The sequence below is a fragment of the Salvia splendens genome, chromosome 22 (assembly GCF_004379255.2).
Source record: "Salvia splendens isolate huo1 chromosome 22, SspV2, whole genome shotgun sequence".
NCBI classification, from domain to species: domain Eukaryota; kingdom Viridiplantae; phylum Streptophyta; class Magnoliopsida; order Lamiales; family Lamiaceae; genus Salvia; species Salvia splendens.
In genome coordinates, this window is record NC_056053.1 from 3,690,201 (window position 1) to 3,824,297 (window position 134,097).

Below are 134,097 nucleotides of genomic sequence, written 5' to 3' on the forward strand. Positions count from 1 at the left end.
AAACAAAAATGTCATTTTATACACCAAATATACCAAACATTCTATCAGCTGAAAGTATCATTCTATCGGCTGAAAGTATCATTCTATAGGTTGAAAGTATCATTCTATCGGGCAAAAGTATCATTTTATCAGTTTTATGTCATTTTGTTACGTTAAAGTATCATTTTATCAGCCTATATGCAATTTCTCGAGCTAAACTATCATTTTTATAAGCTAAATGTCATTTTATCAGCTTATATTATCAATTTATAAGGTAAAAGAATTATTTTATTAAACAAAAATGTCATTTTATACACCAAAAATACCCATCATTCTATCGGCTGAAAGTATCATTCTACCCGGCAAAACTATCATTCTATCGGCTGAAAGTATCATTCTATCCGGCAAAACTATCATTTTATCAGTTTTATGTCATTTTGTCACGTTAAAGTATCATTTTATCAGCTTATATGCAATTTCTTCAGCTAAACTATCATTTTTATAAGCTAACTGTTATTTTATCCGCTTAGATTATCATTTTATAAGGTAAACGTATCATTTTATTATACAAAAATGTCATTTTATACACGAAAAATAACTATCATTCTATCGGCTGAAAGTATCATTCTATCCGGGAAAACTATCATTTTATCAGTTTTATACATACCTATCATACATACGAAAAATACCTATCATTCTGTCGGGTGAAAGTATCATTCTATCGGCTGAAAGTATCATTCTATCCGGCAAAAGTATCATTTTATCAGTTTTATGTCATTTTGTCACGTTAAAGTATCATTTTATCAGCTTATATGCAATTTCTCCAGCTAAACTATCATTTTTTATAAGCTTACTGTTATTTTATCCGCTTAGATTATCATTTTATAAGGTAAAAGTATCATTTTATTAAACAAAAATGTCATTTTATACACCAAATATACCTATCATTCTATCAGCTGAAAGTATCATTCTATCGGCTGAAAGTATCATTCTATCGGTTGAAAGTATCATTCTATCGGGCAAAAGTATCATTTTATTAGTTTTATGTCATTTTGTTACGTTAAAGTATCATTTTATCAGCCTATATGCAATTTCTCCAGCTAAACTATCATTTTTATAAGCTAAATGTCATTTTATCAGCTTATATTATCATTTTATAAGGTAAAAGTATCATTTTATATACCAAAAATACCTATCATTCTATCGGCTGAAAGTATCATTCTATAGGCTGTAAGTATCATTCTATCGGACAAAATTATCATTTTATCAGTTTTATGTCATTTTGTCACGTTAAAGTATCATTTTCTCAGCTTATATGCAATTTCTCCAGCTAAACTATCATTTTTTATAAGATTACTGTCATTTTATCCGCTTAGATTATCATTTTATCAGGTAAAAGTATAATTTTATTAAACAAAAATGTCATTTTATACACCAAAAATACCTATCATTCTATTGGCTGAAACTATCATTCTACCGGGAAAAACTATCATTCTATAAGCTGAAACTATCATTCTATCGGGCAAAGGTATCATTTTGAGGAAAAGTCCAGTAGGTTCACCCGGTCGGGTGTTTTGTACAGCTTGCGAGATCCAGAGAGAAAACCCGGTCGGGTGTTTCCCAATTTCCAAATCACCCGGTCAGGTGTTTTGAAGAAGCAGTCGGGGTCCAGAGAGAAAACCCGGTCGGGTGTTTTGCCACTTGCAAATCACCGGGTCGGGTGTTGTGTGCGGGAAGTTACAATTGCTTTTATTTCCGCCCCGGGTATAAAAGGGACCTAGGTTTTCGACACCAGGACACACACCACACGCCTAGCAATAGTTCTTGAAGGTTTTGAGAACGGATTCGAGAGACAAGGAGTCCCAATCCTCAACAAGGTTGAAGACGAAGACAAATTGCCATTCAATCCATCCTTGGGTGTATTTTCATTGGTTTTCATGATCAATTCAATGTTTATGGATTATTCTTGTGTTTTTGAGTTGAATATGATTAGCTAAATCTTTTGTAGAGTTTTGGTGAAGACTACAATGAACACTTGTGATTAATTCGATAGCTTTTGATTACCTATGCTCTTGTGATTATTTTGTTTCATTCTTATGCCTTTTTCAATTCAATTGCTTAGCTACCAATTGGATATCTTGACCTAGATTTGTGTAATCGAGAGATACCGGTTTAGGATTGATAAAAGAATGAACAACGTCTAGATAATTTGCATTAGAGAAAAGGAATTCTAGAGCGAGGGCTTGGATCTTTTGTTTAAAGGAGTTAATTGTGAAGTATTAGAAGGAGACTTCAATATTAATAGTTAATCAACAGGTTGAGTGCACTCGAGAGGGGGCTTAGCCTAGACTAGCGATTTTCCTACTAATCCTAGAGACTTCAATGGGTAATCAAAGTTGTTGAGTTGTTTACATTGTGGGTATTGTAGTCAGATCCAAAGCTCTACCTCGTTCTCTTATTTGAAACTTTATCTTTTGTCTCTTGTTTTACTTTGTTTATGTTTAATAGTTACATACCAAAACCAAACCTTTGATTTGTCTAGATAGTAGTTAACATCGGTCTGTGGTACTTGAGTTTATACAATTTGTCTGTGTGGGATACAATACTCTTGCTTGCTTTGTGCTTCACTAGCCCTGTACACTTGCGGGAATTTCTTGTGTTAAAATAAGTTGAGTCAGCCGGAAAATTGATTTTCCGCCGAATGTGTGTAGAGAGAGAATCGGTGAACTTGAGATTTGATGTGTGTGTTTGTTTCCCACACTACGTGATTTTTCGGCGAGTGTGTTTCCTACACATCATTCCGTCGCCGATCAACGCTCTTGTTAACAACATAGTGATGTGTTTTGTAAACAAGAGTGAAGTAAAATCATGCTAAGAGTGATGTGTTTTGTAAACAAGAGTGAAGTAAGATCATGCTAAGAGTGATGTTTTGTAAACAAGAGTGAAGTAAGATCATGCTAAGAGTGATGTGTTTTGTAAACAAGAGTGAAGTAAAATCATGCTAAGAGTGATGTGTTTTGTAAACAACAGTGAAGTACGATCGTGATATGAGTGATGTGTTTTGTAAACAACAGTGAAGTACGATCGTGATATGAGTGATGTGTTTTGTTAACAACAGTGAAGTAAAATCATGCTAATAGTGATGTATTTTGTTAACAACAGTGAAGTAAAATCATGGTAATAGTGATTTATTTTATTTTTTTACCAATGCGCACGCATTATTTTTATGGCACGCTGATTTTGATTTGGCTGTAAGTTGAATATGAACATTCATTCCTTTACACCATTGTTACAAATTTAAAGAAAATAAATAAAATATCATCAATTATATGTGGATTTACATCCAATGAGCCAAACACTTAATTGTGGATTATGGAGAAATGCACTACAGAATAGCCTCTCTAGCATGATCAGTTCCATCTGGCAAGGACTCGATCCGAACACCAGCAGCTATCCTGTGGATGCTATTTGCTCGCGTAGACAACAAGTTTTTCAAGGAAACAAGCTCCCCTTCAAGATCAGAGATCTCTCCTGAAAAATATATATAGCAAAAGATAATGAACATCATTAGAAATAGAGGTGAATTTTTGAAATGTTTGGAACGACCAGACGCCTTATAACAAATGCATAATTGGCATAGACACTTTTCCGCATTTCTTCTTCAGAAGCCTTCTTCAACCTATCTAGGTGCATGCACAATTGCCTAATTTCCTGCTCCAAATGCACCAATTCAGCCAGATTTGCAGAATTCACACATTCAATTTGGTCCAAAAATAAAAATTAATTTACGGAATTATACGAAACAAACTAAAAATGTGAGTTTATAGTATGCGATTGACCTTTTCGGTGGTGCCGCCGCTGTTGCTGTGGAAGTAGGATTGAGGATCGAAATTGTTGGATTTGAAGACTTTGAGCTTGTCTCTCAGTGTCATCGAGAACGCCAACACTTGCTGTTTCAGTAACAAAATCGCGATTTGAATGAAGTGTAATTTCCTAAAATACCCTTGGCATATTTTATATTATTAAAATAAATAATATTTGTTCCATTAAGATGTGTGGCTGAGATTTGTTCTCTAGTTATACACTTAAGATCAGTTATATCTTGATCACTAACTCATCCCTATATATATATATATATATATAAAGGGATGTAGGGTCCCCTTATATGCACAACATCTTCTTAGTACAGAACTAGATACTAAAAATTAGCTATTAGATCCAATTTTCGATAGATGAGATTAGATACGATACATCTCATTTCTGACATTCATCCTGTAAATAAATTACTTCAGCCCAAGGATAGAGTAGTAAATTCTAAAATTAGGTCAATCCTTTCTAAATGGTAAGTTGCGCCTGCGGAAAAAAAGAGTGTATGGATATTCCCTTAATTTTTTTTAGCTTCCAAAGAAAAAGGCTTTAAAGTCTCAAAGTGGCTAGCTAGGGAAAAATATTATGAATAAGGTCATAAATTTGGATATCAAAAGTAGCTAACAAGGATGGCCTAACGTCCTCTCCTATTCCTATAATCACTATGTAGACTCAAGAAGACCGCGAGCAAGTTCTAGAAACATATAACATAGTTGATGAAAAATCACACATTTTTGGAAAAAGATATTGGCTCAATTCTCACATGGTATTTTTCGGCAAATGACAAAGCAACGAGCAATTCACTCTAGGCAAATCACAAGAAGGAAATACGAGTTACTTAGCTAAATCAACAAGTTTTCACAAACATTTTACGCAAGTTCTCATCATAGGCAATTCATCCAACAAACCTACTTAATTCATCTCCAAATGTCTCCAACTTCCCATTCAATTTCACCCAAGGGAGTATACAAAAAGAAACAACACAAACTAACAAAGAGAGAGAGAGGTAAAAGAAGGAATCCACTAGACACCCCCCTAAACTTATTCCAAGCAAAGCTGGGATAAGTTTGAAAGATAGTGGATCTCTCATGTACCTTCACTGCCGAGGAAGAGGCGCCACTGGCCACGGGCATTGATGTCGTTTTTCACCCATCGAAGCCTATTTCCCTGTTCCACTCAAAACACAAAGAAAACACAAAAACACACCAAAACGAGAACAAAACAAAAACACACCAAAACACACAAAATAAAAAATAAACAAAAAAAAATTACCTACTAGGGGTTGCCTCCCCCATAGCGCAACTGTTTAACATCGTTTGCCTGACGGTCTTCAAGTTTTCACTTAATGATCCAATCTCACTCGGATAATGTCATCGGGGCCCTTCTTCGCTTTAGCGGCCAAGTAGAGCTTGTGTAGACGCTTCTTCCACCAAGTGGGCTTCACATCGGCCCCAACAACACCTTCTTTAGGTCTTCCAATTTCCACTTTGGCAACCTTCATCTTTTTACCCCCCAATCCATGTTCATCTTCAAACATCCATTCAGGCATAGATATTTCCTCCAAAGGATTCTCAACCTCATCATCCCTAGCCCTCACATGTGCCACTTGTATCATCTTGCACTCTTCAACTTTTAAGGGCACCTCTTCCACTCTCTTGGACTCTTCCACTTCATGGCGTTTCATCTTGTCCAACAAAGAGAGAATGACCGTCTTGTTTCCATGCCTAAGGGTGAGTTCTCCCTTAGTGACGTCAATTAGAGCCTTTCTGGTTGCAAGGAATGGTCGTCCAAGGATGAGAGGGACATTTGGATCCTCCTTCATGTCCAAAACAACAAAATCCACGGGGAAGATAAAATCATTCACCCTTACCAATACATTCTCAAGGAGTCCATTCGGGTATTTGACGGATTTATCCGCCATTTGAAGGGTAAAGGTAGTTGGCTTCAAGACACCAAACTTCAACTTCTGGAAGAAGCTTAAAGGCATGAGATTTATGCTTGCCCCCAAGTCACACAAGGCCTTAGTTTGCCTATCATTCCCGATCACACAAGAAATGTTGAAGCTCCCCGGATCTTTCATCTTTGCCGGCATCTTTTGTTGGATGATTGCACTACAATTCTCGGTCAAATTCACGGTTTCATAATCAACCAACCTCTTCTTCTTGGACACAATTTCTTTCAAAAACTTGAGGTAGCCGGGCATTTGTTGGAGAGCCTCAATAAGAGGAATATTGAGATGCACTCTGTTGAAGATCTCAAGGAACTTAACAAGCTTCTCGTCCAACTTCTTCTTTTGCACCACTTGAGGAAAAGGAATTTTAACCTCTTTTGGTCTGGGGGAAGCAATTGCCTCGGGTTGAACCTCGGATTGCATAGGAGGCGATTCCATCTCCATCTCTTCTTCTTCTTCTTTCTTGTCGGGTACTCCCTTAGCTTCCACTTCGGGCATAGGGGAACTCTCATAGCTTGTCCCACTCCTTAAGTAGATTGCCTTGCAATCTTTGGCACATTTGACTGTCCTGGGAACTGCCCTGGCTTATGCTGACTGCTCACAGCTTGAGCAATCTGACTCATCTGCATCTCTAGGCCCTTCATATGTACTGTCATGCTATGGACATCATTCTCAACCTTCTCCAGCCTTTGGTTGGTATGCTCCATGTTCTTGTATGACTGTAACATGAATGCACTCAGTATATCTTCTGTACTTTTCTTCTGCGGCTCAGTGATCATACCTTGGGAAACTGTGAACCCCGGTGGTGGCTGCAGGGAATTGTTGGGGTTCCCACACGGCAGATTAGGATGCGCCTTGTTCCCAAACTGATTGTAACCTCTACCCCCTTGATTAGGGCGGGAGTTGTTATAGTAGCTATTGCCCCCTTGGTGTATATAGCTTATATCCTCTACACTCTCTTGCTGCTCCTGCACAACTGGTCTCATCCCCATGAGATCTAACTTCTTGTGGAGGAGCTCCATCTGTTTGTACATACTGTCCATTTGGCTACTCTCTGTGGCAGAAGCTACCATGTGCACTCTACTCCTCTCGTTGTTCCAGCCTTCATCATTAGATGTCACTTTCTCAATCACATCCATGGCCTCTGTTTCTCCTTTCTTTAGCAGTGATCCCCATGCACTCAAATTTAGTTCCCGCTTTGCTTCAGGCAGGCACCCCCTATAGAATGCTAGGACTTGATGCGTCGGATTCAACCCATGGTTGGGGCACCTCTTCATTAATCCTTTAAATCTTTCCCAAGCTCCTCGAATACTCTCTTGGGGAGTCATCTCAAAAGAAATAATTTCAGATTGCCTCTTCAACGCCTCACTTGGTGGGTAGTATTTTTCTAAGAACTTCTAGATCATAGCCTCCCACGTGCGAATGGAGTTAGGCTCCATACTGTCCAGCCAGTCTTTGGCATCATCCTCCAGAGAGAAAGGAAACACCCTTAGTATGATCTGCTCATCTGTGACCCCATTTATCTTCGTCGTGTTGCAGATCTGGATGAATTTGGTGAGATGCTTGTTAGGATCCTCTGTGGGTCGGCCTCTGAAAGCATTGTTCTCAGCCATCTGAAGTAGTCCTCTTCTGAGCTCAAATGTGTTGGCATTAACATTGTTGCCAACGGTTGGGTTTGCCACCCCATGATAGGCATACATGTTTTGGACAGGTACCACATTCTGCCTTTGATCTAACTGCCTCTGCAAATCTAGGAGTTGTTGTTGAAGCTGAGCATTCGTTGGAGGAGGTGGTGGTGGAACATCATTGCCGTCTAAGTTCTCCATCAGAATAGGAGAATGAGGCTCAAACTGAATGGGAGAGTGAATTGGTGATGGAGTAGGTGACGGTGATTCCTGAACCGGTGAAGGTGATCGTTGCCGGACCGGAGAAGAGACTCTGATCCTTTGATTCAGCCTTCTCAAAGCGTTTCTTCTCTTGTTGGATGCTTCGATCTCAAGATCGATAGGCTCTAAAGGTAGACCCCTAGAGCGTGTGTGCATACAACCTGAAACAAGAAAACTCGACGTGAGAGCTCAAAAATAAAATAAAAAATTTAAGCAATAAAGTCTAAACTAGTAATCTCTATGTTTACCACGATATTGAGCTAAATTAACACAAATTGTCCCCGGAAACGGCGCCAAAAACTTGACTCAACTTATTTTAACACAAAAAAATCCCGCAAGTGTACGGGGCTAGTGTAGCACAAAGCATACAAGAGTATCGTATCCCACAGAGACAAATGTATAAACTCAAGTACCACGGACCGATTTCAACTACTATCTAGACAAAGCAAATGTTGGTTTTGGTATTTAACTATTAAACACAAACAATGTAAAGCAATAAACAAAAATAAGGTTTCAAAAACGAGGAAGAGGTAGAGCTTTGGATCCGACTACAATACCCATAATGTAAACAACTCAATAACTTTGATTACCTGTTGAAGTATCTAGGATTAGTAGGAACATCGCTATTCTCTTGAGTGCACTCAACCCGTTGATTAACTAGTAATATTGAAGTCTCCTTCTAATACTTCACAATTAACTCCTATACACAAAAGATTCAAGTCCTGACTCTAGAATTCCTTCTCTCGAATGCAAATTATCTAGGTGTTGTTCATTCTTTTATCAATCCTAATTAGGTATCTCTCGATTGCTCAAAACTAGGTCAATATATCCAATTGGTAGCTATGCAATTGAATTGAAAGGCACAAGAATGAGACAAAATAATCACAAGAGCAAAGGTAATCAAAAGCTATTGAATTAATCACAAGTGTTCATTGTAGTCATCACCAAAACTCTACAAAGGATTTAGCTACTCATATTCAACTCAAAAACATACGAATAATCCATAGTCATTGAATTAAACATTAAAACCAATGAAGATACTCCCAAGGATGGATTGAATGGAGATTCGTCTTCGTCTTCAATCTCGTTGAGGATTGGGACGCCTTTCCTCTCAATTTCACTCTCAAAACTTTCATGAACTGCTATGGGTCGTGTATGATGTCTTGAGGTCGAAAACCTAGGTCTCCTTTTATACCCGGGGCAGAAATAATAGCAATTCAATCTCGCAGAACACATCGCCCGGCCGGGCGATTTTAAGTCGCCAAAACGCCCGGTCGGGCGAACTTTCTGGAGTTCGCGACCAAAACGCCCGGTCGGCCGTTTTCCCCTTAAAAATCGCCCGGTCGGCCGTTTTCTCTGGAATCCTCCAAAAGCATTGTCTTCGTCTTCGAAAGGGCTTCGCGTGAGTATCTTGCACGCCCCCATCGGAGTCCGTGTCACGACCGCCCTCACTAAGGATAGTAAAGATGGGGAAATCGTGACTAGGGAAGGGACGAAGGGGCAGGGAAGAAAAGGGGGAGGCAAATATGAAAAACTCAATTAACTTCAAAAAGAAATATTTTAGTTTATTGAAAAGTTAAGCAACAAATTTTAGCCTCAAAATACTTAATGTCATAAAGCAGTATTAAATAGTGTGGAAGACTTCTAGAAATTTATTTCAAACACGGCAGCGGAAAAACAAGTATTCAAGAGAGTCAAAGGGAGAGTCAAGGATCACGCCTATGTATGAAGACACGACGCATCCTAAGGCTAGCTCAACATCCTCCGCAACATCCTGCTCAACCTGCACATAAGAAAATAATATGCAGGGCTGAGTACTTGATGTACTCAATGGGCTCTTGCCGAAAATATTTTAATAAGTTATGTCATCCATACCAGTGATCTCGAGTTTTATATAGTAAGAAATATCACGAGAACACAAAAATCCAAGTCTGGCCAGACAATTTATCTCCTCATTTTCCACATCAATCAATCAATCACATCCTCTTACCATAGTGCGAAGAAAGTGTGGCCACACTATTCGCCCACGAGACCGGCCGACTAGCAAGGACGACTCACGATCCCCTCTGTGTACACACACTGATAGGGTTTGCAACCCTACTTAGATCTGAATTCGTTTATCATAGCCCTATAGCCTAATGGAGCGAACTCACAAACTAGGCATCAAGCACAATCTCAACATAGCCCTATAGCCTAACGGAGCAAGCTCAAACGAACTAGGCATCAGGCAACAATCTCATAAACAAAAACATTTTGACATGACATAACAGTTAAACCACCCTTATAACACCACATAGTATTTTCGGAAAATAAAGAGGTTTGAAAAAGAAAGCCCACCTCGATCGCTAAGCAAAATCACAACCCAACTTATAGCAACTCACGATCCTCGAGTTCACGAGTACACAACACCCTTGTCAATGACAACACAAGTCAGTCTTCCACAACAACATTTTACTATGCATGTCCTATCGTTTTCTCTCTCATCGTTTTTCTCACATTCCCCAACCCAACATACGTCACAAAGGTGTAAAGACACACGTAACACATTCCAACTTATCACAAGTGATTTCAACATTTAAACACGTTCCTTGGACATACATGCATCATATAATACTTTTAAACTTGAAACTAGGTGTCATTTTAACAAGGCAGAAAACTGGCAGAACTGCGTGACCGTTTTGTAAAAATCACTATAAATTCACCCGACCTCATATGAAGCTAAATTTTGGTCACAATACAGAGGACACATTCAAGTTCATCCATGAAAATTTTCACACCGAAATAACGTCATTTAGTCAGCCATATCACATATTTAACTCTCTAGTCGGAACATACAATTTCTGACAGCACTGTGCAGTTCATTTGAAAAATTTACCACAAATTCATCCAATGCCCAAAAAGGCTGAAAATTTAACACGACTCAGAAGACACTTCAAATTTTCATATAATTCAATAATCACATCAATAGAAGGTCATTTGGTCAGTCAAACAGAAAACGAAACATTCTTGGCGAGAACATGAGTTTCTGGCAGATTTGCGCAGTCAACTTCAAAAATTTATTAAAAATTCATTTTTCGATAAAGAGGGCTGAAATTCACACGAGACACAGGTGACACCTTGAAGTTTACTCAGTAAAATTTTCATATCAAAATTCGGCCGTCTGATAGGTCAATTACTCATCAGAAGCTATTGGTCGAACATCACAGATAACAGATACACAATTTCTAAATTAGGGTTTCCTTCTCAATCATCCAAACACCAATTCTCATGCTTATAACACACAATCATGCTTGATAAGACTCTCTTAAACATGTTTGCACATAAACTTACATCATTCACCAAAGATTCCAATCAAACTTCGTACAATTCAATTGAAACGCATATTTATCAAGGTTTTCAAGCAAACTCACTTTTCCCCCCGATTAAACTTGCGATCTACGATTCCTACACCCACTACATGCATGTAGGATTCAAGAACATGGTTCAAATGAAAAGAATGAGGAAAAGTGAAGCCAATATACCTTCTTTGACAAAACGAATCGATAGAACCAAGAAACAAGGTGATTCGTCGGAGATTCTTGAAAATAAACTTCAATGGATGCAAGAAACAATGGTGGAAGAAGTTTTTTGGAGAGAATGTGGAGAGGGAGGAGGGAGGCACGAAAATTGAGGGGGAATGGGGGCTAGGGTTTAGTTTAGGTGTTTTTTATAGGATTAGGGTTAGGTTTAAAATCAATTAATTAATTAATTGTGGGGAAAAATATAATTAAATAAATCCCACAATTAAAAGAATAAAATAAGCATGTGGGAAGGGGAGGAAATTTTTGAAAATTCCATGTAGGAATAGCAAGGAATTTATTTGGTATTTACTTGGAGAGAATATATTCACAACTTAGGAAATAAAAGTGAATATTTCATGAACAAGGGAACAAAATAAATTAAATCTCCAAGTAAGAAAATAATGGTGGGGGCCGAAAATTTCCATAAGGAATTGCACATGGAAATTATTTAAATCCCCAATTAAAAGAATAGGATTTAAATTAGGCAATTTATTTATAGGAAAAAGGCTCCCATAAAATAGGCAACAATTAATTAAATTCCCACAAGGAAAATATTGCATAGGGGGCGTGTGATATGGAAGAAAAGTAGGAGAAAAATATTCACATCCCCAATTAATTAGACATAGGAATTTATTTGAATAAAAAGGGATTCCACACATTAGGAAACAAATAAAATATCCTCCAAAATTTAGTGGAGGGGCCGAAAATTGCTAACCAAGGAAAGTCCCAACTCTCTATTTATTTTAGGTGAAGAAATAAATTATAACAAGATTTAATTGGATTAGATTCAAAGGAAGAGAGTCAATAAAACACCAATTAAATCAAATGAAAATAATTCTTTCTCCTATAGGAGATTTTCGAAAACTCCCAAGGAAAATAAAAATGGAGTTCAAATTCCATGTAGTACCATTTAGGGGTCATTTGGTTTGGATTTAATTTGGATAAGTATCCCAAGACAATTAATTAAATCCAAGAAATGACATACTATTTCAATAATTAGGAAGAGTTGAAAATTCCAGTGAATTGGCTCGAAAAATATAAATGCATGATCCTATTAATTATTTCCCCACATTGGAAAATATAAAACATCAAGCTCATCATTCCACATTAACCACGAAAATTTATTTCACGCAAAGCACTTAATCACATAGAAACGAAAGTTTCATAATTCCAAGAATCCAAAATTCGAATAACATATAAGAAGAGTCACAAAAATTTGGGATGTTACAGTCCGGATGAGAGAGTTATGGCTATTATACGAAAGTCGCGCATTGAAGCGCGCCCGGTCAGGCGATTATTCCTTCAAGCTCGTTTTCAAGTCATTTTCACTTGTTTTAGCTCTAAACACTCGACAAACTCGTCAAAACACTTATGTAGTGGATAATGGATGTAAACTCAAGTAGTATGCTACAAAAACACTGAAATGTTCACGTTAAACATCCAAAATACTTGCTAAACCACGAGTTTATCAAGGTTGGAGGTGTGCAATCCAGTAGGCCAGACCCGAGATTGCCGCCCGTGATTGAGGAAACGACTGATAAGATAAATCAATCGATATCTTTAGATTGTTGTCTAGGATGGTTCAATTGTTGTCTACGTTTTTTTTACTGTTTTGGTTCTGATTTTTGGAGTTAATGAAAACTATTCAAGAGATAAGTGATTACAGTGAAGATGAAGTACTGTGTAAAATGTGGTTTTTACATTGTTATATGAAGTGATTTGATTCAAATTTTGTTTGCTTCAAATTTGGATTAATTTTTTGGAAGGTTTAAATAAGAATTTGAAGTTATTTCATTATTTTTTGGGAGGTTTAAATTAGAATATGGAGTTATTACATTATGAGATGAAATAATAAAAGTATAAGATGAAATTTTTACATTATAAGATGTAATGTTTTCTTTCAAATTTGGTTCCTTTTTTAAGGGTTCATTTTAAATGACGTGTTCCAAGTGTTGGTTTAAGTTATAATATTATAAGATGAAGTGGTAACAGTGGTAGATGAAGTTATAGCATTATAAGATGAAGTTATTTGTTTCATATTTGGTTCATTTCTTTGGATGAATTTACAACATTATATGATGAAGTTATAACATTATAAGATGAAGTTAATACTTTGTAATATGCATTGCTTTCTTTCGAATTTGGGTCATTTAGGGAACCAATGAACGAGGGAACAAATGGTAAGGAAAAACTGCATTACTTTGCCTAACATTAAGTAATATTTTGTATATTTGATTGATCACTGACACTGTAATTGTTCTTTATGTAGACAAATCAGTTCCCACTAACGATATACATGTATTGAATCAACCACCCGCGACGCTTTCAACATTCAAACCAAACGAACCACTTGGGCACTTTTGAAAACAATTCATCAAAAATGTTTTTTTGATTCATTAAAATGATATACGCTTGATCATTATTGTATTATATTAGAAAATGTTGTTACTATTGTATTTCAATATATATTAATTTTTGTTTCATTATTTATTAAATATAGTTCATTAATAACTTTTGTATAGTTCATATACTACTCATTTTAAAAAAATGTGCTTTTAATTTAGATTTGATGGATTTTGGATGATCGAGGTGAAGATTGTACAATGAGACATAATTTGAGGATTCAATTTTCCATAATTACAATATAGATATTTTAGTATGAAATTAGGAAATAAGAAATAATAAATCTTTTCAAATTTGATTAATGATTTGAAAGATGTGATTATCCATAATCATAGTATGGATATTTTAGCATGAAATTAAGCAATAATTTGATGTGTTTAACTGATACAACAAGAAGTAATGTCAAAACATGCAACTATAAAAAGTTCATCCTAAATAAAAAACAATTCAATACGCAACTATAAATAATTCATCCTAAATAAAAAACAGTTCATTACGTACATGAATTACAGTAAAGGAATTATAAAACATACAGTTTATTACGTAGGAAAATTACTACACACGAAAGATAATTGTTAACCTACAGATGGATGGACGTCGTCTTCTTGAGTTGATTCTGAATCTGAATCAAACAACAAGCCAATCTGAATCAGATCGATGGGCGTCATCGTCGTCTTCGTCTTGGTTTCTCCTATCTGAATCAGATTGATAGATGTCAAGGTCGTCGTCTTGGGTTCTCCAATTTGAATCAAATGGATGTACTTCATCGTTGTTCCCTCTTTTCCTCAAACGACGGTTCTCCATTAATCTTCCGATGAACAGCAAACAATTTGTAAATTATTTTTGCTTGAATCAATAAGAATATTAAGATCTGGAGAGTATAATATGTATAAAAGGATACAATTTAGACGTGGAGTATGATGATTTTAATTCATAATTATCTTTCCATAAATTTAGGGAAGTTTAAAGCTGAAAAATATTTTCATTACCAAATCACCCCTATGCGTGTATTTTGTGATTAAATGACCAAGAATTGGTTGATTTATATCCATTAGATTATAATATCGGATGACTGTGATTTGTTCTCTGGTTCGGTCTTTAAAATTAGTTCGACATTGAATACAATCCTAGGGATGTATTCATATCCTCTTTCTAATTATTGTTCAACCTTTTCCTTAAATCTCAGCCCCACGATTTTGTGATCTGATGGCCGAGATACATGCTCCTTTTATTAATAAAATTATTATTTTAATTAAAAAAGGGCAGATTTGGTATGAGAAATTAAGTCAGTTTCTTTCCATGATTTACGTTATATATTGTTCCTAAATTCAAGGCTCCCATGATTTGATTTCCTTAATTAATTATCTTAATCTAAACTACATCTTTCTACAATTAAATTTTTGTAGCATATTATAATTAAATAGCACGTAAATCGCTGAAATTGAAAGCGTAACAAATATTAATTTTTGAGATATACTACATACTTTCTTTAATTTAGCAATCCATCATCAAAATTCGTTTAGATATCATCTCGGCTGGGGAGTAGTTTTAATTGATAAACATAATGTACATATATTACTCTGTAATGGTTATTTTTTTACTCAGTAATGGACGATTTATGATCTGCAATGTATATGTTTGTTGAGCCGTTTTTTTGTGTTTGGCTGTGTTTGATTGTTCAGCGCACGTTTCATGTATTCCCTAAGGGTTTAGGAATCCTTGGGGCTAGGGTGTAGTATGTAGTAAGTAACAAAACTGTCACCAATGTCCACGAGTTTCAGTCATTCATCTAGGGTTTAGATATCATCTCGGCTAGGGAGTAGTTTTAATTGATAAACATAATGAACATATATTACTCTGTAATGGTTTTTTTGACTCAGTAATGGACGATTTATGATATGTAATGTATATGTTTGTTGAGCCGTTTTTTTTGTGTTTGGCCGTGTTTGATTGTTCGGCGCACGTTTTATGTATTCCCCAATGGTTTAGCAATCCTTGGGGCTATGGTGTAGTAAGTAGTAAGTAACAAAACCGTCACCAATGTCCACGAGTTTCAGTCATTCATCTAGGGTTTAGATATCATCTCGGCTAGGGAGTAGTTTTAATTGATAAATATAATGTACATATATTACTCTGTAATGGTTTTTTGACTCTGTAATGGACGATTTAATTATTATTCACAAGCACTTAACTTACTGTACATTATTATTCCAGTTCCATTCATTAATCAGCACATTCTGTACATTATTCGGTTAATTACATCCATTATGTTTTTTAGAGTCTATGATCACATAACTCTATATACAATATATATTCAGTTTGTTGTACATTATTATTAAAATCCAGTTAACTTGTTCTACATTATTTTCTACCTATTTTACATTATTAAGGAGTGACGCGTCATTATTCGGTAATTTACTTCAATTATAGATTTAGCGTTGATGAAATCATACACTAATACAAAAATATGATTCTGTTTGCAAGAAGCACCCTACATATTGTTCAAAACATACCAAGTCACAAGTCGGCTAGATTAAATGTGTTTAGAACCCATTAGGCTAGATATCCTGGAATTTCCTTTATATTGAAATGCAGGATAGCTCCGAAACCCAGTTCTCGAACGGCTTCCTTCTGTCGTGGAGTTAGGTTTTTCATACAATTAAGGAACTTGGATGGGGTCCGTCGACAATAGAGATGGTCGACTTTCTTCCCCCTCGGTTTCCTCTGCTCTTCTTCTTCATGAGCGGTACTCGTCTCGGCCCTTTGCTCAGTCAATCTCTCCCGGAATTTGTGCGCAATCACAATTGGAATAACATCATCGACTACTTCGTCAATGTCCAATCTAGGCTGCTTCGCTGCTGTCCAACATACGACATCAGAGCATTATTATAATCAAAGGTATCAATATTGTATCGCATTTATATTAGATAATGCATATTACTTGATAAATAATGTACACAAGCAATCAAATAATGCACAACGGAATATTACATTCACCCATTTACAACCTCTCTATTAAACCAGCAAGTCACTGCTTACAATAATTCAAAAATGCATGCCACTACTCCAGGAATTCTAAACGCAAATGCAATAGATTGCTCACTTGCAGCCTGGGTTGGTTGGCTTTTTAAAGGTCGACCTCTCTTCGTTATACTGGATCTGTGAGACGAACCAAAAATCAAAACCCGATAACATTTCCTCTACATAATCGCCCAATACACAATTGTAAACCAGTAAATAACTACAAATTCAATAATAGACATAACCCTAACAAAAATGAACTCGGTTTTATGATTAAAGAAAATATCGAACAAAACGAGTTTGAAGACAGTGATTTTTTTGGGAGAAATTATTGAATCGACGAGTAGGTGACGTGTAGGCGGTGAAAATCGGCGATTAACAGTGGGTATTAACAAATAATTAACCATTTAAACCCTACCTTGTCGTCGCCTTCAACTAGATGGTAGCGCGCGAAGGGTGTGAGGTTTCGACTGTGAAACGGCGCTGGAGGTTGATTTAGGGCGAATATCGATGGTGTTGTTGATTTCCGGTGGCTTGTAGTTGCGGCTAGGGTTTGGAAATTGGGGTGAATTAGGGGAGACGAATTTCAGTAGTGGATTGAGGGGTGAGACGGTTGGAGTGCGAGAGATAGTGAGTAGATGGAAGGTCTATTGAAAATTTCACTTAATTCGCGCCCCTTCCGTTTTGAAACGTCTATGATTCAATGTTATTTTACAATTATACCCATATAATGTACAGATTATACCTAATAATACAACACGGATTCATTTATCAAAGTTTCATCTTGTCTGACCATCCACCTAATCTAATGGTTGATTTTAAGTATGAACTTAACCCTAAGGGAGCAATAGGACCTTAATGCTCCCATATATATATATATATATATATATATATATATATATAGAGGGATGTAACCATTTCCTTTTTCCATATTTTCTCTTATTTCTTTCTTGATCTCAGCCCCACGATTTTGTCATCCGACGGTTAGATTGATGCCACGTGTCATTTAATAATGCAGATTTTTTCAGTTGAATAATGCACACCGACTAATAATGCACCATTATAGTGTAATAATGCAGATTTTCAGTTGAATAATGCACACCGACTAATAATGCACCATTATAGTGTAGTAATGCAGATCATCTGGACCGTTGATGAATGAGATCTAACGGCCCATATTAAGAAGAATAAAGGATCTAAGGTATGAATAAGAGAATAACGCTCCCCTATATATATATATATATATATGTATATGATTGTGATCAAGATAGAACCATTCTTAAACGTAGAACCAATGTCAAATGGAGGTCGTTAGATCTTTTAATCCAATGGTGTTGATTTGCACAGCAACTTCTCATTACAACCAAAACTATTATTAATGAGTGAATGCAGAGAAGTGAAAAAATAAAGCATGCATGGACTCTTCTTCGTTTCATTCATTCTTCCATCAACATGTGAGTTTTTTCACATGTTGAGTCCAGAATGTCGTGAAAACATAGTCTAATATGTATGATTTTTAATCTTGACCGTCATTTTTTCCTCATCCAATGAATGAAATATGTAGAGTTCTAGGTTATACACTTAAGAATGGTTCTATATATATATATATATATATATATATAGAGAGAGAGAGAGAGAGAGATGTGATCATATAATAACCCTCAAATCAAGTAATAAACCTATAAATACGAACCACGCATATTTTCTAATCTTGTGGTTGAGATTCAAACTTAGATTTACTTCATAAAAAAGGTGCAGGGGGTAAATATGTCATTTCTCTCATTTAATTTTTGAATTTCGCTCCATTCTTTCATTCTCTCTCAGTTCGATTCTCTCATCTTCTCAGCGATTTTGTTTCCATATTCCTCTTCTCATAGATTTTGTTTCCAGTTTTTCTTCCGATTTGGTTCATTATTCCATAATCTCCAGATTTTATTTCCATATTTCTCGCATAATTGTGAATTGTGACCGGTGAGATGCAATTTTGCGTCTTATTTTCATTGATTACCTGTTCAATTGTTGTCAGAATTTGCTTCGATGGAGTCTGTAGCAAATAACGAAGGTAACAATCATTATCTATTATTTAGCTTATTGATTGTGTTCATATTTTAATTTATTGATTGTTTTTCTTCATGTATTGAATTTGATTTTAGATTAATATTAGTTGTCGATTGGTTTATGTTTCAGATGTATTGAACTTCTTATTTAATTATATTATGTAGTGTTAAGATTATACTTTTGGCTTATAAATGTTAGGTTTACTGTATAAAATGATAGTTTTGCCGGATAGAATAATACTCTGAGTTGATAAAATGATACTTTTGGCTTATAAATGTTAGGTTTACTGCATAAAATGATAGTTTTGCCGTATAGAATGATACTCTGAGTTGATAAAATGATACTTTTACTGATTTGTAGGTATGTACATTCATGTTTGTGATGATGCTTTGAAGCCAATGATTGGTAGTTAAGATGATACTTTTGGCTTATAAATGTTAGGTTTACTGTATAAAATGATAGTTTTGCCGGATAGAATGATACTCTGAGTTGATAAAATGATACTTTTGGCTTATAAATGTTAAGTTTACTGCATAAAATGATAGTTTTGCAGGATAGAATGATACTCTGAGTTGATAAAATGATACTTTTTGCTTATAAATGTTAAGTTTACTGCATAAAATGATAGTTTTGCCGGATAGAATGATACTCTGAGTTGATAAAATGATACTTTTACTGATTTGTAGGTATGTACATTCTTGTTTCTGATGATGCTTTGAAGCCAATGATTGATAGTTAAGATGATACTTTTGGCTTATAAATGTTAGGTTTACTATATAAAATGATAGTTTTGCCGGATAGAATGATACTCTGAGTTGATAAAATGATACTTTTGGCTTATAAATGTTAGGTTCACTGCATAAAATGATAGTTTTGCCGGATAGAATGATACTCTGAGTAAATAAAATGATACTTTTACTGATTTTTAGGTATGTACATTCCTGTTTGTGATGATGCTTTGAAGGCAATGATTGGTAGTTAAGATGATACTTTTGGCTTATAAATGTTAGGTTTACTGTATAAAATGATAGTTTTGCCGGATAGAATGATACTCTGAGTTGATAAAATGATAAATGTTAGGTTTACTGTTACTATTCCACTCAACAAGAGCACGCTTCCTACGGTTTTAATTGTTATTATTACCATGTGTTTAGGCTAAGCTCTTTATGTTGCTCCAAGTTGTGACTTAGACTTGTTTGAATGTATCTGCACCTTTGAATTCACGTTTTGACATCGTTGATGTGTTTATTGTTAGATTCTATCACTTTAGAGGCCTCTATCGTTATATATGTTTAATCCTTGTTTATTGTCTCTTTAACATAGACTTGGATAGATAAATCAATTGATGAGTTGTTAAATTTGAATTGTTCAGATGATAATTTGACGACGGATTAGGTAAGCTCGAATAGTAGATGATCTTTTATTCCCGCGCTTCCGCAGGAATTTAATATCTTGATCTTTTATTCCCGCGCTTCCGCAGGAATTTAATATCTTTGAAAATTAATTCATGGAACAAGTGTTCAGCTGACTGTGAATTATACGTCGCAAACATGTTCAGTGCAAGCGATTAGGTTGATTAATTAATCCCAAATATGTGCGTTCGATATAGGTGTAGAATGATTCTAGTCTAATGAGCAACTTGGAGTGACATCTTTTTCCTATTTGAAAAGTTTTCCTTAGTTTGTAAATTTAGCTTATTAATCTTTTAAATTCTTATTAAATAGCCTACGTCTCCCTGTGGTTTGACACTCGAAATACTACCATCGACTCTGTACTCTTGCAGATAGATTGTAATATTAGAGCTATTTTAGTAAACTTGTGTGTTCTTAATCCATTAATATAAAAGCTCTAAAATTACGCATCACCTACTCCCTCTCTCATGCCTCCTCCGGCGAAAATGACCCCGCTCTGTGTGGCCGGAGCTCGCCTCTCCTCCTCCTCTCTCAGTTTCCCCTTCTCGACTCATTCTAAATTTTAATTTTGGAATCCTAGATCGAAGACTTCGAGAGGCAGCGCCTCCTTCCTCCCTTCTCCGGTGAAGTCACCGATTGAGGGGAAAGGCGTCGCATTTCTTCCTCCGGCTCTCTCTCTCAATTTCGAATCTGTAAATTTTCTTCTAGATCGAGGAATCGGGAAGCAGCGCCTCCGTCAGTCCTCGTCTCCGACTGTTCGACGAGCAGACCGCCGCCATCACTCGCCGCTCGCCGCTCCTCTGCGTCACCGGCTCTCCGTCGCTGCTGCCAGCGCCCTGCATCAGCTCTCGGCGTCTAGCCTTCCGCCGAGCTCTCCCTCCGGCAAGCAGCGCTGCTGCATGCGCTCTCCCCTGCTCCCTCCGACGAGTTCTCCGTCGTCAAACGCTCGTCGCCGGAAAGCCTTAAAGCTAAGTCATCCTCCCCTCTTTCCCTTACTCGATTTCTTTGAGTTGTGGTAGTAGCTATTACTTGAAATTGGGAGTGTAATTGAGTTTGATGAAGGGTCTCGTTATTTGAATCCTAATTCTCGACACTTTACCGAAAATCGTTCTTACTTTTTGTGATTTTGCTACTGAGCTTCATAAAGAAGGTAGCCTATGCTTATTTCTGTTCCAAGTTATGTGCTGTAAAAGCTCTAAGCTCTTGGGCTTTAAACATGATACTCTATAATTGCTACTGTTGTGGATATTCTATTGAGCTTCTAAGGTTCTAAGTTATTGACTATCTACTGTGGTTGATCTATATGATGCAATGAGTAATGGAATGTTGAGGGGATTACCTCGCTCGTGATCCCTCTCGGTACGGGGCTGATCCTTGCCTCAAGACTTCCCCTTGCTCCTCCTCCACTCCTTGCTGCACTCCTTGAATTTGAGTAAATTTATGGTGCCGAATCGTTGGGAGGAGAAGGGAGATGAGGGCTGTTTATATACATCTCAAGCCTTGGCATCTTGCCTGAAATCCTTGGAAAGTGATATGCTATTTCGGGTTAAAATCTCAGCTTGCTTTAGAGCTTTGTGATATTGTGGTTTACTCCAAAATGGTGTAAGTTTTGGGGACTGTTCCCTTGGCAATTTCCCTACTTCCTCGGCTCTTGTGGAGGGACAGAACAGTTTCCTTATTTGTGCTTGTTGCTGAGGTCATGAGACTTTGTTCAAAATGGTTCTATTTCCATTTGGTGAGATCTTTGGCAACCCCAAATCATCCTTATGGCAGCCTATGTGTTGTTTACTTCGAGACCTTGCATTCTTGTATCACATCTCTTTCTCATGACTTTTCTTTGTACTTTAATCTCATGCTAATCTTGTGTAAATTTTTCCTTGTAGGGTGGCTGCCCAAGGAGCATCTTAGAGTGTCCACAATGGGGGAGCCGCGGCCCGCGGCTCGGTGCGCGGCCCCCCATTGCAGAGAGCCGAGAGCCGGGGCGCAGGGCCGGGAGCCGAGGGTGAGCCGCGGCCGCGGCCTTCACGCGGCTGAGCCGTGGGAGCCGCGGCCCTCCACTGCAGCGGGCCGCGGGAATTTTTTTTTTTTTTTTTTAAGTTTAAATTACTTTATAAATATACACTCTCATTTCCATTTTTCCAACTCCATTTTACTTCCATTTTGCTCCAATCTTTCCTTCCAATTTCAATACAACCTTGGAACTATGGATTCCGACGATGAACAATTCCAACAAGCGGTAGATCTGGAGTTCCAAAACCTTGTTGCAGCGGTGCAACGTGAAGCCGACGAGGCGGAAGATGCGGCGGAGGCCGCGGCTGAAGCGGCGGCGGCGGCGGCGGCGGCGGCGGTAGTCAGTCGGCCATTCTATCATCGGTGATTTTTCGACCGTGATCATACCGGGGCTGACCGCCGGTTGATGGAGGACTACTTCAACGAGAACGCCAGTTATCCGGCAGAAATTTTCCGTCGGCGATTCAGAATGTCGCAACGTCTCTTCGTCCATATATCTTCAAAGGGGAGTATCTACGGAAGCCATCGGCTGATGATTGCCAACGTCTGATGGATATGCACGGGACTGTACATCATTTTCCAGGGATGTTGGGGAGCATCGATTGCATGCACTGGGAGTGGAGGAACTGCCCGGTGGCTTGGAAGGGGCAATTCACTTCTGGTTTCAAAGGCCGACATCCGACGATGATTCTTGAAGCAATTGCTGATTACCGTTTGCGAATCTGGCACGCGTATTTTGGGGTCGCTGGATCGAACAACGACATCAACGTTTTACGATCGTCCCACATGTTCAATGACGAGAGCCGGGGTGAGGGTCCGCAAGTTAGATTCATGGCCAACGGCACTCAGTACAACAGGGGGTACTATTTGGCCGATGGGATATACCCTCGCTGGCCCGTGTTTGTGAAGACGATCCGACAACCCGTTGGACCGAAGCAAACCTACTTCGCGAAAAAACAAGAGGGTGCTACGAAGGATGTGGAGCGAGCTTTTGGTGTATTCCAAGCGCGATGGGCAATTATATGGTGCTCGGCTCGACAATGGCATGAAAATGATGTCGCAGACACAAATTAAAAAATATTATTACAAAATCAAACAAATTAATTTTATTTTTTGGAGAGGGCCACATTTTGTGGCCCTATTATTTTTATATATTTCCTGGCCTTTACCATTGTGAAGGCCACAAGAGAGCCACGAATGGTGGCCGGGCCACATTTGGTGGCCTTCAAGGGCCACCATTGTGGACACTCTTAGACCTTGCGGTTGTGGAAACGAGGAAGAAGAAAGGAGGAAAGGATAGAGGAAGGGGAATCCTTGGTCCTTTTTGACCTTATTACCATTTCCCCATAACATCTAGCCTTAGGTCTTTGCACTTCTACAGTAGTGTGTTGTTGTGTACGTTAGTGTTGTCCCCCTCATGGATGTGATCATGTACTATTCTCTCTTTTTTTTCATCAAGCTTGTATTTTCATCTTGCTCAAAGTCTTTATCCAATATAAGTGTATTCTTTACTTTTATTCTCTAATAGATTTATTTGTGCTTTGCTTCTCTCAAACTCCAACGTCGGGAATTACAACAAAAATTCTGTGTCCACACGCCTTCTAAAAGAAATTTAATTAAGCTAATAAATTCGATTTATCTTGAAAGAAAAGATGAAATTCCGGGGCGTCACAAACTTATAGTTGACATTATATGTATATAGTTGACATGAATTGTATATGTAGCTGACATTATATGTATGTAGTTGACATGAATTGTATATGTAGTTGACATAGATGGTACACATAATTGACGTTATATGTGTGTAGTTGATATGAATTATATATGTAGTTGACATTATATGTGTAGTTGACATGAATTGTATTGTAGATGACAAAAAAAAATTTTAAAAATTTAATTTTTTTTAAAAAAAATTAAAATTAAAAAAAATATTTATTGAATAAAATGTACCATGAAATTTCATAATTAATTAATATAAAAATATTTTTCATATGCCAAATTCTGGACCACTCATTTAATAAAAATGAGTGGCTGATAATGCATCTCAATTCTCAATTAAGCAAAAAAATCTCAATTGATCACAACCATATATATATATATATAATTGTAATATAGCTATGTTGTTATGATTATGATTATGCATCTAGTGTAGGTTGTTTTCTTGGAGTTGTGCTCTGCTCGCAATTCTATTATGATGGGTCAAATTAGGAAGGTATTGTATTTGTATTTGTCTTTGTCTTTAGATTCTGTCTGTGAAGAGTTATGTATATAGTCACTCCACGTTAGATTCAGTCTGTGAAGAGTTATATATATAGTCACTCCACGAAAGATGCTTCTAATTTTTTGTTGCAGGTCCTGACCATTCGAGAAATGGTCGATATATGGAGGAACAATATGACAGCTTTGTTTATTCTTTAAGAGTGGTACATTTGCAAGCTGGTATATATGGTTCAATATTAATGTTAACTAATTTAGTACTTATAGAGAAGCAACTTTAATTTTTGGCACGTCCCTTAATTTTCCTAGATTCAAGATGAATCATTGGATGGTATATCCGGTGGAGAGTTTTACTCCCCCGTCCGCGAATAGGAGTCTCGTTTTTCCATTTTAGTCCATCCGCGAATAGGAATCTCGGTTCACTTTTACCATAAATGGTAATAGGGTCCCACCTTCCACTAACTCACTCTACTCACATTTCATTTAAAACTAATATATACAAACTACTCCCTTCGTTCCATAGTAATGAAGGCGTTTCTTTTCGGCACGGAGATTAAGAAAATTGTGTTATGTGAGTTAAGTAAAGGGAGAATAAAGTGGAAAATGAAAAAGGTAGAGATGAAAAGAGAATAAAATAAGAGAGAGTAAAGTAAGTGTGGAGAAATGTGTTGACTTTTTTACTATGAATGGAAATGACTCTATTACTATTGAACGTACTAAAATGGCAAAATGACTTCATTACTATAGAACGGAGGGAGTAATATATACAAGTGGAACTCATATTCCACAAACTTTTTTCCACCCACTTTTCTTAACATTTCTTAAAATCATGCCGCTAAGAAATGCTGGAAGCAATGAAATATGGAGCCAAGGTTATACTTGGTGATGGACCAATTCCGGTGTGAGCTTTATTTCATTACCAATTCACAAATTATATGTGATGATAATTACCGTACATTGTGTTTTCTAACTGTCTTAATTTCTAGTGAGAGTCAATTAACGCTTTAGTTGTTTTCTACTAAGCTCAGCAAGATGTTATAAGATGTTACAAGTCGAGCAGCTCCTTAATTTGCATCATCCAAAAATGAAAGTGGCTGCTCTCTTCACCTTCTCTCATTTGGATCAATAGTTAAAATGACATCATCTCATGTAAAACAAAATGTATATGTTGCCATGCCCTCTTCAACTCCGGATTGTTGCATAACTAAAATTGAAGAGGTACTTTTGACTCATTTTCGGATGGGTAGAAGAAAGAAAAAGAATATTGTTTACAAAGTCTAACATATTCCATATTCTATCTTTTATGAAATAATTTCATCAATTCAAACGAAAACTTATATAGAATTGTATTTCTATCACCCATACCAAAAACTTAAAGTTAATTGGCAAAAAAAATTGAGATTAATATAGTTTGAACTTTGAACTTTATATACCATCAATTTATTGTGGTCAAATTAAATTAATTAAAGAAATCATTTATATAAATAGCGTTATTTCATATGCTATATATAATCATAACAACAATGTTAAGATATTAAGAAATAGTTTATATAAATATCGTTATTTAAAATCAAGATGCAAAGTAATTTGTGTCAAATTTCGACGGGTCACACGCATCCAAATTTATAATAATATTTAGAAATATTTTGAACTAAGGTTGAATTCATAATTGTCTTTCTTTAGTTTGTAGATGTCATATAACTGTCTAAGTTGCTACTAACTCTTTGTCAACTTTCATAACTTAAAATAAATAAATATTCAACTAATTCTTTTTATAAAACGTCAGAGAGCAAAGAAGCGTCGGTATAAAGTTATAAATAATGAAAGATCAGAGAAATATTCCTCAAGATTTTTTTCATACGACCCATATACTTAATTAATGTGGGTAGGTATAGTAGAAAACTGCCAGCTAGAATTTCATTGATTCAATTATTCCTTAATAAGGCAAAGTTTATTCACTTCATCCTTTTTTTCGTTCTCCTGTATATGAAAGAATCATCAATATATATATAGGGATCAATATATATATATATGGGTGCATTACCCTCCTTATCACTTCCTAGTATAAAACATAGGACTAATATAATTCCTTGGATTTATTAATCTAATGGCTATGATTAAAAGCACTGTCATACATTATTATACCATTTTCGTACATTAAAGGGCAATTTGAGTATATTACTGTTACATCATTTATATGGATTAGTACATTAACTTAATGTATATATTGATATGTTATTAATGTAACATTAATGTGTTTTGATGTATATGTGTACCTTCTACGTAATGTAGATTATAATTTATTGAATGAGGGGTGAAAGTTATATTCATTCCCCAAGAGTTTAGCAATCCATGAGGCTAGGATGTAGTACCGACTTAGTAACACAACGTTCACTAGGGTAATCTTGTGGATACCTAGGGGACAGGATCTAACTACCTCCGGTTTGTGAACGTTATGTTAATATGATGGTACTACACCCTAGCCCCATGGACTACTAAACCCTTGGTGAATGATGTTAACTTTCGGCCCTAAGGGAATTAATACGATACTACATTACTGGATAAGTGATGTATGATATACCCATGATAATGTACACATTATCATGGGTATATCGTACATTACCTTCCGACTCATGAATTTGTGGATGCTATATAGTATAGTTTCCATCCACAAAAGCATGAGCCGGATAATAATGTACGATATATCCATGATAATGTACGGTAATGAACATTATCATCGGTATATCGTACATTACTGAAACGACTCATGCTTTTGTGGATGGAAGCTATACTATATAGCATCTACAAATTCACAAAAGCATGAGTCGGATAATAATGTACGATATACCCATGATAATGTACGGTAATGTACATTATCATGGGTATTTCGTACATTACTGAACGACTCATGCTTTTGTGGATGGAAGCTATACTATTAGCATCTACAAATTCACTAAAGCATGAGTCGGATAATAATGTGTACGATATATCCATGATAATGTGTACATTATTTAGTCACCTACGTACATTAATGTGTGAGACTCGTACATTAAAATATCATTTTCATACATTAACATCATGTACTAATAGAACATGATGTACAAATATAACTACATCATGTAGCGAAGTCATGCACAATTGTGCTTTACCATTTTTACCCTTTTCAATTATTTTATTAATTTTTAAATTTCAAGTGGCTTCCATATCAACCATCAGATCACACACAATCAATGGATGAAATTAGTTTTCCTTTTTAACAGTTTTTTACACATTAATCTGAATACATCCTTATATATATTTACATTTTATTTGAAATATAAATATAAGTATAAATTTTATTTATTCTCTATTATTTTCACATGTTTTTGCTGGAGAATTATTTTTTTCTATAAAAGAATAAAAAATGGTGCAACCATTATATTATTTCATTTCTACTTAATTCATGATAATATTAATTACACAGGGTATCGACGTAATAATCATTTCCCATATATATAGTATTCGCTCCGTCCGAAGATATTTGATTGACTTCTTTTTTCACTCGTTTTGAAAAAATTGCAATAAATAGTTGAGTGGATAAATAGTACTTCACATTTCTGATAAAAGGACGAAAAAAATCTGAGACCACAAATGTACTCCACTAATTTTATAATTCAAAAGAAAGGTGGACTTCTTAAATGGGACGGAGGAGTGGAATTATATTATATTGTCAGTTTTTTTGTTGGATTTTGTGGAGATGGAAAATTCACCATTTCAATAGCATCTACTTTCATTATTAAGAAAAACCGTAATTAATAGTATTTATATCCCAGTTACTATGATTCCTTCAATCCTACCATTTGAAATATTTAATGAAATGTGAATAAATAAGTTCAAAATTTTCAAGGAAATTAAAGATTATTGTAAAATTTTAATCAATCTTAATAAAAGATGGATTGACATATATCAACATATCTTTCTACACTAATTTTCAAAAGTACATTAATCACCTAGAATTTTTTTTTTTTTGGCACATGTATAGAGCAGAGCTTACAGCTTTGCTTTAATCTCTCTAATTCGTTTCCCCACTTGAATTTGAGATGATTTATGTTTAACAGTTGTATTCCAAATCACACCTAATCTTCTCCATTTTTCTACACGCAGAAGTAAGCCACGTGGGAGTTGGTTTTTGGTCAGACAAAATCTCAGTCAACTTCCTTTTGTCCCCAAAACCGGTTTTTTTGTTTGTTTACTTCGATTTGACTTTGTAGCCGCTTTGTTGACTTCGTCGCTTTATGCTGTCAATTTCCAGTATATATATATACCGTTTCAGGAAAAGAAAAGGAATAAAATTCCATTTGTAAGGAGTTCATTCTAGTGCTAGATTGGTGAAAGTATTTTTATATGTTCGTTTCCTCGCTTACTAAGTGAGACATTACTTTTTTAGCACAAGTTTTAAGGAAAATATTATTTTATTAGTTAAAATACACAAGATTAATAGTAACAAATTTTTTCTTGTAAATAATCCTTTTATGCAGTAATATCGATAGGAATTCCTGAGCGACCCGCAATTCGTGGGTTGGGGTGAATGGTCCTCTAAATTTAGAGGTCCAGGGTCGCAAATTTCTATCACAATTAGCACGCGCCTGGTTTGCCAACAATCCATATAGGCTTGATCTGTAGGCTGGTCTGGTGGGTTGAACCTATGTGCAACTATTGTCTATTATTCGGTCTTTTAACATCTAATTAGACACTTATTGGTGATTTTATAATATTAATGACTATAAAAAGTAATATTTCATTTTATATTTAATATACATGTAAGTTAGATTTTAATAATAAATAATGAAAAAATAAATTTGATTATTTAAATTAACTATAAAAATTACTATAATATTTAAAATTCTAGAACATGCTTTAAAATTTCTCGAATATGTTTATATTTATACTTATTTATATAAATCTTAAATTAGTATTTAATCATTCATATATCTTTAATAATTTATATCCTATAAATACAATAAACTTTTATCATTATGTATTGAATTAGACACATGTAAAATTTATCGATAGCAGCCCGATTAGCTCGATGGGCTAGCCTGAAACTCAAACATTTACGATTAGGGATGAATGTTTATAACCCGATAAAAATACAACTCAATTAGATAGCAACCAAAGCATGGTTGACCTGAAATTCGATGGGCTTCCCCAATTAATCGTGACATTTCTAAGTACCGATATATATTTTTGGGAAGTTAACTAAAATTTAGATTTACTCCTTTTGATTCTCAATAGAAGTTCCATTTTGTCATTTTCGTTCGGTCCATGTAAGAAGTCATATTTCACTTTTACTATTTTTGGTAAGTGGACTTTATATTCTATTTACAAACTTCACCCTCATTTTATTATGAAATCAATATATAAATACGTATATTCCACTAATTTTTTCTACCATTTTCATTAACAAAGTCAAAGAATTTCTCAACATTCGTATCAAATGAGACTTTTAATTGTGACCTAAATCAGTTTAACCAATTTTTAAAATTGAAAGAAAATATATAACACGAGTAAGAAAACTGGGAGAAGTTATAATTGCGTGGGAGTTGTATAAACTCCTTATTAACTATTTTACCTGTAATTTTTATTTCAAAGCATTCACTAAAAATAAGTATATAAATTGCTATCTTACCGCATCCGCAATGGTGTTTTCCGTGGCGAGATGGCTCGTCCCGGTGAGACACCATTGCGAGTGGCTCGTTCTGAAGGGCTGCTCTCCGCGGAGGGCTCGTCTATTACTGGCGAGTGGACATCGATTTTAAGACCATTCTTGATTTTATGTTTTAAAATAATCTGAAATTTTTTTTAAAAAATCGAAAAAAAAATCTGCTTGCAATACTAAAGATCCAGGTGGCAGGTCAGTCAGCAGGGTAGATTGTGCGTCAAAGTCATTGACTTTGCCGGTGGTTGATCACTTGTAAGGCGCCGCAAACCTCGGGGCGGTGGCCTGCCTTACGTACTCTCTCTTTCACAGTTTCACCTCTCTCTCTTCTTCCGTCAAACCCAGTCTTGACGATAAACATAATCCCCAAGTCCACGAAGCGGGCTGACGCAACATTACCCTCTCCCCTTTGCTTTTCCATTTAAACATGTTTTTCTCCCTATTCCACACCCCTTCCTAGAAAATTTTAAATCAATTTTCATCTCTACCTGTTTTTGATTCGCACGCCACAAATCTTTTCAATAATTTCAACCCTTTATTATATATACACACCTTCTCCGTTTCCTTGTGGAAGAGTTTTCAATCATTTCTCCACATACATACCCTTATGAGAGAGTGAGAGAGAAAGAGAGTTTGATCATCTCTTCATTTTTTATATTATGGAAAAGGGATGGGGTATCGACCTTCGAGTTGGATTCTTTGGTGGATATAATAACCGGATCAGCACGATGTTTCCCATGGACTCGAGCGGTGGAGGAGAGGTTTTAGGTGAAGTGGATTTCTTCTCCGAGAAGAAAGAAGACGTCAAGAAAGAGATCACAGATTTGGACGTAAATGTGAGTCTAATACTAGTAATATAGTACTATGCTATGCTATGTATGAAATGAAATTCCATTTTTCTTATTTTTATTTTTTATTTTTGGTATAGATTGGTTTGACTCCTAGAGACCGATCCACTGTGGATGCCGAAGATCGCCGATCCAAAATTGAGGTTATTATTGCTCGAGATATTAATTACTATTACAAAAAATTCTCATGATTTACACATATATAGTTGGGACAAATTCAGGTTGAAATCGAGAGAATGAAAGCTGAAAATCAGAGATTGAAAGGGATGGTAACTCACATAAGCAATGATTGCACTAATCTGCAGATGCACCTCCACACCTTGATGCAACACCAACAAAATGCTACACAGCACCACCAGGTAATATATAGTTTAAATAATATTGTATATATATATATAATCGGAGAATAAGTGAAACAAGACTTGTATTTTGGTAGATTGTTGAAAGAAAATCCGAAGAAAAGGGAGTAGTATTGGTTCCGAGACAATTCTTGGAGTTGAACAAGGAAATGAATGATGAACAATCGGGGTCATCTTCCGAAGAGAGAACGCTATCGGGGGATAAAAGGGTCGAGCGCAACGGATCAGAAGGCTCGGCCCCGAACAAGTCGCCTAAGCCGGCCGATCCGCTGCCCGACTCCACTATGCGCAAAGCCCGTGTCTCCGTCCGAGCTCGATCCGAGGCGCCCATGGTACTATTCACTTCCGTTAATTACTAAAACAATCCCTTGTACCAATTAAATTAATGCTTTTAGAGATTGGTATTAATGGCTTATAAATTAAAAAATGTTCAATTTCATTTGTTTAGTAAAATCAGAAGTTAAAATTATTTCATTGTGTAGTTTTATTTTATAAAATAACTCGTTTTCGCAATTTATGTAGATTTCAGATGGATGCCAATGGAGAAAATACGGGCAAAAGATGGCGAAAGGCAATCCGTGTCCACGAGCTTATTATCGTTGCACGATGGCTGTCGGTTGTCCCGTTCGAAAACAAGTATGTCTAATTGCATTAACTAGTGTCACATTTCTTCACACACTTTTCATAGTATGAATTCAATAAAATTAATTCAAATAATAAGAAATATAATCTATCAATGTGAATACTCACTCAAAAGTAAATCACAGGTCCAAAGATGTGCGGAGGATCGAACCATCTTGATCACGACCTACGAGGGAACCCACAGCCACCCGCTCCCGCCCGCGGCCATGTCAATGGCCTCGACCACATCCGCGGCCGCGAGCATGCTGCTCTCGGGATCTATGCCGAGCGCGGACGGCGGCCTAATGAATCCCGGCTTCCTAACAAGAACGATGCTCCCATGCTCTCCAAACATGGCCGCAATCTCCGCCTCCGCTCCTTTCCCCACCATCACACTCGACCTGACCGAACAACGGCCCGGCCCACACTTCCAGCTGCCCTTCGCTCCGCCTACGCCGCCGCCGTTTCATCAGGTTTTCGGCCAAGTAATCCAAAATCAGTCCCAATTTTCGGGCCTTCAAATGTCTCCTGACAAGAGTGGGCCGTCTTACGCGGACCGGCTTAGCGCGGCCACGGCTGCTATCACGTCCGATCCAACGTTCACGGCGGCCATAGCCGCGGCCATCTCGTCCATCCTCGGCGGAGCTCAGCCCAATAGCGACGGTGCCGGTAATAATGCCGATGTGAATACAAATGACAAGACTACACAGTGATCAAACAGTTTATTGAGCCACTTTTTTGTATTAAAAGATAAAATAACTACCACATTTTTATCTCTGTCTAGTTTTTCTCATTTTTTTGTGGAATTAGCTTGTTAATATTGTTATGTAATATTGTGGGAAAAGTTTTAGGACAAATTTTACATTCTTTAATTATAATCACTGTGTTACAAATGATTTTATTAAATTTTTTGGGAAAAAGAGATTGGTGAAAATTGATCTAAAAAATCCATGTTAAAAGATAAGTTCACACTAATGTAGTATTAGTTGCCGTGTGTATTAGGCAAAGGATAAAATTAATTAAAGATTTTTGATCAATCAAATTCATTTAACTATTTCCTTTTTGTCGATATATCAAATGTCGAATAATGGACAGAAAAGACAAAAGATATATGGACAATTGGAGATTACTGGGAAACAATTGTATAGCCCAAATGAGAGAGAATAAAAGGTTTGAATTTGAGAGGTCAACAACTTCGGCCATTGATTGATTGACACGTTAACGTTGAGAAAAATTGGAGTATTCCAAGCTTGTGAATGAGACGTCAACTAAAATATTAAAATCTTGAAATATTATCGTCTTTACTTTCTTTTCAGTTTTTTCTTTTAATTCAATTAAAATTGCAAGCTCAAGTTGTGAGTATGGCAGTTGATATAAATTGAAAATCTGATGAGATTTTATGTTAATTATCATAATATTCTTTTAAAACAATCTTTACAGCAAGATAGGAGTACTTTTTTACAGTTCATCAATATTCCGCTTATAAGCCAATCTTATTTGTGAAAAAATTGAAACTTTGTAGCGCGGTAAAATAAAACCCAAAAATTTCTAGTTCGATTTATTTTTGCTTTTTGCTCAATTGAATTTTCCGCTGTTCCACTTTCATTGTATCTTCCTTTCTACCGAATGGAAATTTCATTTTAGTGAGATTTCAATGAGACCTTGACTCATATGTACACTTCTAGACGTGTATTTTCTGTGGATTTTTCCTCTATTTATTAGAGAGATATTTTCTTTTAATTATATTGTGTATGGTATACATTGGAATATGTATATGATATTATATAATTAAAAATTTAAAACACTACATCTCATGCATGTTCTAAAGAGAGTTCTGTAATGTCTCATTGTAAAATTTAAGTTTGCTCAGTTGGCGATTGAGCGAGATTTTTTTTTTGGCGAAGATTTTAAGCTCTTCAAAATACACCATTTATTATTATTTCTTTATTGCTATAGAATAACGTTGTAAATAAAAAAATACTCCATAATTCAATTCAATTAATTTTCTATATTGCTAACTTTTTATGTTGCTAACTCTGTTAACGCATCAACACAGTGTATTAAAAATGTCAACATGATGACATTAAAATGGCAAAACATAAAATCACACCCGATACTACAATTTATCAATATTTATCTTTATTGACAAAATAATCATCTTTCTAAAAATAAATAAAACAAATGTAGAGTTGGGATAAGTCTCATATTAATTAATTATTAAAAAGAAGAGAGTGAGATGCGTTGTTGACTTCCCTGCCATAAATGTCGTCACTAAAATGAAGGTAATATTTTCAATGATATGATTACAAGATTTAATTAAATAAAATTGAACGTGTGACATTGTTGGCCGCACCGCCACCGTACCTCTAATCCCCGTACAAATATAACTACGTTTGGTTGACTTGGACTAATGATTTAACACATGATGCCATGTGAAATTTTTGTTTATTATTGTAGTGTGTGAATGTGATAGGATAAGAGAATACGAGAAGATGTGGAGTTGTGATTCCATGTGGGTGAAGCTCAACTCAAAAGGTGGTTATAGTCGTTGGAAATCGGTTATCCACGTCAGCTCGGAAGTAGCCGTTTGAAGTGAGGATCGGGAGTAACAACACGAGTTTGTTGCGAGAAGATCCAACCTCTCTCTGTTTCTGTTCGAACCATTCACATCGACGCCCACACACACAAGTAGTTAGCTCAATCATAATTCTCTCGTTCTTGTTGTAAACACTTAATAGCTTCTTGCGGTTTTGCTCATTGATTCATCGAGAGATTGTAGATAGATCGAGAGATTATAATCTTGAGAGTGAAGTGAATAAAGTTCCATTTTGTTGTCCGTGGACGTAGATCATTCCGATCGAACCACGTAAACCCTTGGTGTGTTTTAGTTCATCGCTTTCTTGTTGTGTTTGTGGAGCTTCAAACCTTACAACTTGAGCCGTCTGTGGGAAGCGGAGCGATGGCGACGACGAAATTGGAAACCGAAAAATTCACCGGGCGCAACGACTTCGGGTTATGGAGCATCAAGATGAAGGCGGTCCTTGTGCAGCAGGGTTTGGCGGAGGCGTTGAAGCCTATCGCGAAAGATGATACAGTGGTGGAAGAGGATCCGAAAGCTGCGATCAAAAGGCAATAGATGCTTGATCGCGCGCATAGCGCAATCATTCTCTGTTTGGGGGATAAGGTCTTGCGCGAGGTGGCCAAGGAAAAGACTGCCGCTGACGTGTGGTCTAAATTGGAGAACTTGTACATGACGAAATCTTTGGCAAATAGGTTGTTCATGAAGCAGAAACTATACTCCTATCTATTTCATGAAGAGAGGGGCGTAGAGGAGCAGCTAGAGGAATTCAACAAAGCTGTTGATGACCTTGAAAACATAGATGTGAGTTTAGTTGATGAAGATAAAGCTATTCTCCTTCTTAATGCCTTGCCCAAATCTTTTGATCATTTGAAGGATGCGATGTTGTATGGCCGAGAGAAAACGATTACTCTTGAGGAAGTTCAATCCGTTTTGAGTGCTAAGTAGTTGCAGAAATCCACCAGCAAATCCACCGCTGATCAATCTGGAGAAGCCTTGAATGTCAGATTCAAAGGCAAGAAACCACTGCAGAAAAACAAGAATGCAAAGGCCAAGTATCAAAGGGATAAAGATCCTTAGAAAAAGGAGACTAGGGAATGTTTCTACTGCAAAAAGCAGGGGCACGTAAAGAAAAATTGTTACTCTTGGAAGAAGAAAGTTGCTGAGGAACAGAATGGTGCAAATGAGGCTGATATAGCAGAGGATCTGGAGATACCTCAGATAATGAATGTAGTTGAGCAAGATATTGGCAACTCTTGGATTATGGACTCGGGATGCAGCTTTCATATGAGTCCTCACAAGTCGTGGTTCTTGAATCTAACCAAGAGTGATGGCACCGTTCTACTAAGAAACAACCAGATCTGTCAAGTAAAAGGAATAGGAGACATCAAGATCAGAAATGAAGATGGATCCTCTCTGATTCTAACTCAAGTAAGGTATATACCTGAGGTTAAAAGAAATTTAGTGTCACTTGGTGTTCTTGAGGAAAAGGGGTGTGTGTTCATGTCTAAAGGAGGGCAAATGATAGTATCTAAAGGAGATAAGGAATTGTTGAAGGCAACTAGAATTAACACTCTCTATTATCTGCTTGGGGAAACTGAAGTCAGTCCACATGTAAATGCTACTACCAGCTGTGACATGGATTTATGGCACAAGAAGCTCGGGCATGTCTCAGAAAAGGGCCTCAAAGAACTGATCAAAAGGGGCTTGATAAAATCTGGAGCTCAACAGAATCTGACAAGCTGTGAGAATTGTGCATTAGGAAAAAGCAAGAAGCTCCCATATCAGAAATGTATTCATACTTCTACCTCTCCACTTGTTTATGCACATTCAGATTTGTGGGGGACTTCACCAACTGTTTATGAGGGTGGAGGAAGGTATTTTATGTCCATCATAGATGATTATTCAAGAAGAGTTTGGATATACATCTTGAAAGAAAAATCTCAGGCTTTTCTAAAATTCAAAGAATGGTGCTCTGAAGTGGAATTAGAAAATGGGAGATATCTCAAGTGTTTGAGAACTGATAATAGACTAGAGTTTCTTTCAAATGAGTTTCAAAGTTATTGTGCTCAAAAGGGCATTAGAAGGCACAAAACAGTGCCTAACAATCCTAAAAAAAATGGCACTGCTGAGATGATGAATAGAACATTGTTGGAGAGAGTTAGGTGTATGATACTTGGCTCGGGTGTTCCTAAAAAATTCTGGGCAGAGGCAGTAACAACAGCAGCAGTCTTGATCAACAAATGCCCCAGCTCAGCTATTGATTTTGATACCCCGGATTACAGATGGCATGGCAGAGACAGCAGCTACTGCCAACTCAGGAGTTTTGGGTGTGCTGCATATGCACACATAAAGCAAAGCAAGCTTGAGGCTAGGGCCTTGAGGTGCATTATGTTGGGGTATCAGCCTGGTGTGAAGGGCTATAGGCTCTGGTCCATTGAGCCCGGGAATCACAAATTGGTAATAAGCAGAGATGTCAAGTTTGATGAAGGCAAGATGCCATTCTCTGAGGTCAAGCAGCCCACAACAACCATCTCTGATCAGGGTGGTACTTCAACTGAGGTGGAGCTGGGCAGAATCCAGAATCATGGAAGTGATGATGATCAGTTCCAAAGGGAAGAAGAAGAGCCAACTCCAAAAGCAAATGAGGGCCATATTCCAGAAAATAATGAAGAGCCAGCTCCACAAGCTCAGAATCTTGATAACTATTTGCTTGCAAAAGATAGGCCTAGAAGAGTACAGAAGCTACCTACAAGATACAGCCAAGCTGATATGATATTCTATGCTCTGTGTATTGCTGAGGAGATAGAGTATTCAGAACCACTGACCTATGCAGAAGCCATCAAGAGCAAGGAGAAGGAAGCATGGAAGAAGGCCATGATTGATGAAATAAAATCCTTGTTGAAGAATGGAACATGGATCCTGGTTAAGAGATCTGATCTGCAAAAGCCCATTGGATGTAAATGGATTTTTAAGAGGAAGGTGGAGGTTACTGGAACTGAGAAGCTTAGATACAAAGCAAGGCTTGTAGCCAAAGGGTACTCACAAAAGGAAGGCATAGACTTTAATGAAGTGTTCTCTCCGGTGGTAAAGCATGCTTCTATCAGAATTCTGATGGCTCTCACAGCACAATTCGATTGGGAACTACATCAAATGGATGTAAAAACAACTTTTTTACATGGAGGGCTTGAGGAGAAAATTTACATGCTTCAACCAGAGGGTTTCATAGCTCTGGGTGATGAAGATAAGGTGTGTCACCTCAAAAGAAGCCTATATGGTCTGAAGCAGTCAAGTCGACAGTGGTATCTCAAATTTGATGAAGAGATGCACAAGCCGGGATTTGTAAAATCCAAGTTTGATGGATGTGTGTACATCAAATTCAAGAATCAGATTGTTGTGGCATGGTTGTTGCTGTATGTCGATGATATGCTCATAGCTAGCCCTGATATCAAGGAAGTAGACTGCATAAAGAGGCAACTCAGCTCAGTGTTTGAGATGAAGGATTTAGGTTGTGCTAAAAGAATTCTTGGCATTGATATTGTCAGAGATAGAAAGTCTAAAAGGTTGTGGCTGATGCAAGGTGATTATCTTGGAAGGATGTTGAAGAAGTACCAGATGTATGACTCAAAAGGTGTCTCAACTCCTCTGAGCCAACAGTTCAAACTCTCTGGCAGCCAATCACCAAAGGATGACCAAGAGAAGAAGCAAATAGACATGATCACATACTCAAATATTGTGGGCAGCCTCATGTACACTATGGTGTGTACTAGGCCGGACATAGCTTAAGCAATGAGTGTAGTCAGCAGGTACATGAGCAATCCGGGCAGGAGCCACTAGCAGGCTGTGAAATGGCTGATGAGATATGCAAAACAATCTCAGGGCGTTGGGATTGTGTATGGAGGAGTGGATGATGTGTACTAGGCCGGACATAGCTTATGCAGGTGTGTACTAGGCCGGACATAGCTTAAGCAATGAGTGTAGTCAGCAGGTACATGAGCAATCCGGGCAGGAGCCACTAGCAGGCTGTGAAATGGCTGATGAGATATGCAAAACAATCTCAGGGCGTTGGGATTGTGTATGGAGGAGTGGATGATGTGGGACCTGAGCCCTTGGTGGGATTTTGTGACTCGGATTATGCTGCTAATCTGGACAATAGAAAGTCACAGTCCGGTTATATCTTCACTCTATTTGGTTCAGCTATCTCTTGGAAGTCAAGCTTGCAGTCGGTTGTGGCCCTATCCACCACGGAGGGAGAGTATATCTCACTCACTGAAGCAGTTAAGGAGTGTAAATGGCTAAAGGGGATCCTTGAGGATTTCGGTATAAAGCAGAAGGCTGTAGAGATCAACTGTGACAGCAGTGGTGCTTTGTGCCTTGCAAAGCATCAAGTGTTCCATGAAAGGAGCAAGCACATAGATGTGCGTATGCATTTTGTCAGAGACGAAGTTGAGAAGCGAGAAGTTAGAGTGGTGAAGATCAGCACAGACCACAACTCAGCTGACATGCTCACGAAACCATTACCAACTACCAAGTTCAAGTATTGTCGGGAGTTGGTGAATATGGTTGATAAATGAATGTAAAGAAAGGTTGACAACAAAGTGCTTCTATACTTCACATTCAAGGTGGAGATTTGTAGTGTGTGAATGTGATAGGATAAGAGAATATGAGAAGAGGTGGAGTTGTGATTCCATGTGGGTGAAGCTCAACTCAAAAGGTGGTTATAGCCGTTGGAAATCGGTTATCCACGTCAGCTCGGAAGTAGCCGTTTGAAGTGAGGATCGGGAGTAACAGCACGAGTTTGTTGCGAGAAGATCCAACCTCTCTCTGTTTCTGTTGAAACCATTCACATATAAGCAGTCGACGCACACACACACAAGTAGTTAGCTCAATCATAATTCTCTCGTTCTTGTTGTAAACACTCAATAGCTTCTTGCGGTTTTGCTCATTGATTCATCGAGAGATTGTAGATAGATCGAGAGATTGTAATCTTGAGAGTGAAGTGAATAAAGATCCATTTTGTTGTCCGTGGACGTAGATCATTCCGATCGAACCACGTAAACCCTTGGTGTGTTTTAGTTCATCGCTTTCTTGTTGTGTTTGTGGAGCTTCAAACCTTACAACTATGAATGCATTCTTATGAATATTTCCATGTAAAATCAGTAACTGGTATAAGAGCACCAGCAGTGGGCGCCCTAAGGCGGCGATGCACCCGCAGTGGGCGTCCTAAAGCCCGCCAGATGCATCGGGCACGCCTTAGGGCGCCCACTGCAGCACCACGCTCTACGCTATTTCCTTCCTCCGCGCCCTGTGCATAGTCCGTGGACGATGAACCATTTTTTGCATCATCCGGCCTATCCTCCGCCCCATTGCGGGGGTAAGAAGGATAGTCAGGACGATGCACACATTTTCACTTTTTTAAAAAAAAAAAGGTATTTCCTTCTATATATATCACCAATTTTTTTTACTTCATTTCATACCTTTCACTACACTCTCTTCCTCATCTCAATTTCTCTCTAAATTCAATAATGAATTCTGACGATTTTCCATATTTGCAAGTATAAAATATAAAAAATAAAAAATAAATACTGACTATAGGATTTACCTTTATTTGTGGTGTTTTTATATTTATTCTTGCTAATTGATATATTTGTAAACATAAAAAATAAATAAAAAATAGAAGTTAAAATTATAGGGCGGGCTATAGGGCGTCCCACTGCAGGTGGAAAGGTAGGAGGATAAAATGTTGACGTGGCGGAGCATAGAGCACCCTATAGGGCGGCCTATAGGGTCCATCGTGGATGCTCTAAGGAGTGGTCTTAAAAGTTACCGAAAGGCATATGAATCATGAAAGGTTTTATTCAGTTAATAGCCATTGGAAAATGATCCAGTATGAGCCTACATCGATCTATGATTTTATATAGGTCGTTTTCTTTAAATGCATTGTTAATACTCCATCTGTCCTTTAGTAGTGAAATCATTTTTTTTCGGCATGCCATTTAAGAAAAAATTGTGTTGAATAAGTTAAGTAAAAGAAAAAATAAAATAGGAAATGAAAAATGTAGAGAGGTGGAGAGATAATAAAGTAAGAGAGAGTAAAATAAGTGAGAAAGGAAATGTGTTTGACTTTTAAAAAAATATAAATGATAAAATGACTCCACTACTATGAAACAGATTGAGTAATTTTCTTAAAATGTTACATGAATGATAATTACCAAAATTTACCAGAACGACGACAATAATGCATAATCTCGTTTTTTTTCTAATTTTCAGATATTAATGGTCTCAACGAATGGAAATAAAATTCGCAACACTTTGATGATTAAATCGATAAATAATTCGAAAAGCGGAGGCATAAACATGTTTTCATGAATAAATTTTGAAGAGACTAGCATGCAGAATAGTCTTCCAAGAAATAGATTATTTGTTGTTAGCATTTTTTATTCTCAAGAGAAAACAGTGGGTGAAATGAATTTTGTTTTCTTTTTTAATAAATATGTTCATTAAGGATAATAATTTCTTTTATATGAAAGTTAATGGACTTTATATAACGAGCTGTATACGGAAACTTTCTTTTAATAACAGAGGTTACCGTATTCTTTTGTACCTATCGTTAATTACTATCAGACACTTTCGTAATAAACGAAAATAATATTGAATATAATGACATATTATTCCTTTGATTTTTGATTTAGAAGTAGTTTTAGCTATAAATTTCACAAATCATTCGACTAGTCTTAAAGTTGACTTGCAAGATAGTACTAACTTTTCTTATCATCGAGAGACTATAATTTCATACTGCTCCACTAACAAGCCAAATAGGATAAGGATATGACTCGAATAATATTTTAATAATGTTTTTTTGTAATGACTCGAATTCAATCATTTGTTTAAATTTATTTAATTTTAAAATATATTTGGATTTATAACTTGTATAATTTGTGGGTTTATTGTTCAAGTTTTTGCTAGTCTAAGTCACACCCCTAGTTAGAAATTAGAAGTTCAACTTTCGATTACAAATTGTTGGACCTTTTACTCCAGAGTATTTTAGTTTAAATATTTAGATGCATTGTTGAACACTTGAACTGTTATAGACTTGAAAATTGTATATCTGACTATATGTAATATAAAATTAAATAGGAATGAAGGTTGACGATAAAAAAAATATTGAAATTCGAATAATAGATCTAAATCAAATTCAAATACTTTGTTTATTTTAAAAAATAATCTATTCAACTCAAATTTTATTTTCTTAATATTCAGATGATTGGGATGTGGACATCTGGTGGCTTAGCTTTTCATAAATAAAACAAAATCATATATATGATTATTATGTATAAATTGATTATACTTTTAAAATAAAATATATATTGTTTATATATGATTATTTCCCAACTTATTTAATTTTATTTATTAATAATTTAAAATGAGTGACAATAAAATAAATGTACTCATATAAGAGTATAAAGATTAAAGCGGGCACGGTGGAGTGGAGTCTGGGCTGGATTTGTGTGTAAGCCCATTAAAGTTATAGGCAAAGCGGGCTGTTGGCCTAACCCAGTTAACATTTCTATTTTTATTTTAGGTGTTAGTGAAAAATCTTAGCTTTAAAGTGGATGGCTATAAAACAAATAAATATTTAAGAAAAAATGTTAATGGCTACATGCACCAGATAAATATTTAAGAAAAACTGCGTTATTGACTCAATCTTATAGAAACGTCGTTGATGAAATTTGAATTTGACATTTTTTTTCTTATTGAATGCTCAACGAGCTCAATTAACATTCTATCCTTACCAACCGACGTATTACTACTCCCTCCGTCTCACTTTAGAAGTCCCGATCACTTTTGCGCACTCATTTTGTAAAAATGATACTAACAAATAGTTAAAGTGGAGAAATGGTAATTCTCTCACTTACTTTACCGTTTCTCCACTTTAACCAATTATTATCATTTTTATAAAATAAGTACAAAAAAGTGACCGGGACTCCTAAAGTGGGACGGAGGAAGTATTATTATTATTATTATTATTTAATTTTTTGTTGAAAAATATACTCTCATTCAGGGGCGGAGGGAGGGTGGGGCCAGGGGGGCCCATGGTCCCCCCACTAATTCTTAAAAAACTTAGGGGTATTTTAGTAATTTCACAATAATTATAATTTATAATAAATATAATATTAGAGATAGGTTTCAGCAAAATATATATGAATCGTGCCTCTTAATTTAGCGTATTCATTCTGTCGTTCCAATCCAAGTCTGAATTTAGCGTATTCATTCTGTCGTTCCAAGTCTGAAATCTGGTAAACTAGAACTAGGTATATTCAAAACTCAAATATAATTCAATTAATTTTTCTACATAGGTTGTTTTTTTGTTTGGCTGCAATAATAATTCAAAGGGGGAGAAAGAAGATAGCTTATGTAATTCAATGGCTACGGACTACGGTGGTTCTGTAGTTGGAATTTTATAACTCCAATTCTTTATTTGATGTGTGTTAATAGTTTTGCATACAGAAAATATCAAATATTTTGAACTTAATCAGTGTTGACTATTTTTGTAGGTATATGGATCGTTATTTCAAGAAACTTTCTTCTGTTGATTCTTCATCAGTTGAACCTTCACTTCTTCAACCTCAAGAATTATCGAATGAAGATAAAAGTAAGGTTGATTTAGAGAATCTTCCAAGTGATCCAGGAGAGCGACCTGATATAATGAGTTATCCACCAAATTTAATAGAACAAGTTCGCAGAGCTTACTTACTTAAAGGTCCGTGTCAACCACGTAATCATGATTTTCGTCCTACAGTAGATGGAAATCGAAAACGTAAATTTGTCTCACATTGGTTTGATGAATTTAAGGATTGGTTGGAATATAATGTTACAAAGGAAGCAGTTTTTTGTTTATATTGCTATCTTTTTTCAAGACTCCACGGAAATGGACAAGATGCTTTTGTATCAGGGGGATTTACGGTCTGGCGCAAGAAAGAAAGATTAAGAGATCATGTTGGAAACCATAAAAGTGCTCATAACAGGTGCAGATTAGCATGTGAGGATTTGATGAATCAAGCCCAACACATTGAGGTCTCTTTGGCAAAACAGTCAACACAGTCTAAGCTTGACTACCGCCTGCGATTAAATGCAACGATTATTTCTCTTCGTTATCTTATAATGCAAGGATTGCCTTTCCGCGGTCATGATGAGTCAGAAGAATCATTAAATCAAGGTAATTTTCTTGAGTTCTTGAAAGTTATTTCTTCTTGCAATGAAGAGATAGCTAGTGTTGTGCTAAAAAATGCTCCAGACAATCTCAAACTTACATCACCAGATATTCAGAGAGATATTATAAATGCATTTGCTGTTGAGACAACGAAAGCTATTGTACATGATATGAGAAGTGAATTTTTCTCCATATTAGTTGATGAGTGTCGAGATGTATCTGTCAAAGAGCAAATGGGTGTTGTGGTGCGATATGTGGACAAGAATGGATGTGTTATAGAACGTTTTCTTGGTGTTGTTCATGTTAGTGATACAACTGCAACCTCACTTGAGAAAGCACTTGATTATTTGTTATCTACTTATGATTTAAGTATATCTAGTTTGAGAGGTCAAGGATATGATGGCGCAAGCAACATGAGAGGAGAATTCAATGGGTTGAAGAGTTTGATACTCAAGAGAAATTCCAGTGCTTATTATGTACATTGCTTTGCTCATCAGCTTCAGCTCACGATTGTTGCTGTTGCTAAAAAACATAAAATTGTCGGATCTTTTTATAATTCTATCTCTCGTTTGTGTAATACTGTTGGAGGTTCTTGTAAGCGCAGAGATATACTTCGGGAGAAACAGAGAGAGAGTATTATTAAAGAGATTGCAAGTGATGAAATAAGTACAGGAAGAGGACTAAATCAAGAAATGTCATTGAAGCGACCTGGAGATACTCGTTGGAGTTCACATTACGGTACTCTTGTCAACTTGATACATTTATATTCTTCTATTGTTGATGTTCTTGAGTATGTTGGGGAGAATGGTCATGACGATTCAATAAGGGCTGAAGCTGATGATGTGCTAGAAATTATAAATAGTTTTGAGTTTGTCTTTGTGTTACATCTTATGAAGCAAATCTTGGGAATCACACATGAACTCTCCCAAGTGCTACAAAAGAAAGATCAAGACATTTTAATGCGATGAATCTTGTCAAGGTAGCAAAATCACGTCTGCAAATAATGAGTGAAAAAGATTGGGATGTATTGCTTGCTGATGTTTCTAAGTTTTGTAGCAAATATGAACTGGATGTGCTTGACATGGAAGATGAGTTTGTAGCTCGAAAAAAAGGAAGACGTAGAGCTGAGAAAATGAAGTATCTCCACTATTATCGAGTTGAGCTCTTTTGTTCTGTTATTGACTTGCAAGCTCAAGAGTTGAATCAACGTTTTGATGAAGTCAACACAGACTTAGTTTTATGCATGTCATGTTTTGATCCTAGGGATTTATTTTCTGCATTTGATTTGGAGAAGCTGCTTCGTCTTGCACGGTATTATCCTTCTGAATTTTCTGAAGTTGCTTTGTCCGAACTTAAAAGTCAACTTGAGAACTTTATTTTCGATGTGCGCATAGATGAAAAGTTTTCACAAATATCAGGAATCAGTGGTCTTGCTCAAAAGATGGTTTCTACAAGGAAACATGAAGTTTTTCCAATGGTTTATTCATTAGTTAAGTTGTCATTGATCTTACCAGTTGCCACTGCATCAGTAGAAAGAGCCTTTTCAGTAATGAAGATCATCAAGACTTCTCTACGTAATAGCATGGGAGACCAACTTTTGAATGATTGCTTAGTTCCTTACATCGAAAAGGATGTGTTTGTTAAAGTTACCAATGAAACTATTATGCAGCGGTTTCAGAAGATGAATAATAGAAGACAAATGTTATTATGTGATTGCATTTGACTTTTACATTTTGAACCTTATAATTTAATTTATGTAATTTTTTTTGAAGTTTAATTTTGGACCCCCCATTATGAAATCTCTGGCTCCGCCACTGCTCTCATTTCCTTAGTCCACAAAAAATAGACCAATTCGTGAATAACACAGATTTTAATGCGTAACTAATAAAATAAGAAAGAGAGGGAAAATGTGACGGAAGTAGTGTTAGTAAATTTCAAACAATTAATAATATTATTAGTTGTTTGAAAATTTTGTTTTTAGAATTAGACTAATTTTAGTGAATGGTTTAAAATGGTAAAATTAGTGTATATTTTTGGATTGAATATTTAATTATAATATTATTGATTTATTAGCTGTAATGAACATATATGATTCAGTTATATGTATAAAGTCTTCTTTATGTTACTCTATACATAAAAAAGTATGAAGACATAGATTGAACCGCACCTCAACTACAAAAACGCTCATATGAAAAATAAAGAAAAGAAAAACTTGTTTAATGTAAATACACTGTATGGATTCAAAACAATAATCATTAGATACATTGCAGCAAAGATATAAATCGAAAAACAATAAACGAGATAAGACACAATCAATCCTCATAAAGAAAAAAGTAATAAAAAAAGCAACAAAACAAACCTCAAACACACAAAGCACGAACCTCTTAAAACAAGCAAATCAAAGCGTCGCGTAAACAACCTCCCAATCCCAAGCTTTGCTGACACGTCAAAATTTAGTTACACTAAAAAAATAATTCACTCCGACGTCGTTTCCCACCATTATCATTTTCATCCGTTGGATCAAATACCAACGGATGAGATCTGCCGCCACATCGTAATCCCATGGGCCGCGACGTAACTCGCCAAGCATCTCGTTTAAGGCACAGCCTATAATAATAATAGTAGTAATACATTAACTATTACAGTATTAATTTAATAATAACCATACATTTAAATATTTTGGATCTCTTTGAATTTCTTATTACATCTCTTCGGACATGATCATAAATAAAATTTACTTTTTTCACAATTTCGGATCTCTTAAAAAAGTTGATGTCATAAAGTTGGTTTATTTTCTTCTATATATACGCTTAGTTTCGTGCAAACTATGTAACTCATCAAACTTCAGTGCCATTATTTGGGTGAGTATATTTTGTCATATATCAATGCTTTGTACTCATGAATTCGTGTAAAATGAAGTAATGTTCAAGAATTGTTGATAGATAAATTACTTTTTAATAGTATTCCTAACATGATATATAATGTTGCATTAATGTATATGTACATGTTATTAGTCTCTAACGGTAGATGTTTTTATTTCAAATTATGCCATGGAGAATGTAGAAACTAGAAATGATATAATTAATTTCATTTCGAGTAATAAGTTGAGATTATATTGAATGTTGATGCAGTCTGAATTTGCTTAAATTATTCTTGATAAAAAATTGATTTTATAGGAAAAAATGGGAACAAAAATTGAAGCTTTTGCAATGAGCCTTTTGGTGGCAAGTCTAGTGTTGCTTTCCCCTGCAGTTTCTGCATCAGATGATGGGCTGATGAGAATAGGATTGAAGAAGTTGAAGTTTGATCCATCAACTCGGGAGGCTGCTCTCCTCGACTCGAAGGAGAGCCTCGGAGCCAAGGCCGGGGATGGAGGCGATGCCGTTGTGGCACTCAAGAACTACATGGATGCTCAGGTACTATCAAAAGATATTGAGTAGCTTAATGCAATTAAAAGATTTAATCTGTGTTAGTAATAACAATTAATTAATGGATATTCGATATTAGTACTTTGGTGAGATTGCCATCGGCACCCCACCGCAAAAATTCACGGTCATTTTCGACACGGGAAGCTCCAATCTGTGGGTCCCATCTTCGAAATGCTACTTTTCTGTAAGTATTCGTGTTGATGTGCGAGTCGTGTTGTTTTCGTGTTTGTGTTTGTTTTAGAAGTGGTGGGTTTTTTTTTGGTGCAGCCTGCTTGTTTTCTTCATGCCAGATACAGTTCGAGGCAATCTAGTACCTACAAAAAGAATGGTTAGTTTGAAACTGAAGATTGAAAATTTCTAACTAAATTATTATTTGAGGATAAAGGTTTTTTTATTTTTTGGTTGAGGGGGCTGAAGCTCCCCCTAGATAGGATATTTATTTATGTGAAAAGGCCTAAACTTTTTAAGTCTTTGGCATCATTTGATTTCAGGGAAATCTGCTGCGATTCAATATGGAACAGGATCAATCTCTGGATTCTACAGTGAAGATGTTGTTACAATTGGCAATTTAGTTGTGAAGAATCAGGTTTTGATTCCATTTTCTTTTTTTTCTAGATTAATGTTTTTCATAAAAATCAAATGAAAATTGATGCAATTTGGAATTTGAGTATAGGAGTTCATTGAGGCAACAAGTGAACCTGGTGTGACATTTGTGGCTGCCAAGTTTGATGGCATATTAGGACTTGGATTCCAAGAGATCTCAGTCGGGAACTCGACCCCCCCATGGTCTGAGCCCGGCACCCCACCACTTCTTTCTTCGTCTTTTCGTGACTCAAATCTCCAACCTAATGGTTGCATATGCAGGTACAATATGATTGCACAAGGCCTTGTTAAGGAGCCTGTGTTCTCATTCTGGCTGAATAGGAATGTGAATGATCAAAACGGCGGTGAGCTTGTTTTTGGTGGCGTTGATACCAAACATTTCAAGGGCGAACATTCGTATGTTCCGGTCTCAAGGAAAGGCTACTGGCAGGTTGGTCATGATCTTGAAAGTTACATAAAAAATTGAGGATTGTTTTGGCTGATTTCTGAAATTGTGAATGGATATTTTGCAGTTTGACATGGGTGATGTTGTCATTGGTGGTAAACCGAGTGGTATGTCACACTTCAATTTTCACCTTTTTTATATAGTTTTGATCAGAAATGTGAGATACATGTTGTATGCATTTTGTAGGCTATTGCGCCAAAGGATGTTCCGCGATTGCAGATTCCGGGACTTCTCTTTTAGCCGGTCCAACGGTATTTCTCTGCTTATTTTTGAGTTTGGCTAAGCTTATTTTAGAGTTTATGTTAATGGATACTATCTTTTTGTTGTAGACTGTGATAGCCATGATCAACCATGCCATTGGAGTATCTGGAGTGGTAAATCAAGGATGCAAGTCTGTGGTTAAAAAATATGGCTCATCAATCATGGATCTTCTCTTGAAAGAGGCAATTTTTCTCTTGATTTTGATGCTCTACTACATTTTATTCCAATGTTGGGCGTTGTTGTCATTGAACCATGATTTGGTCTGTCAATCAACAGTTGCAACCAGAGAATATATGTGGCCAACTCGGGGTGTGCGAAGCCCAAGGAGCAAGGTTAGTGCCCGTCTTCATTGCCCGGGTGATAGCTTAGTTAAATAAAAATATTAAGTGAACTCCTCTTGAATATGCAGCAGTGAGGGCATCGAGAGCGTTGTGAGAGACGCGGAGGGCAAATCAGCAGGCTTGAATGCTCTGTGCCCGGTTTGCAAAATGGCTGCGGTTTGGATGAAAAGCCAACTCGGGCTTAACAAAACCGGAGACGTTGTTTTGAAGTATGCTAACGAGGTAGAATATTTTCAGTTAATGTTTAATTTCGTTTTTAGTTATTTATTTTGTAATATTTGGGTATAATGTTGCAAAGGTTTGTGAGAAGATACCTAATGCAGTGGGACAATCAGTTGTTGACTGTGAAAGTGTTGCTTCTATGCCTATCATTTCCTTCACAGTTGGTGGCAAAACTTTTGATCTCTCATCAAAAGAGGTGCACATTTTCTAACTTCACACATTCAAATATTTATAGCCGTGACCATTAGTTCTTGTTTGTATATTGACCGATGTCTGTTGTTGGTTTTGGCATCTGTTATATCAGTACATACTAAAGGTGGAAGGAAGAGGGCAAGCACAATGCATCAGTGGTTTCACCGGCATCGATGTTCCTCCTCCACGAGGACCTCTCTGGTAATTCTAGGAGTATACGAAAACAATAAAATTTGTGTGAGATGGTTTTTTATGTTGTGTGAAGATTCAAAGTTGGATGTTGATATATGAATTTTGACTTTGCAGGATCCTCGGAGATATGTTTATGGGTCGCTATCATACCGTGTTCGACTATGGGAAACTGAGAGTTGGGTTTGCTGAAGCTGTTTAGACACAAATTTCCGTATTTGAAATAATAATAATGTGGTCAGTTAGTTACATGTGATATTTGTTTTGCAAAAACATAAGACACTCATAAATTTGATACTGTATACGTACTTTTTAATGTTATGTTTTCCAACTTTTACAAATTTGAATTAATTTGAAGCTTTGTTAAATTACTTTTCCTATGATATTTCCCGGTTTAACCCGGTGCAACTTCGAGTTTTTTGTCCAACGACTATGTACTATACTATGGGAGTGTTCGGTTGACAAGATTAAATCTCATGATTAAATATGTGTCATGTTTGGTTCATAAGATTGAACCTTTCAACTTAATCCTAGATGGATAGTCTCATGATAATTAGTCATAGCCTCTCCCTTCCAACTAAAATAATCTCACAACTTAATCCTAGATGGATAGTCTCATGATATTAGTCATGGCAACCGAACGACACCTATATTTATTACAAATCCGAACTAATGTAATTTAATATAATTAAAGAATTAAAATAAAAATGGTGTGTCATGTGTTATGTGTGACACAAGCGAATATTCAAATGTTAACATTAAATTTTTTGCAATCTATATAAAGAATTTAGCGTGGTACTGTTTTGTCCTACCCTATTATCAAAATTTGGATCCATCACTGTATGAATGCATATTAAGTATTTCAAACTACTACTAATTCATTTGACTTTTTGAGAAAATTTCATTTGTTTAGAACATTGTAATAAGACAAAATATTGTTCAACTATCACACGATATTATAAGAGCTACTTACGTCCCTAAAAAATATAAGGTCCTAATAAATTTAGTTTTCAACCAAAAAATCACAATAATAACAAATTAATAAATGCAACCCTCTTTCATGATCAATATTTTATGTTGGTGTTTTAGTTTGAGGGGAGTGGGAATTGACTTTCTATTTCAACTAGTGGAAAATCATATCCCAGGCCAAGTGAATTCATTTTTTCGTTTTCACCATTGAGCTACGGCTATTATAAAATAAAGACCATAAATGTTAGAACTTAGAACCTATTAAGATTGGTGGAAATTATCTACCCCTCTCCTTTTTTTGTTAATTAAGTGTCCTATTTGTTTTTTATGAATTATTTTCTCATTTTATAAAATAACAAGTATAATTGTTATCCTATTAAACTTTATTTACTATTTTTTGAAAGAATTGGTCTTCGTCTAAATTTTCAAACACCACGTCAGCTTTACTTGACTTCTACGATATATTGACCATGGATGGATGGGATTTCATTAGAAAATTATATTAGTACCAAGCTTCAGGTTTCTTTATTTTCATGCTAAAAAACATGAAACTTGCTAATGGAACGGATATATTGCAACTATTTAAACGGATCTCTCCAATAAAACAGTATATACGCTTTTATTACTCAATTTTTTGGATTAAATCATTTGATTGCATGATAACTAATCCGGTGATGAATTCTTGAATTTTCTATACAATGCATTTTAACTATACTCTGAAATTTATATATAATCTTATTTACAAAATTATTCACATAACTTATTGAAAGCACATATTAGGTAATAAATCCAAAATACTCCATTAAGTAACATGATTGCCTCAAAGTGAATAAAGGAATTGGATTATTATTAAAGAACAGGATCAATAAAAATTGAATAAATGAATGAGTACATTAATTTTTACAAAAATATGATCAGAAAAGCTTGCTTGCAAATTCATGAATGGCATCCCCTTTGACCGAAGAATCCTCCGCTAGATTTCTGAGCTCCGACAAACTCCTTCCCAACTGCAAAGCAACCTTCATCTCCACCATTTCTCCATTCTCTCTCCTCTCCAAATCGTCCTCCTTCAAGTTTGATTCAATCGATTCTTCCATTAATTTAAAGAATCCAGCATTGCTTCTATACATCTCAAACACCATCCCCACTTGTCCGCCGTGCTCCAACGTGTTCGCCACCGCCGCCAATGCCCCACCGCCAACAGCCAAGGCGGCGGAGGCCCAGCCACCGTGAGACTGAGAAAGCATCGCCGAACCAACGGCGGCCATACCCGTCAAAACAGGACCGCTCATCGCTAAGACCTTATTCAATTTGAGTGCCTTTTCACCCAAATTCAAGTACTCTTCTTCGTCTTTTCTCTTCATCACTTTTGCTATTTCTCTCATTTCCTCTTCCAATTTCTCATTCCATCCGTTGTAGCCTTTGCCCGTTTTAGGCTGCTTTCTTCCGTTGCGAGGCCACCACACCGCTGGCTCCACGGCGGCCGGGAATTTATCGAGCATGGCGCCGAGGAGAGGGAGCGGAAAGGCCCAGTCGAGCGCCAGCACTTTGTCCATGAATTCCTTGACATGAATTGGATTTGGATTTCCGATTGAGAGAATGTTTTGGATTTGATTGTGAAGCTGTTTGAACAATCTGGTTGCATTGCGCTGCTCTTCTGCTAGCTGAGACGGTTGGATTTTGTTGACGATGGAGAGCATCCCTGTCGCTGCAACGTACATCGCTGTGGATGACAACGCCACAGCGTTTGTTGCGTCTCCGTCGCTCATGGAGGCGATGGCGGCCATGGTGGCGGCGGCGAGAGTGAGGGAGTTGATCGAATTGAGAAGGAGAGAGTTCCATTCGTTTCTCTGATCTCCGATGTTTTTGTGCATTTCGATTCTATCTGCGACCGCTTCCATAATGGCCTAGAGCTTGGCAACGACCGATGGATCAGGATCCGTGTCGTCTCGTTCGATGAAAGCCTCGACGTTAGGGCTGAGCTGCTTCTCGAGTTGTTCGAAGCTGGTGTTGCTTTTGATCTTTGGAAGAGTGATTTTGGAGACTCTTTGTGGGAGATTGATGGTTGCCTTTGTAGTGTTATAATTTCCTCTTCTATGGGAATTACAAGTGTTTAAGGAAGGCAAGATTAGGCTTGATGCTTTTAAGGCTGCCATTTTCTAAAGAGATGTAAATTGTGAAGTGAGTGTGGGGTGAAGAATTTGCTTTGTTTGTTGAGGTGAGCAGAGGTGATATCTGTGTTAAGATTTGATGTATGAATTGTTTAACCTTTGTGGAATATATATATATATAGGGTTGTATTATATACTAAACTAGTTTTAAACACTAAACGCCAAACACATCATTATATAATAATGCGGAGTTCATTACAACTTTATTTGTAGTTCATTGTAGGGAATTCTAAGATTTAAAAACAATGACATCATCATGCATAATTTAGAAATCTGAAGTTCATTATATGTTTGTTATTAGTTCATTATAATGAACTCCATGTTATCATATAATGATGTTGTTCGGCGTTCCCTATATAGGGAGATGATCAAAATAAGTATGTGTTTAAATCCAGAAATGCAGACCAAATCTTGGCCCTAGGATTAGATGATCTAATGGTCAATAATTAACCAAAAACACGGAAGGTCATAATTAAGCAATTTTATGTCATATTATAATATTTGGGTTTAATGTCATGCTAAGATCGTTTTAGGTCATGCTTTGTTAGCATGACCTAAAAATTACCTAATTATGACCTAAAAGTGACCTAATTATGATATTGTTCTGCGTTTCTGTATTTAAATCTAGTTTTGCATAGATCAAAACCCTATATATATATAGTGAGATTGGTGTTGACGGCATGATTTGAAATTGTTTGAATGGAAAAATTCAACGGTTAAAAGTTTGAAACGGTTGTATGTGACTTATATGAATGCGACTGTTTCAATGTTTGATGGAGTACTTCAACTATGGTATTGTGCTTTGTTGGTACTATTATTTTTCGATAAGATACATTATATTGTTGATATTTTACCTTGGCATGATATTATAAAATTGCTAAACAGAGAGCTATTATCTTCATGTTACAAACGATAAAAATAAATATACAAATTATAACACAAATTGTGATTGTGCCCAATGACGGAAGCAAAAAATGTAGCTCGTGGGGTCGGATACAATACATAATTAATAATAATAATAATAATAATTAAATAATTATTTTAAAAACATTAATTAAATTAATAATAATAAATTAATAATTATTTTTTTAAAAAAAATATCTCATATTATGTAGCCATATTTTTGCAGCTTATTCAAAAAAATTCAGAAAATACATTTTCAGCCGATATTATAAGCTCCCTTAAAAATTACTATATTTGAATATTAAAAAAATAATAATCACTTGATAATTTATAGTTAACTTTAAAAATCCAATAAATGAAATAAAAATAGAATGAAATTGTGGTTAATAACATATACTATATTCTGGCCCTATTTTAATAATAGGCCGTGCCGTGATGCCCTTTTATTTAATTTAAATATTAAAATAATTGGAAATAAAAGAAGTGGAATCGTTTCCTCTATTAATTTACAGTCTTTCTCCTCCATCCCCAACCTTCCTCAATGCGGATCTCCTACTCCAACTTATTCATCCTCTCTGTTACTTCGATGAAGGCCAAACCATGGGGTGGAGGTCTGCCATGTGGGTAGGAGTCAAATAAGTATGAGTATTTGCAGACAAAAGCATTCTGTTATTAGGGAAAATCAATAAAGCTGTAAATTGTTTATGAAAACAAAGAAAAATAGTGAGTCTACATTCTACAATGACGACGAATGAAGTTTCAGATTGGCCAGCCTAGAGTTGGATTGGGCACATCTCCATTATCCATTTATACACGTATGATATTGCCAATAAGTTACTACTCTACTAATTAAGTACTCTATTAATTGGAATTTGCTTAAACGATTGCTTAATTGATAAAGTTGGTGTATTTAATTGAATCGTGGCCTACGAATTTAGCTCTTAACAATTAACTATACCATATACGATTGCTAAATTGATTAAAATGGTGTATTTTTTATTTTATTTTTTTTGAATCGTGGCTTACGAGTTTAGCTCTGAACAATTAACTATATCGTTTTTATAGTATAGAAAAAGTTATTTCAAACTGTACTAACGTACAACATTTTCAATTTTATCATAAACCTGTGAGATTAGGCATATGCGTTCTTGATTTTGAATTCTTGTATTCTAAGATTTTAAAAAAAAATTCAAATTTCACATCCAAAATTTTTATAAAAAGTAATTTTTCTTACTATAAAACATCGAATTTTACAATTGTTGTGAATTTTGTTTCGGTTGAAAACAAAATTATGACCTCATATATTAATTAGAGGGAGGGAGGTAAGTAACTTTTTAATTCTTTTTAAACTATGGATTTAATTTATTTGAGATATTTTTTCATCTTTTTTTATTATTTCTTTTTTATTTTGTCTTTTTAAATTTCAATAAGACAAATTTAACTATTTCTGTTTATTTTTCTATTATTTCTCCCTCTTATTATCTTAATATTTTTAATTAATAATCTTATTTTATGCTAAAAGTCAAACTTATGTTTATGTGTTGGAAGTTGGAACAATGTTGTATGTTTAATTTGAAGCTTAAAGCTTTGCTTATTTCTTAACTTTACTAATAATCTTTGAAGAATATATAAATTACATAATTGTTTCGCTGATTTATTTTCATTTTCTGTAATTTTACATACGAACTTTAATATATTAGAAAGTATAATATTTTGAAACCTATATCTTGGAAGTGATAATTAATTTGCGAGAACTTTTAATATTATTATTACATAGAATCGTGCCTCTAAAAGACTCGTATTGTTAATATCCCCAAACATAAATTTAATTCATGGACATTTGAGGTTTACAATATGGGAAATAATTTAATTAAAAAATCGTATTCCTACATAAGGCCAATGAAGACATGTACGCAATATTAATATTTTAATGAACTCCATTAATATTATATTTTTTTCATTAAAAAAGGCTTATTTAATTTCATCCAGTCTTAATAATTAGATTCTAACATTGATGGTCTTCATTAGCTAAATGCCGCAGTTAAATGGTGAAGAAGAAAATTTGAATTGACTGGTCTGCCCTACCTCTCGATTTTCCAAATAGTTCTAATAAAAATCTGTGCAGACTATCCATTATTTGAAATTGAAAGTCAATTTTCCAAATCCCCTCAAACTAAAACAACAAAATTGGAATTGCAGTATAAGACCATGAAATAGTCGCATTCATTAACCGCTTCAATAACTATATACTGTTGAAAGTTTCAATTCAAACCATTTCAAACCATGTGGTCAACAACATCCCATTCCACTCTCTCCCTCTCTCATAGTCTACATATATATATATATACATATTTGGAATATGAAATCATACATCAATCTAATAAACTTCACAATTCACAAACACAAAGCACTTCATATTATTACATCTGTTTAGAAAATGGCAGCCTTAAAAGCATCAAGCCTAATCTTGCCTTCCTTAAACACTTGTAATTCCCATAGAAGAGGAAATTATAACACTACAAAGGCAACCATCAATCTCCCACGAAGAGTCTCCAAAATCACTCTTCCAAAGATCAAAAGCAACACCAGCTTCGAACAGCTCGAGAAGCAGCTCAGCCCTAACGTCGAAGCTTTCATCGAACGAGACGACACGGATCCTGATCCATCGGTCGTTGCCAAGCTCTACACCATTATGGAAGCGGTCGCAGATAGAATCGAAATGCACAAAAACATTGGAGACCAGAGAAACGAATGGAACTCTCTCCTTCTCAATTCGATCAACGCCCTCACTCTCGCCGCCGCCACCATGGCCGCCATCGCCTCCATGAGCGACGGAGACGCAACAAACGCAGTGGCGTTGTCATCCACAGCGATGTACGTTGCAGCGACAGGGATGCTCTCCATCGTCAACAAAATCCAACCGTCTCAGCTAGCAGAAGAGCAGCGCAACGCAACCAGATTGTTCAAACAGCTTCACAACCAAATCCAAACCATTCTCTCAATAGGAAATCCAAATCCAATTCATGTCAAGGAATTCATGGACAAAGTGCTGGCGCTCGACAGGGCCTTTCCGCTCCCTCTCCTCGGCGCCATGCTCGATAAATTCCCGGCCGCCGTGGAGCCAGCGGTGTGGTGGCCTCGCAACGGAAGAAAGCAGCCTAAAACGGGAAAAGGCTACAACGGATGGAATGGGAAATTGGAAGATGAAATGAGAGAAATAGTGAAAGTGATAAAGAGAAAAGACGAAGAAGAGTACTTGAATTTGGGTGAAAAGGCGCTCAAATTGAATAAGGTCTTAGCGATGAGCGGTCCTGTTTTGACGGGTATGGCCGCCGTTGGTTCGGCGATGCTTTCTCAGTCTCACGGTGGCTGGGCCTCCGCCGCCTTGGCTGTTGGCGGTGGGGCATTGGCGGCGGTGGCGAACACGTTGGAGCACGGCGGACAAGTGGGAATGGTGTTTGAGATGTATAGAAGCAATGCTGGATTCTTTAAATTAATGGAAGAATCGATTGAATCAAACTTGAAGGAGGACGATTTGGAGAGAAGAGAGAATGGAGAAATGGTGGAGATGAAGGTTGCTTTGCAGTTGGGAAGGAGTTTATCGGAGCTCAGAAATCTAGCGGCGGATTCTTCGGTCAAAGGGGAGGCCGTTGATGAATTTGCAAGCAAGCTTTTCTGATCATATTTTTGTAAAAATTAATGTACCCATTCTTTTATTCAATTTTTATTAATCTATTCCTATTCTTTCATTCAGTTTTGTTGATCCTGGTACTTAATATTTTGGATTTATTACTCAATATGTGCTTTCACTAAATTTTATGGATAATACAATAATATTATAAATTCAGTTCATGCATGTGTCCTTTTAGCATGAAAGTTAAGAAATATTGAAGCTGAATAGTGAATAGTAGTATTAATTTTCAAATATCAGTTTTCTAATCATATATAGTTGATGAGTTTGTGATCGATATTTCTTAGATGACAAGTAAAGCTGATCACGTGGTCATTGAAAATTTAGACTAGAGACCATTTCTTTAAAAATATACTAGCTAGGAGTATTTAAAAACGTTATATAGGATAGAATGTCGCATTTATACTTGTAATTTTATTAAATGAGACATTAATTCATGAAAAATAGGACACTTTATTCACAAAAAGGAGAGGAGTAAATAATTTCCACCAATCTTAATAAGTAGAGGTTATGAGTTCTAACATTGATGGTCATCAACTCCCTTCTAACTAAATCGTCAACATTGACACCATAAATGAGACACTAATTAATGAAAAATTAATATATGAGAATACGACTCTTAATTAATAAAAAAGAAAGGTTATGTGTTTGTGTTGCCTAGTGGTTAATGTCTGATTTGCCAAATATTGTTTTGGGTTCGAGTCAATCGTGATGAAGTTTTTAAATTTATGTTCGTTTATCTATGCTAAAGTAAGTATATAATTTCCACTAGTCGAAAAATTTAATTGACTTGGCCTGGCATGCGATTATCTAGTAACTGAAATTAAATGTCACTTCCCAATTCCCCTCAAACTAAAACACCAACATAAACACCATAATTATAATTGAATTGTAATGAAGACCATGAAAGGGTCGCATCTTGCATTCATTAAAAAAAAAAACTCATTGTTGTGTATTTCGTTGAAAACAAAATTAATTAGGACCTCATATTTTCAAAGGACATAAGTAGAGTAAATTATATCGTCTGATCATTGAACAGTGTTTTGTCTTATTACAAAGATTCTAAAGTCAAATCTTTATTCCAAATAATGTCAAATGAATTATTAACTTGAAATAATAATTAAATCATTCATACAGTGATGGATCCACGGGCTGAAAACTAAACTGTTCATACATTACTAGAAATTTTAAAGTGAAAATAAATAAGTACTATAAATTGCGCTCTGTAAGATGTAAATACATTGAATTCTAAACTAAAATATTGGCGTATTCAGTCTGATTTATTCGTCCATATCACATACGCTGACAAAACATGTTTATACTAGTATTAAATTTCAAATTTGGTTAGTTTGAAATTGTAATTAATGTACATAGTTGAATAGCTGCCTTAGGATTCCCGATTCCTTTTCATCTAGATATGTTATCGTCTACGATTCATTATAAGTAATAGTAATACTAATTAGTTAGGAGATAAAGTATTAGGAGTGAATTACCACATCGGAGGAATAATGAAGTTCAAAGTGCTATATAATATATAGAGCTCCGCTTCCTAATTAACAAGTCATGGGATTAAGTGAATGGGTTGTGGCCTATTTCCATAATGGGCTGACCCAGGAAAGTCCCCGGGCCACGAACCGCAGAGATGCGGGCTTGGAAACAAGCAAAGCCCATGGGCTGGCGGTCTGGCCTAGTTGTCAGGGGCTGAGACACGTGAGGAGCCCTCTGACCCTGCGCCCTTGGTGAAATTGGCTGATACTTCACAGTTATTCACTAGGCCCGTAATTGGGCTAACTGAACGGGGCTTATACTCCCATGACAACTTTTTTTTTTAAATTGCAGTAAACAACAAAACTAAAATCAATAAGAGAGCAGAACACGAGATCTTATTTCCCACGTCGAACGATCGTTTAACGCGGTTGCCATCAACACTTACAAAACTCGAACAATATAAAGACACATCAAAAACTAGGGGGAGAGATAACAAACCTACAAAATTATACACCATTCTTACTTTTAGAGGCTTCCCCACCACCCAAATCCAAACTTTCCTATAATTTTCACTTCTATTGGAGAGCATTCACGAAAGCCGTCAACGAGGCGACGTCTCTGTTCTCCGATGGATACTTAATTGGACGCAGAGACCGCTTGGGGAAGAAGACGATAGTAGGGAACGTTCCCAGCTGCAGCTTTTCCTGCGCGAAGGCCTTCTCCTCCCCGTCTGCTCTGAACTTCGCCACCTTGACACCAGACCCCGCCAGCGCCTTACCCAGCTCGACGTACGAGCCCTCCATTGCCTGACAGTATTGGCACCAGGGGGCGTACAGCACAACGAGCCATGCCTCCTGCCTGTTTTCCAGCTTCAGCAAGTTCTCAACTCCCTGCTGGCTCAAGCTCACGACGTTCTCGGATGTGAACAGATCCGTGACTGAGGCAGTCCCGTTGTCTTGGACAGTGTTATTTTCCTCCTTGATATTTCCCTTGTGCAGGCCACACTCCTTGGCCTTGGCATCCTCCCACCACCACCTTCCCTCACGCTCGTGCTGCCCGGGTAGGACAGGCCTCGTGCACGGCTCACACCCGATTGAGATGTAGCCCTGTGCGTGCAACGAGTTCACCGGCACATCCATTGTCCGGAGGAAGTTCCAGACGTCGTTGCCCTTCACATTCGCCACTGGATTCCACTTCACCAAGCTCCCGACTCCACCATCCAAACCTTCAAAAACAGGATCCACTTGGACAATGGGGACTTCTGATCGGGTCCCAGGAGACTGATCCTTACGCTGGCCTGTTATCCATGCCCGAAGCCCCTTGAGGGCCCGCCTCAACGGCCTCACCTTCCTCACACGACAGCATTCTTGGTGGCCGTCTTCGTAGAAAGAGAAAAGGCCCTTGCTTCTAACCAAAGTTTGGACTTCCTCAGCATCTGGAAACATGTATTCGATACGAATCCCATACTTCTTCTCAACTTCATCAAAGAGCCTATACGTCTCCGGATTCAGTCTCCCTGTATCAAGGCTGAAAACCCTGTATGGCCTTCCGGTTAAATGTGCATACTCAATCAAAGCCACATCTTCTGCCCCACTGCAAAATAAATTAACATTGCACCAGTTAGCCAAATGTTTCAAAATATTTCCAATACTTTCAGCAATATACATCGGTATGAGATGAGTAGATTTCATGATGATATTCAATTTCTTCCCCTGCATGCTTACTATAAAAATAAACTCTTTTTTTTTGCAATTTCAATTAAAGTTTCCGTGATCAAACAAAAATTAACAAAGAAATGGTACAGTTACAATCATGATTCGTGGGATCTCAAACAGAGCATCAAATGATAAAATTTGAAGAAGTGCGAGAAATACCTAAAAGCGATAGCAATATCGTTTCCGAATTTCTCGAGTGCCTTATCCATAATCTCAAGTGGAGAAGCATTTTGAAGCTCCACCGCCAACTTCTCGAAGTCCTCCTCTACCTCCGCCTTTTCCACCACCTCTGCAGAATTTTCGATATTAGAAAACGACCAAGAAATGATGCCAGATTTAACTAATTTCTCTTCCAATTAATCTACATGCACAGACTCTGAATGAATGTTTCGACGTACCAGGAGCAACCACGGTTGCAGCCGACGGAACGATCGAATCACTCCTCTTCGCCTCCGCGTGCAACGGCTTCACGGCGGCGCAACGACGCCGTGAAAGTTTAACCGATGACGTTGAATGGTGAGACCTATCCAACGGCTGAAATGCACCGAATTGCGCAGCTGAAACAATAGAAAACGTGATTCAATCCAAAAGAAGAAGAAAAAATCGAATTAATTACCGAAACTTTTTCGGAGAATATGGAATTGGGATGAGATTTTACCTCTCGGCTGCTCAAAGGAGGAAGACGGAGAGGAGCTGTGAACGGGTGCGGGCGAAGCGGACACGGAAAATGCCATTGATAAGATGATTTCTCGGTTTCTGGGTTTTGGGAAGCTGTTGTTTGCGGTGTGTGTTTTTGTGAGAGATGAAATGGAAAAATAAATAAGTCGGGAAATGAAGGGCAGGGGGCGGCCGTTGCAGGTTCATTGAACTTGGACGTGTTTTGGATTTGGCGAGTGTGATGACATGGCGGTATATGATTGGGTACAGCATTGTGGTTGCTGTGGATTCTATCGTGGCATCTTTAGGTCATCTACAACGTTGTCTCTTATATTTCCCTTAACTGTCCCTTAAATTACTATATATGGGCTCCACTGTACTTTTTACTCTATCTCTTAATTAGGAGACGGAACTTGCAACCCTCCATCTCTTATCTGTCCATTAACCGTCTCTTAAATTACTATTCATTCAATTTCATTTTTTATTTTTATTTCCAACCAAATTCAATTAATAAAAACTCACTTCATTAAATAAAATAAAATCATAACATAAACTAAAAATACAACTTAAAGTTCAAAAAAACAAAAAAAAAACATAATTAAAATCCTAAAAAAATAAAAATTACATAATTTAAAATACAATTTTATAGAAAATAAAAAAAACTACTCTGCCGGCGAATCATCCCCCGAATGCGGTGAAGGTGCACTGAAGCCACCTGGAGGCGGAACCAAGTTGTCTTACCATAAACTCAATTCCGGCAAGATAGGCTTGGTATTGGGGAGGCGTCATGCGGGAAGTGTCCGCCATTGTGGCGGTCATGTACATGGACATTAGGGAGTTCGAGGGTGCCCGCGCCCGAGCCAGAGCCCGTCTGGCTTGATTCGGCTCGGCCCCTCTACCTATAGTCCCCTTCGCCGATTTCTCCCTTGAGGCGATGGCTCCCACGGGAGGACCCCCGGCATCGTCTGATCCAGGCGTTGTACACCGCCAGAGGTAGCCAAAGCCTATCTAGGTTGTGAAATTCTTCTTTTTCTTTTGCAAAGCATTGCATAGAACCGACTGTAGTTACCTTAAAGTGGACGACGCCCACAACCAGTCTACTAAGCAAAAGACTTAGCCTTTGTTTACTTCTTATGCATTTAAATGTTTTTAAAACATCTTATAAACGCACAAGCAAACACAATGTAATAATATACTGATTCTATTCGTGCGAAATGCTCGAATAATACTGAATCGAGTCAAAAGTGAATTGTAAAGTTTTTCCGTACACAAGCAAGATTCTATTCGTGCGAACTCGCTCGAAACATGCTTTTCAGTATACTAAACCTAACATCGTATCCCCCCAATTCCCATTTTTTCTTCTTTAAATACTCCCACTAAGTGGGGGTGAAGGGTTTAAGCCCCTTACGATATGTTATTTTTGTGTCTTTTCTACTTGTAATTTTTTTAAATTTTTTGAGTACTCTCATTAGCCCTCACAAAATTGGTGTTGTTGAAGACAAAATCTCTGTAAATTGAATGATAGGAAAGGTTGAACTTTATGAATTTTTTACTACGGAAGCTAAAGAAATAAAAAACACCAGCTGTGTAGTTTTGTAAGACCACCTCCAATCATACCACATGCCTAAACTCATTTTTGGATATTTTAATGAAACAACACTGAATTTAGAGTAAACACGACAAAAAGAGTAGCTATTGCAATTTGTTTTTAGATAATAGCATATCAGTCCTTACTATCTTGAGATGTTAATATCCAATATGGTCATATTTTGCACATTTTGAATTTTTTTTATGTTAATGGTACATTTTATTTTATTTTATGTGGCATTAATTTGTTGTTTTCTAAGGTTAGCGTTGTAGTAAATATGTATACACATATGGTAACAATACACAAATTTTGAGTTTTGAATTTTAGCTATTTTTTAATATTTATTGTGATATCTTTTATGTAATCGCTTTTAGACTTGTTTTCAATTTTTTAATAAATTTTATTATAGTATGTTTAGTGTATTTTAATTTTAAAGTAGTGTAAGTTTTTTTTTGAATATAGTACATAAATATATTAGTAAGAAAATTTTGTATAATTATTTAATTTATATAAATTATTAATAAAATATTGTCGGATTAGTATGTAGTTATAATTGAAAAATATAATGAGTAGGTAAATATAAAATATTATTTTGAATTTGAGTTTGGAGTAAATGTATTTTGGGTTTGAGTTTGGAATAAATAATTGAAATATAATTAATTTTGGTGTGACCCATATTTAAAAAATGAGTTTGAGTTTGATGTAAATATTAAATGATATAAATTTTATTAACGTTGATACAATATTAGTATTATAGTACTGTAAAAGCTTTCATTTTTTAGTGATCACGTTAAATGGAAGACTTAATTTTTATTTTTGTTTTGGAAGTGTAAATTAATTACATTATTTATTGATTAATCAATCCTACTATTTTTTCAAAATTATAATTTATACTCCTTTTGTCGCACTTAATATGACCGGCTTTTTTTTAGTTTATTCCAAGTGAAATGACACATTTCTATTTTTGGAAACTTTTTTCTTTTTAATTAATACACTCAACCACTTTTTTTCTCTCCAATTAAATATTCATCTCTCTTTCCCTATTCATTTAATATTTACACCCACCTTTTTCTCTCCAATAAATACATTAACCAACAAAACTTAAAATCTCGTGGTGATTAAGAAATATATCATCTTAGCCGGGACGGGGGGAATAATTTAATATTCCAATTTTTAATTCCCACATAATTGACAAGAATTCCATAACTTTTTATTATTGGTAGCTAATAAGTTGAGTTTTATCTTAAGTACTCTCTCCGTCCCTCTGTAGTAGAGGCGTTTCATTTTCAGCACTCGTTTTGAAAAAATGATAATAAATAATTAAAATAAAAAAATATAAAATAAGAGAAAAAAATAATATAGAGAAGACTCTTAACTATATTATTCTATTTTTACTTTACTTTTTTTACACTTTAACTATTTATTACTCCATCCGTCAACGAAAAATAGAACACATTTGTCATTTTTGGTTGTACACAAAAAGTAGAGCACATTTAAAAAAGAAAAGTTTTCAACAACTTCTCTCTTACTTTTTCCCCTTCTCTCTTATAATAATATGAACCTCACATTACACTAACACTACTTCTCTTTTACTTTTTCCCCTTCTCTCTTACTAATAATATGGACCTCACATTCCACTAGCACTACTTCTTTCTTACTTTACCAATTCCACATTAAAACTCGTGCCATTCACAATGTGTCATATTTTTCATGGATGAAGGGAGTATAACTTTTTTCAAAACGAGTGCTCAAAATGAAACGTCTCTACTACAGAGGGACGGAGGGAGTATTATTTACTCCCTTCGGTATCTGTTAAATATCCCATATTTATTTGGATGGTCTCTAAAATATGTCTCATTTCATTTTTATCATTTTTGGTAGTGGACCTTACATTCCACTAACAAATTCTCACTTATATTTTATTAATAAAACTAATATACAAAATTAGGACCCACAATCCACTGACTTTTTCTCTCCACTTAACTTGATAAAGTCAAACAATTTCTTAAACCTTGCATCGGTCTAATGCGGGACATCTATTAGGGACATCTATTAGGGACAGTAATGATTTATTTTTAAATTCAATTATGCAAAAAATAGTTACTCATATTTTATACAATCTACGTCAACCAATACAAAATGATTTTTGTACCGATACGGGTTTTAAATTGTAGTAGAAAGTGAATTGAAAATGTTAGTAAAAGATGTGGTATATTAATTTTAAAATGAAAGGTGAGTGAGATAAAGTTATGGAATATGAGCCTCCATTACCAAAATTTAGAAAAAAAAAACAAATTGAAGTTTATTAGTGGAGTGAGGGAGGGAGTAATATTTAGAGTAGTTACTAGGAACAAAAATAACTCAACACCCGCCATTTGAGCCTTCATTCTCTCGAGACGAGCTTTATAGCTGATGGAACATAACTTCGACTCTGCTGAAGCACCTTCTTTATACCCCGCAACAAAATCCGAATGATGGGAATTTTGAAAACACAGCACGCACCTTCGTCATATCATAGTCTCCGTTAATGTCGAAATCATCCAGAAACAAATCCATGCTTGTATTAGGCCTCTTGCAATAATATCCTGACACAAAATATACAAATTATTTGCTAAAGAAAGATGGCTCGTTTTAACACGATTAGGCTTACTTCACAGCGTCGATCTCCAAGGAAAGTTTCTACGGAAAGATCTTCAAGCTGTGTTTTATTAATCCCTCCGTCCACGATTTAAAGTCCCAATTTGACTCAGTGTGAATTTCAAGAAATGTGAAGAAAATGGATTGAAAAAGCTAGTGGGATGTGAGTCTTTTTTATATTGGTTTTAGAATAAAACGTGAGTATAATGAGTTAGTGAAAAGTAAGGTCTATTTACCAAAAATGGAAAATGTAAATATGAACATTATTTTATAGGCAGACTAAAATGACAAATATGGACATTATTTCATGGACGGATGGATGGAGTAGTCTGTACGACATCTTTACTAAAACAAATTCTAAGGTAGCTTAGTGCGTGTCCAGTGTCGGGTCTTAATTGAATATTCTGCCTCTCATAGCCATATTATGTAATCCTTGACATGGTTTATATATATCATTCTATTTTGTGCAATTTCTATAGTTTCATCGGCTCTCCTTTTTTTATATGCAACGGTCAAAATCTAACTTATCCGCCTTTTGTATTTTGGATCCATGAAAATCGTAACAAACTTTTTTTTCTGTCCAATTTCCATTCTTCTCTCATTTCTCTTACCCACTGCACAAATCCATTTTCACACGACAAAAAATCTAAAAAATTTCAATAAATCTACACACAATAGGGAAAAAAAATTCATCAAAATGTCTAAGCCATCAACCAAGCCCCCCACATTCGTGACCGCCCCCGTGGAGCCAAAAGACTACGCCAACAGCCCTGCCCACTACGCCGTGGCCACCCGGGACCACGCGGCCCTCGCCAAAATCGTCTCCACCCTTCCCAAGCTCTCCGACGCCAACACCATCAACACCGAGGCCGAATCCATAGCCGAGGAGCACCTCGCGGAGAAAATCTCGGCGGTCCTCGACTGCCGCGACAACCCCCTCAAGGAGACGCCCCTCCACATCGCCGTCCGCCTCAACGACGTCGAATCCGCCCGCATCATGGCCTCCGCGGGGGCCAACATCTACCTCCAGAACTCCGTCGGGTGGCATGCCCTCCAGGAGGCCCTCCTCCGCCGCTGCAAGGAGATCGCGCCCGTCCTCGTCTACCACGGCCACCTTAACAACTGGTCCAAGTGGCGCCGCCGCCTGCCGCGCCTTGTCGCCGCCCTACGCCGCATGCGGGACTTCTACATGGAGATCTCCTTTCACTTCGAGAGCTCCATCATACCCTTCATCGACAGGTAGAGTTACCTCCGTCCCTTAAAAATACTAACAAGTATTTTCATTTTGGTTCATCGCTTAAAAATATACCGTTTTAATTATGGAAACTTTTACACATCATTTTTATTTAATGATTGGTTTTAAAAACCAAAAACTTTGGGTGAATTTTAATATTTTCTACAAACTTTAAAATTGGTATTGAAAATCATTAATTATTGAAAATATGCACCTAACATGAACCAAATACGGTACATTTTTTTTCAATAGATTTTGATCTTACTTGGCTAGCCGTTAAGTATATGTGGCTTAGTCTAAATTATACATGAAACAGCACGACGGCCCAATTCTTAAATTCGATATTGAACAATATGTGCCTAATATAGTTTTTATTTAAGGATATTGGTTTTTAAAAATAAAAAACTATGGGTGAATTCGAGTATTTTCAACAAACTTTAAAATTGGTCTTGAAAATCATCAATTATTGAAATTGTGCAATTTTCCCAACCTGGACCAAATAGAATTTTTGTTCGGTATATTTTGATCTTACTTGGCTAGCCGTAAAATATGTGGCTGAGTTTGAATTATACATAAAATGGTGTCAATGACAGTCCAATTCTTAAATTCGATATTGAGTAATAAAGGCCTAATATGATAAATATATGCCTTGTAAATCTGCCGGTCTAAAACAATTATGCCCTTGCAAAACAAAATTTGTAAACAATTTAATTAATTTTGATGCACCAGGGTGGCGCCCTCAGACACGTACAAGATCTGGAAGCGCGCCGGGAACCTCCGCGCGGACACGACCCTGGCCGGGTTCGACGGCCTGAACTTCAAGCGGCGCAACCACAGCTTTCTCTTCATCAACGACGTGGACCGGCCGGATGTGCCCCAAGGGTCCCTCCTGGTGGTGAAGCACGACAAGAAGGAAGTCCACGTGGCGGAATACCAGAGGATGGGGACGCCGCTGACGGCGGCGCAGATCGCCAAGGACTGCAACCCCAAGAGCGTCACGCGGCCGGGCGTCGACGTGTCGAAAGCCGAGCTCGTCAGCTGCAAGAATTGGAGGCGCCAAGACCGGACCGAGCACGTCGGGAAGTGGAAGTCAAGGGTCTACGAGATGCACAACGTCGTGCTCACGTTCCGCGAGTGCAGGCTGCCGGCGGTGGCCTCGACCGAGCCGCAGAAGGCGGAGGAGGCCGCGTTTAAGAAGAATCTGAGGCCCATGCTTTGGCTGACGGAGAAGTTCCCGTTGGAGACGGATGAGCTCCACCGCTTGTTGGATATTCTGTCAAAGAAGCTCACCGCCGTTAAACGGATGAGGGAGGTTCTCAAAACCACCTTCCCACCTCGAACTTTTCCGGTCAAGGTGAGTTCCAAACATAAAATTCTAAACCAATGTAAAGATCATTATATAAGTCTCATGAGTCAGATAGTCACCTGCGGTCAAATTTAACTGGTCCATCAGTATATCAAAACCAGATGAATTTCTATCATTTTTGTGGCTCAAGTTTAAAGCAGTTTTAAACTTAATTGGCGTTTCACTATGATATTGATTAATTTTGTTGAATCAGATATCGATACCTGTGGTTCCAACAGTAAGAGTGGTAATAACATTTACAAAATTTGTGGAGCTACTATCGGAGGAAGATGATTTCCACACTCCGCCGTCAAGTCCAGGGCGTGAAGAAGAGAGCAATGCCACGTTCTCATCGCCACCGTCCAAGACTGACATGGATCCGTTTGAGATTCCGAGTGGGTATACTTGGATCCGACATGATCCCAATTCTAAAAAGACTAGGAAAGTTGAGAGCTCTAACTCAAAGAAAACTAAATGATCGTCAAATTTTAGTGTTTAATATGTATATATAGTGTTTTCAACATAAACTGCAATATTCTATTACTCCATCAATATTATTACCGATTTTGAATGAAATAGCACATCACTGCTTCAATTTTCGGTTCATTCTCAAATTAAAATTTGTATTGAAAAGCTTTAGATTGATATGTAAAATGTAACAGATGAATTTTTAATAAGAAACAAAATTATAACTATGTCATGTCGATACTAATTACTAAAGCTAAACAAATCGACTATTTTCAGAAGACCAAAGACTGGATTGGTGGTGAGGTGCGATTCGTGTGTCAAACATTTTCAGTTAATAGAGGTTGACTTTATTATGTTTACATTTTTTGGACTACAATTTTTAAGATACAAATATAAATTACTACCGCAGACTGAAAAATAGTCATATTTTTCTATTTTGGACTATCCATCAAAATCTAATCATAGTAAAATAAAAAATTCCGCCCACCAACCAACCTCGCACCGCCGCTCCAGCTCCGTCCGCAGCTCGTCCACCACCCGGCCCGCGATCTGCCCCACCCGCCGCTGCAGCCGCGCAATTAAGACCATGAACGCCGGCGGCGGCTTCGGGCCAGCGATAGACCAGCCCAGAGAGGAGGATCATTAGCAGCAGCGAGCTCACGTTTCTCATCGCGTGGAGAACGTGTCTCTTGATTTATAAACAGTATTTGTTGTGTATTTTTTTTTTTAATTAAATTTTTCATGGATTATACCGGATTGACATGTTGTAATAATTTAGATATCAAAGTAGCAACATTGGTAACAATACAGATTCAGGATTTGCCCTCTAAACGAATTCCGACATCATTTTACAAGTATTGTGCAAATTTCACGTTACGACACCATGTGAATTTCACACCATTCCGTGCAAATTTCCAATGTTTCAAATAACAGAAATATTCACATGTTCACAATTAAAATTATGAATGGAAGAAATAAGATAAATATATCCATAGCTACGGTACGATGTTGATGGAAACTTTTACAAGAAAAAGATCAAGATCTAGAAATTTTTGCTGGAGATTTGAATTTGAAGAGTTGGATTTTCGTCCACTTCCAATTAATTTGAATTTTCTTTTAGTATATGTTAATTCAGTTGAAAAAATTTCAAATCACAAGTGAGCAATGGAATTATAATTTAGAACATGGAGTACATGAGTTAAGGTCCATCCCCTAACCAATTTTGCAACACATTACCAATTTTGCAAATTAAAAAAAGTTCTTGCAAATTAAAAAAATTTCATTTTAGGAATTTTTAATGTAGATCGACTCTAAAATAGAAAAAAATTGATATGCAATAAGTATCAAAACATTCCTCATTCTTGAGAATCTCAATAAATTAAATCTACTATAGGAAAATATCATTTACTGCTTACATTTGTCCACAAAAATAGTCTCATTTTATCATTTTCGAATGTCCATAAAAAATAATCTTAAACTTTTTTTCATACTTTACACATTTTATTTAATTTTTTTCCTACTTTACCTACTTTTTCTCTATTACTTTACCAATTTCTCATTAAATTTCCTATTTTATCTATTTTTTCTCTATTACTTACCAATTTTTTTCATTAATCCGTGCCATAAACAAATGTCCAGTGCCGTAAACAAATGTGACTATTTGTCTCTTAGAGCATCCCCATCCATCAGCGGCGGACCCAGGTGGGGTCGCATGGGGTCGGCCGACCCCACCGGCGGTCCACCGGGCGCTACCGGAAAACATCATCTTTCACATTTGATCTGGTGCAGCTCCGCCTCCGACCCCACGACAGCTTCAATTTCACCCATTAACCTTCGGCCTTTTTCAAAAAAGTAAGAGGATAGAGGAACGATACTAATAAAATAGAGGAGAGATATAAGAGAGGAGTTGCAATGCATAATCTGATGTTGGAAGGATGAAAAAGACGATGGAATATTTTTATTGCTTTAGTAATTAGGTTAAATGAGTGAAATTCTTTGGGCTAAATGTTAGTGGGCAGTTAATTAAATAGGTTGCCTCATTTGTGGGTGGATTAACTAAGCATAATTATTTTTATAATTTCTGTCATCAACTAAAATTTCATTATATTTATATTTTATTTACTAATTTTTTTAAACTAATTAATATATGGTGCTAAAATTTTAGAATCGATGTTGTATACTCCCTCCGTCCCATAAGAATATCCACTCTTTTCTTTTTAGTCTGTCCCACAAGAATATGTACTTTTTAATTTGGGAAAGTCTTTTCTCTCAAATGAGGTGGAACTCATTCTCTAATAACAATACTTTAATTACTTTTTCTCTCTACCTCTCTCTTACTTTACCAATTATACATTAAAACCCGTGCCGACCCCAAAGTCCATATTCTTTGGGGACGGAGGGAGTATAAAGTTATTTCATCACTAATTAATATAATGATATATAATATTATATTTATTAGTATTATTTTTTATTATATCCGACCCCACAGATTTTATTTTCTAGATCCGCCATTGCCATCCATGCTCTTGCCAAAGAGCATGGATGTGGGCCCGGACCCACATTTATTAATTTTTTACTCTCTGCTCTTCCCCAAGAGCACAACACTCACATCCATGCTCTTCCGCAAGGACATGCTCAATGGTCCACCATTTCATTATTTAATTTAAATACTTCAATTACTAAAAACATTTCTACAATATAAAAATACATTAAAAATACTCGAACTACTATTACAAATTTTAAAAAAATTAAAAATTACATACTTAAATCCTAAAAAATAAAAAATACATACTTAAAATCCTAAAAAATAAAAATTACATACTTAAAATCCTAAAAAATAAAAATTACATACTTAAAATACCTTCGTGGAAGACTATTCTATCCCTAATGTTTTTCGAAGACCTCGTATCATTGCATAATGTGCATCAAGTTTCTCGGGAGACATGTGAGACGTATTTGCCATATTGAGTTGAGCCAAAAGGGCTTACAACGAGTTGGTGGGCGGTTGAGGTAGCACAAAGGGAGCAGGAGCGGCAGCGGCGCGACGGCGGTTGGCCGTCTCCTGTTTCCTTCCTTGCGGCCGGAGTTGGGAATTACTCGGGCCGGCGTCGGGGCTACCCAAGTTAGTTGCGGCAAGCTGGCTAGTCACCTCTTCCGAGCCGGCGTCGGATAACAACCTCGACCGTTTGTTGGAGGAGTTGGAGGAGGATGATAAGTCTCCCCTATACTTCAGATGAGTACGTACCTCCTGCCAAGCGGTGAGGTACTTGAATGGTTTGTAATAAGAAGATTGGTAGGTCGTCATGGCGGCACTGATGATGTCGAGCTCGCTCTTGCCGCTCCCCGCCGAATCCTGTTCTTGGAGATAAATCCCCTGGAACTTTTGGATTTCTTCGTTGGCTCTGAATATGGCATTGCGCACCATACTCTCTTTGCGCTCGATGGTTCTCTCCGGTCGGATTGCATTGTACCGGCGAGAGACGCGGAACCAAAACCTATCCCCGATTTGGTTCGTGCCAATCTCCGGATCTTCGGAGATTTCCAAATAGGCTTTAAATAACATATCCATCTCACTCGAAGTGTACGGGGTGCGGACGTGAGGGTCACCGCCACGGCCCTAACACACGTATTACGAGGAGTAGGAATAGGAGGAGTTTGGGAGCCGCCCCTCCCTCCCGATCCTTGTTCGGGTGCCCACCCGTATAGCCCATCGGGGGCATCTTGCTCGTCCACCGGGTAAGGACTGTAGCCACCCGGAATTTGAGAACCTTGGGTTAGAGGAGGGGACGAGAATTCCGTTTCCAGAATAGGGAACCATTTGTGGTTCCAACCACGGGAGTCGAAGGGGTGATCGTCGGAGCTGGACATTTTTTTTGCAAGAGTGAAGTGAAAGATTGAGAATTGATAAGAGAATTTAAATGAGAATTGTATAGTGTGGTGATAAATTTTTTGTGTGGAAACAGAGGTATTTATAGATGAAAAATAGGAATTTTGGGAAAAAAATTAAAAATAAATTAAAAGTGATGAGAAAACGAATATAATTTTTTAGGAAGTTGGAAAATATATATTTTTTTATTTAAAACGATTTTTAAATTAAAATTTGTTTTTTTTTAAAAAAATGAAAAATGCTAACGGCTAAGCCGTTGGCTAATGGTGTGCTGCCAAGTCGCCCTGCTCAGCGGCACAGACGTGCTCGATGTATTGAACAGCGCCGTGCCATCGGCAAGAGTGCAGCAGCGGACGTGGTTGTGCACGGACGCCGTCCGTCCCATAAAGCACAGTTGGGGATACTCTTAATATTGCAATTAAAGATTTTCGGATTTTCGTATTTTCTTCTCTCTATAAAACCGTTGTCTTTGCTTCTCTTCACTTACCCAATCCACACAACGCAATAGAAAATCCCTGCGTCTTAGATCTCAATTTGTGAAATCCCTCAAATTTTAATTTGTGTTTCTATTGATTTATGCGATTCAGATAAGAAACCCCTAGCAACCCGGGCTCCTCTGAAATTTCTCATATGAAGAAAGAAGTCCCATAGCTCCTGCCATAACGACGCCGTTTAGTGTTGCAGATTTGCCGCTGTACCTTCTCACGGCCTATTTGTGTCAAAACAACGTCAACATTCATTATCTGCGCTCATAATTTCTGTCTTTGTTTTTTTTGTGGCTATGATTAAAAGATTATCCGCGCTTCTGAGATTTCCAATCGATGAAGTAGATCGATAATAATGGTTGAATTTCTTAATATGAGCCAATTTATTAATTTTCATTTATTTATATGCTGTGGTTGTGATGATTAATAATCAGCTTAACGCCAGTTCTGCTTCAGAAAATTCTTGATCGATACAGCTGTATAATTATCTGAACCTTTTTTTGATTCTCCAATTTATTTATTTTCACAAAACTGGTTTTTATTCGATTTTTTGATGCAATGATGAAATTTCCAATTTTTAGGTGTAGTGATGTTGAGACCCTGTATACAGGGAGAACCCCTTGATGTTGCTACATCTTTTCATGAAAATTTGGAAATATCTGAGATTTAACTAAATTTCCCCAATTTATTTTGATTTATAAAGATGAGAAAAGAATCCTTGTTTTTTTGAAGAAATTGATGCCTGTGATGGTTGTTGGATAGTATATGAAGTGTAGTGAATCCGAGTACTGCTTATGCAGTTGAACCTCTCGGTGGATCTATGTTGCTATTGATTATAATTAACATACTGAGGCATCTATGCTTTGCTAATGTAAAATTCTATAATTGAAAAGATTGGTTTTAATTTGTTTAGATACTTGAGTTTTACTATACCCCTTCCTTCTTATGGGTTGAGGGTCTGAAAAACTCATACATCAAAGGTGTTGTCATCAGCTTCTCTCGAATTCGCAACGGAGACTGGAGTTAAATAACAGCACTAGACTATTCTATAATCTTATCATTTTCTTTTATGAAGGATATTAGATTAGTTTTGTCTCTTTTGTTGTTGGATAATGTTTTTTTTCACAAAATTAGACCGGGAGAGGTAATGTAGCTGTTCGACTTTGATTGAAACGTAGTAGTATGTTTGTTTGATGATTTGTTTCTTGTTGTGATTGGATATTGAATTTGTATTTTGGAACTAGTAGTGATTGTATTGGATTCTCAGCCGCTCGCCAGTGAACGGAAGCTGAACTCGTGAGGCTCGCCCCACCTTGTGCCACAGTTGAAAGCCTATGGATTTGCTTGGACCCGAAGATTGCTTTTGTTTCCAGAAGGTAATGCACCCCAACTCCAACCCGAAGGCTATTTATTTACCAATTCCAACGAGAATTTATGAATAATTTAATACATTTCATGATATTGCTGAAACTAGTTGCACAGAATCTGTTAAATACATATCTTAGCATTTACTATTTGGCTGCTGATCATGATGAAAGATTCAGTCATTGGCATGATTATACTGAATTCTTCCTAACTAAAGAGTGCACCTTGAAATTGTTACCTGACATATTTCTTACTAAAATAGTAATGGAACAATACTACTAGTATATCTAGTAAAAGCAGAGAGGGCTTTGAGACAGCTTACCTCGATCTCATTGGCAAAATCGAAATTCTGACTTTCTGCAATTCTGCATTTGCTTCTTTCATGTTGATTCTATCCATAGGAGAGTCGGCAGCGCATTTCAAAGCCAATTCAAGTATTGATGTTACACACTGCACATTATTGTCAAACTGTTTCTCCAAATTCATTAATAAGTTAGCATCTATCACTTCATCAGCCTTCTGTGAAATTGCGAGTTCGACCCATCTCTTTAGACTCAAATCTCCACCAAACATATCATCACTAGGCCTTTTTCTAGTGAAAGTTTCCATCATCATAATGCCAAAGCTATACACATCTCCCATTGTCGAAATTAGCCCTTCCGAGCCATATTCTGGAACAACAAAATCAAGATGTTAGTAGAAATTAAGTGAAACACATTCAATATCTGTAGAGTGAACTTTACCTGGAGCTATGTAACCTAAGGTTGCTAGGGTGTTGGTTATGACAAAGCTATTCTCATCTCCCAATAACTTTGCTATCCCAAAATCGCTTACATGAGCAACCATGTCGTCGTCTAACAACACATTACTAGGCTTCAAGTCGTTGTGAACAATGGGTGTTGTATAACCATAGTGAAGATACTCGAAAGCAGATGCAACATCAATCATTATATTCAATCTTTCCATCACATTCAGGCAATAGTTCTGGGAATATAACCATTTCTCAAGATTTCCCTTTGGCATATATTCAAGAATTAATGCCTTGAACTCTTCATTGGAGCAACTACTTATGACGCTTGCCAGGTTCCTGTGCCGAATGCTACTTAGTATCTCACATTCAATATCAAATCTTCTTGAAATTCCATCCATTTGCATCTTAAACACCTTGACAGCAACAACCTTACCATTGTTTAGAATTCCTTTGTAAACTGAACAATAACTTCCGGTGCCAATTAAGTTTCTCTCATTGAACTGTTCAGTTCCTCGGAGTAGTTCGTAATAAGAAACTCTTTCTGGCACTCCAGATATCACCTCATCAACTCTACTAGTTATTTCATCTTTCCTTCTGTATCTAACAAAGATTAAGGCTAGAGAAACAACCGAAATGAAGCCCACAACCCCTAAAACAATAAATAAAGCTAGTTCTACTCTCTTCCTTTTTGATCTAGGATTAGAAACTGCTGAGCAAATCAGGACATGGTACCTTGGAATTCCACACAATGCCTCATTACCTTTGAAAGAATCAATAGTGAAGTTTCTAAAAGAACCACCACTAGGAATTTCTCCACTTAGAGTATTGAAAGAGACATTGAAGTAGTTGAGGTGTTGAAGTGCTTCCAGAGACTTTGGAATTGAACCTGAGAGGTTGTTGTAGGACAAATCAAGAGTTGCCAAACTAATCATGTTTCCCACAGACAGAGGAATAGAACCTTGTAGCCTATTATTTGACAAAGACAGATTAACCAAATTCTGTAACTTCCCAATACTACTTGGAATAGACCCTGACAAGTGATTCATTGATAGATCTATAGAGATTGCTGCTCCTAAGTTGCTTATCTCTTCAGGTAAAAACCCTCTTAATGAATTTGAGGACAAGTCAAGACTCATCAGATCTTTAAGGTCCCATATGTTTGACGGTATGCTTGAATTCAACATGTTGGAGTCTAGAAAAATGTGTCTTAGCGAAGAGACATTTCCCAAACATTTTGGAATTGGACCTGAAAATTGGTTTTGGCTAATGTTTACAGAATTCAAGGTGTGCAAATCACATATAGCCTCTCCAATGGAGCCTCCCAACATGTTATCATCGAGCGATAATCCTTGAAGCTTGATCAGATGTTTGATAGTAGGTGGAATATTACCCGATAACTCATTGTTAGCTAGTTCCAATACCACCAAACCACTCAAATTACCTATTTCAACAGGAATGTTGCCACTGAATTTGCAGCTGCCAGCATAGAATCCTTGGAGCGAGGACGATAAATTCCCTACAGCAGCTGGAATGACGCCGTACAGAGGATTATCAGTAATCAACAAACGAGTAAGAAGCATGCAATATGCCAACGAAGTAATGAAGCCCGATAGTAAAGAAGCTGGTGCATGAAGATTGTTGCTGAACAATTCAAGACTTTGGAGAAGTCTTAGGTTGCCGAGATCAGTGGGTATATAACCACTGAATTTGTTTGCAGCAAGTGCGAGAATTGTGAGTTGAGAACAGTTAGAGATAGAGTTGGGTATCGATCCAGTGATGAGGTTCATACTAAGATGAAGTTCTTCGAGAAAGGGAAAGGCATGGCATAGATGGGTCGGAAGAACGCCTGATAGTGAATTGAAAGAAAGTGCAAGATTTCGAAGAGTTGAAATGTTAAAAATCTCATGTGGAATCGAACCAATAAAGGTGTTTGACTCTAATAGCAATTCCTCCAGTTGGTAAAGTCGGCCGAGTTCAGGGGGAATAAGACCTGCAAGAGTGCCAAATTAGCTTATAGTGATACAAGTCAGCTTCGGTTCTTGACTCGAACTATTATCGAACAGCAGATATGTATCGACGAGTATATATAGGTGATTAAATATGAAAATGTCTTGGCTTGTATAGCATGAAAATTACTTGGTCTGACCTGTCAAGTAGTTTTCGTGGAGTTGTAGGCTTGTGAGGACTGTGAGATTTCCAACATCCCTTGAAATGTTCCCTATGAATTTGTTGCGCCATAGTAGTAATGTTTGCAGAGAAGACATATTCATGAAGACATTAAAATCAACTGAGCCCCCAATCTGATTTCTTTCAGCACCAAAAACAACCAGGCTCTCAAGACTGCCAATCACATGTGGTAGTGTACCTGTAAAAGAATTATTGTATGGTTTTCGAACATCAACCTAATCTTGATAGAACATCAATCATGTACAGTTGCAGAGTTTTATGTTGATACGAACATGAACCTTACCGTTCAAATTGTTGCCACCGAGATATAAATGCTGAAGAGATGTTAGGGAGCCGATTTCTGCAGGTATCTGCCCACTAAAAGAGTTGTAAGAGATGGACAAGCTCCTTAGTTGTGAGCATTTGGAAAAATTTGTTGGAATCGAACCAGTCAAATAGTTTTGAGAAAGAAGAATCCGATCAAGATTTCGAAGATTATGGCACATATCTGTTGGAAGACTTCCACTCAGTTCGTTGCCCGTGAATGCTATAGACACAAGGGTCGATATGTTGAAGATGGCTAATGGTATAGCACCGGAGAGACGATTAAATTGGACCACCAAAAATTGCAGACTTTGAAGTCTCCCTAACTCTTGTGGAATTTCTCCATGAAGAGAATTGTAAGTCAAGTCAAGAAATTGTAGGTTTGTTAGATTCGAGAGGGATTTCGGGATGGATCCTGTGAAACTGTTGTTTCGTAAGTTCAAGTACTCTAGTTTTGGTAATTGGCCAAACAATGGGGGGATGTCTCCGGTGAAGTTGTTGAGTCGGAGAGATATGAACTTCAAACGGTAAAGGAGAGACAGCTCCTGAGGCAAAGCTCCAACGAAGAGGTTGCTGGTGAGGTTGAGGGAGACAAGGAAGGAGAGGTGGCCGAGCTGTGGTGGGATGGTGCCGGAGAGAGACATGTATGAGAGATTCAAGGCGGCTACTCTTTGGTGGCGCAAGCTGCAAGTGACGCCAATCCAACTGCATACGGAGCTCGAGCTGGTCCAGTTTCTTGCAAGAATACGAGAAGGGTCTGCGGTTATGCGTGTTTTTAAGGCAAGAAGGGCAGTTTGATCAGTGGCAAGGCTCATGTATGATTTAGCTAGACATGAAGGCATTTCAAAGGTTACGATGAGAAATGAACATGCAAAAAACCAATAGAATATTTTGTTCATGGCTGCAAATTGATGTGGTCGTTGGAGTGTATGATAAGCCCTTAATAAATGGGGATAAAATTGATGGAGGGTGTGTGACTCCATTACGAAAAGAAAGAAGAAATACTCAATAATTTAGATAGATATTTCAAGGAAGGATGCATCTATTCACAAGTCTTTCCTTCACAAAAGTTTGAAGCAAGAAAAAGAGAGAAGAGAAGTAGTGGTGGGTCTAGTTGCCAAGTTTGAAAGTTGGTTTCATACGGAAAAAGAGATGAAAAGAAGAAGAAAATATTAATGCCATAGAATTAATCTATGAAGTTCCAAATCATAGCTAAAATATCTTACAGCATTCCGCAATGCATGGTGAGTGGGCGGGCCCGCCTCCGGCACGAGACCATGGCAAGACTTGACGCGAGTGCGGTGACGGGACCTACGTCATCCGAGCAAGTGAAGGGTGGGGGGTGTCCCACCACGTGCCCCATCTCGGACTTGAGCTTAGATTTATCTATTAAAGAGTTTATAGTTATTTAAATTATGATTTTTTATCGAATTCTGATCCATCCCGCCAACTTTGAAATTGGAATATTGAATCACAAAAAGTTTCAAATTTCTCAATTGTCTCATTCGTGCACAAAGTATCATCTTTTAACGATATTCAAAACATGTGTAATTAAAATAAGTACTTGTTTTTCTACAATATTCCATTATTTCTCATTTATCTTCTTATTTTATTGAAATATTGTCGTTTAACATCACTAAAAGATGTCGAATTTTGTACGGATGAGACACTTAGAGAAAAAATTGGACTTTGTTATTTAATATTTCAACTTCAAAGTTAATGGGACCACTCACAATTTGACCAAAATTCGTGATTTAAATTGTTATTACCCCTTATATTAATCCTTAACTTAATAGTAGCTCAATGGGATATTGATTTGTAATATAATACAAATTAATTTTGAATTCTTCCGTACATAATAATGCTGGAATAAGGTTACATATACAAGCACTCCGAAGCATCTTTCTTGTATAATGAGCTACAAACCTCGCATAGTCGCATATCATTCATAGATAATTAAAACATGTGAAAAATGAGGTGTCAGGAGAAAAGAATATTGGATCAGATGAACTCAATATTCAACAAATATTGGAACAGACAGATATATTGAATAGAACATATATAAATATATACAGCGAAAGGATCAGTGAGAATAGTAATACATCAATCCCTAATAATTGTCCACATTCCGATATGGATTTTAAGAAATGTAGGGGAATCACTTGAAAAAGTTAGTAAAATATGATTCTCACTTTTATATACTACCTACTTCCCCTCATTAGGAGTTACATTTATTTTTCTGCACTAGTTTTATAAAAATAATAATAAATAGTTAAATTAAAGAAATAGTAAAGTAAGAGAGAGAATAATATAGAGAATAGTCTTCTCTACATTTACTATCATTTTTATTATCATTTTTATAAAACGAGTGTAGAAAAGTAAATGTGACTTTTAATGCAGGATGAATGTACGTAGTATTAATTTTATACTAATAAAATGTGAATGAAATGAGTTAGTTACTTATTTATTATCTATGGTAAAAAAAATGAAGGTGAGTAATGTCATCCACAATGGGGCGCCCTAAGGCGCGCCCTAAAGCCCGCCCTATGCACCGCCACGTCAGCATTTTATCCTCCTGCGCTTCCACCTGCAGTGGGGCGCCCTAAGGGGTGCCCTAAGCATTTTACTATTGTTTTGTTATTTAATTTAAATGTTTTCAAATATATAAAATCAAACTTATTAAAAAGCACAACGATTAACTAAAAGAACGGCAAAAATTCATTGATTAAAAAAAAGTTGCACGAGTTAGAAATAAAAAAATGACTATCCTACAAAAGCCCCAACTTACGGCTCAACTCATCGCCCAACCTCTAGAGGCGCTCGGCTTGGGCCGGATCCGTACACTTCATAAGGGTGTTGTGCGTATCCAACAACGTCCGCGCCATCGAGGCCGTTGCCAAATCCGCGTAGGTATATATAACAAAATTTTCGAATTTTAAAATAAAAAAAAATTAAAACACGTTGCATCGTCTGCGTCATCGTCCGCGTCGCCCACAGTGGGCGGACGATGACTCGGACGATGCCCTATCGTTCGCGGACTAAGTGTCGGGCGCAGACGACACATCGTCCGTTGTCCGCGGTGCCACAGTGACGGACGATAGCGCGTCCGATGCATCGGGCGCGCTATCATCCGTCTCATTGTGGATAGCCTAATTAACGAGAGACAAATAAAAATAGCAAAATTTGACAATTAATAGGGAGCAGTAAAAGTTTGTTGCGAGCTTCTTTTAATTGTGGTTAACATAAAAGTTTAATTTTCAATCTGTATTCATTAACTTCTCGAATTAAATATTGAGTACTTGATTGTACCTGACGAGACAGTGTAGACCTCCATGTAGACTACTAATTCGAGGTAGTGTATGGATCCTTGAAAAACTAGCTGATTCACCTACTTTCGTAAATAAAATCTCTGTCCCATTATAAATTCCCATTAGAAATGAAACGTTTTCCTTTTTGGTCCGTCCCAATAAAAATGAAACGTTTCTAAAAATAGAAACAATACTCTCTCTACTTTTTCTTCTCTCTTACTTTACTCTCTCTTCATTAACTCACAAAACAAGACTACGTAAAATCCTGTGCCGAAAAGCAAATGTTGTATACTTAATGGGAAGGAGGGAGTATAAATCATCCCTTCATTAATATGCTTGGAACATGCCAAGAATACAAAATCTCTTACAAAATGACAAAAATAACCTTGGACCTTGCCATTATCCATTAAGATAGTTGGATTAGGTAAGCATTTAAGGCTCTAAATACATAATATTGCATGATAAGTTTTTGTAATCTATTCAATAAAACCAGTCTTGATTAAAATAGCATTCCTGGTTTTGCTGAGGTCTCTTCCTTTGAGAGTCCTCCCAACTCCTTCACACATTGAATGTGAAGCAATCCTTGTTCTCTCAAGCCTTTTCGCCAACACTTCATGCGGTGGGGCCACCTCCCCCTCCTCGTCCTCGTCCTCGTCAACCCGACTATCAAAATCACTTCTCTTAGACCTTTTCTTAGTCTTGGACAAGCCGGGAATGTCCACGGGGGCTGAGTGGTGGTGGCGAGACACCCTTGGTGGCGGCGGGGACTCGTTTCCGCCGCCACCAACGTGCCATGCAAGATTGTGTTGGTTGAAGTTGCCTTCTTTCGCATTGATCATTTCCCACACTTCCTCTTCTTGAAGATCCTCCTCTTCCACCGCCTTCTTTCCGCCGCCGTAGGAATCTTCCATTTCTGCAGCTAAATTTAGGAACTTGTATGAAGATTTTTGTGGATGAGGATAAAAGATACAACTAGAGCACACCTTTTTGTATTCCTCAAATCAAATCCATTGAGACTCTGAGAGAAGCCTAGAAATAGGGTGTTAAAATTATTGAAAATTAAATACCAATAATAAAAAAGAAAAAAAGGAGATTGAAAACGACAAAAATTGAGAGGGATGTAGTCATGTAGATAATGAGTTGGGCAGTTGGGCTATACTAATTCATTTTGCCCTAAAAATAGTAAAAATGGCAGAGACGAATCAAATGATTTAACATTGCAGTAAACAGTTAGCAGTGTGTAGTGTACTAAAAACACCTTATCTGAAAAAAAAATATTAATCCCTCTATATCAATTAATATAAAACATTTAGTTTTATATAGGGTTGTTGTGAGTAAATAAAGAAAGAATAAAGTATGAGAGATGAAATAATAGAAATAAAGTTATTTTTATTTTAAAAAATGTTTTATATTTATTGAGACAACTAAAAGAGGAAAACTGCTTTATTTTTAATAGGATTGATTGATTAATTTATGTGGGTTTACCGTTCCATAAGAGCATCCACAATGAGACTGGACTTCACATAGCCCTCACATAGCCTTCACACTGCCACATCATCAGCACTAAAATTCTCCTGCCACATCAGCTTGTCACATCAAATAGTCCTCACATAGCCTTCCCACTACCTATCCATATCACTAATAACAATTATATAATTTAATTTACAATCGTATCAACATACGGAATTTAATTTACGAGACAAATACGGGAAATGACGTTCAAAGCGCGTATATATAGTGTTTTCGGAAAAAAAAAATTAAAAATTAAAATCTGACGCTATCCGGGGCCTACAATGGCGCCGTGAGGATCGGCGTTAGAACCGGCGTCATCACACGAATCGGCATGGCCACGCCGAAGTTGACGCCGATTTCGCCGACGCCGGTCGCAATGGTTCGGCGTCAGAACCGGCGTCAGTGAAATATCGGCGTCGCGGTTTTGACTCCTCCATTGCTGATGCTCTAAGGAAATTAATCCAAAACAGATAATGTTGTTTATTTATTACATTAGATAGGACAGCTAGCTACTCTTTTGGAACAAACATTGCAAATGTCAAATTAACCCATTTTGGTAAAGCAGCACACATCATATGTACTTTTAATGAGCATGGGGTTTCCAGTCATTGTTCAGGTTATTAATTTTAATCGTGGTGTAACTTTAATATTGTTACAGTAGATTGAAATATTTTCTTCTTATCGAGAACAATGTAAGGGTTTGCATATAAGTTTGTTGTCAAGTCAAATATAGAGTATGTTATTAGATTTCAATGCAAATAAAAGTCACCTAAAAATTGTACTTGATTGATGGATGTAGGTACATAAATTAGGGCATCCACAGTGGGCGCCCTATAGTCCGCTCTATAGGGCGCTCTATGCTTCGCCGCATCAGCATTTCATCCCCCTACCTTTCCACGTGCAGTGGAATGCCCTATAGTCCGCCCTAAGCATTTTATTTATTTAAATATTTAAAACACTACAAAAATTGGAAAAAAAAACTTCATTTCATTAAAATTCAAAATTACACTACGAAATAAAAAAAACTACAAATTCTCAACAACGGTTACGGTCTCAAACTTCTTCAATCATGTCGTTCATAAGCTGAGCATGTTCTTGTTGGTTGCGCATTGAGGCTTGTCTAGATAGAACCTCATTGAAGTACAACGGTAATCCTCGAACGTGGGGCGGGGCCGCCGTGCTGGAGCTAGATACACCTTCATCATCGTCCCAACCGGTGACTCTTCTACCTTTCGGTTCGACTATCATGTTATGCAAGATGATGCACGCATACATGACATCGGCAATGACTTCGTGTGGGAAATGAAAGAGAAATGAGGGTTTAAAAAAAAGGAAAACGTGTTGCATCCTTCCCGGTATCGTCCACGTGACCCGCAGTGGGGTGGGGCGGACGATACCGCGGACGATTCGTGTTCCGACGCCATTGTCCGCGGACGATGTATAGGGTGTGGACGATGCATCGGGCATCGTCCGCATGGCTATAGTGGTGGACGATAGCCAATCAGATGCATGGACGGAGTCCGCCCCACTGCTCTTTTGATACTGTTCAGTAGCACATGCAGCTAAATTATGTGTATTAAAACTTTGTACAATGTACATTGTCCTATTCCGTGTCGAATTATATCGTTCTTCGAAAAATATACTCCACCTTTCAGCTAAATTTACTGAGTTTTTTTTTGGTAAGCGAGTATAACAATAATAATTTATTTTAGGAGAATAATTGTAGAAGTAGTGGGCCATATCATATTTGGTACACATATATAATAAGTTGATAAATTAACCTTGCTATATGCATTGAATTGTTGTGAAATATCCCTTGCGCAATGCGGCAACATTAGATAATAAAGATGTATAAAATACCTAATAGAATTAATAGCACTCAATTTACAACGATTAAAATTTAATTGTGATTCAGAAGCTAATTTTATAAGTATCACGAAGTTCACACTAAAAATAGAGACAAAAGGGTGGCCTTGTGTGCATGACACCCAATTGACCAGCAATCAAATTGAATTAGGCCTAAACTTGATTGGCTAACCCGATTGACATTCTTCCTCTAATCGGATAGTACATACTCCCTCCGTCCTATTAAATATGCAACATTTATTTTTCGTCACAGGATTTTATGTAGCGTTATTTTGTGAGTTAATGAAGAGATAGTAAAGTAAGAGAGAAGAAAAAGTAGAGAGAGTATTATTTCCATTTTTTAAAATATTTTATTTTTAATGAGACAAATCAAAAAGAAAAACTATTTCATTTTTAACAAGAGGGAGTATTATAAAAAGAAAAAAATAGTGAATAGACCCATATATATTTTCTCAAAAATAACATAGGTATATGAGTTACTGACAAATGTTCGTACCCACGTTTGTCCTCTTACAAAGAGACACTTGTTGTTATTACCTCAAATGACTAAGAGCATCTCCAATGGCGGACGTCCGGTCGAACATCCGGTCGGACGTCGCGACGGGCGACCGGGACATCCGCCGTTGTGGCGTTTAGGGTCGGATACGGACGTCCCGTGAGGACGTCGGGTGTCCTCGGACGTTGGCGCGACGGGCGGGCGGACGTCCGCCATTGTGGCTCCCAGTCGGACGTCCCGTTTTTAAATTTTTTTTTAAAAAACTCTATATATACAGCTCGTTGAATTTTATTTCATTCGCACCACTTATGTTAACAAGTTTCTCTCTCTACATCTCTAATTTCAAGTATATCTAGAATGTCTAGTGAAAGTGATAGCGAGAATGAGTTAGAGGTCGCTGTTGAAGGTGTGATAGAGAGGCTGCTACAACAGAGGTCGCAGTGGCGGCAGCAGGCGGCGGTACCTCGGCCGATCTATCATCGAACTCAAGTACCCCGTGACCACATTGCTGCACATATTCGGTTGTATGCGGACTACTTCGCTCCGCAACCGCGTTTTGGGAAAGCCTTATTCCGGCGACGCTTTAGGATGCATCGTCCGCTGTTTCTGCACATCGTGGGTGCTTTAGAGAGAAGATACCTGTATTTTAGGATCAGAGAGGATGCAGCTGGCAAACCCGGACTCACGCCCTTGCAGAAGTGCACTGTCGCAATCAGACAACTGGCGTATGGAGGCGCGGCCGACATGTTTGACGAGTACCTCCACATTGGCGAGTCGACAGCCGTCGAGTGTCTGCAGAATTTTTGCGCGGGCGTGAGAGCGATATTCGGGGAGCGGTATCTTCGGAGTCCGAGCCCCGAAGACTGCCAGATGCTGATAGATATGCATGGGTCAGTGCACGGGTTCCCTGGGATGTTGGGCAGCATAGATTGTATGCATTGGGAGTGGAAGAACTGCCCCGCCGCCTGGAAGGGGATGTACACTACCGGCTTCAAAGCCAAGCATCCCACGATGATCCTTGAAGCTGTAGCTGACTACCGGCTGTGGATATGGCATGCTTATTTTGGAGTCGCCGGGTCCAACAATGACATCAACGTTCTCCAGTCGTCGTCTCTGTTCAACGCTCAGTGCAATGGCGTTGGTCCCGCCATCAGTTTCGTCGCCAACGGCAACCAGCATAATATGGGGTACTATTTGGCGGATGGGATATACCCAAACTGGCCCGTCTTTGTGAAGTCAATCAAGCATCCGCTCGGACAAAAGAAGACATACTTTGCGAGCCGCCAGGAAGCAGCGCGCAAGGATGTGGAGCGGGCATTTGGTGTGCTCCAGAGTCGGTGGGCGGTTGTGAAGGGTCCTGCACGGCAGTGGTATATTCCCAACATCGGCGATATCATGTACGCATGTATCATAATGCACAACATGATTGTCGAAAATGAAGCTGCGGAACTGACTCAGTGGACCAACGAAGATGATACGGGTGCAGGTCCAAGTCACGGCGTGGCCACCGCGAATGTGAATATGGGGGTACCTCATGGAGAGGTCGCGCGGCTGCGTGCATTTGCCGACATGCGGCAAACAGATGCCCATGTTCGACTTCAGCAGGATATCATCGAAGAGGTTTGGACTCGGAGGGGTTGACGTGATAATGTATGAAGTTTTTTTTATTAGTATGTAATTTTTTTTTTCGAATCATGTATGTTTTTTCCGATGAAGTTGTTAATTTTTCCCGTTCGTATTCTCGGTCAAATTTTATTTCCGTAAATGTTAATTGTTTTATTTGTTAATGTATGATTTTTTTTAATTGCGGGATGTCCTAGTGGGAAGGGGGATGAGAAGGGCGGATTGTGCATGGGATGTCCTAGTGACGTGGCAGTGGGATGGGAAGTCCTAGTGACGTGGCAGGAGGTGTTTTTGGGATGTCCTAGTGGATGTCCTAGTGGGATGTCCGCCCACTGGAGATGCTCTAAAACCTTAATTATTTTTCTTTTTTAATAAAAGTCTCAAGTCACAAGAGTGGACCAATAGTCCATAAATAACAGTTTTAAGAGCATCCACAGGAGTCGCGGTTCCCGGCCACTGGGCCGCAGCTCCCTATTGCTGAGGCCACCAAGAGCCTCGGCCGGGGGGAGGGGGAGACCATGGGAGCGCCACACAGGTGGCCTGGCCGGGCCGTTGGCCGGCCCAATTCGATTTTTTTATTCTTATTTTTTATTAGTACACCAATTTTTCTACCCCATTCCAATCTCCACTACTCTTTTTAATTTATCTCAATTCTACTTTCAAAAAATGGATTCCGACGATGAAGCGTATCAACAAGCGATTGATGGGGAGTTTGATGAACTGGTTGCAGCGGTGCAACGTGAAGCTGACGAGGCGGAAGCGGCGGCGGCAGTCCCTCGGCCGATCCATCATCGGCGGACAATCTGCCGTGACCATGTCGGGGCCGACCAGCGGTTGATGGAAGACTACTTCGGCGATAACCCCGTTATCCACCTGAGATTTTCCGCTGGCGATTCAGAATGTCGCAACAACTCTTCATCCATATAGCGACGTGTTTTGCGCAGCGATTCAGGTGCTTCACCTTGCGACGTGATGCCAGCGGCCGAGTCGGTTTGTCAACATATCAGAAGTATACCGCTGCAATTAAGCAGCTTGCCTATCCCGGGCCCGCTGACATGTTCGACGAATATCTATAGATGTGTGAACGACTACCCTAGAGACGCTGAGACAGTTTTGTAGGGGCGTCAAGGATATCTTTGGTCCGGGTATTTACGGAAGCCAAAAGCCGATGAATACCAGAGATTGATACATATGCACAGGACTGTGCACCATTTTCCGGGATGTTGGGCAGCATCGAGTGCATGCACTGGGAGTGGAGGAACTGCCCGGTGGCTTGGAAGGGGCAATTCACTTCTGGATTCAAAGGGAGATACCCCACGATTGCTGACTACCGTTTGCGAATCTGGCATGCGTATTTTTGGTGTCGCTGGGTCGAACAACGATATCTACGTTCTACAGTCGTCGCATCTCTTCAATGACGAGTGTCAGGGTGAGGGTCCGCAAGTCAGATTCGTGGCCAACGGCACGCAGTACAACATGGCATACTATTTGGCCAATGGGATATATCCTCGCTGGCCCGTGTTTGTCAAGACGATCCGCCAACCGGTTGGGCCGAAGCAATCCTATTTCGCGCTAAAACAAGAGGGTGCTAGGAAGGATGTTGAGCGAGCTTTTGGTGTCCTCCAATCGCGATTGGCCATTCTACAGTGTCCGGTACGACAATGGCACGAAAATAATGTCGCCGACATCATGTATGCATGTATCATATTGCACAATATGATAATAGATGATGAAGGATTTGCTGCAGAGTGCTGGACACCAGAAGATGGGGCTACTACAAGTCACGGTATTGCCACCGCCCCCCTGCAGATGGGTGTACCGCGTACTAATACATAGTTGATTCAGCGGTTAACCGATATGCGGAGGGAAACATCACATACGACACTGTAGGCTGATTTGGCTGAAGAGGTCTGGAATCATAAGGAAGAGGGCACAGCATGAAGGAATGGGAGCACCACCAATCCACGTCAGACTCCCCCAAACTTATTCAATACGAAGGAATGAATAAGTTTGAAAAGAAGTGGATGGGGTGGGATACCTCTAGTCGGAAGGTGGAGGAAATCTCGCGTAGTAAGCACGGTAGAAGGCCTGCTCCTCCGCCCACCTAGCGTCACCTTGAGCTTGTAGGTGGTCTATCCGCTCCCCAAAGGAATCTAGTCGGGACTCCTGCTGGGCCCTCCAGATTTGGTTCTCATCCCTCAACCGTTGTTGTTCAAGATGTATGCCTCGAATCCCTTCAACTATCTCCGCCAATCGGCTGTCCCTGGATGGTCGTCCAACCGGACGTCTCCTCTTTGGCTGGCTGGACTCGGCCTCCTCTTCATCTTCTTCCGTGGACGGATTATCTTCCTGAACGAGTAGGGGCTCGTCGGGTATCTCTGGGCGTGGGAAGTGATGTGTGCCCACACGCATTGGCCGCTGACCTGTAAATCCTTCGCCCTGTGGGGGGTCACTTGCAATTCTCGCCATATGATCCTCGGAGTTCATCCTCCAGTTGGCCTGATAGGTCCACCCTCCAACCGCGGTTAACTGAGGGGAGGGGAATCTGAAGAACGTATTCGGGTCTATAACAAAGTACCCGGCGCCCCTGCTGTCCACAGTGATTATGCCTGATTTCTTCAGAATGTCCCAATCGATTGACATGCTCCCCGAATCTGGGTGACGCTCCTCTATGTCAACTTCAAAATGAAGGGCCAAGCGGGTGATCACACCTCCACAGCATAATTTCCCACTTTTCTTCTTCGCATGTCTCTCCAAATGTTTGATCATATAGTATCCAGTATTGATTCTTCGATGGGCCAACATGCCCCATAGCATGAAGAGAATATCTTGGGAAATGCTTCCCAGTTCCTTATGTGCTAACGGGAAACAAACCAAAGCCTTGGCCATGTATCTCAACACCGGGTTCTGAATGGAGTTGATTTTGGCACGGGATGGGGTAAAAGTAGGGCCATGGCTAGACGTAGCCTCATCTAATGTAATGCGACCCCAGAAGTCGTGCCTGTCATAATCCTGAGGCTCTTCAGTATACCCTTCCTCATTGTCATCGAGTAACTCAAAGATAGAGTTGAACTCCGCCAAAGTGAGAGTGTGGGCGACATTGTCCAAGCGAAAAGTGATGGAGACCAATACTCTGTTGATGTAATTCACTTGGAGAGTGGATAGGAACTCCAAGGTTAAAGCCTTGTAAGATCCATAGCGGTGTGCAAAGAGAAAGTTAAGGTGGCCCGCTTCCCTGAGCGTTTCCCAAGATTCCTGAATGCCCATATCGGTGAGTAAGTCAACCACCGGGTACTGGGACGGCATACTATCCAAAAGTGCCAATGCTGCCCATCTGTTCTTCTCATCTCTGTTTCTTAAGTTCACATTCAAAGCCCGAGGGTTAGCAAAGTTGGCCATCTGAAATTGTACCTGAAATCAACCACAACAAGGAGCCAACTCCCCCAAACTTTAGTCCACACTTAAGGGTTTATAAACAAAAACAAGGTGAAATTAGTAAGATAGACTCAATTCCTAAGATCAAAAGCTATAACATCAAAATTAGGGAGATAGACTCGATCCCTATACCTTTCATCAAGCACCCAACAAACCAATTTCCAATCTCAATCATATTGATATCTCAATCATATAGGGCAACAAAGAAGATGAACTTTAGAAAGATAGACTCAATCTCTAAAATTCAAATAAAACAGTTAACATGAATTAGGGAGATAGACTCAATCCCTACGCCAAAGCTCACATTATCAAGTTATAATTCAAAACCAAGCATATTGGTATATTTCAACAAATTAAATCTCAAGCAATTCAACATGCAATTCAACGATTCAACCATACCCATTCCTAATTGAAGGCTATACCCACAAGCAATTCAACAATTATAGGCATATTTCACATCTCAAGCACCATACTTATCAAATTCAACTCAAATGTTCCATAAACTTCAAACCCAACTAAATGCGTAGCAATAATTTCGTGAACTAGAGGGGTGGAAAAGAGAAAACATACCTTGGTTGTTTAGAAGGAGAAAATTGTTGAAATTCTTGTGCAATTTGCCAAAATCCGCAAATTAATCGGTGAAACTCTTCCAAATCACAAGTATAAGAGATGGGTGGAGGGAATTGTGTGGGATTGAGAGAAGATTGTGGGTGAGAGGGTTTAGATAGAAGATTGTGGGTGAGAAGATTGTTGAGAGAGAGAAGCGGCTGGTATGGAAGGAAGAGAAAAAGAATTCGTACCTTAAACAGATAGGGCTCGCGCATACGGACCCGGCCGGGTCGAATTTTTGAACTAAAAATTAACCCGGCCGGGTTGCACTTTTGGATTCTTCTCTGACGCGCCACTCCTACCCGGCCGGGTCGAAATTTTGAACTGGAAATTAACCCGGCCGGGTTGCAATTTTTGTCCCCTTCCTGACTTAAGACGATTTGCAAACCAGACCCGGCCGGGTCTAATTTTTGCACTGAAAATTAACCCGGCCGGGTTGCAATTTTTGGGAGGTTTCTGCCGCCTAATGCTTCTTTTCCTTTCCAAGCCCTGCACCAAACTCAAACACCACAAGTCCCAATTCCAAAATTCCAAGAGGAAGCCACTCCGACTGAGAGTTAGAAAGATCTAATACTAGATGAAGGAGGAAACAAACACACCAAAGAAAAGGAACAAAAAGCAAACAAGCCAAAACACAATAAACCACAACCACACACAAAAGCAATAAAATTACCTATTAAGGGTTGCCTCCCCTATAGCGCAACTTTTTAACGTCGCATGCTCGACGTTTTGCAAGCTCATTGGGAGTGTTCCAAGGTAAGCACGAACACCTCCTCCTTTTGCTCATAGCTATGGAACTTCTTTAGGTTTTGGCCATTGGCCGTGAAAATTCTTCCATCATCTCCTTGAAGCTCTATGGCTCCATTCTTCATCACCGTCTTCACCTTGAACGGTCCGGACCACTTGGATTTTAGTTTTCCGGGGAAGAGCTTCATTCGAGCATTGAAGAGTAGCACGGAATCCCCCGGGAAGAACTCCCTCTTCTCGATCATCTTGTCATGATAGTTTTTGAGACGCTCCTTATAGATGGAAGAGTTCTCAAATGCCTCATTTCTAAACTCGTCAAGAAGGTTAAGGTGGAGTTGTCTCTCCTTCCCCGCCTTGTAGTAATCGGCATTGAATTGCTTCACCGCCCAATAAGACTTATGTTCTAGCTCCACGGGAAGATGGCAGGATTTGCCAAACACCAATTGATATGGTGACATGCCAATCGGCGTCTTGTACGCCGTCCTATATGCCCAAAGAGCATCATCGAGCTTCATAGACCAATCTTTCCTATTAGCATTCACCGTCTTCTCAAGTATCCCCTTTATCTCTCTATTAGCTAGCTCCGTTTGACCATTTGCTTGAGGGTGATAAGGGGTAGTAATTCAGTGCTTGACACCAAATTTTTGTAACACGAGCTCGAGCCACCTATTCTTGAAGTGGGACCCTCCATCGCTAATCAAAGCTCTTGGAGCCCCGAATCTTGTGAAGATGTTCTTTTGCACAAAGATAATCACGACCTTGGAGGAATTGGCGTGGGTGGGGATAGCCTCTACCCACCTTGAGACATAGTCAATCGCCAAGAGTATGTATTGATGCCCGGATGAAGGTGGAAAGGGACCCATAAAGTCGATCCCCCATACATCAAAAAGCTCCACCTCCACAATAGTAGTCAAAGGCATCTCTTTCTTCTTTGAAACTCCCCCGGTCCTTTGACATTCATTGCAATGAAGCACAAATGTTTGACAATCCCCATATATACTTGGCCAATAAAGACCGCATTGAAGCACTTTCATCGCCGTTCAGTTGGCTCCAAAATGTCCTCCACTAGGACTAGAGTGACATTTCCTCATCACAAGTTCCCATTCATCTTCGGGAATGCATCTTCTTATCACCATGTCGGCACATCGCCTAAACAAGAACGGCTCGTCCCAAAAGTAGAACTTGACGTCGTGGAAGAACTTCTTCTTTTGATATGCCTTGTACTCTTCGGGGACGACTCTTGCCACTAAAAAGTTCACAATATCTGCGTACCACGGAGATGAGCCTTGAGCAAAGAACAGATGCTCATCGGGAAATTATTCATTGATGGGCATCTTCAGACTTTCACCTTCAAAACAGTGCTCCAATCTTGATAAGTGGTCAGCCACCACATTCTCGCATCCCTTCCGGTCCCGGATCTCTAAATCAAATTCCTGCAGTAAAAGGACCCATCTTATCAACCTCGGCTTGGCATCCACCTTGGCCAATAGGTGGCGGGTGGCGGCATGGTCTGTGAACACAATAGTCTTCGCCCCGATGAGGTAGGGACGGAACTTGTCGAACGAGTATACAACTGCCAACATCTCCTTTTCTATAGTAGTATAATTTTCCTGTGCCGGATCCAGTGTCCGGCTTGCATAGTAGATCACCCTGAATAGCTTGTCTCTTTTCTGCCCCAAAGCCGAGCCCACGGCTATATCACTAGCATCACACATTATCTCGAACGGCTGTGACCAATCCGGTGAGATGAGCACGGGTGCACTCACAAGCGCCTTCTTTAATGTCTCAAATGCCTGCAAACATTCAAGAGAAAATTCAAACTTTACATCCTTAGCAAGTAAATGACATAAAGGCCTTGCTATCTTAGAAAAATCCTTAATAAAACGCCTGTAGAACCCGGCGTGTCCAAGGAAACTCCTCACAGCTTTCTCATTGGATGGTGGTGGCAACTGCTCAATAGCCACTATCTTGGCCATGTCCACCTCGAGTCCTCCTGCAGAGATCTTGTGCCCAAGCACAATACCGTCTCTCACCATAAAATGGCACTTCTCCCAATTGAGCACCAAGTTTGTTTCTTCACACCTCTGTAAAACACGGGTTAGATTTTCTAAACAATGATCAAAGGAGCTACTATAGACGGAGAAGTCGTCCATAAATACTTCCATAATATCTTCCACCATGTCGTGAAAGATGGACATCATACACCTCTGAAAGGTGGCGGGGGCATTGCAAAGGCCAAATGACATTCTCCTGAAAGCATAAACACCATAAGGACAAATAAAAGCAGATTTATATTGATCCTCTAGGGCAATCAAGATCTGATTATATCCGGAGTAGCCATCTAAAAAGCAATAATACTCATACCCCGCCAACCTATCTAACATCTGGTCAATGAATGGGAGGGGAAAATGGTCTTTTCTAGTCGCAGCATTGAGGGCTCTATAATCTATGCATACTCTCCACCCGGTCACCAACCTAGTGGCTATCATTTCATCATCTCCCCCTTTCACTACTGTCATTCCCCATTTCTTAGCTACCACTTGGGTAGGACTTACCCAATCACTGTCCGATATAGCATAAACAATCCCGACATCTAACCACTTCAACACCTCCTTCCTAACAACCTCTCGCATTATTGGGTTAAGTCTCCTTTGGTTTTGAGCTTTGGGTTTAGACCTCTCTTCTAGGAGAATTCTATGCATACAAACCGTAGGACTTATCCCCTTAAAGTCCGAGATAGACCACCCAATTGCACCCCTATGCTTCCTAAGTACTCTTAGCAATTTATCAAGTTCATTAGTATTGAGTGAGGATGATACAATTACCGGATAAGTAGCATTCTCCCCGAGAAATGCATACTTAAGGTGTGATGGCAACGGCTTAAGCTCCTCTTTCTTCTCCTCCTCATTTGGGTCCCTTAATGGCTGAAATTTCTGTTGAAACCTTGGGACTTCCTCTGCCGAGTTAAGAGCTCCTACAAAATTCAATAATTCATCATTAGGCTCAATAACATCAGTATAATAAGGAGAAAAGATAGATTGCGATAGGCATCGCTCCAATTGGTCTTGTGGAGAGATGGTTCGGGCCATCCCTCTCACACAGTCATCGACCACTTCAACCATGTTGCAGTGCTCCACTCTCTTTGCATCCTCGTCATCATGTCTTTGCATCGCATTGTAGATAGAGAATGTGACGCTTTCATCATTAAGTCGGAGTGTGAGCTCTCCCTTCTGCACATCAATCATTGCCTTCCCTGTAGCGAGGAAAGGTCTTCCCAGGATGAGAGGGACATGCCGGTCTTCCTCCATATCAAGCACCACAAAATCCACGGGGAATATGAAATTATTGACTTTGACGAGTATATCTTCAACAATCCCCCTAGGATACGACACAGATCGGTCGGCCATCTGGAGTATGATGGTAGTGGGCCTCAGTGTCCCAATCTTCAACTTCTGAAAGAATGAGAAAGGCATAAGGTTAATGCTCGCTCCCAAATCACATTGAGCCTTGCCCACTTGGCTATCCCCCACGATGCATGATATAGTGAAGCTTCCAGGGTCTTTCATCTTAGCGGGCAATTTCTTCTGGATAATAACACTGCAGCTCTCTGTCAGGTTGACGGTCTCGTGCTCCACCCACCTCCGCTTCTTGGAGATCACTTCCTTTAAAAATTTTGCATAGCTAGGCATTTGCTGTAACGCCTCTACCAACGGAATGTTGATGTGCACCTTTCTGAATATGTCAAGAAACCTAGAGAAGTGATCATCTAGTTTCTTCTTCTGCACGCGCTGTGGAAAATGGATCTTGATCTCAGCAGGGGGTGCAGGTATCACGGTACTCGCCTTAGGAGGCGGCACCTCTTCCACTGCTTCTTCTTCTTCCACCACTTCTTCTACAACGCTCTCTTCTTTAGAGATCCCCTCCTTCTCTGTAGGCATGGTTGGGCCCTCATAGCTCTTTCCACTCCTAAGATTGATGGCTTTGCAATCCTTAAAGTCTTTAGGATTTACAACCGTTTGTGATGGAAATTGGCCCGGTTGATGCTGAATACCCACGACCTGTGAAATCTGGCTCATCTGGTTATTGATGCTCTTCATGTGAATATTCAGGTCATTCACATTAGCTTCAACATGCACTATCCGTTTGTTGGAGTCCTTCATGCACTCTCCCGTTTGCTTCATAAAGGCCATTAGCACATCTTTCAGCTCATCCTTCTTCGGTTCTACGATTTGGCCATTTGATACCTGGAATCCGGGTGGTGGTTGCAGGGCATTATTCGGGTTCCCGTAGGACAAGTTGGGATGCACCTTGTTCCCATAGTGGTTGTAATTGCCTCCTCCTTGGTTGGAGCGGTAATTGTTGAAATTTCTGTTGTTGCCACCTTGATGAACATAGTTCACATCTTCTACTCCTTGTTGCATCTCAGTCCCAACCTGACTCGTTCCCATATACCCAAGCTTGTCAGTTATGAATTCCAGCTGCTTGGATATTGCATCCATCCTATCGTTATCGGAGGTGGATGCCACCCTATAAGATTTGCCTCTGTCGTTTCTCCATCCATCATCATTTGAAGCCACCCTTTCAATCACTTCAAGTGCTTCAGCTTCCCCCAATTTCAAGAGAGATCCTCCGGCCCTCATGTTTAGTTCACGCATTGCTTCCAGCGTGCCTCCCCTGTAGAAGGTTAAGATCTGTTGTCCCGGAGTTAGCCCGTGATTGGGGCATCTTCTCATCAGCTGCTTGAACCTTTTCCAAGCCTCCATGATATTCTCCTGAGGGTGCATCTTGTATTGAATGACCTCAGCTTGGCGTTTGAGTGCCTCACTAGGTGGATAGTATTTCTCCAAGAACAGCTCCACCATTGCATCCCATGTGGGCACAGAATTAGGACCCATGCTGTCATACCAGTCCCTCGCCTCGTCTTTCAAAGAGAGTGGAAATAATCGGAGGCGGACTTGCTCATCTGTGACCCCATTCGCCTTCACTGTGTTGCTGATCTGTATGAACTTGGTGAGGTGCTTGTTGGCATCTTCTGAGCCTGTCCCACCAAATGCGTTTGCTTCTGCTCTATCTATCAACCCCGGTCTCAATTCAAAACTGTTGGTCGCTATCCCCGCATTATTGACTGGTGGATTGGTAACCTGTCTGTAGGCAAACTGATTTTGTACGGGCACTGGCCTCACGTTCTGCTCATCCAATTGCCTCTGCATGGCAGCCAGCTGCATACGGAGTTGATGAATGACAGGATCCTCATTGTTGTTCTCCCCTTCGTTCTCCATTAGAATTGGAGAATGAGGCTCGTACTGGATAGGTGATGGAGGTGGAGATGGACTGGGTGATGGAGTTCTCTGGATAGGAGAAGGTAGACGCCTGTGAGCGGGTGAAGAAACCCAAATCCTTTGGTTTAACCTTCTCTGCGCGTTCCTCCTTCTGTTGGATGCTTCGATCTCGGGATCGATAGGCTCTAGAGGTGGACCTTTAGAACGCGTGTGCATACACCCTGAACAAGGAAACACATTTATTAGAAAACTCAAAATAAAAATTAAAAAATAAAGCAAGTAAAATCTAGACTAGTAATCTCAATTATTATCACGATATTAAGCTATAATGACACACAATTGTCCCCGGCAACGGCGCCAAAAACTTGACTCGACTTATTTTAACACAAGTAATACCCGCAAGTGTACGGGGCTAGTGTAGCAATCAGTAAGCAAGAGTATCGTATCCCACAGAGACAATTTTGTATCAACTTAACTACCACGATCAAAGATCAACGACTATCTAGACAATCAAGTGCAGTTTGGTTTGTTCTAACAACTACTAAAAGCACATAATAGGCAAGTAACAATTAAGAACAAGATAACACGGTGTGATAATGATATGAAGGATAATATGGAGAAATTGTAGAACTCAAGGATCCGATGCACAATTCCAAGCTCTTATCCAATTGATTCGCCTTACCTTTTGGTGTCTCTAGAGTTACTAAGTCAACCACGATTATAGATTAAACCCCCTCCCGAGGTGAGAAACCTGTAGATTAGATGCTAGAATTGAAGTCCCCTTCTAATCTTAAAACCTCTAACTCCCAATAGTTTGATTAGGTTAATGACCTCACTCAAAACCTCAACTCTCCCGAGTTCTATTGTATTAAGGTGTGAGTTATTCTTATTTCCGGATTAACTATTTCATCTTCCGATTAATCTAATTAATCCTACACAATCAAGTGGTGATCAAGCAATTGAAAGGAATAAACCCAAGAATAATCAAATAACTACAAGAGCAAGGCAAGAACAAAATCAATCGAATAAAAACTATGAAATTAGTGCATCATCACCAAGAATTCTACAAGAAATGTTTAGCTACTCATGCTCATGACAAAAACCATGTTCAACACATAGGAATTCAACAAAAACATGAAATAAAGATACTAAGTACTCCTGTGAGATCGATTTATGGAATGAAGCTTCAATCTTCCGATGTGGACTCTTCAATCTTCAAATCTCTCTCTCTAAAGTGTTCTTGGGGTGTGTGTGAATGTAGAAGGCGGTAGGTGCAGAATATCTCGAACCCTAGCCTTTCTCTCTCTTTTATTCTCTTCAAAAATCGTGTTTTCAGCTTTCAGACGCGTCAGACACTCCTACCCGGCCGGGTTGTATTTTTGAACTATAAATTAACCCGGCCGGGTCCCCATTTTAGGACCGTTGCTGGACTCTGGCTCTACCCGGCCGGGTCGGATTATTGCACTGTAAATCCACCTGGCCGGGTCCTTCTTTTCGTGCCCCTGCTGCCTCTGAACACTTTATGCTCCATTTTCTCCTCTTTTCAGCTATCTTTCCTAGAACACTCAACAAAACACATAGAACTCCAAAGGTATAATAATCGGTTAGATGAAGTCAATTTCGAGTGATAAAATTGACATTTAGCACTTCAACATACCAACTACACCTATGAAAATATGAGTTTGTCACAACTCTTCATCCATATAGCGACGTGTTTGGCGCAGCGATTCAGGTGCTTCACCTTGCGACGTGATGCCAGTGGCCGAGTCGGTTTGTCAACATATCAGAAGTGTACCGCTGCAATTAAGCAGCTTGCCTATCCCGGGCCCGCTGACATGTTCGACGAATATCTATAGATGGGTGAACGACTACCCTAGAGACGCTGAGACAGTTTTGTAGGGGCGTCAAGGATATCTTTGGTCCGGGGTATTTACGGAAGCCAAAAGCCGATGAATGCCAGAGATTGATACATATGCACAGGACTGTGCACCATTTTCCGGGATGTTGGGCAGCATCGATTGCATGCACTGGGAGTGGAGGAACTGCCCGGTGGCTTGGAAGGGGCAATTCACTTCTGGATTCAAAGGGAGATACCCCACGATTGCTGACTACCGTTTGCGAATCTGACATGCGTATTTTTGGTGTCGCTGGGTCGAACAACGATATCTACGTTCTACAGTCGTCGCATCTCTTCAATGACGAGTGTCAGGGTGAGGGTCCGCAAGTCAGATTCGTGGCCAACGGCATGCAGTACAACATGGCATACTATTTGGCCGATGGGATATATCCTCGCTGGCCCGTGTTTGTCAAGACGATCCGCCAACCGGTTGGGCCGAAGCAATCCTATTTCGCGCTAAAACAAGAGGGTGCTAGGAAGGATGTTGAGCGAGCTTTTGGTGTCCTCCAATCGCGATTGGCCATTCTACAGTGTCCGGTACGACAATGGCACGAAAATAATGTCGCCGACATCATGTATGCATGTATCATATTGCACAATATGATAATAGATGATGAAGGATTTGCTGCAGAGCGCTGGACACCAGAAGATGGGGCTACTACAAGTCACGGTATTGCCACCGCCCCCCTGCAGATGGGTGTACCGCGTACTAATACATAGTTGATTCAGCGGTTAACCGATATGCGGAGGGAAACATCACATACGACACTATAGGCTGATTTGGCTGAAGAGGTCTGGAATCATAAGGAAGAGGGCACATCATGATATGCATTCGCGGTGTTATTTTTGTGACGTCAATAATTTTTGTTGTATAATTTTTCCCTTTATATAATACAACGAAAATTTGGTTTTAATTTTTTTTGTTAAATTATGCAATTTTTTTTATTTATTATAGTCCGATAATTTTTATTCTAGTTAAATAAAAATATAACCAAAATGAAAAAAAAATTGTGGCTTGGGCTTGTCCACTATTGGGGTGGACAAGTTTTTTGTGGCCGGACCAAGTTTCTTGGACTTGGGCTCCACTATTGTGGATGCTCTAACAACATCTTCAGTCATTTACACTAAACTCAAACATATTTTAGTATAAATGTCACATTAAATATGATTTTACTCCAACCATTTATACTAAACTCAAACTTAAAAGGATATTCTCTATATTATGTCTTATTTACTCACAAAATTTGAAAAACTTTTAAGTTTTGGTTTAGTGTAAACCTAAATATATGTATTTTTTCTCAAAAACTAAAAATGAGATTGGTTTATGAGTACTATTGGAACTAAATACCTATCCCATTTTAGGTTTTAGTGTATCATTGGAGATGGTCTAAAACGCAATATAGTAGTAGACGACTAGTAGTATAAAAGCATGACGCATCACCATAAATCACTTCTATGACTTAATTATATACACGAAATGTGAGTTTTCCTTTAATACAAAATTTGTTCCACTAGAAATACTGTGTCGACGCTTCTGAGGAGCCGATGACATGCAATGGGCAAAGAGAGTGCATAAACTTTGGGAGATAATTGACTTGATATCCAACATTAATAATAAACCAAGTTGAGAATGAGAGTGCAATTGAGGCCACGTTCTGGCCGCTGTTAGAATGATATTCACAGCAAAGCTCATCAGGAGTTCTTTGAGAAAGAACAAACACAATTCAAGCAAGCACAACGACATTTAGGAAACTGTTCGAAACTACTAATAAACTCTTGTAGTCTCATAGGTTTGATTGGTTGTTGTATGTGCATAATGTCAAGTTTTATCAACTCCAATCCTTAATTTCTGATTAATTGCATGATCTATACTCTATCGCATGAATAATTTTCTATGGGCAACCCATTTCCCCATTTTAACTCCAATTTTTGATAATATTATTATAACTCACTGATATATTTCATATATTCCATTTTAATAATCATACGATAAAAGAAAATAATGTGAATCATGTGATGTAAATTTCACATATTTTTACTTTTCCCTAATAAATTTGCACCTAAACACATGAAGACCTGATTAATATATACACGAAGGATCAGATTGCATTCACACTAGCAAAGTAAAATATACATGAAGGCCTTAGAGCACCAGCAGCGCGGCAGCCGGCGTTCCGCGTGCCGTTCCTCCGGAACGAAAGCGCAGCGGAACACGTTGCGGAGCATGGTTTCGTCGCGGTGCCGTTCCCATGCCGTGCCGGGTGCCGGCGGCACGGTCTGTGCCACCATGCGCTTCGGCGACGTTGCTCTGCCCGCGTCGTGCGTGACGGCCACTCGCCGGCCCGCGAGTGGGCGACGTCACGTGCTGACGCAATAATTTTTTTTTTAAATTCGATTTTATATAAAAAAAAAATTAACGGTAATATTACCGTTTTTTTACCGTTTTTTAATTTTTTTAAAAATTTTATTTTATTTTCTTATTCTATAAATACTCCTAATTCATCCTCATTTCACGCACAACTACACATCTATTCTTCCTAAATCAACTTCATTTCCTCTCCAATTTTCATATTCAATCTATTCACAAAATGTCCGGCGACGGCAACTACGGCGGTGGCGGCTCCGGTGGGTGGGATCTCAACGCGTTCGGCGATTGGGAGACCATGTACAACACACTTGGTGGTTCCAGTTCGTCGACGCCGGGCACCTAGGGGTCGGCGACGCCGGGTGGGTACCAACCACCCACTTTCGATGTGGATGCATACGCTCGACCCTCCGCCTCGCGGCCTTCTCAGGGATTGTCCCAGATTCGGGAGGATATCCCCGTTGAACCCAGGGAGGAGGCCGAGGCGGTGGAAGCTCCAGGGCTGCGTCTGAGGCGGCCGAGGAGGAGGAGGAACCGGAGGATCTGGGCCGGCATCCGTACAGCAACGAAGAAACAAAGGCGGTGTACAACGCCTGACTCACCGTCTCGTACGATCCCATCGTCGGGAATCAACAAGTCGCCAAGTGCTTCTGGGAAAAGGTTCGTGATGTCTACCACCAGACTAAGCCGAAAGGGGCCCGAAAGCGCAAATATACAATGCACCGTTCTCACTTTGGCCGAGTCGACGTACAGGTCAAAAAATTCTGCGGCATCTACTCGGCTGAAGCGGCGCACTACCAAAGCGGAGCTTCGGGCGCCGACATTCTGAGGGCGGCTTTGCGCGCCTTCCACCAGGACACCGGTCTACAGTTCAAATTTGTTGATATTTGGCAGATCGTCAAGGTCGAGGAAAGGTGGGCCGCGGTGTCCGCTCCAGCTCGGGCACAACCTCAAAGCGCACGAAGCACACGGCGAGCGGCAACTACTCGTCTGGTGACACCGGTGAGGCCAGCGAGGGTGAACCGCAGGTGTTTGGGGGTACGGCCGGCGAATACGGGGGATCCAGCCGTAGGCGCCGTCGGCCGCAAGGGACGAAGGCGGCGAAGGCGGCTAGAGCGAGGAAGGGAAGAGGCGAATCAAGCCAGCCGGCCTCGGGATCGGGCTCGCGGGGAGGCTCGGACACACTTATGGTGGCGTACATTACCGCCACAATGGCGGACACTTCCCGCTTCTCGCACTCCCAATACGTGGCCTGGTGGAACGGAATTGTGCATATGGCGGCACAATTTGGCCTTCCGACTCCCCCTCCACCTCGACCGCCTTCGGGGGGTGATTCGCCGACGGAGTAGTTTTTTTATTTTCCCACGTTTAATTGTGTGTTTTTTATTTTTTTAGGATTTTAATTGTGTGTTTTTTATTTTTTTTAAGTTTAAGTTGTAATTTTTTTTAATGTTGTGTGTTTTTTAATAAAGTGTGTTTGTTTTAATTAAATTGGGTTGGAAATAAAAATAAGATATGAAATTGAATGAATAGTAATTTAAGGAACGGTTAAGGAACGGATAAGAAACAGATGGTTGCAGGTTTCGTTCCTTAGTTAAGGAACGAAGTAAAAAAGTACAGTGGGGCCCGCAAATAGTAGTTTAAGGAACGGTTTAGGAACGGTATAAGAACAGCGTTGTGGATGGCCTTAGAGCATCCACAACCGTGCTCTTGCCAGCGGCACGGTTGTGTGCCCGGCCCCACTTTTTCTGCCTGCTCTCTGGCAAGAGCACAACACTCACAGCTAGAGGTCCCCAAACCGAACCGAACCGGCCGAACCGGCCCGGAACCGTCACCGGCGGTTCCGAACCGGAACCGGAACCGTCTGCGACGGTTCGAACCGTGACCGGAACCGCCGGTTCCCCCGGGCCGGTTCAGGTTCCAAATTTTGGCAAACCGTAACCAGTCTATTTATAAACATTACTTATTCTTTATATATATATTTTATAAAAAATTAATATTAAATAGTTTAATGATTTTAAATTCTAGTTGTGTCATTTTATTTTATTTTTGTCTAAAATAATATTTATTTGTACAATTTTATTAAATACAAATCAGTCTATTTACACAAAAAATAACTATAACTTATCATTTAATGTTTTACTTTTTGTTGATATTGACTATGCAAAATGTCTATTTTTCATTATTGTCACAAAATTTAAGATTCTTCTATACATTAATTATTACATAAAATGATTCCAATGACATTCAAAATCAAAATAAAAATAATTATGATATAATTTTAAAATAGTTCTAACATCACCAAATTATTTCTCACATACTTTAACCTTAAAATGGTCTTAGATGTACAACGTTTTTGCAAGTTTGGGTACATAATATTGCAAGTATTAAATACATATGGCGGTATGGTATATAAAACTATACTTTGCAAGTTTGGGTACATAAAATACTTTTAGTAGATTGGGACAATCAAGTAGTACAACCCGACCAAGACTACTTCCCCGGCGAAGAAGAGTAGGCCAATTCCTCTGATCAAGCCAAATAGGTAAGCAAGACTACTTGGACTTTGATTCCAAAATACAATTGAGCATTGAGGATACGTAGGCATCTCAACTTAAATTTTAAATTTAAGTTGTGCTCGAGTCATTTTCATTTATTTCTTTTTTCTCCCATTTGTTTCGAATATGTAATTTGTAAATTGTGATCAAGACTTTAAATCTTTTATAATTTATAATCTTTAAATTATAAATTGTAAATTTTAAGTTGTAATTTGTAATTTTAAAGTTGTAATTTGTATCAATAAAATTGCATTTGTACATCGCATCATTATAATTTTATTTATGCAAGTATATTTACATTTTTTACTTAAATTACATTTACAATGTTAATAAAAAATATAAAAATTCTATGAACCGCCGAACCGGACGAACCGGCCCGGAACCGGATAGGAACCGGCGGTTCCGGCGGTTGAGATGAACCGCCGGTTCACGGTTCAGGAACCGGAACCGTCGGACCTAGGACGGGCCGGTTCAGGTTCACGATTTTCTTGAACCGGAACCGGCGGTTCCGAACCGTGAACCGCCGGTTCCCGAACCGTGGTGACGTCTCAGCTGTGCTCTTCCGCAAGGACGAGCACAATTAATTTAAAATTCAATTAAACAAAAACATTTCCATAATACTAAAATTCATTAAAAAAACCTAAATAATATTACAAATAAAATAAAAGCGACATAATTAAAATCCTAAAAATTAAAAATTACATAATTAAAATACTAAAAATTAAAAAAACCACAACTCGTTGCCGAATTTCGCCCACATGTGTTTGATTAGGTCTTCTTGTAGCTGAATGTTTGATTAAAAAAAATAAAAAAATTCAGAAAACGGCCATATTTTTTGGGATTTGGAAAATATTTTTTTTTATTTTATATCATTATTTAAAATTAAATAACAAATTTTAAATAAAAAAATATTCAAAAGCAACGGCTATGCCGTTGCCCAATCGCGTGCCGCTACGTCGCCTGCTCGCTGGCATGACGCTGCTCGATGGATCGAGCAGCGCCGTGCCAGCGGCGGCGAGCCTCGTCCTTGCCGTTGGCACGAACGGACGCGGGACCAGCGTCCACCTTTGTGCATGCTTTTAGGCTTACGAAAGCCCAGCCCAAAACTATCTCAAAAATCAACCAAGTCAAAAGCTGATGTCAGCAAGTCGCAACCACCATTTTTCCCGCCTAGTATTTAAAGTCCATTTCCCTCTCTCCCGCTCTTCTCAACCCAACCTTCGTTTCACTGCTTTCTCTCTCTAGGGTTTCGAGCTTGACGTTTCTCTCTCTAAACAAACGCCATGAAAACGAGGACTGGAAGCTGCGCCACAACGTCCAATACGCTGACCCCGTCATTTTACACGTACCTGAAGCCCGGCGCCCTTGCTTCATTGAGATACTCCAAAATCTCCGCTAGATCCAGAGAAAACGGAGCGCGAGCTCTTCGTGCTCTGTCTCAACTCGATTTGAGCTCGCAATCCGCGATTCCGTCGCTGCATTCCTCGAATTTAGCTGGAGAGGGAATTCCGTGTTTCAGCCCGCGGGTTGCGAGGTTTCCGCGATGCCTGCATCGCAGGAAACAAATCGCTGTGAAAGCCGTATTTTTCTCAGGTTTAGTCCTGATTTTTCTTGATTTGATTATTTATTAACTTTGTTATTGATTTGTCATTTAAGTTTATGGAGTTTAGGTGTGTAATCTATACAAAAAAAGGAGATGTAGAAACACCGAGATGAATAAAATGAGTGATTGTTTCGCCTATTTTCCTGTTAGATTCTGCGTAAATTTGTTGATCTACCATTTGGTACTTAAATTGATGATTGAAAGCTATTTTTGTTATTTTATTGAAGATCTGATTTTGGGTCCAAAATGAAACCTAACTTCTTAAGTATTTGGGAACAATTGCTCAATATTTATCTTATCTTCATAAATGGATCTATGAATTTGATTAAATTGCCCGTTTTATTCCTACTTTTGCTCTTGGGCTCTGCTACTACCTCTGAATATAGTGTTATCCCCTTCAATATTGTGGGATTATTAACAACTAGCACCTTTGAGAAAGATATACTCATTCTTGATTGTGAATAATCAAAATTAATATTGACCTACCCGCCTAATCCCAAGATTACAATTAATCCACATTCCAGACAATACATCATTAGTTGAATATTACTTTTCTGTAGTTAAGGTTTGAATATCTGTTAATTAATCTCAGCTATTGGCTCATAAATGCATAGACATCTTATAACAAGAGTGGTCTTAGTCCATACATCTATTTATTATTAATGGAATTCAATTTCAAACATTTGAGGTTTTTGAATAATAGTAAAAACTATTATGAACTCCTCGGGTGGATATTATCAAAATGGTTTTGCCATAACTAGACGTCACCACGGTTCGGGAACCGGAGGTTCACGGTTCGGAACCGCCGGTTCCGGTTCGAAAATAAGTGGAACCGGAACCGGCCCGGCCAAGGATCGGCGGTTCCGGTTCCGGAACCGTGAACCGCCGGTTCACGTGAACCGCGGAACCGCCTAGGTTTGCCCGGTTCCGGGCCGGTTCATCCGGTTCGGCGGTTTTTTTTTTTTTTTTTTTTGCATTTTAAATTTGTAATTCAAGTAAAATATGTAGATATATTTGCATAAATAAAATTAGAATAAAGCGATGTTCAAATGCAATTTTATTGATACAAATTACAACTTTAAAATTACAAACTACAAACAACTTTAAAATTACAAATTACAACTTTAAAATTACAAATTACAACATAAAAATTAGAAATTACAACTTCAAAATTATAAATTACAAAAACTTAAAGTCTTGATTACAATTTACAAAATTACATATTCGAAACAAAGGGGAGAAAAAAGAAACAAAGGAAAAGGACTTGAGCTCAAATTAAATTTAACTTAAATTTAAAATTTAAGTTGAAATTTAAGTTGAGATGCCTACGTATCCTCAATGCTCAATTGCATTTTGGAATCAAAGTCCACGTAGTTCTCTTACCTTCCTTACCTATTTGGCTTGATTGGAGGAATTGGCGCCTACTCTTCTTCGTCGGGGAAGTAGTCTTGGTCGGGTTGTACTACTTGATTGTCCCAATTCGGTTCTTGGTCTCTAATTTCGGCAGAGCACCAATCATCAAGTAACATGGTGGCTTCCATGTTTTGCCCGGTGAGTCTACTTCTTCGGTCGTCCAAGACGTTGCCTCCAACACTAAAGGCGGACTCGACGGCGACAGTAGAAGCCGGAACCGCAAAGATCTCCTTGGCCATTGATGCAAGGATTGGAAAATCTTTCTCGTGTGATCCCCACCATTCTAGGACGTCGATTTGTTGGGGAACGGGACCTCCTTCTTCCTCATTTAATGAAAAATGTGAGTCAAAATATAAATCTAACTCACTTGTCGAATGTGCCATCCTTCCTCCGCTGCTGAAGCCGTATAGGTCCGCCAATTGGGATTGGGCGTCGGGGTCATCAACTTGGAAGAAGCCAAAGTTATGTGTTTGACGGGGGGGTCTAGGTCGAACCTGGTGGGTAGTGTTGTACTTGGCTTCGTAATCGTGAAAGAGAGCCCGCAAGTCGAACTCAAAATTTCTTTGGAGGCTTGGGAGGTGGGGGAGGTTTATTTGGAATGTTTGGGCAAGGTTTATGTAGTTGTTGTCGTCTTCGTCAGTTTGCAAAGCTCAGAGTGGTTCAAGATCAATAGAAGCCAAATTGTTGTAATAAAATTCTAAAATTTTGAAAGTACCAACTAGTTTCCACTTTGGATCCAAAACTTTGGCAAACAAAAAAACAGTTGGGATCTCATTGAAATACTTGAGCCATTTTTCAACCATGTAATATAAAACACACATTAGCTCAAGATTGTTTGTGGAATTTTTCATTGCAGTTTTAAAACCAAGTGATATGATCATGCAATGTTCTAAAACACGAACGGATGTGCAATAATACACACCCGATAACTCCATAGTGGTATTTCGAAAACCTTTGAATAATTTAAATAAGCTCATGCTTTGTTCCCAACAAGAAGATGTTAGATACAAATCATCAACATGGTAAGTTCTATAAAAATCAACTAAATAATCTATATGCTCTAATGTAGATTGCAACATGTCATATGTAGAGTTCCATCTAGTAGACACGTCTAAAGTAAACTTTGTGTACCTTGTTTTCTTCGAGTGGCAATACTTCTTCCACGCCTTGCCAATTTGAGGCTTCCAGTGGATCAAGGATACAGCTGTAGTAATAGGTTGAATATGTCTTTGCCATAAAGACAAAGCATCTTGTACACATAAGTTTAAAATATGACAAATACATCGTTGGTGAAAATACTTACCACTTATCACCGGGGAACAATCCGCAATTAAATCGGATATACTTGCGGTGTTGGCGGTTGCGTTATCAAAACCAACCGAAAATATCTTGTTGCATAACTCATACTCATTCAAAACTTGAATAATTAGAGATGCAATTGCTTGTGCGGTGTGTGGGGAAGGAAATTGTCTAAAACCAATTAAACGTTTATTTAAAGACCAACTATTGTCTATAAAATGACATGAAATTCCCATGTAGGAATTTCGTTGGAAAGAATCCGTCCACACATCGGAGCAAATATTAACTTTATGCCCCAAGGTGGATAGAAATTTTCCAATCTCCCTTTTTTTGTCAAAAAACTGACAGTTGTTAGATCTTTGAGCAGTAGTGGGGGGAATTCTTTTTGCAGCAACATTAAAAGCTTGTTGCATAGTAATTTCAAATTTTCTATCATTAAAAAAATTGAACGGCAAATGCTTCATTGCCGCCCATCTTACCATGGTATCGGTAACATTTTTAGGATCATATTTAAATAGTGGCGTACCTGTTTGAGACGATGAGCCGGAGGGGAAGTTGATTTGGGTTTGGGACTTAGTATGCCCATATTCCACGGGGTGTTTTGTCTTCAAATGCTTATGGAGAGTACCATATCCCCCACCGGTTCCAAAGGGATAGACTTTATCGCAATAGTTGCAATATGCTTTGAACTCACTTGTCTCCACGGTAGTGGTCGGATCATTAGGATTTGAAATTACAACCGGTACCTTCTTGTAATGTTTGGTGAAGATATCGGATTTCAACTTGGGAGGCATCTTCTTCTTTTGTCGTCCCGCGGAAGGAGGGGGAGCATCGGCCTCCTCATCATCATTTTCGCTTACTTGGCCGGTGCTAGAAGGGGGGAATTGATGCGATCCATCATCGCCTTCGTCCGACGATAGATTCACATCGTACTCGAACCGCGAAGCCGAATGTGAATGCCCCCCTTGTTGGTCGTCGTCGTCGGGCCCGCCGAGGGCAAGTAACAAGGCCGCATTTCTATCTTCTTCCTCCTACGAAAATTATACGATACGACTAAGTAAAAATACTAACACAAATGAATTTAATACTAACATAAAAATAAAACACATTAGAACTTACTTGTGCTCGAAGAGCGGCTCGCCTTCCCACCTCCTCCGCAACTTGTGCTCTAGTAGGGGCACGGCGACGACGAGTATCACTTTGATCTTGGGCAAGTCCCTTTCCCCGATCACCGCCACGACGAGATGAAGACATGATATTTATGGAAATTCAAAGTGGAGAGTAGAGAGTAGTGTGATTGTGTGAATATGATAACGTGAACAACGTGAGTAAATTATGAGGGCAAATAACGTAAACAACTTGAGAGAATGAGGATGGAGAATAGAGAAATTGAGATTGAGAGAGAAATTCTTATTAACACAAGAATGGAGTGAGTAGAAATGCAGAGGATGGGGGGTATTTATAGGGGAAAATTGTGATTAAAAAAAATCAAATTTTGAAAAATCACGGCGAAACCGCCGGTTTGCCGCCGGAACCGCCGGTTTTCGGTGGAACCGGCGGTTTTGAGGACCGTTTGAAATTTCAAATTTTGAAAAATGCGGCCGGAACCGCAGGTTTTCGCCGGAACTGGCGGTTTTTCAGCCGAAACCGGCGGTTTCCGTCAACGGTTTCTGACCAAACCGGCGGCCGGGGGAGCGGTTTTTGAAAAGGCTAAGAAGTAGGTCTGAAAAGGTGTCGGGAACCGCCGGGTACGGTTCGCGAAATATGGGACCCGGAACCAGCGGTTCCGGTGCCGGTTCGAACCGCCGACGGTTTCGGTTCCGGTTCGTAACCGCCGGTGACGGTTTCGGGCCGGTTCGTCCGGTTCGGTTCGGATTGGTGACCTCTAGCCATAACACGATTCAGTGTAATAATAGTTGTAGCATTGTTGAGGCCCAATTACCTTTGTCCAAGATGTAATTTGGGCGACGAAAATTTGGAAAAATTCTTTTTTTTGGTAATGCATGTTAATGGAATTTCATTTTAATGAAGAGCTTTAGTTGTATTCTGACTCAGGGAGTGACGTACAACCGTTATGCGTCGTTCTAGGAGAGACGCATAACCATCATGCGTCGTTGTTTAGTGACGCATAACCATCATGCGTCGTTGTTTAGTGACGCATAACCATTATGCGTCGTTGTTTAGTGTCGCATAACCATTATGCGTCTTTAAATAGTGACGCATAAGCATTATGCGTCTTTCCTTAGCGACGCATAACACTTATGCGTCTTTGGGTAGTGACGCATAAAGCTTATGCGTCTTCCGGCGGGTTTTAAAACAGGCAGAGAAGGCAGAACACTTCGCATCACAGACAGAAAACCGCGACCCAAGCGACGATTCCCAGCAAATTCCGACGATTCCCAGCAATTTCCGGTGAATTTCCACCATTTTACAACCATATTCCGGTAATTGTTCTTAAATTTGGCTAAATACATCATTTATGGCTTAATTTGTGCAGGTTTTACGTAATTTAGCAAAATTAGGGTTTATGATGAAAGTGATGGATTTTTGGTCGATTTTTATTGTTTTGTTGCATATACTTAGGGATTATGATGAAATTAGGGGTTATGATGAAATTGATGGAAATTTTTGGTCGATTTTCCGTAATTTGTGTATTTCATATGCATATTATTTAGCAAAATTAGGGTTTATGATGAAATTGATGGATTTTTTGGTCGATTTTCTGTAATTTGTGTATTTAATATGCATATAATTAAATGGGTTGAAGTAATTGATTCAGTTTTTGTAATTGCGCCCCTTTTGTTGCCTAATTTGAATCTTGATGATGTCTCCAAATTGGAATATAGATTGCCGTTGTCAATTGAAGTTGCAATTTAGTTAGATTGTTGAGTTTTTATGAAAAAAATTGAATATTGGGTGAGTTTTGAAGTAGATGGCATCTGCAAGTTCCGAACAACAGTTATGTTATGGACCTGAGGATCCATCATTACTATTTCATCAAAACGAACACATTTCAGCCTCATTGTTGGCAAATGGCACAACAAATGTGTTGAGAGTTCGTAGGACGGAGAGTAAGGTTTGGGCCGTGCTAAAACATGAAAATGTGATGTATTGGCTTGATGTATGGGGGTTCAGAGGCGTGGTTGAATGTGGAAGGCCGATGAGGATGGACAATGAGCTTATAACTGCCTTGATCGAGCGCTGGAGGCCTGAGACACACTGTTTCCACCTTCCAGTTGGTGAAGTTACCGTAACCTTACAGGATGTGCAAAGCCTGTGGGGTTTGAGAGCAGACGGTCATGTTTTCACTGGCCGTGACTACCCTGTTGGATATGAAGATTGGCCAGCAAGTGTAGAGATGTGTTGGGATGGATACCTGACGCAGAAACAGAAACGAAGCACGGTGGTTTGTTGATGACATCTCTGATCCACCAAGCGACGATGCCGTTGGGTGATGGGCTGCATGATTATGCATACATCCAAAGAGCAGGCATACATGCTCTGATCTTGTTAAGGGGGCTTATTTTACCGGACACCACAGGGTGCAATGTCCCCTTTATGTGGTTAAATGCTTTTTGACGATCCGGAAGAAGTGGCTAATATCAGTTGGGGTAGTGCTGCTTTAGCATATTTGTATCATTATTTGTGCGAGGCTTTTGTAGGCAAGCAGAGAAGAGATGTGGGTGGACCTATGGTTCTCTTGCAGCTGTGGGCGTGGGAAAGAATGCCTACATTGAGGTCAGCCTTCTTGATATCGCCTATGCACACGCCGTATACCCCGTGCGGAGCCAAGTAATGTATTTTTTACATTAACTCACTTAATTATGTATTTTTTTGATAATTTATTTTGACATTAATATTATGTATAGATGGCACGGAGTTACTGAAATTGGAAATGCTCCCCGACATTCAGTAGCTCATTATCGTGATCAATTATCACTGATTCGTCCGGGCCAGGTTAAATTTATTTTTGTTGTCTTAGTTAATGAATTTACTATAGTATGAAATTAATTGTGTTTTTCATATTATTTTTTTGTAGTTTCTGTGGACACCGTATGCAGATTGTATCCTGCCCGATTACTGCATTGATCCGACTGCATCCTTCTTGTGCGACACTTATTTGGTGTGTTGGTCATTTGTCAAGGCACACGAGGCTGGACGCGTTTGCTGACAATTTAACCGCTACCAGCGTATTCCTCAGTATTGTGATAGGATGCTGCATAATGCCGGACATCTGTGTAAAAGTCACCGCCATGGGAGGAAGGGCGCCGATTGGGCTAAGGTACATAAATTCTTCATTGATGAATGGGATTTGAGACACGACAGGTTCCAAGCAACTTTTGACCATGGATGGTCGCATTAATCCGGGCTATATGGCGTGGTACAATAGGATCACAGTGTCGTACCTAGTTCAACCTGCGACACAGTCAACTGTTGGGATGAACAAGTCAGCCTCTTCAATGAATAAATTGGTATGTTATGTTTTTGTATATAAAATGTATTTAGTTTGAAGTTTGTATAGATTGATTGTAATGATTTTGTATTTTTGTTATCTAGGTTGAGACCATTCAGGGGATATGGCATTTGACCTCTGAACATGACACAGACCCTTAGTTACGGCAGATTCGGGAAATGGCTGTTGAGGCCCTTCGTACGACGGATCATACTGATATGATGGAGTATCCAACTTCGCAAAGGCGAAATGTGGTCATGCCGCCAAGCCCTCCAACTTCTCTTCGTCATGGACTGCCGGGTGTCCGGACAGATGGGCACGGGATTACACGACAGCATAGGTTGTCGTAGCAGCATCAGCCGCAACCTGAGTATCCAGTACCAGAGCCCTTGAGTCCGGAGTACGATCCCCCAGGATGGTCTTAGTTGAGTGGTGCAAGCCACAAGCCCTCGCAATGGGAAGCACGGGCATCATGTGATTCATTCTTTGGCGGTGGGTCTGATTGGGATGCAGCTCAACCAGGACGTGATCCATACTTTCAGAATTATCAATTTGTGGATCATGTGGGAAAAGAAGAGGGCCAGGAAGAAGATGACCATGAAGACGAGGGCGGGGAAGAAGATGATGAAGTTATATTTCGACCACCGACCGAGGGATCCTCACGTCCAACTGTGAAGAGTTCATCAAGTAAGATTGGGAAGGCTATGCACAATGTATTAAGGGGATTTTCAACAAGGAAGAACAAAGGGAAAGCTCCAACAAAGTTCACGCCTTCGGGGAAATAATATTTCAACAAGGAATAACAATGTATTGTTACATTCAAATAGGTTTTCTATTAGTACTAAAGAAATAGTCATCTAACAATTTCTTGTTTCAACTTCAATTCTTGCAAAAATAATTCTCATTTTATATTTGTAAGTATTATATTTGTAGAAATTGTTCGAGCTTTGATGAGTTTATCTAGTGTTTGAAGTTAAAATAGGTAAAAACGGTCAAAATGAGCCAAAACGAGGCTGGGGTCTGCTTCAAACGTTAATCTACCTATCAAGATGGGGTCCAAATCCTATTTTGAGACTACCATTGTCTTCATCATCTAAAGAGCTTCGCGTGGGTACCTCACACGCCCCAATCGGAGTTCGGATGAGAGAGATATGGCCGATCTACGAAAGCCGCGCGGAACTTCCGGGAGTGCCACCCGCCCGGGTGGATTTTTTGTTGCGTAAATCCACCCGGCCGGGTCTCATATCTATTCTCATCGCATCACATATCATTGCTACCAATTCATAATAGGAAACACATGAATTTAATATGATGGAGCTCCTCGCACGAGGTGGTTCATAACCAATACTCATATGCGGTAGTTGAACTACTCTACCACCCCAATACAAACTCACAAATACTTGCATGATTTCTGCATCAAAAACATTTAAAACAACAACAATTATGAAAAATTTTCCTACAAGCCCTAATTTTATAAATTTGGTAAAACTAACAAATGAAAGCAAAATAAACATGAATAATGATGAATGTAGCTAAATTGATGAACAAATTACCGGATCTTATGGAGATAACGTTGGAAATCGCCGGAAACCCGAGAGAGGAAATGAAATTGTATTCTATGCGCTGCTTCTGCCTTCTGGGCGTTAAAAGCTGACTGAAAGAAGCACAACCATTATGCGTCTTTCGTTAATGAGCATAAGCATTATGCGTCTTTGAACGACGCATAACCCTTGTGCGTCATTAACGAAAGACGCATAAGGGTTGTGTGTTTCATTAATAACGACGCATAACTCTTATGCGTCACTCCTCCCTTCGGAATAAATCTAATCTCCGTCATTAAAATGGAATTCCATTAGTGGGCTATAATAAAAAAAAAGAAAGAACTCCGAAAATTTGCATCTTCCAATATTTTAAAGCAATGTATAATCAATATTATATGTTAAATATTACTACTACTCTACAAAGATTAAGAAAATATTAGTTTCATAAGGTAAGAAAACTTAGGACTCTTATGAATAAGCAATGCCAATGCAAGAATACTCCGTCCGTTCCACTCTAAGCGAATCATTTTCCTTTTTTTGGATGTCACACTCTGAATGACACATTTCTATAAAAAAACACCACTCTTTCTATTTTTTTCCCTCTCTCTTACTTTATTCTCTCCACTGAACTCACAAAGTAATACATAAAATCCTGTGTCGGAATAGAAATGCTCCACTTAGAGTGGAATGGAGGGAGCATTAGAGCATCCACATCCGTGCTCTTGCCAACGAGCACGGATGTGGGCCGGTCCTACTTTTACTCCCTGCTCTTAGGCAAGAGCACAACACTCACATCTGTGCTCTTCCGCAAAGACAAGCTCAAGGGTCCCACCATTCTATTATTCAATTTAAATAAAAACATTTCCACAAAATTAAAATGCATTAAAAATACCCGGAATAATATTACAAATTACAAAAAAATTAAAAATTACATAATTAAAATACTAAAAATAAAAAATTATATAATTAAAATCCTAAAAATTAAAAATTACATAATTAAACACCTAAAAAATAAAAATTATCCCCGTGGATGACTATTCATCCGGCTCTACCCCCAATGTTCTTTGGAGACCCCGTATCATCGCCACATGCGATCGAAGTTGCTCGGGGGTGGTCATATTTGACCTTTCGGCCAAAATCCCCCACAACGAGTTGGTGGGGGGTTGAGGTGGCACATAGGGAGCGGGAGCAGGTTCGGGAGCGGATGGAGTCGAGGCGCGACGGCGGTTGGCCACTGCCTTCTTCCTTCCTTGCGGCCGGTGTTGGGAACCGCTCGGGCCGGCATCAGGGCTACCCAAGTTAGCTCCGGCAAGTTGGCTAGACACATCTTCGGAGCCGGCGTCGGATAGGGATACCGACCTCGACCGTTTGGAAGAGGAGCTAGAGGAGGATCTTACGCCTCCCCTATACTTCGGATGCGACCGCGTCTCCTGCCAAATGTTGAGGTACTTGAACAGCTTGTAGTTCATGGATTGGTAGGTCGCCAAGGCGGAACTGATGATGTCAAGCTCGCTCCGGCCGCTCCCCGTCGACTGCTCTTCCTGGAGGTAATACCCCTGGATAGGCGTGTACAAACCGAATCGGCCCGGCGGTTAACCGCCGGTTCGGGCCCGCCGGTTCATGAACCGGAACCGGGATCGGAACCGGAACCGGAAGTTTGAATCGTCCGGCGGGTTGCCGGTTCCAGCGGGCCGGTTCAGGGTCGAAGGATGCGTGAACCGTGAACCGGCGGTTCAACGGTTCAAACCGCCGATTCAGGGTCGGTGAAATCGTGAACCGTGAACCGGCGGTTCAACCGAATTTTTTAAAAAAAAATATTTATAAAAATTGATTTTTATATTTAAAATCAATTTTTACAAACAAATGAATACAAGAAATTCGTAATAGCCCATATATATTTGATGGGCTTGCGAATTTATGAAACCATTCTTGATTGTTTCTCTTTTATAGAGACATCCTTGAATGTTTTATGTTCCACTTTCAATGTGGGACAAACTCATTCTTGGTTGTTTCTCTTTTATAGAGACATCCTTGAATGTTTTATGTTCCACTTTCGATGTGAGACAAAATATGTTGAAGTACTTTCTTTTATAACTACATGTTTAGAGCATTCATTCATCTTTTTCCAATGTGGGATACAAAACTTTCTTTTGTCTTTTACTTTTATTCATGTTTTGTATGATATATATAAACAAAATTATTATTCAAATATATTCTTGATTGATAAAAATAAAGAATTATTGAGAAATATGATTTGTATATAGAAAATATTTATTTGTATAATAATTATTGGTAGGTTTATACCATTTGTATAAGAATTATTCTTTCAATGTGTATAAATTATTTATTAGTTAACATATACATAAATATATAAACATAAGCAAATCATTAATGATAAATAAAATATTAAGTAGTGTTTATTAATTTTTGTAAATAAAATATATTCATTATAAGTTGAAATACACTCTCTATAATTCAATACACTATAATTCAAGTAGTGTTTTCCCTATAATTCAATACACTCTCTTCCAATTTAAATGCTCAATTCCAATATAAGTATTGATATTTTAAAAATCAAAAGGTTTAACTTTAAGTAGTGTTTATTAATTTTTGTAAATAAAATATATTCATTATAAGTTGTAATTTTTAGTCTTATTCAAATTTATTATCAATAAAATTGTAATTTTCACCTTATTGTTTGAAATTTGTTTAAGCACATTTTATACATAACAAAGACTAAAAAGACAAAAAAAAAATACTCCATACTTATAGTTGGATTTGATTTTTAAAATGCCAATACTTGGATGAGAGTATATTGGATTTTATTTAATTTAGAAGATAGTATATTGAATTATTCTCTTTTATAGTTACACATTTTGGATGTATTACTCTTTATTTCAATGTGGGATAAAAGTCTTTATTTATAAGTATATTATAGATCGTCCATCATTCTTCGTCTATATTAATACTCTATCTTCTATTATTATAATTTAACAACAAATATTATTACATAAACTATTATTCATTAGTTCTTTATCATTAATGATTTGCTTAGGTTTATAAATTTATGTATATGTTAACTAATAAATAATATTATACACATTGAAAGAATAATTCTTATACAAATTGTATAAACCTAACAATAATTTTATACAAATAAATATTTTCTATATACAAATCATATTTCTCAATAATTCTTTATTTTTATCAATCAAGAATATATTTGAATAATAATTTTGTTTATATATATTATACAAAACATGAAGAAAAGTAGAAGATAAAAGAAAGTTTTGTATCTCACATTGGAAAAAGATGAATGAATGCTCTAAACATGTAGTTATAAAAGAAAATACTTCAACATATTTTGTCCCACATCGAAAGTGAAACATAAAACATTCAAAGATGTCTCTATAAAAGAGAAACAACCAAGAATGATTTTGTCCCACATCAAAAGTGAAACATAAAACATTCAAGGATGTCTCTATAAAAGAGAAACAACCAAGAATGGTTTCATAAATTCACAAGCCCATTAAATATCTATGGGCTATTATGAATTTCTTGTATTCATTTATTTGTAAAAATTGTTTTTAAGTATAAAAATCAATTTTTATAAATAAAAAGTATTTTTTTTTAATTTTTATTTGAACCGCCGGTTCAAACTAGCGAACCGCCGGTTCATGCCAAAAACCGGCGGTTTTTGAACCGCCTCATGAACCGGCGGTTTTTTTGAACCGGAACCGGAACCGCCGGGACCCTTGGCGGGCCGGTTCCGGTTCATGCATATGATGAACCGTGAACCGCCGGTTCATGAACCGGAACCGGCGGTTCGGAACCGTTGTGCATGCCTGCCCCTGTAACTTTTGGATTTCTTCGTTGGCTCTGTATATGGCATTGCGCACCATACTCTCGTTGCGCTCGATTGTTCCAGCCGGCCGATTTTTATTGTACCGGCGACAGATGCGCCACCAATAATGGTCACCGGATTGGTTCGTGCCACCCTCCAGATCTTCGGAGATTGACAAGAACGCTTTGAACAATTGCTCCATCTCCCCCGGAGTGTACGGGGTGCGGACACCGCGAGTAGGAAGAGGAGGAGTTTGAGAGGGGCCGCTCCCTCCGGCTCTAGGCACAGATGGCTCGGATGTCCACCCGTATTGCCCTTCGGGGGCATCTTGGTCGTCGAACGGGTAAGGCCGGTAGCCACCTGGAACTTGCGAACCTTGGGTTTGAGGAGGGGCCGAATATTTCGTTTCCGGACTAGGAAATGGTGGTGAACCGAACCAATCGGGGTTCTAACCATGGGAGCCGGAGGGGTGATCGCCGTGGCCGGACATTGTTTTGTTGTAAAGTAAGAGTGAAAGAAAGATTGAGAATTGAGAATATAAATGAGAGAATTTAGATGAGAATTGTGTAGTGTGGTGTGAAATTTTGGGTGTGAAAGTGGGGGTATTTGTAGATCAAAATGTGTATTTTTGGGGAAAAAAATTGACAAATAAATTAAAAGTGGGTAGAAAACGGATATAATTTTTTGGGAAGTGGGAATTTTTTTTTTTATCGAATTTTTTAATTAAAATCTATTTTTAAAAAAAAAACAAATTGCCAACGGCTATGCCGTTGGCCACGTACGCTGCTCGCTGGCACGGACGTGCTCGATGCATCGAGCAGCGCCGCGCCAGCGGCAAGAGCGCAACGGCGGACAACGGTGCTATGCCGCTGGCACGGACGGACGTCGTCCTGCTCACCGCTGCGGATGCTCTTACTTCTTCAAATACTAGATGTAAAGTAGGAGTGGAGTTTGTTGTATCCTAGTTTGACTCGAAAACATATCTTTTTATTATTTTTATACATATGAACTAAAATAAACAATGAATTTGCTTGAATCAATTAATCATATCATTCAAATAATCAACCCCCTAAAATAATCACCCCTTTAAAAGTTTTTGTTTATTTTGAATGTCTAGAGCATTCACGTCCATGCTCTTGCCAAAGAGCATGGATGTGAGCCTGGATCCACATTTATTAATTTTTTATTTCTTGCTCTTCCGCAAGAGCACAACATCCATATTCATGTTCTTCCGCAAAAGCATGCTCAAGAGTCCCACCATCCTGTTATTTAATTTAAATACTTCAATTACTAAAAACATTTCCACAATATAAAAATACACTAAAAATACTCGAACTACTATTAGAAATTAAAAAATATATAAAAATTACATAATTAAATCCCAAAAAATAAAAATTACATACTTAAAATCCTAAAAAATAAAAATTGCATACATAAAATCCTAAAAAATAAAAATTACATAATTAAAATCCTAAAAATTAAAAATTACATAATTAAAGACTTAAAAATACCCCGTGGAAGACTAGTTCCCCGGCCATATCCCCAATATTTGTCGGAGACCTCGTATCATTGCCGTATGTGCATCAAGTTGCCCGGGAGACATGTGAGACGTATAGGCCAAATTGGGTTGAGCCAAAAGGGCCCACAACGGGTTGGTGGGGGGTTGAGGTGGCACAAAAGGGAGCGAGAGCAGGGGATCGCGATGCGGATGGAGTCGCGACTCGACGGCGGTTGGCCGTCGCCTGTTTCCTTCCTTGCGGCCGCCGTTGGGAACTGCTCGGGTTTGCGTCGGGGCTACCCAAGTTAGCTTCGGCAAGCTGGCTAGCCACCTCATCCTCACCAGCATCAGATAGGGATAACGACCTCGACCGTTTGCTGGAGGAGGATGATAAGCCTCCCCTATACTTCGGATGCGTACGCACCTCCTGCCAAGTGTTGAGGTACTTGAATGGTTTGTAATGACAAGATTGGTAGGTCGCCATGGTGGCACTGATGATGTCGAGCTCGCTCTTGCCGCTCCCCGCAGACCGCTGTTTCTGGAGGTAATACCCCTGGAACTTTTGGATTTCTTCGTTGGCTCTGAAGATGGCATTGCACACCATACTCTCATTGCTCTCGATGGTTCCATCCGGTCGGGTGGCATTGTACGGGCGAGATACGCGGAACCAAAACCTATCCCCGCTTTAGTTCGTGCCAATCTCCGAATCTTCGGAGATTTCCAAATAGGCTTTGAATAACTTATCCATCTCCCTCGGAGTGTACGGGGTGCGGACGTGAGGGTCACCGGCACGACCCTGAACACGAACACTACGAGGAGTAGGAGTAGGAGTAGGAGGAGTTTGGGAGCCGCCGCTCCCTCCCGATCCTTATTCGGGTGCCCACCCGTATCGCCCATCGGGGGCATCTTGTTCGTCCACCGGGTAAGGTCAGTAGCCACCCTGAATTTGAGAATCTTGGGTTTGAGGAGGGGGTGAGAATTACGTATCCGAACTAGGGAATGGTGTTAGGCCGAACTATTCGCGGTTCCATCCGCGGGAGTCGGAAAGGTGATCGACGGAGCCGGACATTTTTTTTGCAAGAGTGAAAGAGTGAGAATTGATGAGAAAATTTAGATGAGAATTGTGTAGTGTGGTGGGAAATTTTTTGTGTGGAAATGAGGGTATTTATAGACGTAAATGTGAATTTTGAGGGAAAAAAATGAAAAATAAATTAAAAGTGGTGAGAAAACGGATATAATTTATTGGGAAGTGGGAAAATATGTTTTTAATTTAAAACAATTTTTTAATTAAATTTGAATTTTTAAAAAAAATGAAAATGCCAACGGCTATGCCGTTGGCCAATACGGTGCCGCCACGTCCCCCTGCTCAGCGGCACGGACGTGCTCGATGCATCGAGCAGAGCCGTATTGTCGGCAAGAGCACAGCGATGGACAGTGTTGCGCCGTGCCGACGGCACGGACGCCGTCCTTCCCCACAAGCACCGATGCGGATGCTCTTAATGCCCATCACACCTTACATCCTTTTGTTTCGATAACTAAATATTCTAAAGTTCATTGTAGCATAAACATATTTTAATACTACTATAAAACTTGTGTGATCAAACTTTTAATGTAGTAGCGATGTGGCAATATAAAAAATATGATTTCGCCATTACAAGCACCCTAATGTACAAACTTAACCTGAGAGTTGATTGATAAAATCAAACTACCAAGTTTCAAGCACCCAAAATGTAGTTTTTGTTGTTCCATATCATTTTTCACTTTCATGCCATTTTATAATGCAGTTCACCAAATACAGCATTTGTAAATCATGGATGCAAAGTTGAGGCTCTTTTAAACATAAAAACCAACGATGCTGAAAGAAGTTAGTCATCAAGTCTCCAACCAAACAATAAAAGATCACACCACGAAGATAAGAGCACAACACTATCCGAAGATTCAACTTAATCGAACACATAATTATTCACACAAACAACAACATACAAAGAGTGAACAGCATAAATTATCGCTCATCCGGAAAAAACAAGTTTCATTTCGAACTAAAATGCCTCATAAATCTCACCACTCCCTGTCAAGGAAATGTTGTCCCGCAAACCTTATCAAACACTCATATTTCGAGTTCGAAAATGACCTGCACAGCAAACATCCATTTTGTTCCTCTAGAAGAGCTTTACTGGTTGTGTCGTTCCACTTCTCATCATTGCACAGAATTCCTCGTAGTTAATTTTCCCATCCTGTAAGTACCAACGTATGTAACATCTATATATATATTTTGAAATAAAATGAAATGTATCAAACACATTACTAACTTACATTATCGGTATCCACCTCAGAAATGATTTCTTTGATGGTAGCTCCGTCCCCCATACCGTAGTCTTTCATAGCAGTTTCTAGTTCGTCCATTGTGATATAACTGAGGTGCATTTTTAAGTTGAATGACGAGTTAGTCAATGATAATGCATGTAAGGCCTACATAGCCCAATTATTGAGGCAAGAAAATCGAGAGTTTCTGAAATACAAAGTTCGATCTTAACGCATAGAAATAAAGAGAGAGAAATCCGATCTTACCCGCTGTTATCCTTATCAAAAAACTGAAATGCTTTGAACAGATGCTCATCTCGTTCAAGCTTGTGCCTGTGCATTGTAGCGGTGATAAATTCAATGTAGTCAATAGTCCCATTACCATCTACATCCGCCTGGCATTACCAGCATCAATTGTTAAATGTACCACACAGTCGAGCCCAGTGTTAGATAAAATTGTCCCAAATGAGATGTGGTTATACTTACAGCTTCCATTAGTTGTTGCACTTCTGTTTCCGACAGTTTAGAACCAAGACGAGCCAAACCAGTTTTAAGTTCTTCATAGGTGATTGTGCCGCTATTATCCGTGTCCATATTTGCGAACATTGCTTTAAGACCTTTAATTTCTTCTTCCGATAAACTTTGAGCAATGACCTGGGGAGGTTTCAGATTCGATAGACGATGGTAAGAGAATAGCCATAACGAAAGTTATACATGCAATTATATATGCATGACCAGAAAATCTTATCAAAATATTCCATAGTTAGAAATAATACATTCTTCCCAATAGAGTTGCAAATAAAATGCATTGTGATCAAATCTTATCACTGGACAATGGCTTGCGGCTAAACAACTAGGCTAAAATGGCAATAGCTTTACAGCTCATAATCATTTACTGAATCTTATTTATGGCCTATGTAAACAAAAATTAGTTGTTCAAAACTTTTAAACCTTTTATGTCAGTGAACTAATAATATTCTTTATTAAAACCACTAAACGGCTCATCCAACAATTGTATGCTTCATACCAGATATAAAGACATTAATGGAATTACCTTTAGCGCAAGTTTCTTCAGCTTATTCATGGCCCTGAACTGCTTCATCCTAGAGAGTACCGCACTATCTATTGGCTTGTCAGATGCTTGTCCCTTAATCCAAGGGTGCTCTTTATAAACAAACAAAAAAGACAATAGAGGTACCGTATTAAATGAAAATCGCATCACTAAGAACTTGTAACAGAAAATACCAAAATCTCAGATTCTTTTTAACTGTGAAAAAATCTGAAAAATCAAAACTGACTAAAATAGCACAAACGTGCATTAATAAAGAGTCATTGGAGTCTAATGTTGCTATGTTACTATGTTAGTATAGGTTTTGGCCCAAGATAGACTCCAATTATTTTACACTTTACTTGAGTTTGTTAATGAGGGCCTTTTCTTATTTACTGCTGTTGATTCCAAAGCCATGTTCTAGCTGACTATACTATTAATGAACGCCCAGTTTGTTTGAATTGCAATAAAATCATAAAATGTGGGAAATCTAGCTTTTGATTGGCAAAGAAAGTAGCAATTAGTAAAACCAAAAATGAAAAGATACTGTGAGAGTTCATTTCAAAGATGTTAAAAGTACATATAACATGTTCAGAAAATACACAAACATACACCAATAACTAGAAAGGGAAGGAGATGATTACCAAGTACTTGTGCACAAGTTATTCTTCTATGGGGGTCCTTGTTTAGCATTTTTCGAACAAGATCTTTGGCACTACTTGAAATTGAAGGCCAAGGCTGGCTGTCAAAATCAACTTCTTCATTTAGTATAGCATCAAATATACCTTTTTCAGTCTCTGCAGAAGATGATCATAACACTAAGAAATCTGGCAGATAGGATAGGACATAGGAGTACTTCATAGAGAAGAAAGTATTTTAGCCTAACCTGCCCAAAATGGAGGTACACCACTAAGGAGGATGTACAAAATTACACCAGCGCTCCATACATCTATCTCCTTTCCATAACTTCGCCGCAGAACTTCTGGGGCAACATAGTACGCACTACCAACAATATCACGATACACCTTGCCTGAAATTTAGTCATCAAGTTGACAATAATTAGTTCTGAAAATACAAGATATCGACATGAGTAAATGAAACATAAGCAAGGAAAGACTTAAATGTCAGGTAGATGGCTTCAATAAAGGAATAAATCATATACGTGCACTCAAATGATGCTTACAAGGAATCCTTAAATAATTGCCAATAGATTTTGGCAACACTGAATATTTTTTTAAGCCAGTTGGAATTGAATTTTTAAGTCATTGTCTCTTAAGTGGTCATTTGTCCTTCACGTTAGCTTTCATGGTATCTAGAACCTGGTTCTAAGGCAAAAGCAAAACTTTGGTCAAGATGGGCATGAAAGAGTAGTTCACAAGAGAAGGAATTACATCAAAACACGATGGTGTCCTGGCTCAGAGTAGTTCACAAGTCGAATTTAAGTCAGTAGCTCATGGAGTGTATGACGTTATATTGTTTAAGTTGTTGCTAGAAGAACTAACTTAAAGATTCTTTTGAAAGTGTATCGGTATTGTGATAACTAAGTGGCTATTTCACAATCCAGTGCATGACAACTGCCATTTTATAAAACTAAAAATTGGAAATGGGACTATTTGTGTTGTCTACGTGCCAGTTGAACTTGCTGATGATATGTTAAACTAAAGGCTTGCACAACCACGTTTCGGGAAAAATGTAGAGAAGCTGAGCTCATACGATTTGTAAAGTCCAGCTTGAGGGGGGTTGTAGTATTTCGATTTTAGTTAAAAGTCATTTTTAGCAAATAGAGGATATTTATCATTTAGGAATATGTTGGGTGTGTATTTGGTAATTTGTTTTTTTGGCTTTATAAGGCTGAAAAGTAAGTAATTAATGCAGATAATCGATTCTTGACACGTCAGCTAAGGTTACAAAACCACTATTTTAATCCATGTGTCTTCAAGATGACTTCTGAAAGAGTTATAAAAGCTTCACAGCTCACCATCAAATCATTTGCATTAGTTATATTACTAAACAAAAGTTGATTTTCCCATTAACTACCACGGACTGGACTCGCATTGATACACTATATGAGATTCTATAAGTTGTGTTTTGATTTAAATTTCTTAATAGCTAAAAGATCTACTTTAAGACTTAAGACGCAACAGCATGAAAGTTCCTACAACAATACCACTCAACAGCAGGTGTGAACAATCTATGTTATCATCTACACACAGACTCAAACCCCAACTTAAACATTTAACCGGGAAACCTTTGCATCATTTCTATCAACCTGATCAGCTTCAACACCGTTTTTCATCTAAGGTGAAAGTGAAATAGGAAACTTTACTATTTCAAGAACTGCTAATATCAATTAGACCATCACCTAAACGCCCCTTTCTTAATGTCCTATCATCAACATTTCTCATACTACAAACAACAAACTATATAAGCATAACAACCATGTAAAAACTCATCGAGCACACAAGGGTGGGGACTCATATCACTACAAAGACACCACTATCAACTACTTAGAACCTGTACCAGAATGGTTAACCCAAAGATTCATGCTAAAAGCAAACATTTTATCATCATCAAGCCAGTAATTATCCAATTCAAAAAGCAAAACACTACATACTAACCCTCCTCAATGAAGACAGAGAGTCCAAAATCAGTGGCCTTGAGCGTTGCCTTGTCATCCTTGCTCGAAAGCAAGAAATTCTCGGGCTTGAGATCCCTATGCATCACTCCCATAAAATGGCAATTCTGCACCACATTCACAATCTGCCTGCAGAGATCGGAGGCAGCCTTCTCTGAGTAGTGCCCCTGCGCAATAATGCTGTCGAAAAGCTCGCCCCCACGGCACACCTCCATGATGAGATGCACTGTCTGCCTATCCTCAAAAGCTCCCTTGAACTCCACAATGTTGTGCTGCCCACTCAAATGCTGCATAATGTGCACCTCCCTCTTCATATCCTCCTTGTCACTCTTGCTTACCAATTTCCTCTTCAAAATCGATTTGCAGGCGTAGCTATGCCCCGTCGCTATCTCAGTGCACATGTAAGTCACCCCAAATTGGCCCCTCCCCAATTCCTTCCCAATCGAGTATTTCGACTTCACATCCTCGAATGGCTTACCGAGAATGTTGTTCGGCTCCAATCTCTGAGCTGCTGCCGCTGCTACGGGCTCGGGTTGCGGCGCGGGTTTATGCGGAGCTGGAGGCGGCGGCGCGTGATGCGTCTGCGGCGGAGGATTGTGGTGCGCCGCCGGTTTTTGGTAATCGTGGTTGATTTGCTGGTATCCCGCGTTGGCTCCCGCGGTGGATCTGTAGCCATTGGTGTCGGGGCTCGAGTGGTTTTTCTTGCTGAAACAACCGCCCATTTTTGGGGTTTTGCTTTTTGTTATTGATTGAGACAAGATTGCAACTTTTTGAGTTGAGTTTCGAGGGAATTAACGAGAATTGGTATCTAACTATGTATCGATTTGGAGCTGGAGAATAAAGAGATGGAACCAAATTTGAATGGGTTTGATTGGGGAAAGAGGGAATGCTGTTTGCAGATGAGAAAGTTCAGACTACTAGTTGACTTCTCGCTAGCTGTTGGCGAAGTGTTTTATACACGGTTTTACTTTTTCTGTTTATTTAAATGACTTTTTCAATTTTAATTTCTTTTTCTCTAAAAAATAGTTCTAAGAGAAAGTGAGAAAAAACTGATGAACTTTGTTCTTGTTTTTTTTAAAATCTAAATGGGATAGAGTAAATAGATTTGGGCAGTTCTGTTCTGTTTAATTTTTTGTGATGTACGTCTTGATTATCTCTTGAATTAACTTTTTGAAAAACGTTTTAATGATCTTCAAATATCTTTTAAGAATGAAGTCGCGCAAAAAAGATTTTGTCTTAAATATGGATTGTGATTTGAATTTTATTTGATTTGTTAAGAACCTTTTATGGTCTTTAAATTTATATTGAGATGCTTTGATTGGTCAATATTATCAAGAGTCTTATTTCTAGACGGAACGTTGAATTTGATTTAACATCAAGAAAATATTCTGATCTTCATGCTTTGAATGCCAACATAGATGGTATTACATTCTTATGTCTTACTTCTATATTAAACGTTGGATTTGTCTGTATCTTTCCGTCTCAATGATTTTTTAAGATTGAATGACAATATAGAAGGTCACTTTCCACCTTATTTTCGGATTGAATGTCACTCTTTTACAATTTGGACGAAACAAAAAGTGATTTGCATTTCGACCACTGTATCATTGGCTTTGCAATACTTAAGTGTTGTTTATCACTTAGCCGTCTTTGAGGGCTTAAGTGACATAAATCGACTAGATTTACTTCTCGAAAGTGTCATGGAAACTTCCACTTTCCCCTCAATCAATCAATCTTTTATAATAAATTAAAAAATTAAAATCAATTTTTATCCAAATTTACACATGTTGCAATATCTATATGATCATACAGTTTGATCATTTGCTAAGAACTTACATTATCTCTACAAAATAGAGATTTTAATATTGGCTCAGGAAGAAGATGAAAACTTTCGCATAATTAATTGAAGAAAAACCAAAATATGTATATGATGAACAGATGCTCAAATTCTTATAATTAGGACTTTCATTTAAACTTGCACCAAACAGTTACTCCCTCTGTCCCACTACAAGTGAGGCGTTACTTTCTGGCCGTTGTTTTGTGAAGATGATAATAAATAGGAATGCATGAGCAATTGGACATTGAAATAGGAATGCATGAGCAAATTAAGTCCACGTCAGTAAATACAAATAGAAATGCATGAGCAATTGGACATTGAAATATTTATCTTATCGCGTCGTTAAAGCATCCCCAACCATTTTCACTAAACTCAAACTTATTTTAGTGTAAATGTCACGTCAAATATGATTTTACTCCAACCATTTACACTAAACTCAAACTTAAAAGAATATTCTCTATATTATGCCTTTTTTATTCACAAAATTTGAAAAACTTTTAGGTTTTGTTTTAGTGTAAAGATAAAGATAGGTATTTTTTTCTCAAAAACCAAAAATGGAATTGGTTTTTGAGTACTGTTGGAGCTAATTACCTATCTCGTTTTAGGTTTTAATGTACCCTTAGATATGGTCTTATACCCAAATAATTTTAGATAGCCTCTACCTAAATTCTAATTATGGCTCTTTATTTTGTGCGTGTGATTGGTCAAGCGATAGAAAAGTTAATAATGTCGAGACCAAAGGTCTTGAGTACGAATCCTACGTGGTGCAACCTATAAATTTATGTTTATTTGAAAAAAAAAGAAATAATAATACCAATCAATCTCTCTCCCTCTCTCTCTCCCCTCACTCTTGTACTGCAAAAATCTTGTACTGCAAAAAAGCTTTCAAGTTTTTATATTTTGGGACTCTTTTTCTCATTACTATTATTCTTTATATTTTGGGACACTTTGATGCTTGAGGGGCACTATATGGATTGTTGCTTCATGAATGATGAATCCGCGAATTTCTGATGTTTGTAAATGCTGGTAGAGAATAAAGATCACGACACAATGAATTTACGTGGTTCGATTTACTGAAGTAAATCTACGTCCACGGGAAGAAAAGAGGGCAGAGTTGTATTGCTTGATCTGGGATTACAGCTTACAATACACACTTGCTATATAATCTATTCTGTCTCTAGAGAACGAAAGAGTGAGAGTCCTCTTCTGTCAGATCTAAGTTCTATTTATATATTGAACTGAGATTGTGGCTTGCATCACCACCCTAAGTCGTGGAGGTCATGGAGGTCATGAGATCCTGCATGGCCACTGAATAGGCAGTGGCTTACATCATCAGTAATTATGTCGTGGATGTCGTGGAGGTCATGAGATCCTGCGTGGCCACTAACTAGGCAGTGGCTTACATCATCAGTAATTATGTCGTGGATGTCGTGGAGGTCATGCATGAGTCCGCTATCTCCCAGTTCGGTCGAATACTGAGACCGAACTGCTGAATTACTGCCGAGTAGCTTTTGCCGATCTGAGAGTAGAGCTTGATGCCGACCTGAGAGCAGAGTTTGATTGGTTGGCTTTTACCGAGCTGTAGGCTGGGGCCGAACTCTTTGGTTGTGCCGAACTGAACTCTTTAGTCATGCCGGACTGATACTCTTTAGTCATGCCGAACTGATACTCTTTCTTGGGCTTTAGGCTGATGGGCTTGTTTAGTACGCTTTAGGCTGATGGGCTTGTTTAGTACGTACTCCATCACTACCCCCCCCCCCGAAAAGCGAAGTGAATCACTTCGGCATTCTGGATAAAGGTACGGGGTAAGTTGATGTTTGTCCTCGGTCTTATGAAGTGAACTCTTCTTTGACCGGACTTGGTTTGTGTCCTAATTTGGCGAGTTTTATCGCTCGGATCGGACTTTCCGTTGTCCTAATTTGGGGATCGGACTTTCCCTTGTCCTAATTCGGCGAGTTTTATCGCGTGGATCGGACTTTCCTTTGTCCTTATTCAGGCAAGTTTTATCGCGTGAATCGGACTTTTGTTGCAGTTCGTTTTAGACGAAGTGCTTGTTTCTTAAGCTGAATTGTGGTCTTGTATCCTCTGTAGAAGCTTTGACTCACAATCGTTGGCTTGCAGCTCGTTTCAGACGAACTGCTTGTTTAAGCTGAATTGTGGTCTTGTATCCTCTGTAGAAGCTTTGACTCACAATCGTTGGCTTGCAGCTCGTTTCAGACGAACTGCTTGTTTAAGCTGAATTGTGGTCTTGTATCCTCTGTAGAAGCTTTGACTCACAATCGTTGGCTTGCAGCTCGTTTCAGACGAACTGCTTGTTTAAGCTGAATTGTGGTCTTGTATCCTCTGTAGAAGCTTTGACTTCACAATCGTTAGCTTATATATGTTCTAAAAAGGGGATCAGCCTTTGAAGAACAAGATACCTCAGTAACATTTGTAAGAGACGACACGCACATAGACAGAACGCACATAGACAAACAAAGACCAAGCAAACCAAAGAAAGCACATTGACCGAACAGGACTCAAGACTGACTGACCGGACTGTCTCTTACAAATGGAACTTTTTGAGGTTGGAAATGTGCCATGTTCGGGGTACCTGTTCTCCTGACATGTGAGCCAATTTGTAAGACCCTTTGCCGAGGACTTCTGACACCCGATAAGGACCTTCCCATGTGGGTTCGAGTTTGCCCAGCTTTTCTGCTCGGCTTACTTCGTTGTTTCTCAAGACGAGATCTCCCACTTGAAATTGCAGCTTCTTCACCCTTTGGTTGTAATACCGGGCTACTTGCTCCTTGTACTTGGCTGCTTTTATGCATGCCAATTCTCTTCTTTCTTCGGCAAGATCTAGCTCGGCTCTCAGTCCGTCGTCGTTCATTTCTGCCGAGAAATTTAGAGTTCGGGGACTGGGTATGCCGATCTCCACCGGAATCACGGCTTCAGTGCCGTACACAAGACTGTACGGAGTTTCACCGTTGGAGGTTGTGGGTGTAGTTCGGTAGGACCATAGGACTTGAGGAAGATTTTCTACCCATTGTCCTTTGGCTTGTTCTAACCGAGCTTTTAACCCTTTCACCAGGATACGATTTGTTACCTCCGTTTGTCCGTTTGCTTGTGGATGAGAGACCGAAGTGAACTGTTGTTGAATATTCAACTCTTGGCACCAATTCTTGAACGTCTTGTCGGTGAACTGAGTCCCGTTATCCGAGATGAGGATGTGGGGTATGCCGAATCGGCACACTATGTTCTTCCAGACGAAATCCAATGCCTTCGAGCTCGTTATCGTAGCTAATGGTTCAGCTTCCACCCACTTCGTAAAGTAGTCCACGGCAACGATAAGGAATTTCATTTGCCGAGGAGCTTGTGGTAGTGGTCCTACTATGTCTATACCCCATTGCATAAAAGGCCAAGGGCTTTGCATAGTGGATAGATCGGTCTGCGGCATCCTTGGGATATTTGCATGGATTTGGCACTTCGGGCATGTCTTGACGAGCTGCACTGCTTCTTGTACCAAGGTTGGCCAATAATATCCCCATCTTAGAACTTTTTTAGCTAAAGCTCTAGCTCCGATGTGGCTACCGCACGATCCTTCATGAACTTCTCTGAGGATGTAGTCCGTCTCTTCTGGTCCTACGCACCGCAATAACGGCTGGAGGTAAGACTTTCTAAAGAGGACTCCTTCATGAAGTTCGTACCGAAGTGCTCGGCACGTGATCTTCCGAGCTTCTCTCTTATCCTCGGGCAATTGTCCTTGATCTAGATACTGTAAGATCGGCGTCATCCAGTTCGGCGAGCTGGTTACTGAATGTACCTCAGCTTCGTCAATGCTTCGATGCATCAATTCCTCCACCTTTGAGCTTGGACATGCGGCTAACTTACTTAAAGTATCTGCTCGGCTGTTTCCTGCTCTGGGAATGCGGACTATCCGAAAATAAGAGAAACTTCGGCTAATGCTTTGCGCTTTGTCTAAATATTTCCTCATCCTCTCATCACGGGCTTCACTTGTACCCAACATGTGATTCACTATGATTTGTGAATCACAATGGATTTTGAGAGACTTGATACATAGACTTTGCGCTAGCTGGAGTCCGGCAAGGAGGGCTTCGTATTCGGCTTCGTTATTAGTGGTTGGGAATGAGAACCGAAGTGAATAGGTTACCTCGTGTCCATCGGGAGCGATAAGCAGAATACCAGCTCCACTTCCCGTTTTATTCGAAGCTCCATCTACGAATCCGCTCCAGCAGTCCGGCGGCTCTTCTTCGGATTCCAAGGGCTGTGCTAGTTCGGCATTGGCAGAATTTTTCTGTTCGGCGATGACAGGGATTGCTTGATCGAACTTGGCCTCTGCAAGAAAATCTGCCAAGGCTTGTCCCTTGATGGCTTTCCGAGGTAGGTACTCGATTGAGTGTTCTCCCAGCTCTATGGCCCATTTGGCGATTCTGCCTGATGCTTCTGGCTTGGTCAAAACTTGCCGAAGAGGATAGAAGTATGGCCGCAGTCTCCTTGCTGCATTCACTAATGCCAGAGCAATTTTTTCCAGAGGTTGATACCTTGTTTCTGGACCTCTTAATGCTCGGCTTGTAAAGTAGATGGGAAACTGCTTTAGGCCTTCTTCTCGTACAAGCACCGCACTAATGGTTTGATCGGATGCCGCTAAGTATAAGAAAATCACTTCGGCATCTGTTGGAGCAGAGAGAATTGGAAGCTCGGCTAAATAACTTTTGAGCTCGTCAAAAGCCTTTTTCTGCTCGGCTCCCCACTCAAACTTTGGTGCCTTTTTTAACACTTTGAAGAACGGCAGTTGCTTTTCGGCTGCTTGGGAAAGGAATCTATTCAATGCGGCTAGACATCCAGTTAGTCTTTGCACATCGTGTATGGACTTCGGCATCGCCATGTTCTGAATAACTTGAACTTTTGAAGGGTTTGCCTTGAGTCCGTCCTTTGAAACCCAACAACCCAGAAATTTTCCCGAATCTACCAAAAAGGTACATTTTTGGGGGTTGAGTTTGAGGTTGGCTTTTCGGAGCACGTCGAGAGTGGATTTGAGGTTGTCTTCGTACTCCGAAGTGCTTTTGCTTTTGACAACTATGTCGTCGACATACACTTCAACCTGTTTTCCGATTAGGTGCCGAAAAAGCTTGTCTACCATCCTTTGATAAGTGGCTCCGGCATTCTTTAAACCGAATGGCATCTTTTTATAAGCGAAAATGCCGAAATCGGTAATGAAAGCTGTTTTCGGAGCGTCACTCTCATCCATCAACACTTGGTGATATCCTTTGTATAAATCAAGAAAACAGAAAATTTCGAAGCCGATCAAAGCTTCTACTTTTTTTATCTATATTCGGAAGGGGATAGCAATCTTTAGGACAGTGCTTGTTTAGATCGGTAAAATCTATGCACATCCGCCATCCTCCTCCTTTTTTCTTGATCATCACAGGATTGGCCACCCAAGAAGGATATTTCACCTCGAATAGTACATCCGCTTTTAGTAATTGGCGGACTTCGTCATGGATGACTTGGCTTCTTTCTGCCGCAAAGAGTCTTTGCTTCTGTTTTACTGGCCGGATTGAAGGATCAATATTTAACCGATGAGTGATTACCTCGGGGGGCACTCCGGTCATGTCCAACGAAGACCATGCAAAGACATCTTTGTACTCCTTGAGGAGCTGAATGGTCTTTTCTCGGAGTAGAGGCGTTCCTGCGAAGCCGATCTTGACCGTTCTGGATGGATCGTCTTCGTATAACCGAACGGTCATTGAGTTCGGCTCTGAAGTGACTTCGGTCATCTCGCTTGCCTGTGACTCCGGTTGCTGTGATTGCTATGCTTGATGGTGCCGAACTGATTGCTCGGCACTTTTAAGCGCAATCTGCAGACATTCTTTTGCTCTCTTTTGATCACCTCGGATGACCGCTATCCCACCTTTAGTGGGGATCTTGATGGTGAGGTGATAAGTAGAGCAAACGGCCCGAACTGTGTTGAGCCAGTCTCTCCCCAGGATGATGTTGTACGGGGACCGAGCTTTCACCACAAAGAACTCGATCATCGTATTGGAGCTTGTAGGCGCTTTTCCCACCGTGATCGGAAGGCTGATAATACCTTCAGGGCGGGTGTCCTCCTGGGCGAAACTTTTCAGAGGAAGTGGAGCCGGACTGAGCCGAGCTGGATCCACTTCCATTTTATCGAAACATTCTTTAAAAAGAACGCTGACTGACGCTCCTGTATCCACAAATACTCTGTGGATCAGTTTGTTTGCCACTCCGGCTTGAATGACAATAGCGTCTTGGTGAGGAGAGATGGCTGGGACGGGATCGGCATCTGAAAATGTAATCACTTCGTCTTTCTTCAGCCTTTTATGTGTCGGCTCCTCTTGATTGGAACCTCTGCGTTCTGCTTTTAGGGACGACTTAGTCTTCCCGGCAGGGAGAGCATCAATAGTCTGGATTACTCCATCATATTGCGGCTCGTCGTCGTCTTCGGGATCTTCATGCCTTTTCAGATCCTGAGGATTGCAGTTCGCACTTCTCTGCTTTTTGTTCTTTTTCGGCTGCTTGCTTTGGTATTTTTTTAACGTTCCTGTTTTCACAAGAACATCAATACCTGCAGCCAAATTTCGGCACTCCTCGGTATCATGACCGTGGGCTTGATGGAAGGAGCAATATTGATCCTGAGGTCGCCGCGCGGCTGATTTCGTCATCCGCTTTGGTTTTTCGAACATATCGGAATGTAGTTCGAAAATTTCCGTTCTTGACTTGTTTAATGGTACGGACTGAGCGGGCGGCTTCTCAGGATTGAGCCGTGGCCCCAATCTGCCTTGTACCGGTGCCCTTTGAATTCTTTCAAAAGGAGTTCGGCGAGGAAGCACCTGGCCGCTTTGATCGGGTTTCTTTTTCTCTTCTCGGGATGAGCTGTCTAAAGACCGTTTTCGACGGTCCGCCTCATCCGCACGGGAAAACTGGTCCGCAATGTCCCACATTTCTTGAGCTGTTTGCGGGCCGCACTCCACGAGCTTTCTGTAGAGAGCTCCGGGCAGGATTCCATTTTGGAATGCCGAAATGACAAGTAGATCATTGAGATTATCTACTTGTAGGCATTCCTTATGGAATCTCGTCAGGAAGTCGCTGATCTTTTCGTCGCGACCTTGACGTATAGAAAGCAGCTGAGCCGAGGTAATTCGGGCTTCCGCTTTCTGAAAGAACCTCCTATGGAAAGCATCCATTAGATCTCGGTAGGATCTAATGCTGTCTTGAGGAAGGCTGTCGAACCACCTCCTGGCGTTCCCGACGAGCAGCTCGGGGAACAGCTTGCACATATGGACCTCATTGAGACCCTGGTTCGCCATATTATATTGATAGCATCCCAAGAAGTCATGAGGATCCACTAGCCCGTCATAAGTCATTGACGGTGTCCGGTAGTTCCGCGGCAAAGGAGTTCGGATGATATCGTCCGAGAACGGAGTCTTTAATGCTCCGTACATGGCGAACCCGACATCTCTTCGGTACGGAGGAGAAGAAGTTCTCCTGTGATTCCGGTGCCGAGGAGAAACAGGAACACGTCGGGGTTGAGGATTCTTCTTCCTGGAAGACACGGCACTACTGCGGTAGTGACTTTCATGTCTGGATGAGGAAGGAGAATTCACCGCTTTCGTCTTCGGTTTTTGGCCTGTTTGCAGGAATGCTAAGAATTCATCCTGCTTCTCGGCCAAAAACAACTTGACAGCCTCGTTCAAATCGGG

The 134,097-nt window shown here is 38.9% G+C and overlaps 10 protein-coding genes, 2 long non-coding RNA genes, 5 other non-coding genes and 1 pseudogene across 19 annotated transcripts; 12 read left to right on the forward strand and 6 right to left on the reverse strand.

Moving 5' to 3' along the window:
* Positions 1-16,093: 16,093 nt before the first annotated feature.
* LOC121786034 lies at positions 16,094-22,276 on the reverse strand. 2 transcript variants are annotated; one of them, XR_006047102.1, is made up of 3 exons: positions 21,477-22,276; positions 16,750-16,805; positions 16,094-16,501 (listed from the first exon to the last, which is right to left on the reverse strand). It is a non-coding gene; the product is annotated as an uncharacterized LOC121786034 (long non-coding RNA). The 2 variants fall into 2 exon arrangements; XR_006047101.1 differs by having other exon boundaries at positions 16,094-16,504.
* An 8,212-nt stretch (positions 22,277-30,488) lies between these two features.
* On the forward strand, positions 30,489-32,759 carry LOC121786231 (WRKY transcription factor 6-like). Its single transcript, XM_042184822.1, has 6 exons — positions 30,489-30,898; positions 30,991-31,053; positions 31,132-31,269; positions 31,347-31,601; positions 31,792-31,905; positions 32,037-32,759. Exons 1-6 carry the CDS (start codon positions 30,722-30,724, stop codon positions 32,601-32,603), a joined length of 1,314 nt encoding a protein of 437 aa, XP_042040756.1. The 5' UTR covers positions 30,489-30,721; the 3' UTR covers positions 32,604-32,759.
* A 10,415-nt stretch (positions 32,760-43,174) lies between these two features.
* LOC121787908 (zinc finger MYM-type protein 1-like) lies at positions 43,175-44,647 on the forward strand. Its single transcript, XM_042186752.1, has one exon. The coding sequence runs from the start codon at positions 43,175-43,177 to the stop codon at positions 44,645-44,647; it is 1,473 nt and encodes a 490-aa protein (XP_042042686.1).
* Positions 44,644-45,402, forward strand: LOC121787909. Its single transcript, XM_042186753.1, has one exon. It carries the CDS (start codon positions 44,644-44,646, stop codon positions 45,400-45,402), a length of 759 nt encoding a protein of 252 aa, XP_042042687.1.
* A 989-nt stretch (positions 45,403-46,391) lies between these two features.
* Positions 46,392-49,728, forward strand: LOC121787692 (aspartic proteinase A1-like). Of its 2 annotated transcripts, none has more exons than XM_042186505.1 (15): positions 46,392-46,540; positions 46,856-47,095; positions 47,187-47,291; positions 47,375-47,435; positions 47,599-47,693; positions 47,781-47,893; positions 47,972-48,140; positions 48,223-48,262; positions 48,342-48,406; positions 48,485-48,598; positions 48,693-48,748; positions 48,826-48,979; positions 49,056-49,175; positions 49,284-49,372; positions 49,478-49,728. In XM_042186505.1, the coding sequence occupies exons 1-15, from the start codon at positions 46,397-46,399 to the stop codon at positions 49,560-49,562; spliced, it is 1,650 nt and encodes a 549-aa protein (XP_042042439.1). In that variant the 5' UTR covers positions 46,392-46,396; the 3' UTR covers positions 49,563-49,728. The 2 variants fall into 2 exon arrangements, with proteins under 2 accessions (XP_042042439.1, XP_042042440.1); XM_042186506.1 differs by having other exon boundaries at positions 48,829-48,979.
* Positions 49,729-51,243: 1,515 nt separating this feature from the next.
* On the reverse strand, positions 51,244-52,515 carry LOC121786550 (annotated as a pseudogene).
* A 3,299-nt stretch (positions 52,516-55,814) lies between these two features.
* Positions 55,815-57,104, forward strand: LOC121786593 (probable F-box protein At4g22030). Its single transcript, XM_042185229.1, has one exon. It carries the CDS (start codon positions 55,841-55,843, stop codon positions 57,080-57,082), a length of 1,242 nt encoding a protein of 413 aa, XP_042041163.1. The 5' UTR covers positions 55,815-55,840; the 3' UTR covers positions 57,083-57,104.
* A 1,851-nt stretch (positions 57,105-58,955) lies between these two features.
* On the reverse strand, positions 58,956-61,114 carry LOC121787533 (5'-adenylylsulfate reductase 1, chloroplastic-like). Its single transcript, XM_042186294.1, has 4 exons — positions 60,956-61,114; positions 60,696-60,854; positions 60,457-60,586; positions 58,956-60,175 (listed from the first exon to the last, which is right to left on the reverse strand). Exons 1-4 carry the CDS (start codon positions 61,029-61,031, stop codon positions 59,158-59,160), a joined length of 1,383 nt encoding a protein of 460 aa, XP_042042228.1. The 5' UTR covers positions 61,032-61,114; the 3' UTR covers positions 58,956-59,157.
* Positions 61,115-65,876: 4,762 nt separating this feature from the next.
* LOC121787910 (ankyrin repeat domain-containing protein 13B-like) lies at positions 65,877-68,236 on the forward strand. Its single transcript, XM_042186754.1, has 3 exons — positions 65,877-66,418; positions 67,143-67,767; positions 67,973-68,236. The coding sequence occupies exons 1-3, from the start codon at positions 65,877-65,879 to the stop codon at positions 68,234-68,236; spliced, it is 1,431 nt and encodes a 476-aa protein (XP_042042688.1).
* Positions 68,237-72,592: 4,356 nt separating this feature from the next.
* LOC121787342 lies at positions 72,593-76,307 on the forward strand. Its single transcript, XR_006047339.1, has 3 exons — positions 72,593-73,973; positions 75,990-76,091; positions 76,167-76,307. It is a non-coding gene; the product is annotated as an uncharacterized LOC121787342 (long non-coding RNA).
* Positions 72,712-72,850, forward strand: LOC121788159. The gene has a single exon (XR_006047611.1). It is a non-coding gene; the product is annotated as a small nucleolar RNA snoR134 (small nucleolar RNA).
* Positions 72,889-72,978, forward strand: LOC121788152. Its single transcript, XR_006047604.1, has one exon. It is a non-coding gene; the product is annotated as a small nucleolar RNA U36a (small nucleolar RNA).
* Positions 73,006-73,096, forward strand: LOC121788131. The gene has a single exon (XR_006047583.1). It is a non-coding gene; the product is annotated as a small nucleolar RNA Z223 (small nucleolar RNA).
* On the forward strand, positions 73,152-73,263 carry LOC121788136. The gene has a single exon (XR_006047588.1). It is a non-coding gene; the product is annotated as a small nucleolar RNA Z278 (small nucleolar RNA).
* LOC121788145 lies at positions 73,535-73,641 on the forward strand. Its single transcript, XR_006047597.1, has one exon. It is a non-coding gene; the product is annotated as a small nucleolar RNA snoR97 (small nucleolar RNA).
* On the reverse strand, positions 74,029-78,701 carry LOC121787341 (probable LRR receptor-like serine/threonine-protein kinase At3g47570). Its single transcript, XM_042186048.1, has 4 exons — positions 77,184-78,701; positions 76,860-77,078; positions 74,706-76,703; positions 74,029-74,633 (listed from the first exon to the last, which is right to left on the reverse strand). Exons 1-4 carry the CDS (start codon positions 78,184-78,186, stop codon positions 74,281-74,283), a joined length of 3,573 nt encoding a protein of 1,190 aa, XP_042041982.1. The 5' UTR covers positions 78,187-78,701; the 3' UTR covers positions 74,029-74,280.
* Positions 78,702-80,987: 2,286 nt separating this feature from the next.
* On the reverse strand, positions 80,988-81,422 carry LOC121787911. Its single transcript, XM_042186755.1, has one exon. The coding sequence runs from the start codon at positions 81,420-81,422 to the stop codon at positions 80,988-80,990; it is 435 nt and encodes a 144-aa protein (XP_042042689.1).
* A 39,040-nt stretch (positions 81,423-120,462) lies between these two features.
* LOC121787948 (calcium-dependent protein kinase 2-like) lies at positions 120,463-125,463 on the reverse strand. The gene is made up of 8 exons (XM_042186791.1): positions 124,517-125,463; positions 122,785-122,928; positions 122,543-122,695; positions 121,905-122,014; positions 121,337-121,504; positions 121,118-121,245; positions 120,863-120,962; positions 120,463-120,783 (listed from the first exon to the last, which is right to left on the reverse strand). The coding sequence occupies exons 1-8, from the start codon at positions 125,253-125,255 to the stop codon at positions 120,709-120,711; spliced, it is 1,617 nt and encodes a 538-aa protein (XP_042042725.1). The 5' UTR covers positions 125,256-125,463; the 3' UTR covers positions 120,463-120,708.
* Positions 125,464-134,097: the final 8,634 nt, after the last annotated feature.

Bases quoted from the DNA above. Each gene is read 5' to 3' on its own strand.
- LOC121786231 (XM_042184822.1), top strand. From the start codon at position 30,722: ATGGAAAAGGGATGGGGTATCGACCTTCGAGTTGGATTCTTTGGTGGA. The intron at 31,270-31,346 runs GTAATATATAGT...GTATTTTGGTAG, and splicing joins ATGCTACACAGCACCACCAG to ATTGTTGAAAGAAAATCCGA. The intron at 31,602-31,791 runs GTACTATTCACT...CAATTTATGTAG, and splicing joins CTCGATCCGAGGCGCCCATG to ATTTCAGATGGATGCCAATG.
- LOC121787692 (XM_042186505.1), top strand. From the start codon at position 46,397: ATGATCATAAATAAAATTTACTTTTTTCACAATTTCGGATCTCTTAAA. The intron at 47,694-47,780 runs GTTTTGATTCCA...ATTTGAGTATAG, and splicing joins ATTTAGTTGTGAAGAATCAG to GAGTTCATTGAGGCAACAAG. The intron at 49,176-49,283 runs GTGCACATTTTC...CTGTTATATCAG, and splicing joins TTGATCTCTCATCAAAAGAG to TACATACTAAAGGTGGAAGG.
- LOC121787948 (XM_042186791.1), bottom strand. From the start codon at position 125,255: ATGGGCGGTTGTTTCAGCAAGAAAAACCACTCGAGCCCCGACACCAAT. The intron at 122,929-124,516 runs GTTAGTATGTAG...ACTAAATTTCAG, and splicing joins CTCTGTCTTCATTGAGGAGG to GCAAGGTGTATCGTGATATT. The intron at 121,246-121,336 runs GTAAGTATAACC...TGGTAATGCCAG, and splicing joins TGCAACAACTAATGGAAGCT to GCGGATGTAGATGGTAATGG.
- LOC121787911 (XM_042186755.1), bottom strand. From the start codon at position 81,422: ATGGAAGATTCCTACGGCGGCGGAAAGAAGGCGGTGGAAGAGGAGGAT.
- LOC121786593 (XM_042185229.1), top strand. From the start codon at position 55,841: ATGGCAGCCTTAAAAGCATCAAGCCTAATCTTGCCTTCCTTAAACACT.
- LOC121787533 (XM_042186294.1), bottom strand. From the start codon at position 61,031: ATGGCATTTTCCGTGTCCGCTTCGCCCGCACCCGTTCACAGCTCCTCT. The intron at 60,587-60,695 runs GTACGTCGAAAC...AAAATTCTGCAG, and splicing joins TGCAACCGTGGTTGCTCCTG to AGGTGGTGGAAAAGGCGGAG. The intron at 60,176-60,456 runs GTATTTCTCGCA...TTTATTTTGCAG, and splicing joins GATATTGCTATCGCTTTTAG to TGGGGCAGAAGATGTGGCTT.
- LOC121787909 (XM_042186753.1), top strand. From the start codon at position 44,644: ATGAATCTTGTCAAGGTAGCAAAATCACGTCTGCAAATAATGAGTGAA.
- LOC121787910 (XM_042186754.1), top strand. From the start codon at position 65,877: ATGTCTAAGCCATCAACCAAGCCCCCCACATTCGTGACCGCCCCCGTG. The intron at 66,419-67,142 runs GTAGAGTTACCT...TTGATGCACCAG, and splicing joins ATCATACCCTTCATCGACAG to GGTGGCGCCCTCAGACACGT. The intron at 67,768-67,972 runs GTGAGTTCCAAA...TTGTTGAATCAG, and splicing joins CTCGAACTTTTCCGGTCAAG to ATATCGATACCTGTGGTTCC.
- LOC121787341 (XM_042186048.1), bottom strand. From the start codon at position 78,186: ATGGAGTCACACACCCTCCATCAATTTTATCCCCATTTATTAAGGGCT. The intron at 76,704-76,859 runs GTCAGACCAAGT...GCACTCTTGCAG, and splicing joins CCACGAAAACTACTTGACAG to GTCTTATTCCCCCTGAACTC. The intron at 74,634-74,705 runs GTAAAGTTCACT...TTGTTGTTCCAG, and splicing joins CTTAGGTTACATAGCTCCAG to AATATGGCTCGGAAGGGCTA.
- LOC121787908 (XM_042186752.1), top strand. From the start codon at position 43,175: ATGAGTTATCCACCAAATTTAATAGAACAAGTTCGCAGAGCTTACTTA.